The following is a 103,635-nucleotide window of genomic DNA, read 5'->3' as shown; positions in this document are numbered from 1 at the left end:
TTGTTCCTAATGTTTTTATTTTAGCGAGGTCAAAAAGAGATCCCATTAGTGGCCTACTGATTTTGCTCGATTATTTTTTTTTTAACACGATTTTTCACTATCTGCAAAGACTAAACAGAGTATTGCGGCTTTGTGCTTGTTAGTAAATAGAGAATGAACCAAAGAGAATAAATTCTAAAATAGTAAATGCTTGGATAACAATCAATCAAATGGAGAGACAAGCAGGCACGACGGATTACAACGGGCGCAAAGGCCTGCGTTAACTACCCTTCATATCTGCAAAGAGAGAGTACTTCTAAGAGAAAAGAGGGGGGGGGGAACGTTTAAAGCACATCAGCGTGCATAAACACGAAAATGTTTTTACCTATCACGTACTTGACATTTGACAGCTTTTGATATTTGTTGTTAAAAAACCATTGAAATGCAATGAAAAAACCATAGGTTTTAGCCCATATATAGTTAGGGATTAGCATTTTCAAAACCTTATTTTACTCGCATAAAACCTTTGAAATTCGCATATATAGTTAGATGCGCTAACTATATATCGATGTCATCAGTGATGTCATTTGAGATGTCTTCAGTGATGTCATCAGTGATGTCATCAGTGATGTCATTTGAGATGTCATCAGTGATGTCATCAGTGATGTCACTGAGCATGTCATGAATGATTTAATATGTGACATCATCAGCAGTGGATTGCGGGTGCGCGATATATAGTTAGCGCATCTAACTATATATGCGAATTTCAAAGGTTTTATGCGAGTAAAATAAGGTTTTGAAAATGCTAATCCCTAACTATATATGGGCTAAAACCTATGGTTTTTTCATTGAAGATATATATATATATATATATATATATATATATATATATATATATATATATATATATATATATATATAAATATATGGCAGCGGCAATAAAGAAACTTCAAAAATCTCACCTGGCGTGGTCGTTTATGGAATGAAGTGAGGGGCTCAATCCAAGGAGTCCTATTAAGGCGACGCAACTCTCGATCTGGTGGAGGCAGTCAATACTTGGATATTTGTTGGATATATATATATATATATATATATATATATATATATATATATATATATATATATATATATATATCCTCCAAAGTATGCTGCCGACGGGGACCCCCAACCCTGCAGGGCGGTCATGGCATAATGCGGGAGACAGCAATTCCCGCAACTAACATCCAACCAAAGAAATGCGCCATAACCCGGTTCCTGGACAAAGATGCTTTATTTCAATTGGCGCAGGTAATCACGTGTCAGAGGCACCTGACGCGTTTCAGCATATTGCCTTTCTCAAAGGTGTGTCCTCTTGTGTGCAGTGTCCCAGTATGGTGCTTGATCACACGCCCCGTTGTTGGCCACACTCCAACTCCCAAGATGCAGTTCGTGAGACAGCGTCTTTGTCGTGCAATCTTCGTGATGTTCGCTGTTAGCTGTCTCAGAGTTTCAAGGTGACCAGGTGAGTTATGGCACTGCGGGGGTAAAGAACTGGTGCACATCCAAAGCACGCTCTTGCCACACAATTTAAATTCAGCGCGGAGTCCAGGACCTGCTTGACAAGGCAATGAGCCTCGCTCTGCTCCCTTTCTCGTCCCAAAACTCAAAAATCGCCGGCATTCCTTAGGCTTGTGTTGGGGAGAGCGGGTCATGTCCCCCAAATTTGCATCCTCCAAAGTATGCTGCCGACGGGGACCCCCAACCCTGCAGGGCGGTCATGGCATAATGCGAGAGACAGCAATTCCCTCAACTAACATCCAACCAAAGAAATGCGCCATAACCCGGTTCCTGGACAAAGATGCTTTATTTCAATTGGCGCAGGTAATCACGTGTCAGAGGCACCTGACGCGTTTCAGCATATTGCCTTTCTCAAAGGTGTGTCCTCTTGTGTGCAGTGTCCCAGTATGGTGCTTGATCACACGCCCCGTTGTTGGCCACACTCCAACTCCCAAGATGCAGTTCGTGAGACAGCGTCTTTGTCGTGCAATCTTCGTGATGTTCGCTGTTAGCTGTCTCAGAGTTTCAAGGTGACCAGGTGAGTTATGGCACTGCGGGGGTAAAGAACTGGTGCACATCCAAAGCACGCTCTTGCCACACAATTTAAATTCAGCGCGGAGTCCAGGACCTGCTTGACAAGGCAATGAGCCTCGCTCTGCTCCCTTTCTCGTCCCAAAACACAAAAATCGCCGGCATTCCTTAGGCTTGTGTTGGGGAGAGCGGGTCATGTCCCCCAAATTTGCATCCTCCAAAGTATGCTGCCGACGGGGACCCCCAACCCTGCAGGGCGGTCATGGCATAATGCGGGAGACAGCAATTCCCGCAACTAACATCCAACCAAAGAAATGCGCCATAACCCGGTTCCTGGACAAAGATGCTTTATTTCAATTGGCGCAGGTAATCACGTGTCAGAGGCGCCATATTGCCTTTCTCAAAGGTGTGTCCTCTTGTGTGCAGTGTCCCAGTATGGTGCTTGATCACACGCCCCGTTGTTGGCCACACTCCAACTCCCAAGATGCAGTTCGTGAGACAGCGTCTTTGTCGTGCAATCTTCGTGATGACAGAGACGCTGTCTCACGAACTGCATCTTGGGAGTTGGAGTGTGGCCAACAACGGGGCGTGTGATCAAGCACCATACTGGGACACTGCACACAAGAGGACACACCTTTGAGAAAGGCAATATGCTGAAACGCGTCAGGTGCCTCTGACACGTGATTACCTGCGCCAATTGAAATAAAGCATCTTTGTCCAGGAACCGGGTTATGGCGCATTTCTTTGGTTGGATGTTAGTTGCGGGAATTGCTGTCTCCCGCATTATGCCATGACCGCCCTGCAGGGTTGGGGGTCCCCGTCGGCAGCATACTTTGGAGGATGCAAATTTGGGGGACATGACCCGCTCTCCCCAACACAAGCCTAAGGAATGCCGGCGATTTTTGTGTTTTGGGACGAGAAAGGGAGCAGAGCGAGGCTCATTGCCTTGTCAAGCAGGTCCTGGACTCCGCGCTGAATTTAAATTGTGTGGCAAAAGCGTGCTTTGGATGTGCACCAGTTCTTTACCCCCGCAGTGCCATAACTCACCTGGTCACCTTGAAACTCTGAGACAGCTAACAGCGAACATCACGAAGATTGCACGACAAAGACGCTGTCTCACGAACTGCATCTTGGGAGTTGGAGTGTGGCCAACAACGGGGCGTGTGATCAAGCACCATACTGGGACACTGCACACAAGAGGACACACCTTTGAGAAAGGCAATATGCTGAAACGCGTCAGGTGCCTCTGACACGTGATTACCTGCGCCAATTGAAATAAAGCATCTTTGTCCAGGAACCGGGTTATGGCGCATTTCTTTGGTTGGATGTTAGTTGCGGGAATTGCTGTCTCCCGCATTATGCCATGACCGCCCTGCAGGGTTGGGGGTCCCCGTCGGCAGCATACTTTGGAGGATGCAAATTTGGGGGACATGACCCGCTCTCCCCAACACAAGCCTAAGGAATGCCGGCGATTTTTGTGTTTTGGGACGAGAAAGGGAGCAGAGCGAGGCTCATTGCCTTGTCAAGCAGGTCCTGGACTCCGCGCTGAATTTAAATTGTGTGGCAAGAGCGTGCTTTGGATGTGCACCAGTTCTTTACCCCCGCAGTGCCATAACTCACCTGGTCACCTTGAAACTCTGAGACAGCTAACAGCGAACATCACGAAGATTGCACGATAAAGACGCTGTCTCACGAACTGCATCTTGGGAGTTGGAGTGTGGCCAACAACGGGGCGTGTGATCAAGCACCATACTGGGACACTGCACACAAGAGGACACACCTTTGAGAAAGGCAATATGCTGAAACGCGTCAGGTGCCTCTGACACGTGATTACCTGCGCCAATTGAAATAAAGCATCTTTGTCCAGGAACCGGGTTATGGCGCATTTCTTTGGTTGGATGTTAGTTGCGGGAATTGCTGTCTCCCGCATTATGCCATGACCGCCCTGCAGGGTTGGGGGTCCCCGTCGGCAGCATACTTTGGAGGATGCAAATTTGGGGGACATGACCCGCTCTCCCCAACACAAGCCTAAGGAATGCCGGCGATTTTTGTGTTTTGGGACGAGAAAGGGAGCAGAGCGAGGCTCATTGCCTTGTCAAGCAGGTCCTGGACTCCGCGCTGAATTTAAATTGTGTGGCAAGAGCGTGCTTTGGATGTGCACCAGTTCTTTACCCCCGCAGTGCCATAACTCACCTGGTCACCTTGAAACTCTGAGACAGCTAACAGCGAACATCACGAAGATTGCACGACAAAGACGCTGTCTCACGAACTGCATCTTGGGAGTTGGAGTGTGGCCAACAACGGGGCGTGTGATCAAGCACCATACTGGGACACTGCACACAAGAGGACACATCTTTGAGAAAGGCAATATGCTGAAACGCGTCAGGTGCCTCTGACACGTGATTACCTGCGCCAATTGAAATAAAGCATCTTTGTCCAGGAACCGGGTTATGGCGCATTTCTTTGGTTGGATATATATATATATATACGACTGAGACAGTGAAGACAAGCAATAAACAGAGACGAAACAGACGCAGGAAAGCAAGGAGACTTAAGAATAAACAAAAAACAAGAAATAAGGAAGAAAACGTGGAAAAACAAATGCCAGTAGGCAACACCATAATCAACTTATCCACAGTCACGCTAAGTGAAGCAGAAGAACAATTGCTTTCTTTAGGACTCAATTTCCGTCCTATTCAGAGTTTCAACTACAGCATGACTAGGATAGACGTTTATAGCTTTATCCGAAAATTAAAATTGAAAAAACATTTTACTGCTAAATCTGTCAATGATCTCAATGTCCCAGAAAGGAACGCCAATTTGGATGAATTGCCAACAGATGATGTTAATGCTTTAAGTGCATCAGATGCGCACACCTTCTTAGATGCACAAGATCTATCTAGCACTTCTACTGATATCGCACTAACAGATCCTGATGTGGCCACCCAAATCAGGCTAGGCAAAATTGACATTCATCAAAAAGGCGCAGGATTGAGTCCATTCATAGGTAAATCTTCGTATACACCATTGATGCCCAGAGACAGTATTGATGTTTTCCACGATTGTGTAACCAACGATATCAAGAAGTTATACCATAGCACTAGAAGTAAAAAAAGTAAGAAATGTTCTAATATCAAACGAGAATATGCTAATTTGAAGAAATTAAGTGGCAATCAAGAAATTGTTATAAAGAACTCCGATAAAGGGGGGAACTTGGTAATCTGGCCTAAGAAAGACTACATAGCAGAAGCTAATAGACAGTTAAATGATACTATGTGCTATGTCAAATCAACTTATAAGAAATATGCCAAAACTAAAACAACTTTAAACAAACTGCTTGGACAATGGCACAGAGACAGGTTAATCTCTTTTGTGGAATATAAATTTATGAATGTGGAATATCCTGTTCTTCGATCTTTATATCTAATCCCCAGAGTGCACAAAAAAGTAAGCCCAATTCCGGGCCACCCTATTATTTCAGCTAATTAAAGCATGGGCGAAAAAGTTGGAGAATATGTTGATTTGTTCTTGCAGGATATAGTCAAACAACTACCTAGCTGTGTCAGAGACACTAGTGATTTTTAAACCAAAATTGCAAACTTAATATGTAGTCCTAATATGCTACTTATCACTCTTGATGTAGAGTCGCTTTACACTAGCATTGATCACACCCAAGGATTGTCAGCTGTAGGTCATTTTTTAGCCAAGCGCCCCATTATGTATTATGAACATAACAAAGTCATTTTAAAATTGATTGAATGGTGTTTATATAACAATTTCTTCCTTTTTGGTAAGGATGTTTTCAAGCAATTGCGAGGAGTTGCAATGGGGGCCTGTTTCTCCCCCACCTACGCGTGTTTACACGTCGGCTGGTGGGAGGAACAGGTCCTCGCAACAAAACACAACAAATGGATGCATGAGCATATCAGATGCTACTTAAGATATATTGATGACATCTTTATTCTAAGGGATGGAAGTAGTGAGCAAGCACATGATTTTATTAAAGAGATAAATATCAACTCTTTAAATTTAAACTTTACAGCCAATATTCATGCCACAAAAATGCAATTTTTGGATGTAGAGATGTATGTATCTAATTCAACTATCCATACTACATTGCACAGAAAATCGACCGTGGGAAATACTACTTTACACGCGAGTAGCATGCATCCTAGACACACTATCTCTAGCATACCTTATGTGGAAATCTTAAGACTAAAAAGGATATGCAGCACCAACACTGATTTTGAATCTTGCCTTAGTGATATGATTGTCCGTTTCAAAGCACGAGGGTATACTGATGACATACTTAAACTGGCCATTGAAAAATCCAAACTTAGAACCAGAGAAAGTCTACTTAAACAAAATGATCATGAAATTGATACTCAAGCTATCTCTGTTAAACCAAATTCCAATTCCAACTGTCCACGCTTGATAACTACCTTTAGCAAAGAAGATAGACAACTTAAAGCCATTATGAAAAAGAATTGGCCCAAAATACTAAGTGACAACATTCTTGGGCCTACGCTTCCCCAGTCCCCTGTGATCACTTTCAGAAGGGCTCAAAATATGGGATCTGCCTTGGACAAGGCAGCACCCAAACTTAAGCAGAATAAAATATGGCTTCAGCCTGCTAAAGGTTTTTGCAAATGTTCAAGCTGTCGAGCCTGCAAATTTGGGATAAATGCCTCTCGTTACTCGACCCCTTTCTGCCCTGAAGGTAAGCCTATTACTGGCAGTTATAATTGCAAAACTGATCATGCTGTATATGCCCTGACCTGCACCTGCGGCTTAAACTACGTTGGTAGCACTAGGCTGCAGGTGCACGTCAGGATATTGCAGCATTTGAGAGCTATCATCCATAGTGATCCGTCTTATCCTGTTGCTCGCCACTTCCAGACTGTCCATAACAAGGATGTGTCATGTCTCAAGTACTTTGTGGTGGGTGCCATTCCCCTACTGAGAAGAGGGGGTGATCGAGAACTTATGCTCAGACAGTTGGAAACAAAAATGATTCTAGAATTTGACAGTAGATGGCCCAATATATTAAATACCACAGAAGAGATGCATCATTTTTTATAATTTATTGTATACTTTATACACCTTGCTCTCTCTTTTATGTCATCTATATTGTATAACAACTTTACACTCAATGGTTAGGATCCCTATTATCGAGTGTGACATTACTATTAGTTGCCATATAAATGTATACTCTTTATTTTCTAAGCTGGCGTTTCTCTATTTTTGATTTATGTGATAAAAATGATATAAAAAACTTTAACACTATGGTATAGAGATATTTACATATACAATGATACCTTTTTTTAACTTCATCTAAATACATTGTACTTTTCTTCTTCATTTTCAGATAAAATGATATCTTCATTCCAATTGAAAATTTCTTCTTTTTTTCTCCTTTCACTATTTATGCATTTTAGATATTTGTATATTTATTTATAAATGTATGATGATTCTTTATCTCTCTTTTTAATGTAAATACATGGTTCAAAACATATTTTGTTGAGAACCGTGGTTGACATACACATGCACATGTTTTTACTGATTTTTAAGGATGTTTTAGTAGATTTTAATGCAACTATCTCAGGGACCTGGGTATATATAGTTGCAGATATTGAATGACTTCTTGACTATGCAGTATGCACTTTTTGCTTTCTTTGCACAATCTTTTACACGATCTTATATGCACTTTATCTCAATTGCTGCTTTTCTAACGTTGCACTAGTCACTTTATAGACATATTAATGTTGAATTTCGTAGATAATAGTATGTGCAATATATTATATATGTATTTATACAGAAACAATTTTGCTTCCTAGATGTTAGTCACTTTTTTGAAGCTAATTGGGATTTATCCCGTTATTGCAAAAACTATGTTTTACAATTAGAAAGAAAGAGCAAAAGTGAAAATGTTCTTTTCTTTTTGTCTATGTCTATGATCATGTGACTTATGATGTAATCACTACAGGTGTGCTCACTTTCTAAGCATATAAAAAACGCAATTGTTTTCAGTACAATTACAGTGTGAACAAAGGCAAGTCGGCCCGAAACGCGTAGCTGTTCTCTGTGAAAATAAACTTACCATCTTGCTGTACCTGGTTGTTCCGGCTTCTTTGTTGCTGGCGTGGCTGCGCTAAGCGGAACTGCAAGGAGCTGATTCTTATATATATATATATATATATATATATATATATATATATATATATATATATATATATATATATATATATATATATATATATAACCTACTGGCGGTCGCCAGTAGGTAGTTATAGTTAGGATTTTTTTAATGCAAAATCTCAAAATTCTATTTGGAATAAATTTGGCGTCGGTTGACGAATCTGCCTGAAAATGTTCTCAAATTTGCCTCGCGGAGCTCCGGTCCTTCCTTGAAAGTTTCGGGGGGATTCGTCAAGCGGGGGCCGAGATAAAAGGGGGTCCCAAAACGTGTTTTCCCCATGTTAATTTCCATAGGGCGGTCAAACTCACTTTTAGCCCAAACGGCTGAATGGATTTGCACCAAACTTGGCAAAATTTTAGGGACTGGTAGCCCAATGTGCCTTTGCTATGTCTCAAGATATGTGCTCCAGTGGTTTTTGATTAATTTAGGTTCAAAAAAATATATATCTATAGCAGCGGCCCGGTACGCGCAACGTTGAGCGCTCCGGGCGCGCCACCCGACTTGCGCACAGAAAGCTGATTGGCTCTCGGGTGTCTGTAAACATTCGAAATAGTCCGGAGTGGCCGCCATCTTGTGTCTCGGTAAAATCGAGACATAAGAGGTGGAAAAATCAAAGGGGGAAATGACCATAAGGGGGCAGGGATAGACCCCCCCTGACCCCCTAGGTTTGATGGGGGGCCATAAAAGGGCCCAGCGGGGCAAAACTTTTTTTTATTTTTTTTTGATTTGCGCGGGGGGAGCGCCCGGTACGCGCACCGGCGAGCGCACCGGGGAGCGTACCATGGGGAAAAATTAATAATAGAGTTTTTAAAAAATGTAGCCTTTTTTTAGAAATTGGAGGTAGTTCTAAAAAGAACTGTTTTTTTTCTTCTTTTTTAGTTTTGAATTTTTTTTTTACTTTTTCCGAACGTTTTAAAATTTTGGGGGTATTTTTTTCAGAACAAAAACAAAACTAGGGAAGGCAAAACTGCTCAACAGGAGCAAAAAAAAAAAGGGGAACAATTAGGGCTTAGGGGCGCAGCCGTGTTCCTCCCTCTTTCTAACAATCAGCTCAATGCTCTGCTCCCCATAACAGAGCAGTTGGTCACACTGCATACAACAAATTGTAATATCTGAAGAAACAGGCTGAATATTTTGGATCATCACTGCTGGTCTTCCTCTCAAAGATGATGTTGAAGCTCCGGTGGAAGTGGAGGAGCCATCAGGTGGTGGATTGTGAGCCAGGGCCCTGGTGCTCTCCCATGCATAATTAATCGGGTGCCTCCTCTCAACATGCCTGATTAAAGTAGCATTCCCGAAACTATACTTCCGGGTGGGATCCCCACGTGATAGGACAGTGTCGCAAATTTTACAGGTGACTTTGGCTGCATTACATTATTTCTCCCCCTCTGGAAAAGAGAAAAACTTCCATATGAAGTGGTCCTTCACTTTTCTCTGTGGGGGGGCCTCAGGCAGGAATCCATCCGAAGAGTCAGAGCACTGGTCCTGGGAAGGATTCTGGGAACCAGACATGGTTGAATTAGATTTTTTTGCAGGAACAGACAAGAGGTGTTGTCTCAGCAAAAGCAAACAGGTTGTGAGGGAAATGGGTGGGATGTTTCCCTTCTTGTGAAAAAAAACTGTTATTAACAAATGAAAAGTGTTATTTTCAGGTCACATGACCCGACGCGCTTATGCGACGCGCCCCGGGGCGCGCCCAGGGGCGCGTCGCGTATGAGCGGCAGACGCTTACGTTGTGCGATCGTATTCGCTCGAGTGCTTCCGGGTGCGCTTACGCCGTGCGTATCACGCGGACGCGGCTACGCGATACATCACGATTATGTTTTCGTTCGCGATATAGGCGCTTACGGGACGCTCCCCGGTGCGTGCCCCGGGGTGCTTCATAAAACTACGCTTTCTGGGGCGCTCACCGGGGCGCGCACCGGGAGCACTCCAAGGCAAAAAAATAAATAAATAAATAAATAAAATATATTTAAAAAAATTGGCAAAATTGTAGGGACTGGTAGCTTGATGTGCCTTTGCTATTTCTCAAGATATATGCTAAAGTGGTTTTTACGAAAATTAACTTTGAAAAAAATATATATTGGCCTACATTGGGCTATATATATGTTAGAGCCCAAATGTAGCCCAATGTAGCCCAATGTAGCCCAATGTAGCTCAATGTAGCCCAAAGATGGCCACCAGAGACAAAAAAAAACAAATGTAGCCCAAATATCAGCCAGATGTAGCCCTGATATAGCCCAATGACAGAATGTCCCAGAGTGTTCTAAAGAACAACTAGAGCGCTAACAGTCTTACATATAAACTGAGACTTACAATTAGGAATTAGCATTTAAAAAACCTTTGAAATTCACTGAAAAAACCATAGGTTTCACACCAGTTATAGTTAGGAATTAGCATTTAAAAAACCTATTAAATTCACTGAAAAAAACATAGGTTTCACACCAGGTATAGTTAGGAATTAGCATTTAAAAAACCTATTAAATTCACTGAAAAATCATAGGTTTCACACCAGTTATAGTTACCTGGAAATTTTACTGACATAAAACCATTGAAATTCCCACGTTATAGTTAGTTGGACTCACTATAACTTGCGCGTGCAATGCACTGCTGATGACATCACATATTACATCACTCATGACATGGTCAGTGACATCACTTTAACCCCATTGTAATCCGTCGTGCCTGCTTGTCTCTCCATTTGATTGATTGTTATCCAAGCATTTACTGTTTTACAATTGATTCTCTTTGGCTCATTCTCTATTTACAAACAAGCACAAAGTCGCAATACTCTGTTTAGTCTTTGCAGATAGTGAAAAATCGTGTAAAAAAATAAAAGTAATCGAGCAAAATCAGTAGGCCACTAATGGGATCTCTTTTTGACCTCGCTAAAATAGAAACATTAGGAACAACCCTTCTTGAGAAATACGAAAATAGTGAGATGAACTGAGCTCCACACCATGAGGGCTGCAAGACAGCTCGGCTCCGCCACCCACTCCGCCATTTTAAGAGTCCTGTAGCAGCCGCCTATCGCTGCACCGCAAGAGTGGGCGCAACTCAACTACATGGTGAGCGAGACTCTGTAGCCGCAAGAGCGGGCGATAACCAGCTGAATGGAGGATGAGGCACAGTGTAGCAAAAGCAGGCGGAATGGCAACTGAAACGGTAAAGGGGCGCCCCAGTACAGCAGACGAGCCTCCACCTGGGGAGGCCCGTTCACGTGCCTCCCCCCCCCCCCCCGGGGCGCCCCACGCCGTTTTTCCGAGCAGCATTGTAGGATGCCAAAACCAGTGCGGCAACTTACTGGACATCACCTGGTTGCCATCCACATCTCAGCGCGTTCTGCTGCCTTGGGACTATTCGCACAACAGACCGCTACTGACGAGGCCTCCCCGCGCACCACCCGGGATGCCCCACGCCGTTTTTCGGAGCTGCATTGTAGGATACCAAAAACCAGTGCGGCACCCAGGTAACATCACCTGGGTGCCGTCCAGAACTCAGCACGTTGTGCTGCCTTGGGACTATTCGCACAAAACACAGCTACTGACCATTGTTGCTTCTTTTTAAAAAAAATGTTTAAATGTATTTACTGTTTTTGTTGCGTTGTATATATTTATATGTTATTAAAGTGTTATAATCCTACAACTTTGTTGGAGTGCTATATATTTTTAATGTGACACATAATTGTGAAGACTTTGATGTACAAAAAGGTATCCCTGGAATCTTCCGCTTCAGGCTCGGATCCACACACCCTCACAGTGAGAATCCCCTCCCCAAGCACAATACAGGATGGTTATCAGATAGTAGGAACGCATGTGGTGTGACGGATCTCATGAGGTGGGGGCCTTGATCTACTGTAACTCCTTTGAAGAGGGGTGATTCTCTACAGCTGGGGCCATAAACTACACCTACAGGACTAGGTGATAGCCTGGGACCGGCCTGGACAATCGGACACAGAGGAAGAGGAGTGTCAGAGGGTGCGGTAGTGAATAGGGTGAAAGGGAGGTGTCGGGCGGGTACACGGTGTGATTCTCAGAGAAGAACAGCGCAGATGGGAGGAGGTTTCTGGGCCATGCATGAGAGAGAGAGCGGGGGTGACCAGTGCGTGGGGGAGATGCTTGCGAGGGAGGGAAGCCATGCTGAGGATCAGTGGCGTGCAGAGAGTGGGTCTGGTCAAGGCATCTAAAATGGCTGCCGTGCTCAACAAAAGTGTGGCATTGCAAAAAAGGCAAGATGGCGCAGACAATGTTTATCAATAAGGATTAATTTATAACAATTATTTTTAACAAAATATTTATTCGCAGTGACAAAATAGCGGTCAACAGTTCCTGATTTCCATCGAATCGAACGTTAACAGACGTAACGCAGCAAAAAAAAACAAGCGCTCACGAATAGCGCTGATGGGAGGAGGTTTCTGGCCCATGCATGAGAGAGAGAGAGGGGGTGCACACAGCGACAAAAAAAAAACGCTCACGAACAGCGCAGATGGGAGGAGGTTTCTGGCCCATGCATGAGAGAGAGAGCGGGGGTGACCAGTGCATGGGGGAGATGCTTGCGAGGGTGGGGAGCCATGCTGAGGATCGGCGGCGTGCAGAGAGTAGGTCTGGTCAAGGCATCTAAAATGGCTGCCGTGCTCAACAAAAGTGTGGCATTGCAAAAAAGGCAAGATGGCGCAAACAATGTTTATCAATAAGGAATAATTTATAACAATTATTTTTAACAAAATATTAACTCGCAGTGACAAAATGGCGGTCAACAGTTCCTGATTTCCATCGAATCGAACGTTAACAGACGTCACGCAGCAAAAAAAAAAAAAAGCTCACGCACAGCCGCTGGAAGACATGTATCAACATATATGAGCCTCCTCAGCCACCCTCAGAAAACATAAGGGGTCAGGATACGTCTCCCGTACCCCCTTATACCTAGTAATATAATTAAATCGAAACACAAAATGGCGAATTCACGTTTCGCTAACAGTTTGCGACCCGGTTCGCGAACCTAGAAGTGCTTCTACCGCGAAAAATCAAATTTTTATTATTTGCCCCACGGGACCCTTTAATAACCCCAACATCATTCCTAGGGGGTCAAGAAAGATCTACCTTGCCCCCTTTCATTAAATTCCCCCTTCGTTTTTCTCCTCCTCTTGTCTCTCGATCCTACCGAGAGACAAGATGGCGGCCGCACCGGACTGTTTAGAATGTTGACAGACACCGGAGAGCCAATCAGCTTCGCTTCGCAAAGCTCCGTTACGCGAAAAGTGCGCGAACTAGTACGCTATCTAGGACGCTGTTACAAATATATCTGTTTTTTAAACGTTAATTTCTCAAAATCCACTGGAGCACATATATTGAGACCCAGCAAAGGCACATCGGGCTAACAGTCCCTACAATTTTGCCAAGTTTCGTGTAAATCCATTCAGCCGTTCGAGCTAAAAGTGAGGCCAAACGCCCTATGGAAATTAACATGGGAAAAACGCGTTTTGGGACCCCCCTTTTTTCTCGGCCCCCCCTTGACAAAACCCCCCCAAATTTTCAGGGGCTGATCAGAAACAAAATGTGCCATTTTCCTGAAAATTTCAGCCGATTCCGTCCACAAACGCCAAAGTTATTAGACATAGAATTTTCAAAAGTTCCATAGAGAAAAAATCCTAACTATATATACCTACTGGCGACCGCTACAGCCCTCTGGGCGGTCAATTTATGGTAACTGAGAGGGCGTGTCAGATGCGGCACGTGAATATGTTGAGCCTCTGATGAGAGCAGTAAGCTCAGAAACGCGTCAGGCCAACATCGACATGGCTGAAAGTATATCGGAATGCAGCAGCAGTCTTACCTTATCAAAGCTTGAAGCTAACTGCTGGCGGAGTGCGTCCATACCTGCGGGCAACCTGGAGCTTTGATATTACACGCGGCCGCCCGGCCGTAAGGGATTGCACCACCCCGGGAACAGAGGGGGTCACAGGGCTTCGAATCACGAGGAGCTCATTTTGTGAGCCAACAGGTTACAGGATTTAAGACTGTTACTCATTCTGAGGCCCATCACAGGGTTTTGAAATGAACATCTGACATGAACTACATGGCCCAGCAAGCATCAAACTCATTGGAGTAAGCAATTGGAGGGCGGTCAATTAATGGTAACTGAGAGGGCGTGTCAGATGCGGCACGTGAATATGTCGAGCCTCTGATGAGAGCAGTAAGCTCAGAAACGCGTCAGGCCAACATCGACATGGCTGAAAGTATATCGGAATGCAGCAGCAGTCTTACCTTATCAAAGCTTGAAGCTAACTGCTGGCGGAGTGCGTCCATACCTGCGGGCAACCTGGAGCTTTGATATTACACGCGGCCGCCCGGCCGTAAGGGATTGCACCACCCCGGGAACAGAGGGGGTCACAGGGCTTCGAATCACGAGGAGCTCATTTTGTGAGCCAACAGGTTACAGGATTTAAGACTGTTACTCATTCTGAGGCCCATCACAGGGTTTTGAAATGAACATCTGACATGAACTAAATGGCCCAGCAAGCATCAAACTCATTGGAGTAAGTAATTGGAGGGCAGTCAATTAATGGTAACTGAGAGGGCATGTCAGATGCGGCACGTGAATATGTCGAGCCTCTGATGAGAGCAGTAAGCTTAGAAACGCGTCAGGCCAACATCGACATGGCTGAAAGTATATCGGAATGCAGCAGCAGTCTTACCTTATCAAAGCTTGAAGCTAACTGCTGGCGGAGTGCCTCCATACCTGCGGGCAACATGGAGCTTTGATATTACACGCGGCCGCCCGGCCGTAAGGGATTGCACCACCCCGGGAACAGAGGGGGTCACAGGGCTTCGAATCACGAGGAGCTCATTTTGTGAGCCAACAGGTTACAGGATTTAAGACTGTTACTCATTCTGAGGCCCATCACAGGGTTTTGAAATGAACATCTGACATGAACTACATGGCCCAGCAAGCATCAAACTCATTGGAGTAAGCAATTGGAGGGCGGTCAATTAATGGTAACTGAGAGGGCGTGTCAGATGCGGCACATGAATATGTCGAGCCTCTGATGAGAGCAGTAAGCTCAGAAACGCGTCAGGCCAACATCGACATGGCTGAAAGTATATCGGAATGCAGCAGCAGTCTTACCTTATCAAAGCTTGAAGCTAACTGCTGGCGGAGTGTGTCCATACCTGCGGGCAACCTGGAGCTTTGATATATATATATATACATATATAAAACTACTGATGAGGCTAAATGCCGAACAATGGGTTGAGGTTCTTGTAGAAAGTGACCCTGGCTGGCTGGTCTGCGAGTACTCAGGCATACCAGTCGGTGTGATAAGGACCACCTAGATCCAAAACTGTGCCTTTTTGACAAAGACAGAACAATGTCATCTTTTAAAGACCTCCAGGTGCTCATAGTTCTGCCAGTCTATCCATGCAAAGCATGCCTGACAGTGTGCTTGGATGGAATCTGGCATGCAAATTCCCCTCCTCTGATGAGTCTTGTCAGAAACACCACCTTTCCAAATGAGACACGTAGACAAGGCCTTTTAATGTAACTCTCTCCAAATTACAGTGAGTCATTTTGACGTCCACCCCAAATGCTGTGAAGTCGCTCTCACCTAAGGGACATCATCTTGTTAGTTCCAGACTGACTTCATTTACGGTATATGTTGTCCTAAGTTATGACAAATAGTATTTTGCCAGATAGATCACTCCAGTGCCTTAACAAAAAGGCTGTATGTGGACTTTAATTTTATTTAAAGGTGAATCACCCCTTGTTGGCACCCTACCGCTGATGCCTATCCATGTTTTATGGATGCACCATCCCTAGTCTAGGTTGGGGCCCCATTGAACAGCATTGAACTCTAACAGAAATAGAATGACAGAGGCCAAACTTACAACAATAGATCATTGATCAGAAGAGTTCACTTAAGCACATTGAATAAACACTAATAAACCCTACAATTGGTGCCTTGTCTGTTTATGTTAGAGTGTCAGGAACAGCATCTCCTTACTGATGACTACAATCAGCCCAAAAGTATAAAAATAAATTTTAGTGACCAATAACACATACTGAATCAGTGCATGTATTTGCAGCTGACCCCTTTATCAACTAACAACGTAATTGCAATTATTAGTGAAGGTCAATAAAAGATGCTTCCCACTGAAATGTTCATATGAAATGTAAATTCTCCAGTAAGCATCTGATTGGATCAGATCTTGTATAAAAAGTCCCAAACAGGACAATTTTGGATTTGCAAATCAATTGTTGTGTCTGCGAATTACAACTATTTTGTGTAATTCATTAAGGACCAGATGTACGACCATAGAATTTTGCCACTGGCAAGTCGCAATTTGCGAGTCAAAAAAGTGCTATGTACAACAGTGTCTGAGACACTGTTTGCGATTTCTAATGGGGTTGCAAATTGCATTCCTCATATTAATGAGGCTGTGGCAATTCGCAAACCCCATTGGGAATGGCTGGCACTCTCAGGGATGGTGGCCTGCTGGGGTCAGCAGACCACCATGTCTGGGACTGCTTTTTCAATAAAGCAGTTTTTTTTAAATGCAGCCTTTTTTCCTCAAAGGAAAACTGCAAACATTTAAAAAATAAAAATGAAACCTCTGCGACCCCTTCCCGTTTGTGAGTGCCTTACCACTTCTAAGAAGGGTGTTAAATTGCGAGAACATTCATACATAGGTTTTTGAGTCGCAATTAGCAAGGGACGCCCTTGCATGCCCCTTCCTAATAGCGATTCGCTGTCCCTATTTTGCGAGTCACTAATTGATTAGGGAATCAAAAAATAGGGTTAGTACATTCCCTTGACCTAATTTCCGGTCACAAAAGGGCTGAATTCCCCTTTTTGACCTGAACATCCATTCGTACATCTGGCCCTAAGTTTTCTCAGGGAGCTTCTGCTCATGCTATATGTAGAGAGAACCAGATCCAAAGTCAACTTACCTTTTTCTTTAAATTATTGAAAAGGTATCTACGTGTATGGGTGTCAGTGGCTGCCCTGTGCAGCAGCTTTTTATTGAGGTTCAAAGGTAACCACGAAAACTCAAAAATGTGCTGAGGTATTCTGAGAAACTGGCAATGGTTAACTGGTGCAAAATAGAAAGTTACATGTGTTCTTTTGGAGTGCTTTGAAAACAGGATCATTGCCAGGGCACTTCTGGAGCTTGGATTTAGACACCACCACCATTTGCTACTTGGCCATAGCAGATAGTCAATTTCAGTGCCAAACGACCTGTTATTTGGGCTAGATGGGGGAATTTCATTAGGAAAAAGATAGAGGGGGATATGTACTAGGAAGTGGCGGAGAGTGTGGTTAGCCACCTTCGCTTAACAACAAGCTCTGCAACTTCTGAAACACAAGGCAGCACCATATTTACAAGAATGTGGTGCAGCCTTAGGTTTCCCCCTGCGATAGTGCTAAGTTTAACAACTTAGCGCCAACAAAGGGAAACTAGCACCAGAGTGCAAGAGTGTCTGTGTGCAGGGGAGGATTAGTTATGTGTAGGAAGGTGTCGGTCGCTTCCTGCACATAAGCAATCCTCAAATGCCATTTGTAACTTTTATGTGTGTTGCTTCATGCAGCACACATGAAAGTTACAAAATGGCATTTTTTAAAAGGCCTGTTTACATACAGGAAGGGACACCTTCTTGTACATAAACAAACCATGGCATTTAGCTTTTTGTGTGCTGCACAAGACAGCACATGTGGAAAAAGCAAAAAGGAGGCAAAATAATGCATTTCTCGTTATTTCGCCAACTTAGGACCAGGAATTTCCTGGTCTAAAGTTTAGCACTGCCTCCTATGTAAGCCACCCTTGTACATAAGGGGCAGTGTCAAAAACTATGGGTGTTGCTGTGGAACACACACTGCAACACCCACTGCACACCCCTTTCACGCTAACCACATTGTGAAAGGGGGCGTTATGTACAAGGCAGAGTTGAGCCATGGTAAGTGGTTAAACGTTGCCTTGTACATAAGACCCAGCCCCTATCGCCACTGCAACTTTCGTAAAAGTTACGTTGTGGTGGCGATAGGGGCTTGTACATATGCCCCAGAGTGTTCCCATGTCTGCATGTTATTCCCCAATATAGACTGAATATCATGGAATGGCCTTTATTTGGTACTGAAATTTTGGGAGGGATAGAACACCACTAAATATTGGGTAGCACAATGAGGTTCTAGGTGTGAAATTATGATTGCCCTTGTGGATGGAAAACACGCACCGTTAAGTCCCTGAGACCATGAATAATTATTAAGCTAATTTATTTTGCTCCATGATCACGTTATATTCCTCTAATAGGCATTAAAGAATTGGATTCATGATGATTTTATTTATTAATCAATTTCATTTTCTCTGTAGGGTAATACACACATTGATCTGATCAAAACAAGGAAGCATTCAACGATTAAATGTTTTCTAAATTTGAAAATCCCTTAATGTAATAAACAAATAGATATGAAGAAGCCTGCTCAAACGTTTATGTGACTTACACAAATGTTCCCTTTCACCATCTTTGCCTCCCGAGTGATAAAGAATGTCCAATTGTAGGGTCTCATATAGTGTTTGCTAGAAATGTTACAGAATCCCAGTGGCCTGTGGGCTTTTGGGACAGTGCATTAGACTGCTTTTAATTTTTGGGCAACTATAAAAAAATTAGCGTCATAGTTACAAATGCTCTTATTGCACTTTCCAGCCACAGGATCTAGCTCCAGCTCCCTGATAACATACCCATTCGTTGCCAGAGAGTTCCTGAGAAGGTCCTCATCCAGACACAGGCCAGGGAATTCTATTTCACCAGACATCCAGGTTACACAGCCGAGAACCCCTCCTAGCACTAAATGCCCTCCTATCTTTAAGAGCGATGAAATATTCTTCAGGGCACGATCGAAAGAGGCCATATCTTGACATGCAGATTCCAGGCATAGCAGGCTGAGCAGGCAGTCCGCCTGGGGCAAGGTGATTGGTCCCAAGGGCTAGCTTTCGAGTACATCACATTTAAGAACTTGTTTCACTGTTGCTCGCATCTTCTTTTCCTTCTCAGGCCACGTGCTCCTGAAAACAATGACAAAAATGTAATTCACTGATACATGCAGCAATCCATTCCAAAGATGAGCTAACCATTACACCCTGCATTTATTTAAGAACATGTTGAAAAAGTAGCACACTTTACATTTGGAATATTCCTAGATCTATCCATTTATCGAGATAGTTGAACTAAATGCAACTCGCAAATTGGGATGTACAAAAGTGTCTCAGTGTCCCAATGGGTCGCAAATTGCATGCCTTATGAATAATAATCAGGCTGTCACAATTTCCAGCCCCATTGGGAATGACCAGCAATCTCAAGGCTGGTGGCCTGCTGGGGACAGCAGACCACCATGCCTGGGACTGCTTTTTAAATAAAGTCGTTTTTTTTTTAAAAATGCAGCCCGTTTTCCTTAAAGGAAAATGGGATGCATTTAAAAAAGAAAACTGAAACTTTTCAGTTTCCTGCATTTAAGCACAGGCTGGTCCCTGGACCACGCCTGCTCTTAAAAAATATTTCCTTTCCATATTCACAAAGGTAAAGGGGTCCCCTGGGCACCCCTTTCTGTTTGCCAGTGGTTTACCACCTACTTGAAGTAGGTGGTAAAGTGCAAGTGTTTTGACTGAAAATGCGGTTGCAAAACACTTGTACATGGCATGGTGACTCACTTTTAGGAAGTGACAACCCTTCCTAATGGCAGGAGTCACCAATTCTATTTGGCGAGTCTGTGACTTGCAAAATTGCAGTTGTACATGCCATTACCCTTTTTTGTGGTCACACAGGAGGATCTCCCGTTTGCGGCCACAAAAAGGGGTGGTACACAGTCAAAATATCGAGTTGGAAATATCGACCTACCATAATATCGAGTCTGAAATATCGAAGGAGCATAATATCGAAGTCAAGAATATCGTAGGACAGAATATCGACCCAAGGTAAGTAATATCGAAATTCTTAATATCGATGTAAGTAATATCGAAGTTAGTAATATCGATAGCATATATATCGATGTTACTAATTTCGATGACACTAATATCGATATTTGTATTATTTTATAGTTTTTTATAATGTATGTGTTATATGTTTAATTTAAGTATTTAAAATAATTACTATTATATGTGTATTAATTTTATATAATAATAAAGTAATTTATAAGAAAATTGTATGTTTTAGTACCGGAGCGGGTTGTGGGTTTATAGGGGAATAGGGTGGGAAGTAATTTAATTATGGTAAATTGATTATTAATTAGTAGGATTAATTAATAAATTATCATTAATTGGTAATTAATTGAAATGAATAGGAATTTTTTTATTTATTTATTAATTGATATATATGTTCTGTAGCGGGTTGTGGGTTTATAGGGGAATAGGGTGGGAAGTAATTTAATTATGGTAAGTTGATTAATAATTAGTAGGATTAATTAATTAATTATAATTACTTGCTAATTATTAATAATTAATTGGAAAAAATTAAATTAATTGATTAATTGATATATATTTTCTGTAGCGGGATGTGGGTTTATAGGGGAATAGGGTGGGGAGTAATTTAATTAAGGTTAATTAATTAATAATTCGTAGGAATTATGAAATAAATTATATTAATTTTAATTAATAGTTAATTAATTTTAATTATTTACTAATCATTTTTCATTAAATCATTATAGGATAAATGTGTTATATTATGGGTAGTTGTTTTATAGGGAAATATGGTGGGAAGTAAAGTAAATTTAATTAATTAACAATGTATTAAAACTAATTGTATTGTTTATAATTAAATTGATAATTATTTATTAATTGATAATTAAATATTAATAAATGGTATTATTTTACATTAATTTTAGGAAAAATATATTTTGCTAAGCATGTGTTTTATAAATAAGTATAGGTATTGTATATGGTTTATATTTATTTAATAGTTAATTTATTTATAATTACAAAAGTCGTTTATTTATAAGTATGTTATTTTAACCCTTATACTATCCAACACTTTCCCTACTGTTGCACTCTCTGGAGTTGGAATAGTATTTTTTACCCCTACGGTATCCAAAGCTTTCCCTACTGTTGCACTCTCTGGAGTGGGAATAGTAATTTTTATCCCTACGCTATCCAAAGCTTTCCCTACTGTTGTACTCTTTGGAGTGGGAATAGTAATTTTTACCTCTACGCTATCCAATGCTTTCCCTACTGTTGCACTCTCTGGAGTGGGAATAGTAATTTTTACCCCTACGCTATCCAACGCTTTCCCTACTGTTGCACTCTCTGGAGTGGGAATAGTAATTTTTACCCCTACGCTATCCAATGCTTTCCCTACTGTTGCACTCTTCTGCTTCTCCGTCTATATCACTATTTTATATATGTTTTCCTGTATACCCCTTAAACTGTTCTATCCATCCATGCATCTTAAATTCCTATCGCCTTTGGTCTACATATTTTTTTTTATCCTAAAGTTTGGAAGTCAGACCAGAGAGTCACAAATATGACCATCATGGAACTGTGAAAAAGAATTGGCACATTTTTGGATGGAAGTTTTGACATTTAGGGCCCCATTAGGATGTCGGGCGGTTCGCCACCGCCCGCCCGATATCCTTCCCCGCCCTCCACCCATTTCGCCCCACCATATTACTATGGCAGGGGGACCGTGGCGGATGGAAAGTCAGTCCCTTTTCCGCCCGGTCAAGGAGTTGACCGGGCGGAAAAGGATTTCATATGGTGGCAGTGTTTGTTAGACACCGCCATCCATATTAGGGTGAAGACAGGGACAAGCTTTTCCCTGGCGGCAATGCCGCCATGGAAAGGCATGCAGGAATGTCTTGTGGGGCCCTTTGCGGGCCCTCAGGGACTCCAGGGGTGGGGGGTGCACATGATGGGTACCTATGGTACCCCCCTGCACTTCACTGTACAACGTGACAGGCACCGCACGGTGCCTGTCACATTGTGCATTGAAGTGCCCAATGTGCATTTTTAGCATTGCGGCGGGCGATGCTTTCAGCACCCCCGCCGCAATGTTAAAAATGCAGGATGCGCCCGCCTGTGTGGCGGGTGCATCCTAATGGCCCCCACGGGACCGCCACCCTTATGGCGGGTGGTCCCGTTTTACGTCGGGTTGGCGGGCGGACAAAGTCTGCCCGCTATCCTAATGGGCCCCTTAGAACCTGCTGTGACATGTAAGATAAAAGCTATTTTGCTATACATGTTTCTGTCAAACCATGAACTCTGCGTGTCATAATTAACGAGAATGTAGCACTTTTTTATGCACCGATCAGTTCATTTTAACAAGCTCTGCTAACTCTTGTTACCTCTCTGTCGGTATTGGGCTCATGGTTACCAGCCTGCTGTTAATTCTGTCGTACTTTCTTCTATTGTGTGATATGTAAGTAAGTAAGTTTTCTATTATTATATTAATTAAATTCATACAATAGATGGTCATAAAAGACAACATATTATGCAATACAAATATTTTTTTAAATCACGTTACACACCTAAAAATTCTTTCAAATTACAGTTATAAAAATCACAAATTGCCCACCTAAAAATTCTGCAATTGTTCAAAATAGAACACTGTTCCTCTTCCTTGTCTCCACCGAGTAGTTCTTCAAGTACAAATCTTAAAGTGCAAATGTGCTTCTCATTTTAAACAATTTTGGCATTTCAATTAAATTATTCGACAAATAAATGCAATGAAGTTAAACTAAAATAGGATCGTAAGATTCCAGTTTCCTATTTGCAAGTATAAGAAATTTTGTAAAAGTGGAATTTAGGGCTATGTCTCGTGTTTTAAAACATGCTATTACAGCTTGTCTACATGTACATATTTCTTGTTTATTAAAAGCCATCTTTAAAAGCCCCCTTCTTTCTTCCAATAATACTGGGAATTAACAAACTAAATGAATGATGTTTTCTTCTCCATTTTTGAATAGCCTGCAGCTCGTGGTTTTTGTTGTACAGAGCCAAGGCATCCCATGAGACAGGCCTGCGAGAAGCCCAAATCCTACTCTAATAAAACAAAATGTTAACTTCATAGACCAACAAGTTTCTAAATAGGACTGTGTTTTAAAAACGTTATATTTGTTCAATGTCACCCAGGCATGTGATCTTTGTGAAAGGGATTCTTTATATATCATCATCAAGGATCATTTTGTTATTTTGTTGATGACTATATTTTATCGTATGGTGGGACCTTGGTTATATCAACACTTCTCACCCGGACAGTCTGAATAATCCATACTTTAATGCGGACTGGACACCGGAGGCTCAAATCACAAAGCGTTTTCAGTGTGCATGAAAGAATAAGAGCTAGAAATATTAAGCATTTTTAGGGCTGTAAACACTCCATTTCATAGAACTTGCAACTGCAAAAAATATTTTTCTTATGTATGCATCCTGTTTTAGGAGTCAATTAATTTTTACTGACTCCTAAAATAAGATTTCAATCCCAAACCAATTTGCTATTAGAAAGTCAAATGTAACAGGTGTCCCTTCCAAATAATGAATCAGTATGATGTGTATCAATCCTTTGGACTGGAATCCAGTTGCAAAACATTGAAATATTTACTCCTGAGGTAAGGTGCTAATGAATTTACAAAATTGAATGACACATTTTGGGTCGGCTAGCCCTTTGTGATTTAAAAACAAGTTTGTTGGAAAGTAGGACCACTGCCAACTCTCAGACATACTTTGAAAACAAGTAACTTATTTTTAAACACAGTACCATTTTAGAAAAATGTTTTTCATTAAAAAACAAAAGCTTTCAAAAGCAATCACAGACATGTGATGACCTCCAATTGTAACTAATCACAATTTGAAAAACTACATTATTGATGTGCATGAGCTAGGTTGGAATATGATCCACTACAATTTGAAATGTGAAGAATAGACCTATTTGTACATAGGTCTGTTCTTAAAATGCTTTACAGGTCACAATTTGTCACAAGTGTTTTATAACCACAATTTTCTGCCTTCTGCATTGTTGTGTGATGCGAATTGTCTGCTGCAGGGCTTTAGAGAGTTTGCATCTCTGTTATGAGTTTCTCAAGTAGAGATTCTCTGGTCATATTCTCATTTTGAAAGGTAAAAAGAGAGAGGGGCCCACAGCAGAAGGAACAGGGCTCCGTGTCGGACTCAAACGTCTAGACAATCCCCCTTTGTGGTTAACATCAAAAACGATTGTTTTTCCACAGGCATACTCTCACGAGCATTGCATAGGGTTTCATACATCATTTTACAGCAACCCCAATACTCACGTACCACTGAGTTACCAAATAGTTCGACTCTTTTAATATGAAATGTTCACACATAGCATTTAATGCAACATTGCTAAAGCGGTAAAGTGTCCTGTAGTAAACGGTCTGCCACTCCCCATCAACTGTATATTTGACTACATCAGTGTTGCATGTGTGGTTAAATTTTGTTTGCAAAGCAGGGTGAGAATAGAGTGAATGTGTGAGAGCTGCCTGTTGGCTCCAGAAATCCACTTTGGATATCCTTCATGCAGGTAGTGTGCTTTAAATCCTGCTAAGGTTGAAATTGCGCTTGAGGGATTTTGGTGCTTGCCATTGAAAGGATTTCTGAAGTGCAATATCAGACTGTGGTGGTGCCATTGCCAGGATGTTGCCTGGCCTGATAAAAGAAGATGAAGGAAACAGTCAGAAACGTAGTTGCTTTTATTAATGTTAGGACATATTTACAAAGAGGGAAATACACAAACTCCTAATTTAGAGTATTAACTTGATCTATGTTGGAACACTGTTCAAGAGCTGCTGATCAATCAATCAGGAGTTTGTTAAAGCGCGACTACTCACCCGTCAGGGTCTCAAGGTGCTAGGGGTTGGGGGGTGGGGTGGGTGGGTTGTTTGGGGTGCAGGTTCCATTCCATCAAGGAGGGGGTCTGTCGAAGAGCCAGGTTTTGAGGTTTCTTGCGAAGATGGGGAGCGATGTTGTCTGTCTGAGGTGGAGCGGAAGGGCGTTCCATGCTTTGGCCGCGAGGAAGGAGAAGGAGCGGCCTCCCGATCTGGTCTTTCTGGTCCGGGGGACCACGGCGTAGGAAAGCTGGGCTGATCGTAGGGTCCTTTGGGGTGCGTGGAATTTGAGTCGGCTGTTCAGGTATGCTGGTCCGGTGCCGTGGAGGGCCTTGTGTGCGTGGGTGAGCATCTTAAAGGTGATTCTCGCCTCGACGGGGAGCCAGTGGAGTGTGCGCAGGTGCTGGGAGATGTGGCAGTGTTTTGGCAGGTTGAAGACCAGTCTTGCGGCGGCGTTCTGGATGTTCTGTAGCTTGCGGATGAGGTTTTTGTTTATTCCGGCGTAGAGTGCGTTGCCGTAGTCGAGTCTGCTGGTGACCAGGGCGTGAGTGACTGTCTTTCGGTGTTCGAGGGGGATCCATTTGAAGGTATTACGAAGGAGGCGGAGGGTGTGGAAGCAGGAAGATGAGACAGAGTTGATCTGGCGGTCCATTTTGAGCTCGGAGTCCAGGATGATTCCCAGGTTGCGTGCGTGGTCTGTGGGGGTTGGCGGGTTTCCGAGGGCGGTGGGCCACCAGGTGTCGCTCCAGGCGTCGGGGTTTGGGCCCATGATGAGTACTTCTGTTTTGTTGGTGTTTAGTTGAAGGCAGCTGTTTTTCATCCATTTGGCGATGGCTTCCATGCCTTCTCGAAAGTTGCGTCTGGCGATGTTGGGCTCGTTGGATAGGGAGAGGATGAGCTGGGTGTCGTCTGCATATGACACGATGTTGAGTCCGTAGGTTCTGACGATGAGGGCAAGTGGAGCCATGTAGACGTTGAAGAGCGTCGGGCTGAGGGAGGAGCCCTGGGGGACTCCGCAGGTGATCCTTGTGGGGTCCGAGAGGAAAGGGGGGAGTCTGACCCGCTGCGTCCTGCCGGAGAGGAAGGAACAGATCCAGTCGAGGGCCTTGTCCTGGATTCCTGCATCGTAGAGTCTGCGTATTAGGGTGCGGTGGGAGACTGTGTCGAACGCCGCTGATAGGTCGAGGAGGATGAGGGCTACTGTTTCTCCTTTTTCCAGTAAGGTGCGGATGTCGTCTGTTGCGGCGAGGAGGGCGGTTTCCGTACTGTGGTTTTTTCTGAAGCCGGGTTTGGAGGAGTTGAGGATGTTGTGTTCTTCAATGAATGTGGCGAGTTGGCTGTTGATGGCTTTCTCGATGACTTTTGCTGGGAACAGGAGCAGGGAGATGGGTCTGTAGTTCTTGAGGTCGGTGGGGTCCGCTGAGGGTTTCTTTAGGAGGGGGTTGACCTCGGCGTGTTTCCAGTCATCGGGGAACGAGGCGGTTGCCAGGGAGCAGTTGATGGTTTGGCGGAGCATGGGTGCGATGGTGTTGGCGGCTCTGTTGAAGATGTGGTGGGGCGGGGGTCCGTGGGGGCCCCTGAGTGGATTGACTTCATTGTCTTCAGTGTGTCTTCGGTGGTGAGGGCTGTCCAGTCATCAATCGCTGGTTTCCGGGTGTCGGGGGTGGTTGGTGGTTGGTGAGGGTTCAGTGTGTTGGTTGTTTTCGTCGAAGTTGTCGTAGATGCTCTTGATTTTGTGGTGGAAAAAGATGCTGAGTTTGTCGCAGAGGTCTTGTGAGGGAGGGATGTCGGTAGACTCGCTGGTGGGATGGGCGAACTCCTTGATGATGCTGAAGAGTTCCTTGCTGTTGTGTGCGTGGGTGGAGATTCTGTCTTCAATCGCTTTTTTCCTCGTTTCTCTCATGAGTTGATGGTGGGCGTTGGTGGCGGCTCTGAAGTTGTTGTGGGCTTCTGTGGATTTGGTGTTTCTCCAGGCCTTTTTAAGGCGGCGGCATGTGCGCCTGGGCTCTCGAAGTTCGGTGGTAAACCATCTGGCTTTCTTGGCACGGGTATTGTTTTTCTTGAGGGGGGCTATGGTGTTGGTGCTGTCCGAGATCCATCTATGCAAGGTTCGGGCTGTGGTGTTGGGGTCGTCGTTTTCCGCGATGGTTGGGGTGGAGTTGTTGAGTGAGGAGGTGAGCTGGTCATCGGTGATTTTGGTCCAGTTTCTTTGTGGAAGCAGGTGCTGGTGTCTGTGGATGGTGGGTGTTCTGAAGGTGAAGTGGACGCAACGATGGTCGGTCCATGGGAGTTTGGTGGTGTGGCTGAAGGTGATGGAGTTTCCTGTAGTGAAGAGGGGGTCGAGGGTGTGTCCTGCTGAGTGCATGGGCTCGGTCACGATCTGGCGGAGTCCGATGTTGTGGAGGTTGTCCAGGAGGGATGTGGTGTTGGGGTCCAGTTGATTGTCGAGGTGGAAGTTGAGGTCTCCCAGCAGGGTGTAGTTGGTGGATGCGATGGCCTGCGGGGAGATAATGTCCGTGATGGAGTTGGCGAAGGGTCCGCGGGTTCCAGGGGGTCGGTAGATGAGGGTTCCTCGGAGGGCGGCGGTGGGGCTGGCCAGTATCTTGAAGTGAAGGTGTTCCATCAGTTCTGTGGACTCGTCAGGGAGTGTGCTCAGGCGGAGGCTGGATTTGTGGACGATGGCGATTCCTCCTCCTGGGTGGATGGGGCGGTCCTTCCTGGAGATCTTGTATCCTTGGGGGATGGCGATGGCGATGTCCGGTCCCGAGGTGGTGTTGGTCCAGGTTTCGGTAAAGAATGCTACGTCTGGGGTGGTTCTGTCGAGGAGGTCCCAGATTTCTGTTGCGTGTTTGTGGAGGGATCGGATGTTGAGGAGGATGCATTGCAGGGTCTTCGGTTCGGTTGTGTTCTTGTGGGCGGGTTGTGCTGGATCCGTGTTCTTGGCGGTGCTGCAGGTGTGCCGGCAGCGATGACAGCTGAAGGGTCCATGGGTGTCGGCTGGTGATGCTAGCTTGCAGTTGTTGTTGCAGCCTGGGTTGAGTGTGTGGAGTGCATCTTCAGTATCTAATAAACCTTCTATAGAGGATTTTATGATCCTTCTTGAAGACCTTAGTACTGTCATTGTATTTGAGTGACAATGTAAGTCAAAGAGTAAGATGATTGTACATATTATATAGATTAAAGTGTCTACTTTTCTAGAAGTTATGAGCTCATGATTCCACTTACCTGTTAAAACAAGAGAGTGTGTGGATAAATATCTTATTGTAATAGTGATAGATTCACTGAGATATAATATGTATGATTTATATTTATGGCAGTAGGCTTTTTCTTACTTGTTCATACTTGTGTTTTAAAGTCATTGAGTACACTGGGGTTGCTTTCATACTGACACCTGGTAATCCCCTTAACCCCCTTATCTGTCACTTTATCTGGCAGTTACTAAGGAGTTGTGCCTTTTGATGGCTCACAATTTTCCATTTGTTTAGTCTTCGAAGAAAGACGGATTATTGGGCAGTGATTCTAAAGAGAAAATTATGATAGTGTGCCATGTGTAGTGAAATATGTGTAAAGTAAAAGGCTGAGATAGACAATGTGTCAATTATTTAGTTTGTATGTTTGGGATTCCCATGTACTTATCTAAGTTCTAATTTCCTTATTCGCCATTGGGAACTTATAAGTAATACCCAGGCTGCATTGGTAAGTAGCCGGGATCATACAAGTAGGATCAGGTGATACAGAAGAGTGCATATGTGTGTTCATGTGATCTATCTGAAATTGACAATCTTTGTCTGTGCTAGCACCTGAATGAAATGTAAGAGATACAGAAAAAATCAAGTTGCATTGCGGTGCATGAATAGTATATGCATGCATAGGAAGCCATTGCTGTGGTAAATAAAGCTGTTTCATGAGCTTTATCTATTAGCAGATCATTATTAGATACAACAGCCACTTCGATGTAACCCTGGAGTGATATTGGAGACATTTTGAAACATCTGTATTGTTGAACGTCTGATAAATGCAACTGCTGCTTGGTAAAAAGAAAATGTGAGCCCTTTTTTTTCTTTCAATGTTTGTGAACCCTCAAATTTGCTTAATTATTATTTTCTTTTTTATTATCGAAAGATAAAAATGCATTAAGCAAGACAATAATTTCATTTAATTTAAGTAACAGTAATAAACATATGGATTTTTTTCAAAGATAGTGCAATGATATACCACCATAATCTAAATACCACAGAAAAAAAGTTAAGTGACCCAACTTACACAATTTCCTAATGATTTAAAATCACCGATAGGTAGCCGGGCATACAAAGAGCAAAACCTTCCCTAACTGGAGCCCACGTTTTCAATTTTCACCTTTTTGGATTACGTTGAATGATTGTAAATTCAGAGTCAAAAACAAACTTGTGCCTTAAGCCCTGCGAACAGGAGGATTTCTCTACAGACAGGCCCTGGTGATGCACAGTCTAGCCACTGAGACTGCACAAAGGTAGATCAAAACCCAGTTGTGCTGGATAGAGCTTGAATGGCCCAACATAATGGGCTTTATATCTTAATCATCTTCCCATTGTAGTTAACAAGTGGCAAACATATGAGTACCATTTGCCCCTGGTGCTGAGCTGCGAAAGCAATCAGAGGTTTCTGGAAGGCCCATTTTAGGCAATCTGTGGGAGTAAAATATTTATCATATAAGGTCTTTAAAATGAACCTAAAATCATGAGACATAAAGTATGTCTTGGGCCACCTGAATACTGACCCAAATATCCCCCTCTGTCACTGTCAAGCCTAAATTCTTAGTTCATTTGCTCATTACATCCACAAGAGACACAAATATTATACAAAATGCTAATATAACTTTGGATAGATGAATAAACCCTTCCAAAAATAGATGGGGACACATGGAGGTGTTGTTAGCTTGTAAATGGCTAGAACATCTCTAAGGTGCAGATACCTACAGAAACCATGCCGGTATGTGAGAGGAAGACCCTGAAATGACTCAAAGAAGGGAATATCCCATTAGAGTACAGTTGGCAAAGTTGTTTAAAACCAATCTAGTGCCCAAATTGGGAGTACCCTGATGCAGAAGCAATGGCATATTAGGTTTTAGGCCGTGGGAACTATACTGATTAAAGGATGAGATACGACAATGTGTTTTGATTGAAGTCCAAATGCTATGCTAGACAGCCAACAGTGTGCAGAATTTTCTGCATTCCATGCTCCGTGGAGCTCCCAGAGTACACTAAACTCTGCCCTGAGTAGTGCAAGGGAGTTTTTTCCTTACTCGCGTTCACCAACAGTAAGTTGGCAAGTGCAAACTACCGCTCATGCAAAATTTCTACTTAAGCAGCAGGCAGATCAGCACAAACCATAGTTTGCACTGCACTCCGCCACTTGCAGAACTTTGCAGAGTTTTTTTGGCAGTTCCCAGTGGGCTTTCGATGGGGATCTTTGTTGTGCTGTCTGGATGTACTTAATAAAGGTGGGTTCTTCTTCACACACGTTCCTGTGTCTAATTATGCCACTGAGAAGAACCCAACACACTGCCTTGAACCCAGGTCAAAAATTCCTTCTGAATTTAGCTCGATCGCTAACATATCCGGCATTGATGAAAGGGAATGCATAACGAACGTAAGAGTGAAAGCTAGCACTGATGAGATAGCTGATGATGAGATATAAGCAGATGGAGGTTTTCAGAAAAATGTGACTGAGAAAAAGGCCCCACAGCACTGGCCTCACCTTGCCCAGATGGGCATAGAAAACTCTTTGTAACCCAGATTCTGCTGCAAGGGTGCAGTTTACAAGTGACCGTCATTTTGCATGCTCTGCAGAGAGGACAAGGATTGGATGTGTATGTACTCTAAATACTTCAGTGTTCATGACCCTCTAGCAAGCACTATAAGAAACTCACTAGTTTCATCATCAGAACCCTCAATACTGCCCCTTCATTACCAACCACCGACACCCAGAACTCACCAGAACACCTGGAGATCACTCAGTTCACAATACAACACATTTGGAAAAAGAAAATTCCCTTAGGTTATGAAGGATGAAATAAACATGACATTGAAATGTAAAAAGGGACTGATTTGCTGACGTGGATTACATTAGGGTAGATATTGGGAAGTTTATCAAAGCTTTTCCCTTTAAATTTGAAGGCATGTCCATAGGGCTGCTTAGGGACCTATTTCAAAATTCATTTTAGGATCTGCTCCACTTGAAGCAGTGGGTGGATGACACGTTTAAAGCAACTGCATAGCCTAATGAGATTGCATAGGGCATGGGTGATGAGAGAGGAACAGCGCTAATGATGAACAGGAATGGCATTTTATAGGACAGTTGGAGGGGGCTTTGGTGCTGAGTTGTTGGGGAAGGGCATCACCTAAGGTTTCTGCAACAAGGTATTTGTCCTTTTCGACCAACAGCTTTGGTTTCATCTAGTCTTCAGACCAACCCATCTGGTACTTGCCCAAATGGAGGGCTTTATTCTTGTCTTTGCTGAAACACAAGGACAAAGACATAGGTCCTGTATAACTGTTCTTTTCACAGTAGGTGGTGACACTGAAGGACTTTGGATTGAAGGGCAAGGAATTTGTCAGAGTAAGTAACTATCTCCTTTCTGCCTTTGTACATTTTACTAGAGGGAGAACTCCTCTCAATGAAGCTTGCAAAACAGGTTATGCTGGAATTGCTTTAACCCCAGGGTTGTTTCTATATACGTGTATCATTGGGTTGTGTTACTCCTGCAAGATCTAATAAATGTACTGCTTTAGGAGCTACATTACTCAGAAAGTTTCAATGGTTTCATTGACTTCATTAAGATGGGTTATGGTCTGCTCTTGTATAGTTTGTTCAGTAGTGTCAGGTTCAGGTTTGGATTTGTGTTGATCAAAGTGCTAGTTAGAAGGTCAAAGTTGGAACCAATCATAAAAATCAGTAGTTATTCATATACATTTGGACTAGAGTACAGAGTGCATAGATCATGCCTCTGTAAGCATGGTAAATAGTAATTAACATCATCCTTAAAATGTTTCTGAAGGATGTTTTTGCATACATTGAGGGTTACAACTTTGGGCTGGCTTTTGGGCTGGTACTGGACTGTACTGGGCTGAATTTAGGCTTGAACTTGGAAAGCTTTGGGCTTGTAACGGATCTCAAAATCAGGCAGCACTGCTTTGTTCTCCAGCCCAATTTTGAGCTCCATGACTTTCAGAAAACTCAGTCCTGTGAAAGCTGTTCCCCGTAGAGTTGGCAGAGGATTATGCCTGGTCAACTGGCACTGATGTTTCCCAGCAGGTCAATCGTTCCCAGCTACTGACCTTTGAGGGCCCCCCACTCCACGGACTGTCAAGGAGCATGGCTAGATCAAGCCGCACCTTCACCACCACCTTCTTGATGTCAGCCCGAAATAGTACAGAGGCAGGTATTTCACCTTACAACCCCCTCTCTCAACGATAAGAGCGTGTGGCAGCAGTGAAACATGTGTTGAGTCATTTCGAAGTGAGCTAACCACCAAAAAGAGAGTCAGCATGCCTCCATTGCCGATTTGAAGGCTGCTAACAGCGCTGCTAACATCCCGACAATGTGGTCCACACCTTCACCACCATGACTGCAGGGGAGCAGAAAGGAGCCCCCTTTTGTAAATCGATTTTGGCCACTATAGGTGTGGCAGGGTATACTCAGACATGAGTCCCTTTCTCACTGCTCCATCAGGATTCAAGCAAGCCGGGCCGAAGAGGCTGAAATGCCAGAAACCGGTCCCCGGTAGCTTGTCTCCTTTCTGGTAAAGAATTGGCTTGGTAGTTTAGTCTGCCCTGTTCCCATGATGCACTGGGCCAGGGACAGACTGATTTGCATATAGCCAGGTTCTGAGCTGGGATGGGGCAGTGAGATAAATAACGGTGATGGATCAAGCCCTGATCCTTGGACTGGGTAAGAGTGGTCTGCTCAATTCAGACACTCTGTTCATCACCACCCCCTTTTGTAAATCGATTTTGGCCACTATAGGTGTGGCAGGGTATACTCAGACATGAGTCCCTTTCTCACTGCTCCATCAGGATTCAAGCAAGCCGGGCCGAAGAGCCTGAAATGCCAGAAACCGGTCCCCGGTAGCTTGTCTCCTTTCTGGTAAAGAATTGGCTTGGTAGTTTAGTCTGCCCTGTTCCCATGATGCACTGGGCCAGGGACAGACTGATTTGCATATAGCCAGGTTCTGAGCTGGGATGGGGCAGTGAGATAAATAACGGTGATGGATCAAGCCCTGATCCTTGGACTGGGTAAGAGTGGTCTGCTCAATTCAGACACTCTGTTCATCACCACCCCCTTTTGTAAATCAACAGCGCTGCTAACATCCCGACAATGTGGTCCACACCTTCACCACCATGACTGCAGGGGAGCAGAAAGGAGCCCGCGAGTGGGGTCTGGGCAGGTGAATTCAATCAGCAATCAGCTGCATCACCTAAGATTCCTGGGAAACAATGGAGGCAAGCGCCCTCCACCGATAATTTGGCCATGCTTCGTTCAGCAAGATCCAAGTACCACAAGCACATCTTCCTTGGGAAAGCGTCGCACTTCAGAACCCTCCTTGACTCAGCCAAAAATAGACCCAACATTTTTTTTTAATTTCATCAAGAATACTAACTGCTCTCCCCCAACCTCTAAGTTGGAGGATTCTACAAAGAAAGCAGCGGTTTTTTGCTGTATTCTTTGACGAAAAAGTGAAATCACTTGTGGATCAGGTCGTTCATCCTACCCTTCCAGAGGAGCGCAAATCACTAGCCATTTGGCAGAACTTTGACCACATCTCTGAAGATGCCCTCCTCAATTGCATCCTCAAAACAAAGCCCCCCAACCATTCTCTTGACCCCATCCCCTGTGCCATTGCCATTGACTTCTATACCCATTCTCTTACCCATTGGACCACTCTGGTCAACCTCTCCCTCTGTCAAGGTTCCCTTCATGTCCCCTTCAAAACTGGGCAGGTCACCCCCTCTGCTTAAAAAAGCCACTGCTGATGCGAATGACATCAACAACTTCCGCCCCATCACTAACCTACCCTTTCTTGCGAAGATCACAGAAAGATGTATCGTGAAAGAACTCTCTCGTCATATCAACGACAATGATTTTCTTGACAATTTTCTGTCCGGCTTCATCCAAAACTGCAGCAGTGAAACAGCCCTGCTGTAAGTGATTGATGACGTGCTGCGGCTACTCGATTCGGGGGGGGGGTCCTGTCTTTTTATTCTCCTTGACCTTTCTGCAGCCTTTGACACTGTCAATCACAACACTCTCCTTAAACTCTTCAACAGAGAATGGGCATGGAGGGCACTGTGCTTAAATTGTTTTCTTCCTTCCTCTGTGATAGATCCCAAATGATCAAAATAGCGAACAGTCTTATATCTCCTTTGGCGGTAGGTCAAGGTGTTCCTCAAGGCTCTATACTTGCACCCACTGGGAAATCTCCTATGTAAATCCGGGGTCCACTATTATCTCTACGCAGGCAACACTCAAATCCACTTCAAGGTTGCCTCCAGTCACAATCTCTCCGTCCTAAGCTCTACTCTGGACTCCATTCAAAACTGGATGTCAACACATCAACTGATTCCTCCAAAACTGAATTCCTCCTCACTTTCTCCTCCCCCGGTTAAAAAATGGATGGATCAGATGAATTTACTTAACATTAAACCCATCATTGTTGACAGCACAAAATCCCTGGGTGTCATACTCAACAAAAAACTCAATCTAATCTCCTACAACAACTCCATTGCAAAGTTTGCTTGATACTAGTTGTGCCTTTGTTGGGGAATTCATTGCTTCTTCCCGGAGCAAGACCTTAAAACCCTGGTCCAATTGCTGGTCCTCTCCAGACTGGACTACTGCAATTCTCTTCTCACTGGCCTCCCCAAATCCCACCTATCCCCCCTTAAAACTGTTCTCCATTCAGCAGCTCCCTTCATTTATTGGACCATAAGAAGCGACCACATCACACCAATGTTATCCACCCTCCACTGGCATCCCATCGAGGCAAGATCCATCTACAAGACTGCCTGCATCACCCACAAAGCCTTGCACTCCTCCTCTCCACGCTACCTGGTGAATAAAATGAAACTCTCTGGAGGCTCTAGACCATCATGTAATGCTGAAACTTTACTGCTTGAACCCCCCACTTTTAAGAAGGAAAAATCGATGGCCCAATCCTTTTCAGGCAACGCAGTGAGAATCTAGAACTCACTTCCACCTCAGCTCCGAACCACCACCTCCTCCCAGGCCTTCAAACCTGACCTCAAAGTTCTCCTCCTTCAATGACACTTCCAAATTTAATTCACACCCTCTCTATTATCTGAAGGAAGACCTTCCATTATAGAGAATCCTTTTCTGCATGACTATGGAAGTGCCTTCCCAGTGTGTTCTACCATTTATTTTAGTATTATCCTTCTACCTGTGTTTGGTACTCTTTTGTAACATGCACAGGTCACTTTTCTCTTGTAACACACTGTTTGCTACCTCTTACATTTTGTTTGCTTTAGATACTTGCACAAGTGCCACCATTGCCTACTTAACGCTTGTTCTTATGTTTGAGTGTCTGCCATTTATTGCAGTACTATACCTCTACTTGTACTTTGTATGCTTTTGTAACCGGCACACATGTCACTTTTTCCTCCTGTAATGCACTGTTTGCTACCTCTTGTATTTTGTTTGCTCACAATTGTCAATTTTGCCTCATGTAACTTAACGTTTGCTTTTGCAATTTGTTCACTTGTAATTTTCTCCTCATGTATCAGTTCTGTTCCTATTGTGAAGTGCTCTGACACCTTCAGGTAAAGTCAGCGCTATATAAAAACGCATAAATAAAATAAATAAATTATTGCACCGTTGGGTAATAGCTTCATTTCATGCAATTCTTGGCCTTGGTTAAACCGTCTTAAACACCATTTTCCAAAAACTCATATTTTAATGTCTTTGTTCAACCTATGACTTTTGGCATGGGCATCACAGAAGTAAATTAGTGTATGACAAGGTTCATCCGTTCTGAATATTATGGAAATTGTTCATGTGAAAGTATACTTTTTTAGAGTACAAGTCCATATGTCTACCAATTTTTCTTTTGCTAATTTAGCTCTACATGTCTCAAGGCAAGCAATCATTAGAACTGCTTCTTGGACCCATAACAATCTGATCACCAACAAAACAATCATTTGCAATGCAATCGGTCTCGCCTGTGGGACGTTGTAGGTATTTAGCCAAGTAGTGCATTATCCTGGGCGCTGCCAATAGGACTTTGGGAGGGGGGGGGGAGGTGGGGTTGGCAAAAGTACAGAGAAGGGCTGAGCGAGGGGCGGCAGCCTTTGTAATTACCCCCTTCCTTCCCAATCCCCTGGCCTGGAGGGAATCCCAAGAGTAGGGATTCCCCCAAAATTGCCAGGACTTTGTGGGCGCCCACCCCACTTTTTTCACTTTAGTTAAGCAGGTGCCCACCCTGTGTCCTATTGTGTTATTTTAATGGATGCGTGGGTGCCCACCCCGCAACTTTATACCCTTATGGATGGAGCGGGTGCCCACCCCACTTCTACATTTGTTTAGGAGGGAACCTACCCCTCTTGCCACCGAGACAATCACCACCGCGGCCCTCGCGGGAAAACCGGAAGTCAGGCAGGCCCGCCCGTGACGTGGGCGGGGCCTGCAACCAAGCAGAAGTACGGTCGGACGGAAAGAGTAAGCTGGGCTGCGTGAGAGGAGGTCAGGAGCCTACCCCACCTTCTTGAGTGCCCCAACAAGCCCCAGGGCTTCCAGGAGGGGGCCCGGGTGAAGAAAAAATGCAGCTGAGGCCGCCAACAGCAGCGCGGGGCTCACAGGAGCAAAGGGAAGCCCCACGCTGCAAGTGTTTCTGCCAGTGTGCAGGGATCTCCTAGTGAGGAGATAGCCCTACGGATTCCCTGCACCAGTGAGGGTGCCCCACCACAGAGAGGAGACCCTCGCCGGTGAAGAGCCCAGGTGAGTGGGGCTCGAGTGATTGGTGCCTGGCAGAGGTACCCGGTCAGAGCTGCCCGTTTGTGCAGCGGGCCGCTCCAACGTGGCTAGATGGTTTAAAGGGCCCCCTTGGGGGCCACGAGGTCTGTGGACCTGTGCCTCCAGTTCCTGTGTGGGGGGGGGGGGGGCTTTGTTCCCCCAGAACCAGCTCGTTCCAATGTTTTGGGGCCTGTTTACTGCTAGAACCTGTGCGTGGCTCCAACGTCAAGGCCAGATGTTCATAGAGCCTACAAGGCTCCAGCGTGGGGCATGTTTGGTTTCAGAGCCTGCGAGCTCCAACGATGGGCGCAATTATTTCCTAGAGGGCCCAGAGGGGGCCATGTTTTCCCCACATTTGTACAGTTATCAAGAGAATCCCTGCGAGGGACAGAAGCGGTGCAGTGGTGCCATGCCTCATTTGATTATTTACAGTTGCGCAGCAATTAGTGCCAGCTGCACCGTTTAGGCGCACAGTTCTTTTGGGGTCTTGCAAAGTCAGAAGTGAGATGCACTCATTCACCCCACACTTCCCCAGCTGCCCAGCAAGTAGTGAGCAGCTGCAATGTTTAGGTTTGCGCAGTGGCGCACCCTTGACTTTCGCTGCCTAGGCAGCAGCCCTGAGTTTGTGGACATAGGGCATTTGAGCCCCCTTTTTCAAATGGCCAGTTGGCCAGGGGGATTGTTACATTTATAGGGCACCAGGCCCTAATGTGATTTATGTGCTAATGTGATGTGGTGCTAGGAAATGTAATGCATGTAGTATGTTTTATGCCCCCTGTTTTATACCTCTAAACTGTGGTTTATGATTATGAGGTTGTTCTGCATATCATGGTTTATGCTAGTGAGATTATGTTTCACTGTGTGATTTACGCCCCTAATGTGAGTTATGCTTAGGAGGTTAGGGTCTAATGTATTGAGACTTGTGTGATACTGTGCATAATGTAGTTTATGTTACAGGCTGATGCTAAGTACAGTGATTACCAGTGTTTACTGATTGTACGTTTATGATCTGGTTCTGATAGTGGTCCATGTGGCCCTGTCATGTGTATATAATCCCTTGTGAATATTGCCCGTGCCAGTTGGCACAGTGCATGTTATGTGTGTACTATTCAAATGTGTTATGAGAATACAAAGGCTATTTTTTAGATAACCTTGTGTGGAGTTCCTTTTGTAGTGTGCCTGTGATGTTGTTGCTGTGTGTGTGCACAAATGCTTTACACATGGCCTCCAGGATAAGCCTGACTGCTCGTGCCAAGCTACCAAAGGGGTGAGCAGGGGTTATCTTTGGCATGTAACTCCCCAGCCCTGACTAGAGTGGAGGTATCTGCCTGGCTTTGGCGCAGGCCTCCGCCAACCAGAGATCCCAGGGGCGAGGTTTGAGAAGATTCTATATACGGCCAATAGGATGCCGCAAGCCTGTCGCCTCCTTTTGCAACTGCCCTCCCCCCGGGTGGGGGGGGGGTGGAGGTACACGGCTAAGGGCACAGGGAACGTGTTGGGAGTATGCTGGGACTCCACTGGAGGCACGTGGGCATGACAGTATGGCTAGTTTATGCATGGAGAATCGTAGTGCTCTGGCAGTCACCCTTGGTGTGCCGCGATGGGACAGGCTTTATTGGGAGGGGGGCAGCAGACCAAACAGGGCCCCCAGCATACCGCCAGGGACGGGGGTGGCAGCAGAGCTCTGGGGTATCTGGTAAAGTCTAGTCTGCACATGGACAGGGCCTTGGGAACATTTGCGGGCGTGTTCATCACGGACCGTGGATGCAGGGCTCTTGCGGGGGCTTTTTGGCTATATTACGATGGTCCTGGGCCGCTGGGGGGCTGCTGACTTGAAACTGGGTACTTTCTATGACACATGGGGAACGTGGTGCGAGCAGATTGGACCCAAGGACCCCAGGAAGGGCGCATGCTGGGCCCGTATGCGGGTGCCCCCTAGCTACCGTACATTTACAAACTTGGGGTGGAGCCAAGGACAGAGGCAGGCAATACAGGTTGAGCCACTCCAACTGTATGTAAGAAGGGCATACAGTTGAAGGTTCCGTCTTTACAGACAAAAGCTACCGCTAGAAGGTTCCATTTCCTGTGCACTATTTGAGTGTTCTCGCTTCTTTCCAGTGGGTTTGTCATGGTGCACTGATACAGAGACGGGGACACTCTGCCTGGGTGACTTTTTCTGGGGGGCCAGCCCAGTACTACGGACTGTTAGCAGCAACTGACAAGTTTTTAGAGCTCACGGGTTACCTGGGGTGGCCTTGGCATCAGAGTTGACATGAGATCCCAGTACAGTGTTTTCAATTATTGGTATTTAACTGGTGGTGGGGGCAGTACAAGCCAGTTTGCATATGGACAACCAGCTGCAAATGCTGATGTGGATCGATGGGTCGCTGGCCATACAGGAGGGGGTGGTGAGGGTGGTGTATGATAGTACGGTTTCTGCTGGGACGTCACGATTTTGGCTGTAGGGTGGGAGCGAACTTTCCGTGGGAGGTTGGGGGTGACGTGGGCATGTGTGACAATGCTCCATCCTTACGTGCTCTTGGTGGCCGGAATTAAGAGGGGACCTGCGCAGGTTGCGCATATGTATTGGACTTGTCAACGGCATTCCCATGGCAACACTGAAGCAATGGGAAGGCTTTGGATTGTAATGGCGCCCACAACCCTGGAAGAATGGGAAGAAGGGTTTGCCTTTCGGGAACGTGTTATATTGGCGGAGGCAGTGACAGCATGGGCTCGGGAGTTGGCCCGCAGGAAGGCGGTCTTTAGAGTGGACAACAGGTTCATATTACAGGTGGTGAACAGACAATCAACCTCGGCGGCCCGGGTGCAGAAGTTGCGGGTTTTTTTGTGCGGAGAGGTGTGGAACATGGTATCTCGTTCAGGCCAGGCGGGGGCCGAGAGTGGGTACTTACACTTTGGTCGGTTGGTCTCGCTCACCGTGGCAAAGGTGGCACATGCGAGTCTCGAAGGCAGACAAGGGCAGGACGCCAGTCTCGCAGGGAAGTGGTATGTCAGAGACAAAGGGTTATACCGTTAGGTTTGGGGTCACTGGCCGCGTCCACACGAAGACCATCTGAGCAGGCTGGGAAGGGACTTCATGAAGGGGCCCAAGATGACGAGCAGGGAAAGGGAGGAGCAGGTGGGGCAGCTTATGTTGTCCATGATTGACAACGGTCGGTCTATGGTATTTATGGCAGGGATGCTGTAGGGCATACCCTTCATGGGCAACTTATGTTGGAGTTAGGGGCTTTCGGCAGGAGACTTGGACAGTTGCATAACGACGGTTAAGGCATGTGAAAGGAGAGGGGGCCCCAGGCCTTTGCCTGCCGAGCTGCTGGCCGGCTTTTTCCAGTCCTGCGGCAGATTATGTCGAGATGCAGAAGATGGGGTGCCGATTGTCACGTTAAGGGCTGGAAGGTACGTCCAGGCATTTCAGATTTAGGAATTGCTTGGTGCGAAAGGTGGCGAGGTTCCCCTGAGGGACGGAGGTGGGGGCGTAGCTCAAACGAGCCCAAACAGGCTACAAGCCATGTTGGGACTCATTCCTTTTCATATGGGGGTGAATACAGATGCCGCAAATCGGGGCAATACGGATGGTACGGGTAGTAACGGGGGCTAAGCATTTTTAAAACAGGAGTTTTTGGAGGGTAGATTTTATGCGTTCAGGACATTGAAGGTCGGGCTGCGTCATAACATGCAGTCGGCTGCAAGGCTCCATGGAAAGGGTAGCATAGTGCTCAGTTCTTGGTCTCATATATTTGTCTTTTCAGGTGCGGTGACGGGCCCTGCCGTGGTGGAATTTTCCATATGGATCGTGGGACATTCCTTTGTCATATGGGCAGAGTGTTATGAATTTCGAAGGGAAAGGTTTGGATTTGGGTCTAGTCTAACTGTAGTTTTATTGCTCCTGGCACGGTATGGGGGTAATAAAGTGGCTCGAGTTGTTTCATACGTACACAGAATGAGTCAGGGTGATATTCGTCCCGATGTTTGCTTATTCAGGTGGGGGACATGACCTGGGTCAGTGTAAGGCTTAGCACTATTGAAATGAATGCAGAAGGATCTCCTGGGGATCAGGCAGCAGGGGTCAGATTGTTCAGGATATGGACAGAATTCACATCACAAAGGCACGGGAGGGGGGTAGAGGGGCCAGCAGCACTAGTTAAGGCCAGGAGGTGGTTTAACAGGCCTTGGTGATGAGGGGGCACAGGGAGAGTAGAACATCCGGTGCTTAAGTATCCTGCTGTTCATTTCATCAGAAAGATGGGGGCACACTTGTCACGTTCTGGACTGAAGTTAGACTGCAAACAAATCCAGGAGGTTGTATGGGGCATTCCCTAGTTGGGGGTCAGAAAAGTCTGGGGGTCAGAATTTTCTGAGTGGCATTCTCCTTTGTAATAGTTGGTAGATTGTTTACAGTTTAAGTTTATTGGTTGAAAAATGTCACTCCGGGTACACGCAGAAAGGGGAAGTAACATAGGACGGTTTCATAGATAGTTATTTTAGGAAATGATGACATTACACATTTAATGAGTCAGCAGGGAAGACAGAGTTGGGGTTTATAAATCATTGCAAATGGGGAAACTTTAGGAGTGGGGTGGGGGTAGGGGTAAGGCAGGAAGATAATATTTAGTGAGGATTCGTTTTTTACGGCATAGGCCAAGGATATTTGTTGTAAGGTGCACCTGTCTTCAGTAAAGTGGCCTTTTTCACACTTAACAAGCTGGTTGTGGTCTGTACTGCACCCCCTTTGGCCCAATAGGGCTTTGGGGGCGGCCGACCAACGGGAGGCCTGCCTCCCCTGGGGTTTTTTGGGCCGGTGGTGCAGCTCAGAGCCCAATTGGGCTTGTTGGGCTACATTTTGGCTTAGAGGGGTATTTATACGGACAATTTTTGTTCTCGAGCCACCATTTCGGTGGGGTGACACTGCCGCCGGCCTGGGGGTTAGTTAGGGTAAGAAAATGTTGTCCCGCCTGCCCTCCCTGTTTGTTAAAAGGGACAGGGGAGGGGTTAAAGTTCAAGGGGTGATGGATTATAGGGTTTTTTTCTTTTTGGTTCAGTAGTTTTGTTGGGAACAGGTGCACCGGGTGTGGAAACATGTAATGTTTGGTTGTCACTTGAAGCAGGTGTGGGGTTTTTGTACCAGGGTTATGGTTTATGAGGGGGGGTTCACTTTAGTAATAGTTGGTAGATCTGTTTACAGTTTAAGTTTATTAGTAGAAAAATGTCACTCCGGGTACACGCAGGAAGGGAAGTAACATAAGAAGGTTAAATGGATAATTATTTTAGGAAATGAAAAGACGTTACATGTTTAATGAGGAGGGAAGACAGAGTTGGGGGTTTATAAATGGTTACAAATGGGGAAACTTTAGGGGTGGGGGTAAGGCAGGAAGAAATATTTAGTGGGGTTTAGATTTGTACGGCACAGGCCAAGGATATTTTGTTGTAAGGTGCACCTGTCTTCAATAAAGCGGCCTTTTCACACTTAACAATCTGGTTGTGCTCTGCGCTGCACCCCCTTTGGCCCAAATCTGTTGTTTAACATGGCACTGCATTGCAAAGTACTTGCAATTTTATATCTGGCACGTTTGAGAGATGTAATATAGTCCCTAATGTTGTGCAGTCCAAGCACTCCATAAACGAGCCGAATGACACATCAAGTAATTTCTACATTGAGGTGAGAATAAAATACTCCTCTGTATAGCGCTAACCCCAACTTTGTGTATAATGTAATAATTAGTAACAATAGGTCTAACAGACAGCTGCACTGTCAAGCTAGACATGAAAAAGACACAGCAAGAAAAAAAATGTAAAAGAAGATAGACAGCGCAATGAGCTAGTGGAAAACACAAAAAATACATTATACAATGTGGGGCCTGATATGCAAGCAAGCATGTTAAGTGGTCAGTGGCTACTTGACTTCAAGGTGTGAAAGAGTAGTAGTGTTCTCTAACGGTATGATATGTGAAAGAGTTGTGTTTGTTGTGTTGACTTTGCTGCACTGAGGAAGGACAGCTAAACCTATTGATATGTCATGAAAAAACCCACAGGCAAATCAGCACTTTAACTAAAACACATGTGCAGGTGGCATGTAAGTATGAGTGAGTAACAGCACCAATTACACATTGGAAAGGCAATCAGGGCTGAATTACCAGAGGCCTCCTTGTAATAGACTATGATTCTCTCGAGCTGCAGGTCGCTATCTCGGTGATAGCTACTGGTCAGAGCGATGCTGTGTTCATCACTGTTCACTTCCCAGAAAGCTATTCGATGTAGAAAGGACAACACAAAATTGACAAGGCACTTTCTGAACTTAGGCCATCCTAAGAATGACATCTACTGGACAATCATTGACAGACCGAGATATGTAAAGGAGATGGGTACGCATGAATCGGTTTTGTGGATATATAGGCTTAGATGTGATACCAAGGGTCTTAATGATGAGATCCCCTGGCACAGACGAGGTAAATAATCCCAATGAGGCCATCCTCGCACTAGACCTGTTTTCCCTTGTTCTAACATACTCTGAATACTTTATGTCTATTCGTAGACATACCATTGGACCTAAAGCGTGCTTTCCTCCATTGATGGGTTGAAACAGCTGACACTACATTCGGGCTATAATCTTATGGCCTAACTCATAATGTGTCACCCAGAGTTCAACTATATAAATCCACCCCTACTGAATTAGAGAGGCACCACCTGAATGAGGGGGGTGCCAGCACGAAAAAAAGACACACTCCTGTTCTGTTTTTGGGGGGGCTTGCCTTTGATTTTGTGTCATTATAAGTCCTCTTAACCCAACCACCGTGAGTATCTCATGGTGTACTATAGCACTCATGTCTCTGCACTACTTGGCAATATGAACGGATCCTTTTAGAAAGGTTGCCACTGATTGACTATTTTTCTTAACAACCATTGCCTTGTTTTAGTGGGTCCATCGACTACATCATTATAATGACACAATTAACTTTACCTCTACTATGTAGCCTTGTGTAGGAATTCTGCGTCAGGTTCAGACGCACGCTTCCTGGTTGTCATAGAGATAAGCACATTTTGACCGGCTTCGAGGAGGACTACTCCTCCCATGATGCTGAGCATAGAACCCACGCTTGAGACAACAGGGTATGTCATCTTTTGCATTCCTCTTTAGTTTGTCATTTCCTGACCACCACCATTTAATGGTGGCAGTGGGATCTTTTTGATTGTGAGCCCCAGCCAGAGGACTGTACCAGACACAATTCCGTGTTCGTCAGTGCTTTAAATGGAAAAAATTAAGTGCAGGTACCCACCAAAAATAAGCAGTGGTTTGGGGTGGAGATTGGGGAGGGGCAAGGGGCGGGGCTATTTTTTACCTTTCTAAGCTTTGTATGCAAAAAATAGGCATGCATTGTAAAAATGTCTAACCATTTACATAGTACTTACCAATAAGCCCTTAATATTTACCAAAGTAACCTTTTTTTAGCAACCTTATAATAAAATATTGAGAAAAAAAACAGCATTTCCTAACGTTTGCCTGGTAGTTTGCATTCATATCCTTGATGCAGAATCATGAACCACTGAACTATATGACAACGTTGTTAACTTGTGTCCTGCAGGTAACACAATGATCTCTGCAGCACAAAGAGTAACCTGCAGAGCTCTGTATATAAAAAAAAGAAATCGGTGATCTGCATGTTTCATGTTGTGCATTACAGCAGCAACATTGATCCTCTGTGCAATTTTAGGTTCAGTCAAACCTTTGATTAGAAGAGTGGACACACACACACATTTCCAGCAAGTACATTAACCAGCAAAGTTATTAAAGTGCCATTTTACCCAGGAATGTATGGGTTACACAAAGATCTCTGTACCAGGCAATATTTCGAAATGCTGCGTGCTGTGATGATTTAGGCAAGGCAGAATAAAGGTATTATCACATTTGTCTTGTTGCCAAACTGTTTGGGGCAGAGTTGAAAAAAAAATTATTACGTTCAGACTTTGCTCTAGGAGACTGCGCCATTTTCTGCTTTCAACCCTTGGCCTTTGCCCGATTAACAAAGCTAGATTTGGCCCCATGAGTAGGTATTTATAAAGGACATTTGTTAGAGGTGTCTGAGCCACTGGCAGGTCGAACCAGGCTTCAGCCAAATGTTGGGCTATGGATCAACTCAAGGTTCTCTTGAAACTTCGAGCCCAAAATGAGGCAAAATTTCAAATGGCTTATGCCTCCTGCACTCGCTGTACCCTTATGCACAAAGTTAATCACAAAAATTAGCATCTAACTTAAAAAGGAGAGATAAATAGCAGCCTATTTAGTGGCTGATATGTACAAAGTGAAACAAGAAAACCTTGGATTTATCCCGGCTTCTCCACTCAATCAAAGTCGGTGATCTTAGGCAAATATTGTGTTTTACAAATGTCCCTTTTTCTTAATTATTCCTCAATATTGTATAATGAGACCTATTAATGTCAAAGCTGCACCATGTTAAAGAAATATGCTTTTTTATTTTGAAGATACTTTATCCTGTTTGCTGGATGATTTGCATTGGAAACATTTCAGGGCTTGGCGGATTCAAGGTCTGTTAGAGCCCAGCCAAACCCTTGGCTCGGCTGTCCCTGTACAATTCTTGGCTCCCCCACCACTACATTTGTCTTCTGAATGGTAAACCAGCTGCATCATTTGTTCATATAGCTGGCATTTTCTTAAAGAGATACACAAAATTCCACAAAATAATCAGAGCATCACAAGAAAATATGTAGTGTTAACAAACATTCCCTACAAGCTGAACAAAAGTCTAAATACATTTGCCCCCTTTCAAACACACTTGCGGGAGGCCCGAGGTCCCTGCAGGGGACCCCATAGGAGGGCAAACCCCGTAGTAGGGCGTAGGGAACCGTAGGCCAGCCCGGGGGAGGGAGGGGGGGGGGCAGGGTCACGCAACGATAGGCCCACCCATTTTCTGGGACTGTTATAGGGGAGCTCCTCCCTCCTGGCGCCCTCTTTGCTGCTGCCCCCTCCATCACTGACGGTCGTGCAGGCTGCCCCTCGCCAGCCTCAGGCCATTTATTTCCCTTAGGCCCCCCTCTCACTTCCCCACGACACCGGACGTGAGGCCCACAATTTCTGCTCCATGGAAGGTAAGGGATTAACAGGCCCCCCCCCCGGGCCCCGTCCTCGGGATTATCCGAGTCGACAGGGCTCCGTGGTTCTACCACGGGGGAGCCCAATGATCCTTTCTTGTGGCGTGCGGGGTCTGTTATGTATTGTGCGGGCGGAGGGAGCGTTAGTGACGTATCTAAGCTGTTGTGGCGGGGTACGCCATGTGGGCCGCCGCCACAAGGGAGAGGCAGTAATTAATGGCGCCGATGGCCTCGGGGCGTGTCAGTGAGGGTATCGAAGCCGTATGGGCAGCAGAATTGGGGTGGCGGGGAGCGGCATGTGGCTCCACCGGCACCGCGAGCATCACCGGGAGAAGCGGCGGGTTGCTTACAGAGTCCCCTTTGTGGGGTACGGGGTCTGTTGTGCAGGCGGGGGATGGGCATTTAAAATGGCGCCGAGGGGGCTGGGTTGCGCTACGCTTTAGCGACGAGAGGGGTAGTGTGTTTGGCGGGCGGGGATCGACATGTGTGTCCGCCGCCTGTCCGCCGTAACAAGTAAGGGCTATTATGCATCAGTGTAGGTCGGCATGAAACCACCGAAACACCCCAAGCACACCCCCCCTCCTCAAATGCTGGTAGCCGTAAATGGAAAATGTTCAGACATCCCGTCAAATGGGCCGTCCGGCTTTTGCGTTTGCTCGGTGCATAAGTTTAAGCGTGGGGCTTTCAGCGGGCTACCCATAAAAGCTGACACCTCCACGACCCCCCTCCCCATTCGGCGGGCTACCCGTAAATGCTGAGACCTCCCCGACCCCTCTCCCCAGGCTACACACGTGCAACCCGGATTAGTGGCTGGAGGCTTCTGATTTGCTCACAGTCAACATTACTTGGTGCCAGAGTAGCAAACGGGTCTCGAACAGCCATAACGCAAGGCTAGGTGAGAGCGGTACCGCTGGGCTATCTAGGCTGCACCCAGGGCGGACGCTGCAATAAGCCGTCGGGACAGGGGGGGTCTTAAAACAATGCCGGTCTGCGCGCGCCCCCCGTGGGCCTCGACTCCGTTAATGGCTCCTTGAAAGCCCACCTCAAGGCCCGAGAGCCCCATAGCCCGGGGGGTGGGGGGGGGTTCATCGGCCTCTTGTGCCTATGCATCGGCAGGGGGCCCGACCGGCCCGTGCTTTGAGGCGACCGAGCATGACGGCATCCACACGCCGGATCCGACAAGACTCTAGTGACCGGGCCCACTATGGTAGCAGTACCCGGTCCCCCTAGTGGCCGGCTTACTCCCCCCCACCTTTACCCTGAACGCGTCATACCGACAGCTTTAAGGCAGTGCGAAGGCCTACTCAGGAGCCACCATTACGACGGCAGTGCCGGCGGGTTGTGAAGGGCAGCTTCCTCCTTAGATAGATGTGCGGCGCTGGTGCGTCCGGTTCGGTCATCCTGCTAGCTTCAGCAATGGGCAGGGGATGTTGGATCCCGGTGTGGGTTCACGTCGCCCGAGCAGTACTTATTGAGACCGTGCACCTTCAAGCAGCACTTATAATTATAATCGACCCGCATGTTTTCGGCGTGGATAAACGTAATATCAAAGGGAGCACTATAAATAAGCTACAATTGCACAGGCCAGGATGTATAGCTATTAATTTACATTTATAAACTCGGCTATTAGTTACGCGGCGGAACAGGCCAGGTAATTCAAATAGAATTTTCTACAATAGGGAAGGAATGTGTATGATTCAAGGTTGCATTTTCCTGCTGCATTTCATATTTGCGTGTTCCCCTGAAGTAATCAGGGTTCCCAAGGCCTACATGTTCCGAAGATAACCCACTTACATTCAAGAACTGTTGGCACGGAAACTGTAAAAGTCAAAGAACAAGTTTATTAAGACCCCATGGGGTGGTGGTACACTCAAACAGCACCCTTCGGTAATGCAAGAGGTATCACACCGAACATCGGTGTGACCCTTTCTTTTATATGATTCTACAGGTAATAAAACGTACACGCGGCACGAAGTTACAGAACATTATGTACATATAAGGGCATATTTTGGAATACTGCCAGCTCATTGGAGGGTTTCTAACCCACTGGTCAGTTTGCGGCACATTCCTGAGGAACGACTGGTCAGTGTGAACTGCGCATGTGTGGCTTGACCAGTACTAAAAATAGCCTGTTGCTGGGCAGACTGAAGTGGTCAGTGGAACGGACAACGGACTAAAGGGCACGCCGGCCACGAGGCTGCTTATGGTCTAAGATGGCCGCCGCAACATTCAAAATGGCGTTTTCATATATAGCCAATTTAAGGAGGACAACGTGTAGGTTCAGTTAATCGCTAACGCGGCCATGCCAATTACGACAGACGACCCTTTTAGCGTTTAGCTGAATCTACCTCATAGTGAACATAATCAGGATGCTCGTCCTCGATGTCTATTAACATTATTTGTGTCACCTCTTTATGAAGCATCATTTTGTCATGAGCAAGAGCCCGTCTTGATGGTATGCAAGCTGATAGGCACATAGAACATAAGGCTGGGCCACATTGAATACATAGGCATATAAAAAACATTGCTCCCACAATTGTACATAGAATCGTCAACAGTTTCCAGCCCCAGGTAGCAAGCATGGACCAGAACCATCCCGAAAGTGTCCAAGTTCCATTGTCCGGGTGTATCTCAGCTGCAATTTTGTGAAGCTTGGATATTGCATCATAAACAGATGGAGAATTGTCCGGAATGTATACACAACAGCTGCTTCCGATAATTCTACATGCCCCCCCACGATCAGCCAAAACGACATCCAACACCATCCTGTTTTGAAGCGTAACAATTCTAGAAATCTGTAGTTCCTCAGTGATGTTTCCCAAGGCAATGGCAGTGTCATTTGCTACAGCCTCGACAACACGTGTCAGTCGTCTTATTTTCCGGCTGTTCAGTGCAGCCCCCACAAAGGAGAATAGTCCCAAATTAAAGTCCACATACTGTTGCAAAGCGGTGTCGGTCTGGTCAATGTCATCCAAAACAACAGTTCGCTTAACCCTATTCAAGACGAAATCGTGGTATAAAGTGTAATCATTGTGATACATTGGTGGGGCAATGAATACAGGAGGTAACACAAATGATACGTAGCACGTGCCCAACCACCCCAATGGAAGCTGATGGTAACCCTTCGTTCCACAAATAAAATACGTATTCCGTGATGCAACAAATGAGATGCCATTCGGGCTATCAAAAGTGAGAGTAGTATTACATTCGCTTTTCCCCACTGCAATCGAACCCTTATTTCTGATACATAAATCGGCTTTTGTAGCAATGACATTAATGACATGTGCGCTGGATACATTAATATTCCTCTGGTTGCTGTACACACGTGGGGCAGACACATTATCGGGCCTGTACTCCTCCCATTCAAATCGAGTACCCTCAGCCCGTGGAAACCCATCCTTGTCATGAAAGCATACTTTATTCAAACGGAAAAGCACCCCCCCTTTGGTTGGCCATCTCAAAGTAAAAAGGAGGGTGTACCAGGCGTTACATGATCCATTATGTGAGAACAGGAGCGGAATAAGTGGGGTGCCCCCTCTCTTTTGGTGCCCTGGCAGCATCCCACACACCCAGCAATTTGAGGTATTGGTCATGTTATGTGTGTGGTGAAGAATCTGAATGAAACTATTATTTAGATACGTTTGCCTATGTCGTTCTTCATGAAAAGGTAATGTAAAGTGGAAATGTTCAGACGGAGCCGGGGTAGTCGGCAGCAAATGTTCACGTACAGGCACCACGAGTTCGACTACCCATGCTATAACAGCTATCACCACAATAGTCAAGACAAAAAGAAAGGCACCCAATACTCTTTTATCTCGTGATGCCGTTGATGCCATAGTTCAAAAATGTTCGTGCAAAGTCTCAAATAACACAAATTGCTCGCAAAGTCTCAGATACACGTGCGTGTATACCTAAAAAAGGAAAAATGCGGTGCTGAACTCCGAGGTAGCCGTTGTTTTCTTCTCCGGGCCAAGATGGGTGTCGCTACACTGGCAGAACTGATCCCCCCCCCTTGGAATTCCCGGTTTCCGTTTCACAAACCTGGAGCGGTAACCAACCAGTCATAAAAAGGCAACAACAAAAAAAATCTTCTTATCGAGGGCGCAAGTTGTAGCGCTCTCGTCCGGCAACAGCGTGGTCCGGGAAGGCTCCCTCAACTTCGGCCGACGTCACAGCTGGGCTCTTTTCTTTCTCCAAGATCTCTTTGTAGTCAGTCAGCGCAGCAGGAGTCACCAGATCCGGAGAGACACGGTGACAGTGTGTCGAATGCACCCACCGCTTCCTGTTGGTCACTCGTACAGCGGTTCGGGTTGCAAGGAGGACCTGTTCAGGGCCTTTCCACCTGGGCTCCAAACTGCTTGCTCTCTCAAACGAACGAATCATAACGTAGTCCCCAGGACGGAGATCATGGCCTTCTCCAGTAGAGTTGTCAGGGAGCGCTTCTCGAACCTGTTGATGAATAGAGAGTAAATCATTTGTTAATCGTGCCAGATAGTCGTTCATCATAACACAAGGCACATCATGTATTAATCGCGGCTTGGGCACCCCCAGATATTCATGGGGCGCCCAAACACCACTTCATAAGGCGTAAGGCTAGTTCGTGAATGGGGTACTGATCTAAGAGAGAGTAGCGCTAGCGGCAAAGCATCTGGCCACTTTAATGATGTAGACGCCACAATTTTGGCCAGTTTCAGTTTCAACGTAGCATTGTACCGCTCGACCAAACCTGCCGACTGAGGGTGGAATACAGCGTGGAACTTCTGCTGAATCCCTAACCCCTTCAGTACATATTCCACAATCTTTCCAACAAAATGAGGCCCATTATCGCTCCACAGAAATTTGCAAACTCCAAAGCGAGGAAAGAATTCCTTAAGCAACACCTTAGCTGTTGTCAAGGCCGTATTGTCTTTCGTGGGGTAGGCCTCAACCCATTTGCTAAAAGCACATACCACCACTAGGACGTACTTCAGGTTGTTGCAGCGCTCAAGTTGGATGTAATCCATTTGGAGTACCTCAAATGGTGCAGAAGGTGGAACGAACCCTCCTTTCGGAGTATGGGTCCCCTTTCCAGGATTGTGTTGTAAACAAACCAGGCAGGTCTGCACTACTCTCTTCGCAGTATTAGCAATCTCGGGATGTTCCCAAACTCGTGTTAAGAGCCGAGTGATTGCAAGAGCTCCGACATGCGCCAGTCCATGTGTCATCTGGACCATCGCCTGCATGTAAGCCGCAGGCAATTTCCACTTCTCCATGTCTTTGCTTCTCCAACAACCCTCGTCATCTAGTACCCCATCTGCTGCCCATGCCGCAAGTTCAGATTCAGTGGCTGATTTTTGAATGTCCAATATTTCTGCTCTAGCATCACTCCATCGCTCAGCCTGCGATTGTACCACATACATGGGGGAGCTAGTTCGGGACATAGCCGTTTGTCTTGCTATGCTGTCTGCAAAGGCATTTCCTTGGCCCACTTTATCCGTAATCTTTTTGTGGGCACTGCACTTCACTATCGCTACTTTCTTTGGGCCAAGCAGCGCATTTAGGAGATCACGCACTAGCTCTCCGTGCATAATGTGCTCTCCGTGAGATGTCAAAAACCCACGTTCTCTCCAGAGTAGCCCAAAGTCATGTGCCACTCCAAAGGCGTACCGGCTGTCCGTGTATATGTTCACACATAGACCAGCACTCAATTCGCAGGCTCTTGTTAAGGCTATCAGTTCTGCTGCCTGAGCCGATTTTTGTGGTATCCTAGCTGTTTCTACCACTGTCTTAAGTGTCGTGATCGCATAGGCTGCGGAAGTCGTACCATCTGGCAGCCTTAAACACGATCCATCGACCCACAGTTCCCCATCCACATCTGGAAGTGGGACATCCTGTAAGTCGACACGACCCTTTGTCTGTTCCTCGGTCAGGAAAACACAATCATGATGTTTTTCTTCCTGACCCTCCTCGGCCGGATAGGGCAATAAAGTGGCAGGGTTCAAAGTAGCGCATCTTTTCAGTGTAATATGTGGCGCCAAAAGTGTCAACTCATATCCTGTTAGCCGTGCACTCGTAAGGTATTGGGTCTTTGTTTGGTTTAGCAGGGCATCTACTGCATGAGGAACTAACACCAACAGTTTGTGTGATAACACTATTCCCTCACTCTGTCGTATGGCCACTGCTGTTGCTGCTACCGCTCGAAAACACCCAGGCAACCCTCGTGCTACAGGATCCAGAACGGCAGAGAAGTATGCACATGGTCTCTGTTTATCCCCGTGTAATTGCACTAATACTGACAACGCGCACCCATCATTCTCGTGCACATACAATGTGAAAAGTTTTGTGTAGTCTGGTGTGCCTAACACGGGTGCGGAACAAAGGGCCTGCCTCAACTGTTCAAAAGCCTTCTGACATTCATCTGTCCACTCAAGGGGCATTGGTGTAGCTTTGGACAGTAACGCTAGCAAAGGTTTTATGATATGTGAAATCCCCATGATCCATTGTCTACAGAAAGACGTCAACCCTATGAAGGCACGCACATCTCTCTGCGTGCGGGGGACTGGTGTGTCCAAAATTGCTTGAATTCGATCAGATGTTAATGCACGCCCCTCCTTAGACAACAGATGACCGAGGTAGGTCACCTGAGGTCTACAGTATTGAAGCTTTTTCTTCGAAACCTTATGATTGTTCTGTGCCAGAAAGGAAAGCAACGCAAGTGTACTTTGTTCACATTGAGCATAAGAGTCAGCGGCAAGTAAAAGGTCATCCACGTACTGGATGAGAGCAACGCCAGACTGCAATTGAAAGGAGTCCAGCTGCCTTTTCAAAGCCTGGCTATAGATACTAGGACTTTCAGTATATCCCTGGGGAACACGACAAAATCTATACGATTTATTATTGAGCGTAAAGCCAAACAGGCATCTGCTATCAGGATGAACAGGGATGGAAAAGAACGCATTCTTTAAATCAATGACACTAAACGTGGTGGCCGTTGGTGGAACCAAGGTAAGCAAGGTCGTAATATCGGACACCACCGGGTATTGGGGAACGACAATTTTGTTGATTTCTCGCAAATCAATAATAAATCGATAGATCTTGCCGTCAGTATCTCTCTTAAGGATCAGGAGAATAGGGCTGTTGCAAACATTAAAAGGGACCTCCTCCACAACCCCTGCGGAAATCAAATCCTGAACAATATGTGCCAATGCAATTTCACCTTCTCTCGAGATCTTATATTGTGGCACTCGTGGTAGAGGGGCCCCCTCCTTAACAGTAATGTGTATCGGTGGAATGCGCATCTCTCCCACATCCGTATCTGAGGTCGCCCATAACGTGTGCGGTAGAGAGGCCAAAGCCGAAATATCAGAAATAGCATAAACCCTGTCGGGGTCAGGATAATTGTCATTTAGGATAACCCGCACTCCCTCCGGAGCGCAACGTATTGTTGCTCGAAAATATTTAAGCAAGTCAATACCCAGGATATTGTCTGGGGTATGGGGCGATAGCAAAAACTGACCAAAACTGAAGTATTTGTCAAGACAGAGTGCAAGGGGCTTGGACAATGGGCTGGGGGAGGGTGTGCCATCAAACCCTACACATGTAATCATTTCGCCAGACAGGGGAGCCCTCGGAACCAAGTTTTTTGACAAAGCGCTACGCGTAGCTCCTGTGTCGACTAGAAATTGATCAGTAGAACCCAGAATGCCTGCTGTTACATATGGACCCTGCTGATCTACCGGCACTTCAACTGATTCCTTACCCCATCCTACGCAGTCCTATGCATGCACATAATCCTGGTGTTCCACATTTTCTCCCTCCGAAATCTGATATTGATTCCGCCTATCAAACGTATTTCGTTCATCCTGGCCACGGCCCCTCTCTTCAACCTTTCCACGATCACCTCCGCCACCTCTCACTCCCGTATAACCTCCTCTTGACCTTCCACCTCCTCGACCACACTGACTACGCTGCTCACGAAGTCCCGGACAATCTTCGGCCCAATGCCCAAACTTCTTACAATAAGCACACTGATCCTCCGCTATGTCCGTACGACCATACGACGTATTTCCTCCACCCCGTCTACCTCTATCATTCCCTCTACCCTGTGTTCCCCGAACCTGCGCCAACATCACCTTCGTTTTCAATTCCTTCGCCTTTTTCTCTACACTTTCTTTAGCCTCCAATTCCTGCCGCTCATAATACTGAGCCATAGTTAACAAGGACGCAGGGGTCGCCGTGGCCCAGGAACTTTCACTCGACTTCAATCGTTTCGCAATCTCCGGTAGGAGATTAGCCACATACTTATCTACAAACAAATGCCGACCCGTATCGTCTGTCAAAGATTGACCACTGTAATCATGAAATGCCTCCTCAAAGCGTGTAAAGAAATCTGAGACCGTTTCATCGGGTTTCTGTTTGCACGACGTCAACATAGTCCAATCAATCTTTTTAGAGGGAACAAGCGTCTTTAATTTAGTCAGAATAGCTGCCGGGAGATCTAGAATTAACTGACAAGGCTTACATGCTGGTTCCCTGTCTAAATCTGCAGTATTAATTTCTTTCCATGTGCCCCCCAATATCGTTTCATCATTATTTTTACGAATTTGCCGCCACATATCAGGTGGCAGAATTAGCCCAAAGAACAAATCTATATCCACAAGAGTCATCACACAAGACGAAATAGCCCCTTCCACCCCTTCATAAAATGCCGCCGGGTTTTTTCGAAGATCAGGTAAAGAATTTTTCAACGCCATAACATCTGCTCTATTCCAAGGCGTATATACCCAATTATACACAAAATACCCTTTCGCATCCTTTGATGATTTATCATCGTCTGTACCTTCCCCTTTAGGTGGGACATACAAAGGTGCGGCTTCACGCATAGGCATAACATGCAGTGCAGAACTCTTATCTGAACCACGGAGAGAACACTCCTTAATCTGCCCATTATTCTCCGATTCGGACTCCTTTTGCCTCCTTTTCCGCTCCTCCCACAATCCGGTTGTCTCGTCTCGCAGCTGGATCAGTTGCTTGAATAAGTCGTCAACATCTGCAAGATCAAATACACCTTTAACCAAATTCTCACGATACACGGACAATGATTTAGATTCTAACGTGTCTGAAAGTTCCCGATACGCGGCAACAACTTCATCCGCCAAACTAGACAGAAAATACATTAATTCAAGATCCGACCACGCCCTCTTTTCCGTAATCAATTGATCCTGAGTAACACAATTCTTATTCACTTTACGAGCCCAACTACGTAAATGAGCGGACCTCGCCGCAGTAAACCTGAGAGCGGATACACCCTTCTGATCTGACTTATCCTGTCCATCGTCCTCTGAATCCCCAGCTGGAGCCGTCGGCGAAACATACGGAGGCGGTGACCGATCTAACAAAGAAAAATCATCAATTTCATTATTAAGGACAGGATAAAGTGGTCGGCGGATAGGAAATTGACCAGTCGTCTGCAATTTACGTTCCCGTTCCTCCCTATCTTTCTTCTCCTGAGCCTCTTTTTCCTCAAGCTGTAAAGCCTTATCCCGAGCAGCCTTGCGCTGCTCTTTGTCCGCCAAGGCAACCTCACGCTTCATTCGCTCACGCACCGCTTTCTCCCACATTCGCACACAATCAAACATGTTTTGTCTAGACCTGCGCTGAAACAAACATTGCTCTACAAACTGTACTTTACGTAAATCGAACGACCCATGTAGAGGCCATTGCAATTCGGAATCGGCCTTTGTGTACTTATGCCATAATTTACTGTACATAATAGGGGGAAGGCCATGTTTGATGTACATCTCACGATTTGGTGTTCCCTCTGGGGGAGCCGGCTGTGCTTCCGCTAACCTAATTGAGGTACCCTCTCCAAGACAGCACATCCCTCGGAGTGTGCTGAAAACAGGCATGTTCAAAAAGTATCACGAAAGCGTGACACCGTATAAAATGGCACTTACAGTACTTCACACAACTGTGCCGCTCAGAGGAAAAAAGAAAGTTAGAGAAACATCTCTACATGCCTGCCTATGTGAAGTGCACTACACATATAAGTTCAAAGATCACAAAATCACAATGTTAGCTAACTCAAATCAAAACATAGGACTTCGGCAAGCGTCCGAGGACTACCTTACCGATCACAAATCACAGAATTTCAGTAAGCGTCCGAAGACTACCTTACCGAACACAAATCATAGAACTTCAGTAAGCGTCCGAAGACTACCTTACCGAACACAAAGCTTACCCAAATTCTCAAATGTCCAGATTCCAACTGCCAAGGTCTTGTAAACCAAATCAGCCAAACGGCACTTTCTCAGCGATGCGGACACTCGAAAACTCAGTCGGAGACCGGCGCCACCTGGAAGGTCAGATCGGAAGGAAAGGAAAAAACACTGTGGCAGCCAAGACTCGGGTCACTCGTGGCAGCGCGCGTCCATGGCGAGTTTCCAAGCCTTCGTCACGACCTCTCCTTCGGGCATCCGAGTCGCCGATGAGTCCCTTCGTGGTCGCCAATTTGAAGTAATCAGGGTTCCCAAGGCCTACATGTTCCGAAGATAACCCACTTACATTCAAGAACTGTTGGCACGGAAACTGTAAAAGTCAAAGAACAAGTTTATTAAGACCCCATGGGGTGGTGGTACACTCAAACAGCACCCTTCGGTAATGCAAGAGGTATCACCCCGAACATCGGTGTGACCCTTTCTTTTATATGATTCTACAGGTAATAAAACGTACACGCGGCACAAAGTTACAGAACATTATGTACATATAAGGACATATTTTGGAATACTGCCAGCTCATTGGAGGGTTTCTAACCCACTGGTCAGTTTGCGGCACATTCCTGAGGAACGACTGGTCAGTGTGAACTGCGCATGTGTGGCTTGACCAGTACTAAAAATAGCCTGTTGCTGGGCAGACTGAAGTGGTCAGTGGAACGGACAACGGACTAAAGGGCACGCCGGCCACGAGGCTGCTTATGGTCTAAGATGGCCGCCGCAACATTCAAAATGGCGTTTTCATATATAGCCAATTTAAGGAGGACAACGTGTAGGTTCAGTTAATCGCTAACGCGGCCATGCCAATTACGACACCCCCAATTCTAGGTAATTAAAGATTGCGACATAACGCGACGGGAGTACAGTGCCTCCCCTCAAGTGGAAGGTAAGAACTAAGGTGGGGGGTTGGCCATTGAAGGGGTACGGGCAACGCAGCCGGGGGGCCAGTGTTCATGGTCTGGTCCCCCTGGGTCCACGGTAGGGGGGACAGTGGGTGACAGTGGGTTGGGCCAGGGACCGGGGCTGGGGTCTGGCCCTCCAGGTCTCCGGTTGGTCAAAGAAAAGGGTTGGGGCTAATCCAGAATGGTGTTTATATCAATCTATACAGGACCGCAGCACTTGACAGGCGTCGCTGCAACGTATTCGTGGAATAGGGTGGTCTCAGCCCCCTCCCCCCCCCCTTCGTTCTAACAGTTCGGGGTTTCAAAGTAAGTATTAGAAGGATCAAGAGAATGCAATTTTAGAGTAAGGATATGGATACATGAGGGGAATTAGATCAGTAGTCACGACGTTTTTTCTTGCAGGAAGTGAGACCTAACAAGATGTCAGAATTGAGACCGGATGGTACAGGAGCAAGGACGGCGGTTTCGGGAGCTCAAGCGGCACATGCAGCGATCTTCCTACAGTTAGTCGAGACGAACGGTGTAGCTTGGGCTACTAATCTACTTAAGGGCAACACGGCGAACCCTTGTGTGAACAATGACATTATTGCTGTCGATGAGGAGGACACAAGTAGTGCGGGACACGTTAGAGCGTCCAAAAGGGTTAAGGTGCCTACGAACAAAGACTTTCCGCCGCCCTCTAAAAAGAAGGGCAGTGTTAACACCACGGTCGCAGTAGTTCACGATGTCCCGAGCAGCTCAAACTTGTCGGCAAGGGTCCAGGAGTTGCCTGGCCCATCAAACTTGCCTGCTAACGGGCAACCAGCAATGGAGTACGCTACTAGAAGCGATCTGGGTAAGATCATGTCCACATTGGAATTATTCATGAGGGAGATGAGGGAGAGTGTGTTGCCTGGGCCCAATGGTGGGGTACGACCATCCAATGTGTAGGGAAGCGGAGATGTTGTTCCTGGCGCATCGGGAGCTGCTGGGGGAGGGCAAGAGGGTACCGACTTATCCAACCTCCCAACTGCACCTCCGGGGCCCGGTCCAGCACTACCTGCTGCCCTCCCAGTACCACACATTATACCATCTGCTACTCCGGCATTGCCCACACCTCCGGCGCCGCAGCCTACGAGCCCGGTGTTCCCGCCCCCTGCTGTGCCAGCGCCCCTCCCCTCCAACTCAGCAGTGCCTGCTCCAACGCTGCCAGCCCCTTCTCCAGCGCTGCCAGGCGAGGAGGAAGTGCAATTCGACACCCCTTTACTATCAGGTCGTTCCTGCTTATCCTGGGAGGTCCCGCAGGCAGCTAAGAAATTAATATGGAAGAGAGAATTTATAGATATTTTCTCTTTACTCATGCTGGGTCAGCAAGGGGCAGATGTACGCAAGGCAGGGTTCAAAGAAGATGAAAAGAAAGTGACATTTCAGCCCTGGCCGGAAAAAAGCATTGACAACTGGTTGGAAGCCTTTGCTATACTGTCCTCTGTAATTATGGAGAAGTTTAGCGACCAAGGACCAGCATTAGTGCAATATGGGAGGCTCATCCATAAGGAAGCAAAGAAGTGGGGAGGCGTAGGTTGGTTAGAATACGATAGGGAGTTCAGGAAGAAAATGTCTAGATCTCCCAAGATGCGTTGGGATCATAAAGAGGTGCAGCTGTGGATGGACCATATGGGGTCCAGGGCGCTCCAAGGGGTAACTACAAACAGTAAAGTGCAAGAAACACAGGTGGGGTCTAATGACAAAAGCAACACTGTGGCCCAGACAGAACAGAGGATGCCGCCCTTTCGAGGGGGCCAGAGGGGGAGAGGTCAAAAGAGGGGAAGCGGGAAGTCATCTCCAGGGTCCTGCAGATTATTCAACGGTGGCCATTGCCATATGGGGAGATCCTGCAAATTCGCTCATACGTGTAGCAATTGTGGAGGGCAGCACCAAGTGGGAACGTGTAGGTCAAACAAAGGGCAAAAGCAAGGTAGTTATCTGGGAGGGAGAGGTGGGTCCTGGCAGAACAAGTAACTCACCCACACCCCTAGCACAATTAAGTCCCCCCCTTGCTCCTGCCCCCCCCCCCCCACCGGCACCCTGAGCCTTAACAAGACAAGCCCTGCCTGTAATACCCAAGAGTTGATTTCAGATCCGCTAGAGCGAGGCGCAGTGAAAGGGCCCTTGCCGATAGAGCTAGAGCGAATGGTGCCACTGCTGAACAAATACCCGAACAGAATTGACGGGAGATTGCTCCTGGGGGGTTTTGCTGAGGGTTTTGTCATACCGTATGTAGGGGTTCCTGTCGCTAGGGATACAGACAATTTGAAATCCGCAAGGGACAATCCTGAGGTAATGAGAGCCAAAGTTGGCAAGGAACTCGAGCTGGGGAGGGTTGCTGGTCCATTCCCGCAACCACCACTAGACAACTTTGTGGTATCCCCACTGGGGATAGTACCGGAGAAAGAGCCAGGGACATTTAGGCTGATCCACCATCTGTCCTACCCAGACGGAGAGTCAGTAAATCACAATCTGGAGGAAGGGGTATGCTCTGTCTCGTATTGTTCATTTGATGTGGCCATGGACCTCGTGCGGAGAGCTGGGAAAGGGGCCTGGTTGGCATAAGCGGATATTGAGTCTGCTTTTCGCCTCCTGCCAGTGCACCCTAGCAGCCAGAACTTACTGGGCTTCAGGCTGGGCAATGAATATTACTACGATAGATGCATGCCCATGGGTTGCTCCATCTCCTGCGCATTCTTCGAAGCCTTCAGCACCTTCTTGCAATGGGTACTTCAAGACATTGAGGGATTACAGGGCGTAACCCATTATCTGGATGACTTCCTGTTTGTGGGCAAGGCAGAGACAGCTGAATGTGCAGAGGCGCTGGCGAAATTTCAAAGAATGACAGGCAGCCTGATTCATCAAAGGTAATTGCGCTTGCAAAGGGCCAGATTCTGAGAATCTGGCACTTTGCGAGTGCGATTTTTGCATTTGGGATTCATCATCCCAAATGCAAAAATCGCTATTACCGAAATCGCATATTTGCGAGGAATTGGATTTAAGGAATCTCTAATAGAGATTCCTTAAATGCAATTCATCAACCATTTAGAAATTGCAAAATCGCAATATTTGGTCGCAATTTACCACCAAGTCTGACTTGGTGGTAAATTGCGAAAAAAGAGTAAAAAGCACTTTAGTGCATTTTTTTCTTTCGCATGTTACACACACACATGTCCTTTGGACATGTGTGTGCGCAACACCTGTTCAAATGTGCATATGAGGGGTGCTACAGGGTGTCCTTTGGACACCCCTGGCACCCTTCAAATCGCTATCTTATTTGCGATTAGCAAATTGCTAATCGCAAATAAGGAATACTCCCCATTCATTCCTATGGGCCTTTTGGCCCATAGGAATGAATGGGGAGTTTTTCCTTATTTGCGATTAGCAATTTGCTAATCGCAAATAAGGAATGTGTAGGAATCGCATATTTTTTTGCGATTCCTACATGAATACCGTTTTGCGAGTCTGGAATAACGATTCCTTATGAATCGCTATTTCAGACTCGCAAAACGGCCCAATGATGAATCAGGCTGTAAGTATCTTGGAGTGCCACTGGCTCCTGGGAAGACCGTGGGTCCTGCGCAGGCGTTAGTTTTCTTAGGTATTGAAATTGACACGTTAACAGGTGAGGCCAGGCTCCCAGCAGACAAGGTTTCAGAGCTAGCAGCACAAATAAAACAGGTGCTAGGGCAGGACAAGGTGTCATTAGACGACATTCAAAGCCTGCATGGGAGACTAAGCTTCGCCACAAAAGTGATTCCAGCGGGTAGGGCATTTGTGTGCAGGTTTGCCAGGAGAGCAGCAAAGATTAAGCGTAAGCACCATCAAGTGAGGTTGAGTTTTGGGGTCAAGGAGGACCTTAAGGTGTGGGGGGACTTCCTTGAGCACTTTAATGGATCAGTGATATGGAGGGAACCCTGGACCAGCAGCCAGGAGCTGACGTTGTTTACTGACGCGTCAGGTAGGGATGGCTTTGGGGCAATTCTCGACAAAGACTGGTGCGCGGCGGGGTGGCCCAATGCTTGGAGGAAGAAAAAGATCACCTCTAACATAACAGTTTTAGAACTGTTCCCAATCGTTGTGGCTTTCCACCTTTGGCCTGCCTTGCTGTCTGCGAAAAGAGTGGTTCTATGGTCAGATAATATGGCGGTAGTCCTAGCCATCAATACCCAGTCGGCCTCTTGTGCACTTGTGTTATGTTAACTCAGGGAGCTGGTCAAAGTCTGTTTATACAATAATGTGGAATGCAAGGCTAAGCACATGCCGGGAGCTCAAAACACGGCTGCTGACGCACTTTCACGTTTCCATTGGCAGCGGTTCCGAGAGGCGTGGCCATGGGCGAGGGAAGAGATGACGCCTTTCCCGGCTCGGCTTTGGCATCTGCTGCGGTGGCGCAGCGCATCAGAGAATTAGGCGAGATGTCATTGGCACCTAGAACGATGAGGAGATACCAGACTTGTGTAAAGACATTCTGTGAAATCATGGGCCCATGGGAGCGGGAGGCCTCGAGACAAGTGGAAAAAGTGCAGGCATTCATGGTTTGGGCGAAGGATGAGGGGAAGAGCCACTCATGGATGGCGGGGCATTTGTCTGCTATCGGGCACCATGCTCGTCTGTTAGGTCAGAAGGACCCCACGACGTTATTTCCAACAAGGGCGGCACTCAAAGGGTGGGCGAGAGTGATGCCCAAAGTGGTAGATCAGAGGACCCCCATAGATTATGACACTTTAAAGAACATGATAGACGCCTTGCCTACTGTTACACATTCCGCTTATGAGGCAGCCCTCTTTGCAGTGACGTTTAGCCTTGCTTTCTTCGGAGCATTTAGGATAGGTGAGCTAGTGGCTCGGTCCAAAAAAGAGATCAACTCCAGGGCCATCTCGGTCAGGGACGTGCGTTCAACAGCGGAGTCAGTCGAGATCCTTCTACAAGCCTCCAAGACAGACCAGTCAGGCAAGGGTAGGAACATTACATTACAGCGCTTGGGTAACGACAATTACTGCCCGGTGGCTCTGCTGGCCACGTTCCTGTCCCGCCGCCCTCATGCAGACGGGATACTACTTATCCACTGTGACGGTTCCCCGGTCACAAAGTATCAGGTGGACCATGTGATGCAAGGGTGCTTATTCTTGGCAGGGTACACTACAAACGGTGCCAAGTTTAGTTCACATTCCTTCAGGATAGGTGCGGCTACCACGGCCTTTAGGGTAGGTCTCCCAGCCGAAGCAATTAAAAAAGTGGGTCGTTGGGAATCCAACTGCTACAGGAGGTATGTGAGACCATTGAGCGTAATACGCCCTGTGAGCAGACATGTGGTTAATGACGTGTAAATAATGTATATAACCTGTAAGCCAGGACAAGAGTAAGACATTATGGTTCATAATTAGTAGCCAAGCGGTGTGTGTTTGACGTTGCAGTGCTTTTAAGTGTGTCAATAAACAATTTTCAACATACTGTGTTTTATTGCAGGGACAGAGGTATGGGTGATGGGGCACTCTTATGTCACGAGACTGGCGAGATGGGTGAAGGCCAACACCTGGAAGCATGGTTTTAACAACACAAATATATCGTGGTTCGGCTTCCCTGGGATGCACTGGGCAGCACTGATAGGGACGCTGCGTAGATTATTGAAGGAACACAGGCAAAAGCCAAACATCATGGCGGTGCACCTTGGGGGGAACGACCTGGTGGCGTTAGGCAAGAGGTGTTTGTTAGACGCAATGAGGAAAGATTTGAGCATCTTGAGCGGCGAATTAGGACAGTCAACATATATTGGTCAGAAATCTCCCCTAGACCAATCTGGCATGGAGCAATATCACAGGAGGCATTAGAAGTCACTCGCAGGCGCGTCAACGCAGCAATGCGCAAATTCAGCGAACAGAGAGGGGTAGGTTTCATCAGGCAAGGCTTGCTACACGCCAAATCCATTGGTTGCTGGGAATCTGATGGGGTACATTTGTCCAAAGTGGGCATGGCGATTTTCCTATTAGACTTGGGGGAGGTGCTAGAAACACCCGGATGTAGATAAGAGAGAACTAGGGGCTAGGTAGTGGGGGCTCTGGGCGCAGCGGGTGCCATGCCCAGGGCTGTGGAAAAGGTACAAGGCGACCCCCCCTATGCAGGACAGGCACAGGAACAGGACCTGAAGCCCCAGTGCGAAATGCACAGTGCTGAGTCATACATAAGCCGAGGGGCCCTTCTTGGGGACTTGGTTCAACGGCACCCCGTTAGTCCTTAGGGCGGTTGTAAGCCTGAGCAACCGGGGGTTTGCTAATAACGCCCCGCCTGGCTGGGTAAGGTGTGAGTTGACTCTCCCTTGTCTGGAGGGTGGGGCAGGTGGACGATAGGTCCACCGGTGGGAGGTTGGTGCCTCCCAGGTTCGACATCCGGCTAGGGCCACTGGTGTCCGCTTCCTTGGCTCAACTTCAGACGCCCTGCAACAAGGGGTTGCGGGGTATAGGGGGGTCGCCTGTCAGTTAACCCGCTCTGTTATTTGTATCACAAATAAACCTGCAACTTTTTATTCCCAACATGCTTGTCTGTGTATCATTTGGGTGGTGAGGGTTGTGGGACGAGGTGTACCGATGCAACTACTACGCCCCTCGCACACTTAAAAGCCTATCTCATGCTGTCTGAGTCACATCTAGTTTCTCACAAAACACAGGATACTTTTCATTCTCAGTCACACCTGCGCTTCCCAACTCACACACGTATTGCTTTTACTTCCTGGCCCTCACACATTCTCTTTCACACGCAGTGCCTGACATTGGAGGCCACCAAAACCTTAATAGGTGCAGCACATAGTCGGGGTCGCCTTTTGTGTTTTGTACATATTCGGTATTGAAACCTTTTCAGAGACTGTCACAGGTGTGTCTGTCTCATTGGAGCACAGATACTTTGGAGGTTATTTGGCTGCTGCAAATTAAAGCACTGGGTTAGTACTACTTCGGCCTGGACTACAAATCCCATGGTGACGGGCACTGTTAGTTACTGGACATGACATCACTCGTCATGTCCACCCTATTAAAATATGATAGCACTATGACGATCCTTCCTCTCGCCAGGACCCTTCGTTACAAAGTACACTCGGCTCAGGACTCAGGTAAGTGTTTGTTAGATTGGAGCCTTTCTGACTCTTTAGACCTGCATTATTTGTCTAGTTGGAGGCAGTTTAGACAGAGCACTTGACTCTGCTCAAGTGCGAGACCCGAGCGAATTACAATCCTCCCTCCTTGATCTTGCCGCGCATGCGGGCCCCAGTCCAGAGAGAGATGGGGGAGGGGGGGGGGGGTTGCGGCAGGTCAGTCCATTTGTGCATTTCTTGCCAACTCTCTCCTGGGCCGTTTCTGGGCTCAGATTCAGAGCCGTATTGCCGTCCTATCGATGCTGGCTAGGTGCCCTAGCTCTTCCTACACCTTTCCAAAGGGTTAAGTTCACAAGGTAAAATTAGTGTGCCCCATCCGTGTATTGATTGCATTAGAGCTGTACGGATACTTAATTACAGATGGCTCCTTTAACCTTGCAGAGAGATATAGATTTTTAATCACACTGATGAGAGGGGACTCTGGTCAGGTGCATAAACTTTTCCTCCATGTCCAGCGGCCCATCTCTTTGCTCTTCTGTCATTACACATGTTGTTCAGTGGGAGATTGTCTATTTTGACCTTTTGTCCATCTTCCTTAATATATTTAGAAGCAGATGCCTTTTAACACACAATAGAGTACGATTTTGGATGCTTTTCTCCACACTGCCATTGCTTTTAATTCAATTTTCTTGCAGTTCTATGAACCAAACTGGCTGTGGGGTACGTTGTGACCATAGAGAGCCTAAGTCTATCCCCTCCAGCAGCTAATAACGTTCTCTCCTTTTTGCTCACTAATGCACCCTGTGTTTTATGAAGTGTCTAGAGGGGGATTGTGAAGGTGCTTTGGGACACACTGTGTGCAACATAATTACTGTAGGCGAAGTATATCATGCTCTTTCTTTTACAGATGGAGATGGTGTATTAACTACCAACGTTTCTGATGGGTGCATGTGATTAAGGCCAGTATAACCATCTTGTTTAACATGAGTGTGGCATACATTAACAGAGAGACTTGTACTAAATATTAGGTCCTGAAGAATGCCTATGAACTCTGATTGTAGTCTAACAAAGGCATACACGTGTTGAGCTCTAAGGGGGTATATTTGTTTTGAACCTCCAGTCCTCTCACTTTTTAATCCTACCCAAGTACACTACTGAATAAAGAAATTGAGCCCTTGAGATAGTTTTAACTTATTATGCACAATTTTCTTAGCACTGTGCCCCTCACCCACCTACAGTGCTTTGTGGCATCCCCTTGTCTGAAAATACCTTAGTTCCTCTCCACCAACCACATTAGGTGGAGAGTCGTTGCCCACATCTGGAACTTGGCGGCCCCGATGTGAGGAGGGAGCCCAATGATGACGCACATCTGCCTTGGGTGAATGAGGGTTCTCATCCTTAGAAAGGACACCTTCTGTTTGCTCCTAATACACAACCCCCATTTTAGCAGAACACTTCTTTAGTGAGTTTTCATATTTAGATAGGGAGCAATACGTTCTCTTGTGGGAATCACTCCCTTGGATCCCAAGTGTGGTATTATTGTAAAACAGACATAGAGAGCAATTAGACAGCCTGTGAGGCCAGAATGCGTCACTCCCCTGAGACAAGTTCCAGCCTGCAGCCCCCCTGATGACAGCCAGGGCTGCGTGGTCACAGGTCCCTCAGACCCAGGTGTGGCTATACCATGCCGAGCTTAGAACGATTGCAATGTAATCATCCATTTATTCACCTCCTCCCGCCACACTGCCATCAAGACTTGGGGGTGGCTATGCACCAATAATCTTGGAATTATTGTTATGATGTAGTCACTCATTCACTTCCACCCCAATCTGTGTGCACAGAACAGTTCAGAAAAAAATATGAAAACAAATGTTTAAGAAAATTAGTATGCTTCTCTCCCATACTGAACTACCACAGATCTTTGCAGACCAGCGATTGCGCGCTGGCTCAGTCTCGACCTAAAAAATAAATGTCATCTGACCATTGTATGCCTCTAAAAGGATCATTATGAGCACATGAAATGCTCTGGGGGATAGGTCCAAAGATAAATCATTCTCTTATGACTTTCCATCGCCCTTCAAGATGCCTCCAGTCAGCCAGCCTGTTTTGGGCAGCGGTACCTGAAATTAAGAGAGCCCGTACAGGGGGCCGTACCTTCTCTTACAATGCTGCCAGACTATGGAACACTCTCCCCATCAGCTGCACTCAACTGCCCACCACCTCTCCTTCCGGAAGCAGCTGAAGACTTGGCTCTTCCAGAAACTGCCTTAACCACCCAACCTCTATTTGCTTGTTGTTGCTAGCGCGGGGAGGCCTAAGGGTACCCATGCGCTTAACCTCCTCAGAGCGTCGAACGTTCAGCGCCCAGTACTGAACGTTCGGATAACGAATGCTGGCCCGTCGGCCAACGGTCGTGCGCAGCACTGGGGAGGTAGTGCTCGTGACGACCGTTTGCGACCGGCAGCAGTTAAGGGGTTAACGAATGCTAATTAATAATAATAACAATAATAATAACAAAACAGTTTGTGTTTTACCTGTCACCTTCCATTTCACAAACCATTTTCCCTGCTAGGGTCCAATCAAACGCCCCCGGCTTGTTCTCCAGCCATCTTTTAATCTCTTGATGGTTTTGTTCCAATAAATCAGTTGCAACGATTTCCGTGAAACGCTCACAGGCTGACATGATCTGATAGACGGTGGGTCCAGCACCAATGTCAATAAGGAGATCGCCTTTCACATCACCTGAAATACACAAGAGCCACGTGTGAACCCCACCTAAGAATACCACATTGTTATATGCCTTTTAATTCAATCTTGCATTCTTGTATGCTAAATCTGCCCACAAATCTATATTATCTTTCGATTTACCTTTAATGCTGCTTAACTAGCATCAATGCCGAATCTATTGCTTACACATCAAAATGAGAGACTCCGACTGACATGGAAAAGTGTGGTGCTCGAAGTGTGGATTGGGGGATGCACAATGACTGAGAGGAGTCCTTCTTTCATCTCTGTGTTTTTGAAGACGCCTGTCCGTTCATTACCCAAAAGCTGCCGAAGCATTAGCTGTAACTGTTTCTGGGGGAATCACTGCATAACCCGAAAGTCTGAAAGAAGCCGTCAATGTTATAGCGATGTAGAGCTATTTGATACTTTTCTGTCATATTAGAGTATTACACTGTTAGGTTAAGCAAGTAAAATTAGATTGTGTACTTTGGCCAGTTACAGCCCCCAAGTTGGAATATGTAAACACAGAAACATTGACTTTTCTGAAATGTGGAAAAACACGCCAAAGTGGACACATACTAAACACTAATTATATGTTTTTGGGAAATATGTAACCCTGCTAAGATGGATGTTTTGAAAAAATATAAGTAGTCGATACTAAACAAAATATCAGCTGAATAGTTTCAAAAGAACTTAATAAGGAAAGAAAAACCATGAGAGAAACAGAACAAACTTGGCTACATAATCTATTACAAAGGAACCTCGAAATGTAAACGGCAAAGGGAAAATATACAAAAACCTATCTTTTAGGCAAAAGCAATTGCAGAAAGAAGGGAAATAAATGAAGTCAAAAATTGCCCTAAAAAGCAGTGACAGGTGTTTTAGCAACACACCACGCCTTCCAACATTATGCAAAGATTCAAAAGAGAGGTGAGAAAAAATGTGCCTTCTCATTGAAAAGGTTTAAAGATTGAGCTTTCACTGGTAACTAAACAAGAAGGTGAGTCAAAGTATATAAAAGTGCTAACAGCAAATTCCCCCTGGTCTAACCCCAGGTAACTCTCGCTAATTAAAATCTTGTAATTCATAGCCAAACGATGCTGTCACCACACTTCTCCGAGTGCCATACTCAACTATCATTCCTGAAATAGGACATCATTGTAACCCGGTTCTAGGCTAGTTTGACAACTCCTCACAACTCAACATACATTTTCAGACTGCCTTAAGAAACTAGGAACAGACAAAGATTATGCGGGCAATTTATGTCCTAACAAACTTCCCATTACTGGGAAAAAAGCATATTATAGTTGCATATGCAGCTTAAACAATTCACCCCTAGCAGTGACCCTCTATACAGATGAATGCTAATGGGATGCTGCATGGAGCTCGCCGTTCAAAACATTGTTATTGTTGCTCTACAATACTAAAATCATCATGAAAATTATGCTACTTGCCTGAAGAAAACGTCTTATGCAGATTTGCCAGCATGAATTTTAAGTATTTGTCACCACTGAAAGCACCAGCAGTTCCACTGTAATAGGTATTCATGTAGTCCTTTGGCTCAAAATCCATATGCTTAAATCCAGAATCCATTTTGTTAATCTGAATTAAATTTGAATTCAGTATGCGCTGTTTTGAATTGTGGTGCCCTGGTCTTCCTTGTCTGCTACTGAATGTTTGTCTCCATGCAGGCTGAAAGAAATAGTGTTGAGGTTTTTTGTTTAAAGAACACTTGGGCGTTTTAAGCTTTCATTGCGTAATTTGTGTAATATTTTCGTTAACCTTAGACCAGAGCTGCAAAACTCTTGCCAGAAAGGGCATGGCAAAAAATCCTTACTCTATTCAGTGAGACATCGTTAAACTTTTTTATTGGCACAATCTCAGTTCGCATCAGGCCAGCAGTACATTTTTCTCATTTCTAGAAGATTTTAAATCCATTTTATGTGTAAAGCATTCATAAGTACAATGAACCCTATTCATACATTTCTTTGTGCATGTAAGCTTATTTTACATGTACAAATAAACTCTTTCACGTGCATATTTCCGTGCAAATGAGATCTATTACCGAGGGCGGAGTTCCATTGCTGGAATAAGACAGTATGTACTTGTTTCCGGGTAATAAGCATGTCAGTTCTGGACCCTATCACTTAACTTCGATTATTGAGGACGGATCAAAAAAATGCACAGGTTTCATCCACTACATCCACACACACACCATTTAAATTTGATTGGCATTATAATTTTTATTTTGAAAACACTTTAAACATTATGCATATCTGCAATTGGAAATAATTCATGGATGTGGTAGTATATTAAATGTGTAGATCAGCTTGCCGTGAAAAATCTTATAGTCAAATAAACTTTTATTTGATTCATTAAAAAAAAATCATAAAAGGATGGACAACCATCATAAAACATAGTGCTTTAGAATGTACATTTTTTTTAAAAACCTAAAAAGGCTTGAGGTTGATGTCAGAATAAGGAGATACTTATTATTTGAAAAATAATGACGAATATAACAATGCATTTGGGAGAAATCTGCTAATTAGTTGGCTGCTTGGCAGGGTCGCATTTTGCCAGTTCTTTTGCTGCGATTTTCCATAGTATTATGGCTCTATATGACGGAGGAATTGACGACCCTCCGAGACATTGAAAAATTTTATAGGTGAAAAACTTGCTACCCGTTCATTTCTCTTTTTTTTCCCACTTGCAGTAACCATTGCCTTTTTTAGTTCAACATTTATTTTCTTTGGGAAACCTTCAGAAGTCCACACCAATGGTCTCTTACTGAATTAAAAATGACTACTTTTCAACCTTCTTGGCTCTCACCAGAGTTTTACACCTGTTTACCCTACAAATTTGAAGAAGATATATTCAAGTTGTCTAGGGGGGTGTCCACAGCACCGATATAGTTTGGATAAGGTCTGATTGGCTGACCCCACATTAACAAAAATGTGGCGGCAGCTATTTTAAGACTTGGGTACTCAATCCCCTGCCCTATCTAAAACATGAAAAAAACAGATAAGGGGTGCAGGATAGGGCTAGCCTGCCCACTTAGGTCTGGGGGGAGGGGGGGTCAAAAACATAATTGACATTATTGCCACCACAGATCCATGGATGATCCACAGCGCCAATAAAAATAAACACATACTTCTGTATTTTTAAAATATGAGCCCCCTGGGGTGGGCTAGGGCCTTTCACATGGCAGGGTGCTGGCTGGAGAGCTGGCCGGGGTCACAGCGGCCACAGAGGCTCCTCCCATCGCCTCAATGATTTGCTTGTTGTGGGTGTTTCAAGTGGCTAACAGGGCTCCCACTTAAAAAAAAGAAATTACGGCACCTGTTATTGGTGCTGGCGGGGGAGCTGGCAGGGATAACAGGGGCTTGAGGCTCCCCTGTGGCTCCTAACAGCTTGTAGGAAATTGGTGCCTTGGTTGGCACCAGGCCCCCTTTAAAAAAAATGCTGGTATGAGTGCTGACTGTGTAGCTATCAAGGGTAGCAGGGGTCTTGGGCTCCCCATCAACCCCAGCTTATTAAAAGAAAAGTAAAATGCAGAACAAAATAATAATGAGTAAGTGGAAGGAGCTGCTCATTTAGTACTCACAGCTCTGACAAGGAGTGTTCCTAATGCACTGCGTGGGCTTTTTAGTCATATTGTTTTGATAGTAGTGGTTCCCCTGAAAGGGGCACTGGCACCACCAAGCGTCTTTTAATGTTCTGGAGGAGTGGCTGGAGCACAGCAGCTCCTTAGCAATAGTAGGACTCCTGGGTAATTGAATCCCACTCCAAGATCATTGTAGGTGACTTTAATGCAAGATTGCCTTGCACCTTTTAAAAAGGGAGAAGGCCCCGGGACCAGATGTCAACCAAGGATATTTATATCTATCACACCTTAGGATTGTGGGTCCATATTTAAATGCCCTCAGTAATGTCATTTTAAGAGGCAAGTATATACCATCATGTTGGCACTGCGCTATTATCGTGCCTATTTATTAAAAGGGGAGGAAGAACTTAGTGTTCAATTACAGACTCATTAGTTTAATTGATATAAATCAAAAAGACTTTCCAAGAAAGATAATATTTAAACTTCAAGCCTGGCTAATAGAACACAACATCTTAGAGGACTGCCAGGCAGGCTTTAGGCCAGTCAATACCTTGCACCCGGTCTTCTGCTTCAGTGCGTTGTGCTGGAAGTACATAACACTGAAGCAAGATCATCTTTACGTTGCCTTCATTGATTTGAGGGCAGCTTTTGACCTGGGTCCCAGGAAGAATCTTTGAGCTGTCCTGGAGGCATATGGCATAACCGAAAATCTTATAGGAATATTAATAATTTTACACCTAGAATCATATGCTCAGGTTAGGTGCAACGTGGGGGGGTAGACCATGCATATATGATAAGTATTAAGCGCAGGGTAAGGCAAAGGATGTGTGCTTCCTCCCACACTTTTTAGTGTATATATAAATGGAGCAGTTCACTGACTAGCAAATGGCCTGCACGATGCACCAAAATCATCAAGTCAGAGCTTTCTCATTTTAATGTTTGCCGGTGATGCGTTGTTAATATTTCGAACATCACCTGGGTTACAGTCACTGATTTATAACTTTTCATCATTCTGCCACTCAAGGGTCCTTGAGGTGAATCAGGCAAAAAAGAAATTCATGGTCCTAAACCCCCATCGATCTTTTGGGGGCAAAATAGTGATATACGGAGCTCCTCTTGAGCAGGTAACGTGTTTTGATTATTTTGGTGTAAGACTATCAGACAACATGTCTTGGGTACAGCAAGTAAGGAAGAGCAAAACGATTTTACTACAAAGAGATATGGCCATAAGGAAAAAAATTCAGGCCACCTCTACTGGAGCTGTAACTCCAGCAATGAAAGTACAAGTATGCAGGGCCAAAGCAGTGTCGGGGCAGTCTATAGGGCAGAGTTTTGGAGTTGGTCAGACACAACTGCCCCCAATCTTGCGGAAAACAAATGTATTAGGGCCCTAATTGATCTCCCTACAAGCACTCCACTCACCCCTTCATTTTGATCTAGGTTTAAAATGGGTTGACCATATGATCGCTTTAAAACCCTTAAAGTATTGGCTCTGCATCTGTAATACTACCGAATTAGGAATATACAGGGAAAGTTTAGTAGAAATTATTAAGCTAGATAAGGAATTTCGTACTCCCTGGATAAAAAAAGGTAACATCCATGTGTGACTCACTTAAGATGGAAAATGTATGATTATACCCTGACAATATGCCAAAGAATATTAAAGCAACATTAAAACAAACTTACTTGGAAGGTATCCTCCTGCCACACCAATGGGGCAAAAGAAAAATTGGGAGCTTAACTAAGAACTTTTTTTGCCACAAATGTAGACCTTCTTTTGAGCCTTTTTTTGATACAGTGCAATCAGATCAAGCTACAACCCCGTATATAAAATTCAGGCTGGGCATTTTACCCTTAAATTCTTTTACTTCCACTTGGGACATAGCCAACCCTGTATCTCCTATCTGCCATTTTGATCACTTTACCTCATTCTGTCTGGCATATATTATGCCCGGTAAGAAATGGATTATTCCCCGGTGCAAGCTGTTGGCCATTTTTGGGAAGCCTCTAGAATTTTCCAATGTGATACAATAGAGGTAGTTGTGTTTAGCATGTCTAGATTCCTTTCATGGGCATGGCGACTCAGAACACATAAGATAAAAGTGATATCTTAATTAGGCCTGGGCGTAGTTCGCTGAGTTTTGCAACTCAAAACTCCACAAATTTACCAAAAATCTTTGATGTTCCGCGAGTGGCAGAGTGCAGTGCGGACTGCAGTTTGTGCTGGTATTCATGCAGCGCGGGTAGAAATTCTACCCGAGCGGCAGCTCCCGCTTCCAAACGTAGCTTTTTCAATTGCAAAATTACCGTCCGCGACCGCGAGGGGGGGTTAAAACTCCGTTGCACATCATGAAGCATAGTTTTCTGCTCTCCGCAAGCTCTGCGGAGTGCGGAGTGCAGAAAACTCATCAAACTCCGTGAACGAAGCGAAGTTCAGCCCCCAGGCCTAATCTTAATGGAAGCTTCATCCTTGTACGAGCCTTTACCAAATAACTATGCATATGCACCTTAAATGGTGGTTAAATCCGTGGGAATGACTTTTGAACTAATGTATATGATATGTTGCATTGTTTTAAATTTAAACTACAATGGAATTGGCCCTTTATCTTAATGTAAACATGATGTTTATATAATCTATCTGGTATTTATAAACTTTTATGGTTATGAAAGCAAAAATGAAGTGACGAAAGAAATCCATGATCACAAAATGCTTACCATATTTCTTTAGAACACTCCAAACTGGAGCTGTAGAGTGCAGAGAATTCTTCTGGTTGGATCTCTGACTAATTTATGGCCTGAAAAATGTTATAAATAGAATGGAGATTATCAAGGAGGACTAGCTAAGTTGTGAAAAGAGACTCAATGGGTACGTATGTTGGCAAACCATTTGGTTTGGTCATGAAGCCCTCACCCACCAACCTAGTTGGTGGCATGCTTCATCATTGGGCCCACCACAGTGACACCGAATGTGTCCCGGGTGTGCTTCGACTCCAGATTACTGAGGAGCTGGTATACTTGCTGAGTGTGCAGTGTTGGTGACACACTCAGCAAGTATACCAGCTCCGGTTCACTGTGGGTCTCTTTTCACAACTTAGCTAGTCCTCCTTGATAATCTACATATAACCTAGGGGATCCAGACTAGCTTATCTAGTCCTCTCTCTCTGTTTTGATTTGATGATAAATAGAATGGAAACATGTTTAATGTTGGTATTTAAAAAACACTCTTTTGAAAACATGTTCTGATAATCACTAATAATAAACATTGCAATGTATGATTTTATGAAATGCACCTTTATTTGATTGTAATTAGTGCTGACCTTTTCACAATACCAATAGGTCTACTTTAAATATGTTGATGTGCTGATCCCTTGATAAAGCCAAGTAGCCTCCTGTTTTTTATCCTTTGTTGTTTTGACCTTTGACAAAACCACTAAAAGTCTATTGTTTCATGACATAGCTGTGTGCACCCAACCCCACACCACTCATTGCCAAAGGTCTTGTATGGCTGGGGGTTGGGCAGCCACAGGTGGTTGGGTGCACAGCGATGGACATTCTACTAGCGATAAAAAAAATAGAAACTCACTGTAAAATTGAAAGGTTAAAGAGTTGTTATAGTTAGGAATTGTAAAAAATATCTTACTTTATGTGGTGGCACCAGCGGGAGGGTCTGGAAGAGGTAGAGTATTCGTAGTACAATCGTCATTTTGACTGCAGCAATGCGTCCAAACCAAGATAAATTATGTTTAATCCACCCATCTAGCTCCCTCCTTATCTGAATCACCAAGGACGAGTTGTTTAGTTCTAGTGTACGAGGGATCGAGGGGGTCTGGAGGATGCCCAGATAGGGCACAGGATCGCTAGACCAATGCAGAGGGAGGGGCAGCCAGAGGGCTTCCGCCTGAGCATGCGGCAGGGACATATTGTGGACCTGGGACTTGCCAAGGTTGACCTTGAAGCCAGAGAGCCATCCAAATGACTCGAGTTCCTTGACCAGTCTAGGGAGAGAGGTGAGAGGCTGTGCGAGGAAGAGGATGACATCATCCATGTAGAGGTTTATCTTGTGGATATCGCCTCCAAACCTGAGACCATGGATGCCTGGATGGTCGCGAATTTTCTGTGCAAGGGGTTCCATATAAAGTGCAAATAAAAATGGCGAGAGTGAAAACCCTTGTCTTGTGCCCAGGGCGATCTCAAAAGAGGATGACGACACCCCATTGACTCTAACAAATGCCCGGGGGCACAGTAGATGCACTGCACCGATTGGTTGAAAAGGGGGCCAAACCCAAAGCCCCGCAAGATGTTAAAGAGCTATTTCCAGCATACTCTATCAAACGCCTTTTCGGCATCAACTGCGAAGAGTACAGCACCCGTTTGGGAGCGGTGGACGCTATCTATGAGGTGAAGAAGGCGCTTGGTGTTGTCACCTCCTTGACCCGTGGGAATGAATCTTGCCAGGTCCCGGTCGTTTAGACCCGCTATTAGGTGGTTCAACCGAGATTCTAGTATGCCGTGAAAAGCTTTGGGTTGACATTAAGCAGCGAGATTGAGGCCGTAGGAACTAGAGTGCTTCCGGTCTTTATTGGGTTTAAGAATTACAGAAATTGCCACTTCAGACATAGATTCCGTCACTGCCCCACTGTCTACAAAGGCTTTGAAAAGGTGGGTGAGGAGGGGATCTAATTTGTAGCAGAATTATTTACAAAACTGGGCAGGAAAGCCGTCAGGGCCCGGCAATTTGTCAAGCTTCAGTTGGGAGATGACTGAGATCACCTCTTCCACCTGGATGGGGTCTTCCAACTGTTCCTCCTGTATTGCAGGGAGGCGAGGAAAGTTGCTAGACTCAGGTATTCCTTTGCGTTTGGGGGATCATGTGAATCCATGCTATAGAAAGATTGGTAGAAGCAGCAGAATTCCTCTACAATCTGGGAGTCCAGGTGAATTTCCTCGCTATTGAGCCGTTTCAGAGAGGGGATAGTCCCTGCCATTACAACAACAACAAGCAGGACCTAATACAGAGGGCAGGATCACTTAGCTCTCGTACCATCACAGAGACCGAATAGCCAGGTTTTGAACAAAGGCTCTGGCTTTGTTCCAACAAATCAGGGGCACCCTTTTCGACTGCAATGCGAAACTTTGTTTGTAAAGTGCGTCTTCTACCTTTTGGATTTGGGCATAACCACCTCTGTCCTCATGCGCAATAACATATATCCTAGTGGAGTCCAGTGATCATTATTGGACAAGATTTAGTGTTGTTTATGCTCATAGCAGCTAAGCAAACCTCACAGAGCTGGTAAAGAGAAATAAAGCACCACCGGCCTCTCCAGTACGCACGCGCACAATAGTTCTGCTTACGTTTCAATCTGGCGTATGCGCCTAAGACGACTTTACGTAGATTTTCATTTGGGGTATGCACAGATGAGCGTGCCCTTTTCTGCGCATGCCCGAAGCTAGCAGCGGACGCTACTTGGAGAGTTTCCTCTGCGGTCGGCTATTCGCTTGTTAGTAACATCAACCAATTGTCTTTAAGCCGGTCAGCAGGCCGCCAATAACGAATCATATATAAGCAGACACCCTGCCCGAGTCGGTACCTCCCCCTCGGCTCAGAAGCGAGTCTGAGGTACCGACGGATAGGTAAGGGTTAAGGTATGCCTGCGAGCTAGTGTCTTTGATCATTCCTTTTATGTTTATGTTTGGATTCTTGTCATGACCAACGCGGGACTTTGGAGTCCTCTGACACCCCCCCTCTGTTTTGAAAGTGCTTCTGTCGGCCCTCTGGCTATGGGTCGTGTTTGAGACTGCACCACTTACAGTACAGCGGTATTTGCTGGTGCATTTCCGACATTGTTTGGACTGCATCCAATGAGCTCTGTTATGGTCTTTTCCACAGTTTGGTGGAAAGAAAGCACGGGGAGCCAGTGGCTGATATTGTGCTTGTACTTCATCTAAAGGTTTGGAGTCTGTTTTCCGGCAATATTAGATCTAGACGGGAATCATAGTGAGACACGTATGTTCCCCCCTTTTTTTCAATTACAAAGGTTTTTTATGGATGCATCATTCAAAGTGAGAGACCTTTTCTGTTTTGTCACCTGGGTGTGGGATTTTAAGTAACAAGGTTTACTGAAGGTTCTAGTCTTTCTAGAACCGGTAGAAAGTGAACAGAGAGGCACTTTTATAGGCCGCTGTCATTTTTATCTACCTACAGAGCGGGCCTCTTCACCTGAGCAGTCGCCAGGAGAGGTGAGGTCCACTCCCAAGAATATTTGGGTAAGTGAACAACAAAAAAACGTTTTTGCAGCATTATTGTATTAGAATCCCTTTTGGGACAAATTCAAAAGCATTTTTTTCATACAGTCAACACGTAGTGGTCTTAAGTTGAGTTGCATTGTGTACTGTGTTATCTCTCTTTCAGGAAAGAATCCACTATTGGAGTACTCAACCTACACATTGAAAATTTATGGTAGGCTGTATCGTATTACCAATCTTTATTTTGATATTTATCTTTATTTAGATTCACCAATGCAGTAGTGTAAAAAAATATTTCTGGTCCTGAAGAAAGCCTGTCGTTGCGTTTTGACTACGACCGGCTGAAAGATGTCGACCTTCCTCTGTCACCTATAGGTAGTTATATTGTCAAATTACCCACACGCTGTTTTTAGTTTTGACGCTATGATATCCCTGTATTAAACTCACATTTTGGTATCATACAAGTCAATTTAAACTTCACTTTTCTACACTTATATCACACTGCATATAGTTTTTTCAGCACCACCAAGAAATCATCTCATGGCCAATTCCATCAAGGGAGGTGTTCATTAGGACGTTTCATGTAAGCATGGGCGTAAAATCCGTTCCGCTCGCGGATTTTGCGGATTTTCGGTAAATTCGCAATCCGCAAGATTCGCGAATTTCCCGCAAAATCCGCAAATTCGCACGCAGCGGATTTTTTTTTCTTGGTGATACAATTTTGCGGCGTGCGGTGTAAGTTCGCAATTGCGAACATGTAGGTGCGGCGGGCAGCAACAATCTCGCACTCGAAATCTACTAGCAAGCAGCATAGACCTTCTGAAAATGATGATTTTTATCAGAATAACTCCTCAGGTTGACATTTGCCTGCACTTTTTTGGATTTGAGGCCTTTTGATTTTCTTTGGATAACTTTTGGATTAGAAATCAACTTTCTCATATAAGCTTGTTTGGGGCATTACAGTTGCTGTAATGCTGTTCTGCAGAAAAACGAGTTTTGCAAAGTGAAAGCATTCAGCAGGTTCAAAAGTTCAAACTCATCATTAGTAACCATTCCCTGTAGTGCTTCCTGACAAGGGCCCCTCCAGAGTTCAGTTGCTAGTTGCAACAATTGTATGACCCTGCTCTGACCCTCACAGCCGGATCATAGAATCGCTACAAGTAGGCCACAAAGGTCCTGGAAAAAAAAATTGCACTGCAACAGAAAGCAAATTACAGATAAGGAAGCAGGTGCCAGACTGGAATTTTAAAACAGTGACACAATAATAAATCAACCCCAAATTAATTCATGTCAGTTGAAGCAGGCAGGTGTGCTTGCTTTTTCCCCCATAATCTACAGTGATGATGAATCAGAGGGTGGCATTGATGTACCAGAGGGTGGCATGGGTGAAACAGAGGGTGGCAGGGGTGAAACAGAGGGTGCTGGGAACCTGTGATGATGAACCAGACGTAGAAACAACATAATCGCGACCGTTGCGAGCCGACATGTAAGTTCGCAATTGCGAACTGGTACAAAACCCTCGCGAAGTGGCAGAAATCCTTGCGAACTGGCAGAAATCCTTGCGAACACATAAAAAAATCCGCAAATTCGTGAGAATTCGCGGATTTTGCGGATTGCGAGTTCGCAAATTCGCAAAATTCGCGAACGTCAGATTCGCAAAATTCGCCCATGCATAGTTTCATGACACACTGGGTGAGACGCCTATCATACACCAGTACTACACAATCCCAGATGATGAGGTTCTGCCTTACGGTGGGCTGATGAGATTCATTTCCATATCAATTCAATTCAATTCAAAAAATCTTTATTTCGGTAACATTTTTACCATAAAAGACGTTTAAAACATACATTTTAAAAACTGTTGTTATATAAAAAATATACAGTATAAAATCAGACACTAGCACAGTCCCATGTTACACTGCCATGTCTTTGATACAATAGGGTCAGTTGCCGGCCCTAAGGCATTTCCTTCTGAGACTCCAGATAGCACCCAAGTATTTGGCCACCGCAAACACAATGTAATCAGTCAGATTGGTTTTCAGGACTCTCAGAGCAGCCAAACACTTCGCAAATCCCATATTTCTGCATAGAGGGACTATCCATTGTTTGCGAATCTCTCGGTAAGCGGGACAAAAAAAGAAAATGTGGAGTTCAGATTCGTCGGAGGTTCTACATGCTGGACAGATACTGGTTGTGTCTTTGCTCCATTTACTTGTGAGTGATCGGATAGGGAGGGACCCATGTCTCCACTGCAGGTAGATTTTCCTGAGCAAGGGAGGATGCACTTTGTCTAAGGTTGATTCAAAGTTATATGTGTCCTTGAAAGATGTAAAGGAATCTGTCAGTGAACCAGGTTTTAATTGGGGAAGAAGTGCCAGTAATTTCCAGTCGTGGTATGCCTTGGCTAATTCCTTTTTGGGAATGAGTTGGCAGGTAGCCAGAGGATCAGACCACATCTTAGAAAGTCCCAAACCCTCCAGTTCTAGTTTAATGAATTTGAGCCATTTCATTTTTCCAGCATCCGGCATAGCAAGCACCTCCTGTAGTCCCTGTCTATAGCTAGCCAGTTCTGGGGTTGCCCACAGTCTACGCCAGTAAGCCAGCGGGCGGAAAGCCAATTCTTCATCTAGCGGATGCAGCCCCAGGTCCAACCTGAGGGGGACTAGGGGGGTACTAGAAGGGAGTCCTACAAGCCTTCGGATGAATTTATTCTCCTCTTTCAGGAGGTCTGATGTACCTACGTGACGCCAAAGTTCAGACCCATACATGGCAGCCCCCCTTGCCTGTGTTTTGTAAATCTGCATCGGAGGACCAATGGGCCTAATTGAAGATTTATTGTTCGCCAGAAGGTTCATGATGCCCCCCGAATATTGGATCAGTTTGAGGAGAGCTTTCTCCTGGTGCGTGTTCCAGGATAGTTTGTTGTTTAACATAACACCCATATATTCAAAGGTTTTCACCCTCTCAAGCCTGTTTTGTCCAATTCTGGGGCTGGAGTGGAATTTCGGTGGGGGATTGAAGACCATGAATTTAGTCTTTAGAGTGTTAATTTCTAAACCATGGCCCTCACAGAAGTCCGCAAAGCCATCGAGGACACGCTGGATTCCCGTTGCGGACTTTGATAGCAGCAGGGTGTCATCGGCAAACACAATGGCCGGCACCCTTTCAGCAGTTAATTTTGGAGCGTCAGAGTTGTTGACCCCATCCAGATGAGAGATAACCCCGTTGACATAGAGGCAAAACAGGGTTGGTGCGAGCACACAACCCTGTCTTACCCCCCGGCCAACGGGGAACCTCTTAGACAGTGCCCCCATCCTGCCACATCTCACCTGAGCAAAATTGGCGCTGTGAAGGCGAACTATCATTTTCAACAAACCCCCAGGGACGCCCAATTTGGCCAGCACCTCCCACAGCTTGTTCCGGGGGACCAGGTCAAACGCCGCCCTCAGGTCCACGAATACAGTGTAGAGGCTGCCACCCTCTAGCTGCACCGTTTTCCAATAAATGAGGACAAGCCGAAAGACCTGGTCTATGGTTGAGACCTTCTCCCTGAACCCTGCTTGGAAGGGACTCAGGATATTACAATCCCTTATCCACTCCAGCAGGCGGTTCAGCAGCAACTTGGCAAAGAGTTTTTGTGACACGTCAATCAGGCTTATTGGCCTGTAGTTAGCCGGTAGCAGAGGTGATCCCTTCTTAAAGATTGGGACTATCCCTGCCCCCGGCCATGTCGGGGGTTTTGGCATGCCATTCAGGATTGAGTTGAACAACACCCTGAGATACGGAGCCCAGATCTTGGGTTCATGTTTGTAGAGGTCGCCTGGCAGCCTATCAAGGCCCGGCGCCTTTCCAGCAGCCAGGGCCATGATTGCCATGGTGACCTCCTCCACACTGAAACCGTCCATGGGGGCTACGCTTTCAGTGGGTGAGTGCAGTGCATCTTCGGGTGGGGTCATCGAAGGGTCACTATTATGTGTTTTGTATAAATTTTTAAAATGTTCCTCCCAGACGAAGGGTGCTATGTTGGCCTCTACTGCTACAAGTGGTTCAGCTGAGCCATGCTTAACGATTTGCCAAAAAGTCCGGGCATCTCGAGATGCAAGAGCAGCTGACATTTTGGTCCAGTTTCCCTCATCCCAATCTACTTTGGCAGCACGGAGGACTGATTTATAAGCTAATCGTTTTTCCTTGATTTCACTTGGAGTATCTCGTGCTTTGAGTGATTCCAATAATGCGGCTTTCGCTCTCCTACAGGAAGCGTTGAACCAGGTGACTCTTTTCTGCTTGGGCTTTTTTAGCCTGGCCACCGGGTTCAACACTTCTGCGAGGTTGGTGCATAACTCCGAGTGAATAGTACCGAGCTCATTCAGTTGTGCAAACTTACAAGGGGAGGGATTAAATACCTCGAAGTTTCCTGGGGGAGGGGATTCTAAATCATTGGCTGGTTGATGCGTGCAGCTCTCAACCTTTTCTAGGGCGGGGACAACTAGCGCGTACAGTCTTTCGATGTTAATCGGATTTTCCAGCAATTTTGCCCATTTAATTCTGCGTCTATTGCTGGATAGTGCTAGATCCACTTGATGTGCAGGATTTTCATCTACCGCGGCTGTGTGTGACCCCTGTACCTCGAATCTTAGTGAGAGTGGATTATGGTCACTGTCGGATCTGGAAATTACTCCAAAATCCTTCATTTTGTCCCAATCCCTTACTGAGACCATGATATAGTCAATGCGTGACTCATGGCCAGGTCTGTTAAAAGTATATTTTGGCGGGATATCCCCTTTTGTTCGGCCATTGCAGGCCCTCAGCGAGTGACTGAGCGTGAGGGACGTTATTTGAGTGGCGAGTGGAGTCCAGGCCTTTACCAATGGGCCGGTCAAAGTGGGGATGTTCCAGAGTTCATCCTCTTCACTGGATATACCTGCCAGGTCGTCCGGGAGAGGTTCATACTGGTGGTTAAAATCACCACCTACGATTATTGGGGAACAGAGAGTGATCGAGTCAAGGAACAGAGCTAGATCCTCGACTGTTCCCGAGGTGGCTGCTACCCCCACCGGTCTTGAGTATATGTTGATCAGTGTTACTTTTCCTCCATATGGCCATTCCAGGGATACACACTGGAAATCCAATGAATTGGTTTCCAAGTGTGTAGCCCTGCACCCCAGGTGGGAACCAACCCAGATCAGAAGGCCCCCTGATGGTCGGCCCTTTCCATCCCATTTTGCCTGAATCTCAAAGGTGGCGTAACCCGGACGGGGGTGTTTTTCCCTGGCCCACGTCTCTTGAAGTAGGCATATATCGTACCCTTCAATAAGTTCCCCCCATTCGACTGAATCTACTTTATTAGCTAACCCGGCGACATTCCAGGAGAGTATGGAAATTACTCCTGGAGCCTCCGATGTGTCAATGGTAGCTAATGGCAGAGAACACTCATGTGGGGTAGCTTCGTCTTGATGGGTAGGGGGGATATGTCTGATGGGACTAGCTTTAATTTTGGACAGGCCTAAATAGAAGGGCTGTCCTTGTCACTCGACTCTGATTTATAGGTTTTAGTTTTAATGGGCTTGAATGCTGTGACGTTGTGCCTACCTACCCCTTCAGTATGGTTATAATCCTCCAACTGATTTTGTGGTGGGGGAGAGACCAGTCGGCCCGAATGTAGTTTTAATGTGATGGGAGCGGGTCGTCCCATAGGATGGATCAGGCGACTTATTAAGGCGGGTGCTGAGGCTGCGATAGTGGGCTTATGTGGGCGTCAGTCCACTTCCTCAAGACACCCGTATCTGTTGAAAGTCGGTGCCCCGTTCCAACCACCATGTGTGTCCGACCAGTGGTTGGGTAACCCTCCCCAGCCACCCTTCCTCTCCGGGATCCGTCTCCAGTTCCCTCCCAAGTTCGAATAAGAAGGAGGTGGGTAAAAATAAGTGAGGGGTCTGGATGCTATTGGTGAATGTGTACTGTTGTAGTTCCAGGAGTGTATGGCGTGTGCAGTGTTAGGATCCTCAAAAGAGACGATCACACAGTCGCCACTGATGGACTTGTGTGTGGTGCCTTCCCATGGAACCCTGCGCACCATAAGGATTTTACTCCTTAGGTGGTTGGGTATTGGCCTATTGACATTGAGCCAGTGGATTACTTTGTTCTTTAATGAGGCAAAGTCTTCCTGCTGGTTGTAAGTCAATTCAGTGACCCCTGTCAGCACTACTACATAGGGTCTTACCTCAGGTGGAAGGTCAACATAGCCCCTGTGGCGAGTATAGTTGGTATTAACTCTCTGGGTTATAGGATAGTTATGGTTATAACCAGTGTGCCTCGGGTTAGACTGATCTATCATGGGTGGTGCAAGTTGGCCTGCCGTAACTGATGGAGTTGGTGGTGAGTTATCAACCACCGATTGGTTGGTGACCATCATTGCCCTATTAGTAGAGATGTGTGTGTTGGCCTTGTGCCGAGGTTTTGGGATCGGTTTGGCCTTTGGGATAACAGTGGTGGTGACAGCTGCGGGTGTTATAACAGCAGGAAGTGAGATGGCATTACTAGTTCCCGAGGGCTTGACCTTCGGAACAGCCAACGGGATAGCAGCAACTGGAATTATAGCATCAGGTAATGCTGTAGTGGTAGCAGTTTCCTGCGGACAAGTTGGTTTTTTGTTCTGCATACTGATGGTTGCTAAATTCAGGATGCTTTTTTCTGTTTCCAGGAGCTGGGTTTCAATATGTGAAAGTCTCACTTCAAGGGGGGTAAGCAGTTTTTTGAGTGTTTCCCACACAATTGTTAAAAACTCAACATCCTTCCCTTTTATGGTGCAAAGTGGAACCCCAGTAGTTTCACTTTCTATTATAAGATTATCATTTTCGTGTGTAACTACCGGTTGTAAGTAGATGGCTTCTGGTCTCAATTCAGGGGAGTGTGTAGTAGTCGTTGGGAGGGGATCTAGGGGTGCCTGGAATGATGCCTTGGTGAATAGCTGGGCCTTCGCTATCTTGGCTTTTTTCCTTGTGTATGCCGAAGTATTTTTACGCTTCCTTTTGTTATGTGGTCCTTTTTGTGGGGTAACAGGATTCCCTCCCCTTGATGGCATAGATTTACGGATTTGCGTCTTTACCAACGGACCCTCCTCAGCCTCCTTCTCCTGCCCAGAGGTTTCACCCAGTGAGGATTTTGAAGAATTGAAGGGTATTAATAAAGACCCCCCCTGGGATGTAGGTGTAATAGCTGTTTGTGGCTGATGAATATCTGCATGTGTGATAATCAGGGTAGGGGCAGGTCCTAATGGGCGATCAGGTGTTTTAACCCAAGCAATGGGCCCTAGGGAGGATTTTTTGGCTGCAGCTAGCTCTTGTGACAGTCTCCTTGCTGCGTCTAGTTCATTAGACACTCTATGCTGCATTTTGGCGATCTCCTAATCAATAGCTGTGTGGGTCCTGGTAATAAAGTCATCTAAAGTGCCGTTTTTCAATTTGGTCTTAGCCGCTCTGTCTCTGTACTCACGAGTTGACATGGTGCTTGGTCAGAATAATCAGCAAAAAGGTACCAATGTTAGAGAGCGGTAGGACAAAATGATGTGGCCCAGTCCAGTCTCTACCAGCCTCTAACGGCCTCAAACGGCCCGCTCTTTGCCCAGTCTTCGCCCCGGGCTGCGACCCGCGCGCGTCCCGCGATGCACGTAAGTGGACTTACTTAAGTTCCTGTTAGGTGAGAGGGGGCGTGGCACTGGGAGGGGGCGCGGCTCACGCGGGAAGAGGACACAGCTGTTGGTGTTGAATGCTGGTCCTCGCAGTCCCGGGGCCGCGCCTCTCACCTCCTCTGCGGCCTCGCTGGTGGTCACCTCCTCACGCCGGAGACAGAAAGGGCAGGAACACTGGAAGGCTACTCCTGTAGCGACGGGCAAAGTTCACAAAGTGGAAATCCTCAGAGCGAGCGGCACCCCCTCCATATCTACACAGGTTAACCTTCGACCCTCACTATGTTGTTTGAACTGTAGGATTTTTTGCTAAACAGACCAGTAATAGTCACTATGTTTTGCGTTCGCTTTGCATGTAGTCCCTGCCACACCCTGACATGCAGTTTCCACGCTAACATCTTCCCACACTTGTCACTGCCCAGGTAGAATTTGTATAGGAGGCGAAGCAACGCAAATTCCGCCTTATCCAAGTCCAAGCATTTAAGAAGCAGCCGCTTCTTCTCCAATGACCATCATACCCTCGGAGCCCCCATGCGTTTATGTATTGCCACTTCCCTGCATCTCCAATTGTCAGCAGAAGAGGTGGCAAGAAATTCCCAGCGGATCACCCCTTTGAGAGTTTCCCAAACAGTAGCCAAGGATATCTCATCAGTGTTGTTATGTTGGAGATAGTCTAAGAGCTTGGCACGCACAACTTCTACAATGTTAGGAGAGTGCAAGTGGCCTACATGCAGCCACCATCCAGCAGGTATACGTCCAACCCCTTCAGGTCTAAGAGAAATGGAGATATGCACGTGATTCGATAGAGAGCGTGTAGCTATTGCGGCATCGGTGACCGTGGGGAGAAGCGTGTGAGAGTTCAAAAAAATACTTACGCGAGCATAGGATTTGTGGGCTGCAGAATAGTATGTGTAATCACACAAGTCTGCATGCTGAAGGCGCCAGCCATCATGAAGGCCGTTATCGGTCAGCCAGTGCTTGCCCTCTGGAGAGAGGCCTCCTACCTGAGTGTATTGCTGCCCAAGTTGTCCCAGTCGTTATCCATGACCAAGTTTAGGACCCCATCCACCACTAAAGCATCGTCCGGGGAGGCCAGACCCTCTGAGACTTGGGGGCATAAATGTAAATTTCTGTGTGAATAGTAGACCCCCATTGAATCCACAGAGCCAGGACCATACCCTTGGAAAAAGTAGACAGTACCTTACCCTCAAAATTAGCCCCTGGTAGGATGGCTACCCCAATCTTCTTAGTTGAATCAGAGGACCAATACTGACGGGGAAGCGCCATGCGTGCGTACAGGTAGTATCCTTGGCAAGCAGATGAGTCTCTTGAAGAAGACAGATATCTCCTTCAGACTGTTCTAGTAGGGAGAGAATCGCTGTGCCTTTTGTAGGGTGGTTTAGGCCCCTCACACTGAGGCTCATGATTTTTAGGTTTCTAGCCATAACGGGTGGGAGTTAGCATATAAAGGGCTAGGGCGTGAAGAGCAATGGGTGAGTCAGAGGGAACGTGGGTCTGTGAGTGGAGGATTGATGTGCAGAGCCTGGAACAGGAAACCCCTAAAATAAACCCAACAAATACATAAAAGAAAACAACCCACAAGAACTCAACCCCAGGAAAGGACAATAGACATAAGTCCGTCTGAAAGGCAAGGCCTAAAGGGAACATGGCCCTAGGGGAAGCCCGCAGAGCAGAGTACCTGGAGAACCAAAAGTTGCTCCGTGACATCCATCCCCTGTGCTCTATACTGGAGTGCTCAAGGAGAACACAAATGGTCCTGGAGCTGAGAGAGAGAGGAGAGCACAACCTTGCGTTCTTTCACCATCTCCTCCGAGTCTGGCTTCAAAGAGGCCAACACCTTCCCCACAGTCTGCCATCTAGGGGGTCGTTGTGCAGCCCGGACTTTGGGGCGGACTCTCCATTCCTGAATCTGCAGCATTGTATAACCCTAGCAAGTCAAGCGCCTCCTGTAGTGAGTGAATGTGACGCAATTTCCCCTGGTGTTTAAAGATGATGTAAAAGGGGTGGCTCCATGAGTATGGGATTCCATTGTCACGAAGATAGGAGGTGACCACACAAAATTCTCTCCTTTTGGCAAGGGTGGAGATGTAGGGTCCTGGAAGAGGACCAGAGAATGCGCTTGGAACTGTATTGGTTGGGCTGCTCAGGCTTTGCATAGAATCTGCTCTTTGAGCTGGTAGTCATGCACACACACGAGTATATTGGGCGGGGGAGCTTTCTCTCCTCTAGGTAGACCCACACGATGAACCCGGTCCATCTGACCTTCTTGCTGGCTGTCGTCTCCCAGCAGTTGTCGGAAGAGGGCCAGGACATAGGATTGCAGATTATCACACTCCGCCTTCCAGGGCACAGCACGGATGCGGATATTATTCCTCCGTGAGCGGGTTTCCAGATCTTCTGCTTGTGCCTGTAGATCCAGGTTTTGACACCACAGCCGCAGGGCTTCCTGCTGTAGTTGGTGAAGATCTTCCTCCCGAGTCAGCTCATGCTCTTCAAGGACGGCCACCCTTTCGCCTACTTCATCTACATCTCGCCGTACTTCTTTAAGATCTGCTGTAAGTTGGCCCTCCAAGTCGAAGATGTCCTCTTTAATCGAGGCGAACAGTTCCATCATAAAGGCTTTCGTGGACGTTCCATCTACTCCCTCCAGCAATTTCAAATGCCCCTGAGCTCGTGGTGACGCTTGTGCTGCGTCGGAGCTGCCGGACTGTTTCAGCAGCTACGGAAGGTCCACAGGACTATAGCTCCATGAGCGCACTGTACTCGGATGCACACCAGCTCCGATGTTGTGGTAGGAGCCCTCCTACAGTTGCTAATAGTCTGACACTCTGCCTTGTTGCGGCTGTGTAATGCTGTGAAGTTGCGCCCAAGCTCACCTCTCCACCTCGACTGGGCCCAGCACTGTCCGAGCTACCCCCTGGGCCACCAACATCCTCGCTCTCACCTTGCAAAGCGGCGTGTGAAGAGGCCTATGGCAGCCCCTGTCTGCAGCCTGGTGGGGGATTGAGTGAAGGTATCGATGGGTGCTCACTCGTGTAGGGGTGTACTGGCTGAACATTGCCCAGCCCCAGGTAGAAACACTCGCCACTCAGGAGGCAGTCATGTACCCTCTGTCTTCGGCCCTTGTCATATTGCCCACATGGGGTACACCTGACGGCCGCAGCTTCGTAAGGCGCCAATGCTTGGGCTAGGCTGGACTTGTCTGTATGCCAGCCGGAACGACTGGGGCAGCTTTCTTCGGTAGCCAAATGGGATGCTAGAAGATAGTCCTGCAATAGAAGCGGAAGCCGCTCCTCAGCCTATGACCCAGATCGGCAGCGGAGCCCGGGCGGAAGGGAGGGATGTGCTGCTGGGCTCCTGCCAGGCCTCGGGAGCAACTGCTGCAATGCCGAGCAGGTGTCAGGCAAGGTCAGGCAGGGTCGCTATCAGCGAGCAGGCAGCACTCACTGGGTATCCAGCTGGCTGGCACAGTTCACAGTGGCGACGGGCACAAGTCCTAGCGCCCGGCTGAGTGGTCTGATAGTGCAGTTAGTTACTCGCTTGGGTACCTTAGGTGCGGATCCCGGGCCCCAGGCTTGACAGTCTCTCACATATAGACCCAACTATGTCCCCTGGCAGTGACAGGGCTCCTTTATCATGGTGGGCTACAATCCTCACTCCAGGCAGGGCAGGCCGCTAGGCCAGGTGTGTTCACAGGTCCTGTGCAGTGATTCTCGAGGCACCAGGCACAGTAGTCGCCAACACGTGGGTCTGGCCAGGGCGGTTTCATAGGCAAAATATCGGGTGTCCAAGAGACCTCCCTTCGGGCTTCTACTGCGCCCTCACGTTGTGCAGACAGCTTAGCCTTCGTGACCTGCAGCAGGCACTCCAGGAGGAGATTGTTCCTGTCGTTAGCTCCAAGGCGCATCGAAGCAGCGCCGCCGCAGAGCTATCCATGGGGCTTACTAGGAGCGCAGCCTAGTCTGCCACCACCCGCTTATCGACTACAGCTATGCCCGATCAGAAATCCCATCAGGACCACCGGGGTGGCCGGCAGGATCCTCCCCACCTGCATCAGAGGGAGGGCAAGCTAACTGCAGTCAGTTGTCGGCTATAAGGAGATCGGTGGATGGGGCAAATACAACGCTGAGAAACAGCTGAGCCGGAGGGACGAAGTTTCACGTCCTACTGAGCAGCCATCTTGGTCAAGCCCCCCCCCAAAAAAACTGCATGTTTTAAAATACATTTTCACCTAACTATAAAGTCCCTTAACCTCTACTTTTTCAGTAAAGATATGTATAGAATATTCCAAATTATCCTTTGCTCAACCCTTTTGTTGATCTGTTACAGAACAGTCAGGCTTAACTTAGAGGCAAAGGGTAAAGTATTTATGCAGTACTTCAAACATTAATAAAGTGAAAACACTAGACATGAAATATCCTATGGCAATTCAGTAAAATAGAGTATATTGCAAAATAAATCAAGACCAAAACAATAAAACTCTAACCAGTAGAAAAGGAGCTATGCAATTTCAAAATTGTATGTAAACATAGCGCCAAAAAACACTAAGCACCAACTGTGGTTATCTGGTCACAAGTTCAGGCCATCTGCAATGGAGTGTGGGACGGCTATAGGGACCTACCTAGGACCACTGAACAAATCCTGGTTGCGAAGACATGCAGAGTCCAGTGTTGAGGAGGTGTCACACAGCTGAGGTGATGCTAGGTCCAGATGAGGAGATGCATCACACAGCGGTGGTTCTAGGGAGTTACAAAATGTGATTAAGGGTGAGCGCAAAATCCGTTCCGCTCGCGGATTTCGTGGATTTTCGGTAAATCCGCGATTCGCGAACTCCCGCAAATTTACTGAAAATCCGCGAAATCCGCGAGCGGCGGATTTGGGGGGCAAAAGTTCAAGCCTGTTAAACTTGGAACTATTTTAGGATGGCGCAGGCAAGCTGCCAGCGCCATCCTAAAATAGTTACTAAGTTAGCTTCAACAGGAAGCACTAATAGATAAAATAAAGCAGGTGCTCGAGCACCTGCTTTATTTGATCTATTAGTGCTTCCTGATGAAGCTATAATAGTTACAGCCCAAAAATGTGAGTTTTCAATTTGTCGAGGTTGGGCAGGTGTGCGTTCTCCCCATATCTATCGTCGAAAATTAGCTATGATGCTTGATGGGGGCCTTTGCATTATTGACTTTCACGAGCTCAATCCCTGAGCAGTTCCTGTGACCACGAGCTTCTCTTATCCGTGCCTGTCCTTTTATGCACACAAGAGGCATGTGAACTCGCATAAACGGCTCGCCGGTTTGGCCCTGCCCCTCACACTAGCGGTGTGCACCGTTTTCCATCCCCTTACCCACTATGAAGGACAGCTCACTCGAGGGATCCCGGTGCTCTTCGATGTGATGGCAAAGTTAATCAGCCCCCCCAAAAATGTGAGTTTTGTCGAGGCTGGGCAGGTGTGCGTTCTCCCCATATCTATCGTCGAAAAATAGCTATGATGCTTGATGGAGGCCTTTGCATTATTGACTTTCACAAGCTCAATCCCTGTGGAGTTCCTGTGACCAGAGGGCTTCTCTGATCCGTGCCTGTCCTTTTATACACACAAGAGGCATGTGAACTCGCATAAAAGCCTCGTCCGTTTGGCCCCTCCCCACACACTAGTGGTGTGTGCACCGTCTTCGCGCCCTTTCCCCACTTGATGGACAGCTCACTCGAGGGACCCCGGCGCTCTTTGGTGTGATGGCAAAGTTAATCAGCCCCCCCAAAAATGTGAGTTTTGTCGAGGCAGGGCAGTTGTGCGTTCTCCCAATATCTATTGTCGAAAAATAGCTATGATGCTTGATGGAGGCCTTTGCATTGTTGACTTTCACGAGCTCAATCCCTGTGCAGTTCCTGTGACCACGAGCTTCTCTGATCCGTGCCTGTCCTTATATGCACACAAGAGGCATGTGAACTCGCATATAAGCCTCGCCCGTTTGGCCCTGCCCCTCACACTAGCGATGTGCACCGTTTTCCCGCCTGGTTTTACCCACACGATCTGCAAAATCCACGAATCCGCAAATTCGTGGATTTTGCGGATCGCAAATTCGCAAATTGCGAATTCGCAAAATTCGCCCATGCTTAAATGTGATGCAATGTCATTGCCGTTAGGAAAATCAACACAATGAAAAGCAATACATTAGATTTGAGTGCGATGCATCGAACAGCAGAGGTCATGTACTGATTCTGTGGAAGATACGCAGGTTCTGTCTAATCCACAGATGGGCTGGCAGAGCAACTTTCATCCTTCTTACAAGGGTCCAAAACTAGGATGGCACCAATTGTGAGGGCAGGGCTCACTGACAGCAAAGTCCAGGTGCTGTGTTCAAGGATTTTGGAAGCCTTTTATGTCCAGGAGGCTTCTGATCTGGAGGTCAAATCAACTAGCCTTTGGAGTCCCTCAGGACCAGTTCGGAGGTGCAGCTACAGTCCCTCTCACCCAGGTAACAGGGCAGCAACTCAGCACTCCTTCAGAGTAGCAGTCCAACAGAGTGGCCATTCTTTCAGCAGCACCGCAGTAATTCTTCCTGGCAGAGCCAACAGATCCAGAAGTGTTCTAAAGAGTTGGGGTCTGAGGTCAAACATTTATACCTGGTGCCCACTTTAAAGTGGAGGATGCTCCCAGAGGTTTCCACCCCCTAAGATATTAGGCACGCCCTTCTTCTCTGTCCTGGTCCCAGATTGTCTGGGGTCACAAGAGACCAGTGTCAAACTCTTTGTGAGAGTAGTCAGGCAGAGGTGAAAGTAGGCAGCCTGATGCTCTGTGTGCATCCTGTGAGGAAGGAGGCAATCCACTAGAGAGCATTTTGCTGTAACCTGATGTTGCAGAGTCTACTGATGAAGGTGCGGTGGGTTACAGTGTTAAAGGCAGTAGAGAGGTTGATGAGGATCAGAGCGGCAGTCTCTAAATGGTTGAGGAGGTTTAAGATGTTGTCTGTAGCAGCAATCAGAGCAGTCTCACTGATGTGGTTGGCACGGAATCCTGATTGGGAGTCTTCAAATAGTTAGTTGTGTTCCAGGTATTTGGTGAGCTGTTGGTTGATGGCTTTCTCAAGTACTGTGGCAGGATAGGGGACCAAGGAGATTGGTTGATAACATTTGAGTTTGCTGCGGTTTATGGACGGTTTCTTTAGGAGGAGTCTGACTTGCGCGTGTTTCTATCTGTCCAGGACGGCTGCTGGGTGATGAGGTGTTGGTGATGCAGGTGAGTTCTGTGCTGATTGGGGTGGTTCAGAGGTTAAAGAGATGGTAGGGGCAGGGGTCAGTGGTTGCCCCGGGATAGATGGAAGACAAGATGGCTGTGGTGGTCAGGGTAGGGAGCGGAGACGAGGTGGTGATCATTCGTATTGTGTGCGCTGGTTGGTCGAGGATGTTGAGGTTGATAGCAGTGTGTTTGGGGCGAAGTTGTTGTAGATGGTCGCAATCTTTCTTTAAAAGCAGTCCAAGATGGTTTTGAAGAGTTCCTAGGAGGGGGAGGGGTAGATTGTGTTCTCTGTGGCTGCAGGGTTTGAGAATTTCATGACTATTTTGAAGAGTTCTTTTGTGTGGTTGGCTGCTGTGTCGAAGCAGGTGGTGATAGCTGCTTTCTTGGCTTTCTTGATGCACAGGGGGTATTTGCTGAGGACTGCTTGGGAGTGACTCAGTCAGAGAGGTTACTTGTGGTGCGCCAATGTTTTTCGAGTCAGTAGCAGTTGGGCTTGGTGGTTTGAGCACTGCGGCGTACCAGCCGGCTTGTTTTGAGGTTTTGTGGGTTTTTTGCTGATTTTATCAGGCTACTCTTTCAGCGCATTTGGTGAACCATGCAGAGAAGTTCTGAATGGCCTGGTCCAAGTCTGATGAAGCTTTGGGTTGGGGGATGCTGCCGGGCTGTTTCCACTGTCTCAGTTACCATGCCCCAGCTGTAGTGGGAGGAGGTGTGATGCATAGTGACGGTATGTTGAGCGTTGAAGATATTAAAGTGAACACTCGTTCCGATGGTGTGGTCCATCCAGGTGAGTTATGTGACATGGCTGAATTGGTTTCTGTTGCTGGAGGTAAAAATAGGATTAATATGTATCCAGCTTTGTGCATAGGTTTGGTCACCAGTTGGGTGAGCCCAATGTTTTCTCTCTTTTAAAACCTTTCTGCAGGGTGTCCTAAGGTGCCTTCATAATGGTAGTGGTAGTAGTAGTAGTAGCAGGCTAGAGCACTAACAGGGAAGGCAAAACATGTGAGGTCCCACATTGGTGAACTCTAACTGTAGGATTAACCAAAGGATTATCTGTCACAGACAACTAGATTGAAAGAGAACACACTGAGTTTTTAGGGCATATATATATATATATATATATATATATATCATAATTTTAGAAAGACTGTGACTAGGTTACCACCATGAAACATCAAAGAAGACCTGATATTATAACAAAAACTTGCAATAGTAACTTCTTCTGAGCATTGAGAAACTAACATTTAATTAATCCTTGAGTCAAGAGAAGTCGATTCAGATTCAGAAGTAGACAAGGTTAAGTGTTTAGGCAATACACTGCCTGAATGATCATGTTGATGAATTATGTTCTATTTCTAGAATATGGATCCTTTTATGTGTGGGTAAGTGGGGTGGTGTGGGCTATTGTTAGGGTAATAGAAGATTCTGCAGTGAGTTGGTGTTGCTTTCACCACATTCGTCCCACCAAGGGTGTGATCCAATAATGGTGTACATTAAGTCTCACCTCCATAAATCACAGAGCCTGGGGGAAGACGGTTAGGAGTTTGATGAATAGATTGGAAAGGGGATTTGGGGAAAGGTGTGACAAAGACAAACACTGTAACACAACAATACTCATCAGTGTGACAAGCAACACATCATCAATCTGTTGTGGTAGAAAATGAAGGAACGCCACAGTTCAGGTAAATGCAGCGCAAGCAGTCATTCAGCTCTGGAGACCCAAGATATTACATAGCTAAATATTCTGTCATCTAGGCTTGAAAAATCAAGTTGAAGGAGGACTGAAGTGAACCCACACAGTTCCAAAAATTATAATTCCTAATTTAAAAATTATACTGTAATGCCAAATTGGGATTTGTACATGCCAGCTCAGTCATCTCTAATCTCTCTTATGGTGAGATGGTCAGAACACGACGCATCTGCAGTGAGGAGAAAGGGTTCAGAGATAACATCACAGACATTATACAATGTTTTGCCAATAGGGGCTACAACTGCCACACCCTCAATAGAGCTGAACAAAGGATACTCAACCTCCAGAGAGCTTACACCCTCCAACTCACCCCCCCCCCAAGAACAGGAGTTGTGGGCTAACTCCAGGCAGGAACAGAGATAAGCAATCTTTCTTCACCAACTGCACTGTGCATAGTGATAAAATCTTTAAGGCCATTAGAAAATACTGGCATCTACTGTGGGATATTCCCAAACTACACCCCTTTATCTATGAGAAGCCCACACTTGTTTACAGAAGAGGGCGCACATTCAGGAGAACGCTATGCCCCAGTTTTGTCACCATGAAGCCCCCCACAACATGGTTACCCCAGCACTCATTGGGTTTTACACGAGTACTACCTGCAACGTTTGCCCTTTTGGACAGAACAAACGTAAGGAGTTTTGCTACAACACTACCAGAACACACAAGATTAAGCATTTCATTAATTGCAACACCTAATACATGGTGTATACCTTGGAATTAAGCATGGGCGAATTTTGCGAATCTCGCGTTCGCGAATTTTGCGGATTTGCGAACTCGCAATCCGCAAAATCCACGAATTCTAGCGAATTTGCAGATTTTTTTTTTGTGTTCGCAAGGATTTCTGCCAGTTCGCGAGGGTTTCGTACCAGTTCGCAATTGCGAACTTACATTTCGGCACGCAACGGTCGCGATTATGTTGTTTCTACGTCTGGTTCATCATCACAGGTTCCCAGCACCCTCTGTTTCACCACTGCAACACTCTGTTACATCAATGCCACCCTCTGGTTCATCATCACTGTAGATTATGGGGGGGGAAAGCAAGCACACTAGCCCTGCTTCAACTGACATGAATTAATTTGGGGTTCGTTTATTAATGTGTCACTGTTTTAAAATTCCAGTCTGGCACCTGCTTCCTTATCTGTAATTTGCTTTCTGTTGCAGTGCATTTTTTTTCCCAGGACCTTTGTGGCCTACTTGTAGCTATTCTATGAGCCTGCTGTGAGGGTCAGAGCAGGGTCATACAATTGTTGCAACTAGCAACTTGTGGTTCCTGGCGTTCTGAACCTGTGTTTTTAATGTCATGATTCCGTTATGAATTTGGTATCAGTGAACCGCAAATAATGAATGCGTTATTCATGAGTATTTTCGTCATGTTACACCAATGGATTCACTGTGCATTTGAAGGTTTTGTATTGAACACTTGGGTTTCATCTTGTAAATAGCAGCCATGTTATTTCGTTGCCCTTACAGTAGGCTTTTCCCCATGGCAGAGCAAGCATTTAAAGGACATAACCTTAGCATGGGTTTGTGCTGACTTCTGCATGACCTGACGACAGCTGACCCTGTTGCTTGAGGCTAACCTCCCAAGCCAGTTCCTTGTTCAGCAGCTGGCGCAATAAAGTTCAAAGAGCAGGACATGTCCGATCTTTTATGGCACCATTCCCACGGCTTCTATCTCCGTCCCATCTGTTGCTGCCTTTCCTTTAAGACATGTTCATCGATCTAGTTGAAGGGTTTTATGGTGGGTTTGTCCAGCCTGATGGAACAGGAAACCAAGCATGTGTGCAATTCTTTTCTTAGCCTGGACTCATCCTGAAAGTGGTGCTTTGTATGCACGTCCTGGGAATTTCCAACATAATGCACTTCAAAGCAGGAATGTGTGCTTAAAGCGAAATATTCTGTATAAAAGGCCTGTGCGAAGGCCATGCAGGCAGACTCTCTCATCCAGTTGCTTTAAGCGTGGCTGGGCGACGGAGCCTCACAATTAATGATAATAAAGATGTCTTTTCATATTTCAGATTCTGTGTTGATTTCTTTGCCACTCTTGAATGGACTACTTATTGGTAAGACCCCTGAGAAGGAGTATTGTAAATATTTGGTTCTTCAGTTGGCGCAACCAACTCGGGCATCATCATGGAAGTGAATACCTGGAAGAGAGATTTTTCAGAGAAAAGAATTATGCTGGGGAAGGCAAGACAGGAATCTACTAAAAGAGGTACTCTGTGCACGGAGGTTCTGGGGGATTCTCTGTCTTTGCGGCCTGGCATATTTTTGATTTTTCTGACTTAAAACTCTCCAAAAGATGTCACTCCTGACTGAGCAACCCTTTTTGGCGCAAGTTTTTTTTTAAAGAGACTGTTAGTGCAGTTAGAAATTGGCAGTTAGAATTTGGACATCTATTTCTTTGGTACAGCTGTGATAAGTATTTAAATGGGTCGCTCCCAGAGTCCTTAGTAGTTGACACTTTGCTGGTGCTTTTGTCGTATGCACCTTTGCGAGTGTTTTTGTTGTTGACGCTTTGCTAGTGTTTTTGTCGGTGACACTTTGCTAGCGTTTTTTGTTGTTGTTGTATTATTTGACGCCTGCAGACGCCAAAAACCGAGGGTATTTGTTCTTTGCAGGGACTTGGTAAATCCCGTAACCCTTGAAGTTTGATGCTGGATTAGTGAGCTATAAGATGCCTGATCTTAGCAAATTTGAAGCTTTGTATTGGCCAACTTTGTATACGTTTGAATTAACCGGTTTATCTAAATAGGTTAGATTTACAAACATATTTCTTCCTTGGTGATTTTGTATCTGCAGGGAATTAAAATATGTAATAATACATAATAAGGATGCTTTACTCTGTATAATTTTATGAATGGATATGCAGAACGATTTTTGGTGTTCTGCCAGCTGCAGCTAGTGAATTGAGTGTATTTTTGGTTTTTACACTGTTGAGCAGTGTTTCTTGTAAATATGACTTACAGCTACGTATAGTCCGGACTGTCCTGTTTTCGTCCTGAGTGTTGATTTGTGGGTTTTAATGTATGTTTGAATGCGTGGTTAAAATGTGTGTTTACATGTCTATTTTGTTTGTGAGTTTTGTTGTACATTGCGACGACGCGATTTACAAGAAATGGTTGGAGAGCGCTGTATTGTGTGTCCTAAATGTTTTCAACACTTTCTGTTTATGTCTGAATGTGCTCAAAATGTGTGTGGTTCACATTTAATGGATTTAAATTAGGCCCCAGCCAAAAACGAAGTGACATGTTTTTGCAGAAATAAATACATTTACAGCGTTTTTACTTACATGTACTGTATTAAATGTTCACAGGCAAAACGTTTTAGCTGCAGTATATTTGCATAGGACTGTTTCTTCAGCCAGCAATTTTTGTAGTTCAACACGGGTGGAATTTTGCATGACGGCCCTTTTACATGACAGAGGCCCCAAAAAGTGACGCAGAATTTGACGCTTTTTAAATTAGGCATATGCGCTCAGGTTTGTGAGTAGATGCTTCTAAATAATAGACAAGGAATGTAGCGGGCTCTTATATGTAAAAACAATCACAAAGAGAAATAATTGGGTTTTATTAGAAGACGAAAATTATTAATTATGGAAAAATAATTCATAAAAATTAGTGCTACCAAAATCGTTTTCTAATATTCATAAAGCTTGACACTCATGCTATGACCTTTTAGCATTAAAATGTGATTTGCGTTATGTTGCATCACTAAAATGACGAGAATCCATGTGTATAAATTCACTTGCCATAGGCGCAAGCAAGCTCATTTTTATAACATATAAATTATTATTTTCAGATACCTGACTCTTGGATCATGTAATAGACTTTCTAGTAATCCATATTCTGCAAGTACATTGTAAAATATTCATTTTGTAATGCCCAAAATCACAAAGTCGATTTTGAGTAAATTCACTGTTTAAACTGCATTTTTGCTTTCCTTAAAGTGTCTCAGCCTTAAGCAAATGCATGCATTTAGGTTTTGACATAAGGTTGTGCTTTCTTGTGATTCAGTGGGTTAATGTGCCAGTACACAGGCTTGTTTTAATATCAGGATTGGAGGTTCTACTTTCAAGCTAGGCCTACGGACAGTTTGCTTATTTAACACTGATGAAGTGTGTGCCATAGGATTGCAACAAGTAATTACTCTAAAAAACTGGTCTGTGTGTCTTTAGCTTTTGAGACAAATTGACAGTAAATGTAGTCTAATAATATGGGAATAGTGATCATTTTAGCGCTTAAAAAGAGAAATTATTTTTTTAAATAGCTTGGATTATTGTTGATTAGATCCAGCCTACTGGCTTTGTCAGCTCCACTGTGGCAGAAGCTGGGGGCTGGGAGAATCTGCAACAGCTGGCTCAGCGCGCTCGCTGAGATGTTCTCTTTTAAGTGTTTCCCCATAAATTATGGAGAAGGCCCCTCAAGTGTTGCCATTTACAGCCTTTTTAATTAGGCCTTTGTTTCCGAGGAATGCAGAATGACCTCTCTGCAAGGGCTGCTAGAAGTGAGGTTTCTGGTTTCACGTGGTAACATGAAGGACCTTGATTTAAACGGGGAAATGAAAAGAGGTTTCTTTAAACATCATGTTAAATGCTACATTATGTTTCCAGGTTAAGGGAAATAATGTTTGCTAGCTGCGTTTATTTTACAGAAAAAAGAAATGATGCATCCAGTGTTAGATAAAAATAACATGCAGCCTTTTTCACACAATTTTGAAGGTTATAGGTTACAGGCCTACGTTCAATACAGATTTGCTCATTAACAGTTAAGTAATAAAGAGTTATTTTTTGTGTATGGTACAATGTTTTTGTGTTGTGTATTTTTCTGTTTTTGCCAACAGATTTTTCATGGATTGTTCTTAAGAAGAGAAGACACGTGAGTTTGACTAATTGACAAAAGATGTGTTTTTGCATCATTTCTTTAACAGAAAAAAAAATGTACATGTTTCTGTTTGAGGTATTTACAGCTGTCATGACATATTATATTTTGACAATTGATCTACAACTGCGTTGTGCTCAAATGTCAAACGCTGGGTGTAGAGTTTGTATGGAGTTTGGACCTGACAATTTAGACAGGCCCAAATATTGGGTTTTTTTTGGCTGCAGGTTTAAAGTGCATAAAATACACATGCCATGGTGCTGCATTTTTGTATGTTTGTTCATGTTGTCACCATCACAAGTTCTCCTGTGTGGGATGAATTTGGTATAATGATAAATTTCACAGATATGGTTTGCATACTGTGAGGAAGGATGGCAGCACTTTTACCAGTGCATGCCTACCTTTGGCTATACATTTGGCTGTATTGAAAATAAAAAACTAAACAAATATAACAGGTTCAAAGTGTATCACCTGATGTTACGTACTGCACATTCCCTTAAAGGAATAGGCAGCCCTAAATTGTTATGTATCCTTGATTGGACCTAAGGATAGAATTATAGATCTGTGACTCACGGTGACCTAATTTTTATATTGCATTATTTAATCATGTTTTGTTTCCCAAATAGCATATGGCTTTGTCCCTTGAAAGGAAGCCAGGTTTCATTTTTTTCCTCTCCCTGAAGAGAGAACAGGAATATAGAATTAGAATTTGTGTAACTTTGGTCTTTTGTGTATTCCCCGTTCTCTTGGTGCTGTGTTACATGCCTGAGGCACCCAAGCACACTCTTGTTCTTCCTATAGATTTTTCTTTTGTTGTTCCGCCCCTGACCAATGCCCCTGACCAATGTCGCATTATGCTTAGTTATTAGGCATTTTAGTTGTGTCCTAATTCCATTTTCCCTTTTCCCATATTCCTTTCACCAGTCAGCCCATTTATTATTATGGGTGTATTGTTTATGTGTACACTTCTAGACCGTAGTTATTTATTAGGGACCCCCATGTTATGTAAAATGTTTTTTTCCCCCCATGTTATGTAAAATGTTTTTTTCAGACTGACTGTCAAGGTAGTGATAGGCTGGTTCCAATGTCTATTTTTAATTTTTCAGCTTTCTTGTGTTCCTGCTGCTTTAATTTTTGGTGGGATTAGATGTGTTCTAAACATGCAAATACCAGAACTTTCTAGTGTTTGTTCTTTGTCTTCACATTTGATCATTAGCCTTTTGTATTGCATAGTGCACTTAATGCACATTTTTAAAGGGACTTTTTCTTCATGTCTTTGATAATGTGAATGATGTTATCTTTCTATTCGAGATGTTCTAGATAAGGAATTTAGGAACACCTAGGCTTAGTCATTGAGGGAACACATGTATTTACCCCATTAGATAATGCCACTGTGTGAGGAAATTCATTTTGATAGAAATCCTGTGCAGCTATAGATGACAGAGAATAATGAAAAGAACATAACTGAAGATTCTAAAGATACTGTTTTGCCCTTTTGCCTTTGCTCTTGTATTTTATGCTCATAGCACATTGTCACTCCCATGCAGATTGTAGGTCACCTGCTTGCCAGTCCTTTTGTTAAAACACATGAACTGCTTTTTGTGCTTGATTTGAAGGAAACTAACAATTGTGTTACATATCCTGCATCATTAACAGGTCCTGCTGAATCTTCCAGAGTCAAAGGAAGAGTGATTCCCTGCAGACCCGTGATCAACACTAAGCTCACACCCCATCAGTGACCGCTCTAAGATGAACAGATTCCCTGGCTCTACAACAAGAAAGTCGCGAACGATCATCAGCGCGACATCGGTGATTCCTCCAAGGCAAGGCATTTGATTTGCGAAAGGCGTTGCAGAAGAAAGGAGGAGCTGATTCGTTTATTTGTTGTTTGGGCTCTGTACCTGTTATGTGCTGGAAACCTCTGTCAGTGTACATTCCCTTGAGCCATTGGCCCGAGTTTTGGCCACATTCACACTTTTGCTTTGCACCAGTGGAACGGCAGTGCACCCGAGCATCCACGTTTAGAAAAAGGCACTACATTCTGGTGCCCAGGAGAGAGCAGCTTGAGCGTCCTCTGACACTAAGTGATGAGTGTTGGAGCCTGAAAGCGCTGCTGATTTTGCTGGTCGTTTTTAAATAGTGCTTGGATCTGCACGAGATGCTTTGTGCCCTTGATCAATAAACAGCACATCATTTGTAGTGTCTGCCACAAGAAGAGACACTGGTGCATTGTTTTGAAACACTGAGACTTTCGAGTGAGCTGTGAGTGTTTTCCCCGAGCGGCACTCCAACTAAACAGTATTGTCTCCTCATGAAAGGCCTGACTTGAAGAGGCCCAACGCGAAGAAAAAACTGGAAGCGGATCTGATGGACTTTGGGTATTTTTTGTGAGCTTATATAGACTTGAAGTTTGGAAAATAATTTTTGCTGCTTTGCTGGCATTGTTTTAAAGTATTTCTGTTTAGTAAAAGCAGAATAAAGTCCACTCTCTGTGGAAAAGTATCCCTTTTTCATCTGAGAGCATTGATCAGGAACACCATTGTTTCACTTAAACATCTAATGAATTACTGAAATGCATAGGAAGCTATATAAAACGTTATTAGAAAATTCTATGATTTGCTATCTGTTTAGGACTGTGCAAGTATTACGCATTTGACCTTTTGTTGTTCTTTTTCTCTTGCTGAATTGTATTATGTTTTTTTTGTTAAATTTTTGATTGGTTACCATTTGCCAGTTGCAGGGTCACGTAGGAGTACAAATGGTTCAGTTTGTGACCTGAGTAGTGGCAGTAGGCCTGCAGGACTTGCAGTGTCCCTATGACCTGCTAATAATCACAGCTGATGTACTCTACCAAGATTGCGTGAGCGACATTAGAAAATGGAGATTGTATTGAGGAATGACGATAAAAAGCAGGAGATGAAAAACAGACATTACAGAATATTGTTCTTTAAGTGCAGTATAGCTCTATCTATTTTAATACTTTAATGTATTTTATTGGCTACTATATTTTGGTATGTTTCCCCCTACACTATTGACGTCTGCACCAACTTCCCAACATACTCTTTCTTTTTCTTCACATGAGTTTCATATTTTACCTGAACATGAACTGGTTAGGTCAGAGTTTACTGATAATTCCTTTGGTACAGTATTTACATCAACACCAGCTAGTGATGAGTATAGCCATGTATAGGTTATTGCCTATGTAAGGGCAAAAGGATGCTCTGTGGTTCCTGGCGTTCTGAACCTGTGTTTTTAATGTCATGATTCCGTTATGAATTTGGTATCAGTGAACCGCAAATAATGAATGCGTTATTCATGAGTATTTTCGTCATGTTACACCAATGGATTCACTGTGCATTTGAAGGTTTTGTATTGAACACTTGGGTTTCATCTTGTAAATAGCAGCCATGTTATTTCGTTGCCCTTACAGTAGGCTTTTCCCCATGGCAGAGCAAGCATTTAAAGGACATAACCTTAGCATGGGTTTGTGCTGACTTCTGCATGACCTGACGACAGCTGACCCTGTTGCTTGAGGCTAACCTCCCAAGCCAGTTCCTTGTTCAGCAGCTGGCGCAATAAAGTTCAAAGAGCAGGACATGTCCGATCTTTTATGGCACCATTCCCACGGCTTCTATCTCCGTCCCATCTGTTGCTGCCTTTCCTTTAAGACATGTTCATCGATCTAGTTGAAGGGTTTTATGGTGGGTTTGTCCAGCCTGATGGAACAGGAAACCAAGCATGTGTGCAATTCTTTTCTTAGCCTGGACTCATCCTGAAAGTGGTGCTTTGTATGCACGTCCTGGGAATTTCCAACATAATGCACTTCAAAGCAGGAATGTGTGCTTAAAGCGAAATATTCTGTATAAAAGGCCTGTGCGAAGGCCATGCAGGCAGACTCTCTCATCCAGTTGCTTTAAGCGTGGCTGGGCGACGGAGCCTCACAATTAATGATAATAAAGATGTCTTTTCATATTTCAGATTCTGTGTTGATTTCTTTGCCACTCTTGAATGGACTACTTATTGGTAAGACCCCTGAGAAGGAGTATTGTAAATATTTGGTTCTTCAAACTGAATTCTGGAGGGGCCCCAGTCAGGAAGCACTACAGGGAATTGTTACTAATGATGAGTTTGAACTCTTGCACCTGCCGAGTGCTTTCAGTTTTGCAAAACACGTTTTACATTCATTTTGCGGGATTTGCGGGGAGCGAACACTCGCGAGATCGGATTCGGAAGCCGCAAATTCGTGCGAATATGCAATTTGTTTTTTTGCGGCGTGTTAGTTGGCAAGGTTTTGTGCGTTTTTGCGAGCCGCTCGTAGCGCAAGGCGCGAAGTTACCCTCGCGGTCGTTCAAGGGCGCGGCCATCTTGTTTGCCTGACGTATTTCCGTTTCCGGGCGCGAAGTGTAATCTCGCAAAGTCTGCGGCTTGCCAGTACAGTTTCGCGCGTGTTCGCAAGGAAAATCTCGCGCGAACTTACCCGCGCGGTCGTAAACGGGCGCGGCCATCTTGTTTCTCATTCATTGCTATGGTTCTGGGCATGGTCTTTGTATCCTCTCTAAATCTCTGCCATCCTTTGCTTGTTTGTAGTTTTTTTTGATCTATTTTACTTATTATCTATCCCTCTATTTTTCTAGCCCTATATTTTTGTGTTTACTGCTACTTTTGGTTAATTTTAAACTACTTTTTTAAACTCTTTTCTTTTCTTCTCTTCCCTATTCTATTTTCTTTATTCCTTTCCGCCCAGACGATGGTGAAGGGAGCCGGGAAGCATCCCGAGAAGGGAAAGGGTCCCGCACCCCGTGTCCGGCTCCCGTGCGGGCGTTTGAGGGGGGAGGAGGTCGTACCCAGGGAGATCTTTACCCCGGAGGAGGTGGGCCAACTCATTTTTTATGTTCAGCGCCGCCTCCCCAGGACCATCATGGGAGGCGGCAAGATCAGTGCCGGGTACGGGGTCCGGGAGCGCCGGAAGCGGTGGGAGAAGGTGTGCCAGGCCATTTACCACCACTCTCGGGTCTGAGGCACCTACAACCAGGCCA

The 103,635-nt window shown here is 45.6% G+C and overlaps 1 protein-coding gene across 1 annotated transcript; it reads right to left on the bottom strand.

Moving 5' to 3' along the window:
- Positions 1–18,560: 18,560 nt before the first annotated feature.
- On the bottom strand, positions 18,561–68,867 carry LOC147732852 (indolethylamine N-methyltransferase-like). The gene is made up of 3 exons (XM_086957397.1): positions 68,635–68,867; positions 66,988–67,195; positions 18,561–19,302 (listed from the first exon to the last, which is right to left on the bottom strand). The coding sequence occupies exons 1-3, from the start codon at positions 68,771–68,773 to the stop codon at positions 19,224–19,226; spliced, it is 426 nt and encodes a 141-aa protein (XP_086813523.1). The 5' UTR covers positions 68,774–68,867; the 3' UTR covers positions 18,561–19,223.
- Between the last annotated feature and the right edge of the window lie 34,768 nt (positions 68,868–103,635).

The sequence above is a fragment of the Lissotriton vulgaris genome, chromosome 2_1 (genome assembly GCF_964263255.1).
Source record: "Lissotriton vulgaris chromosome 2_1, aLisVul1.2, whole genome shotgun sequence".
NCBI lineage: Eukaryota > Metazoa > Chordata > Amphibia > Caudata > Salamandridae > Lissotriton > Lissotriton vulgaris.
Note: the sequence above shows the minus strand (reverse complement) of the source record. Positions and strands in the feature narration are given on the sequence as shown.

Excerpts from the sequence above, each read along its gene's own strand:
- LOC147732852 (XM_086957397.1), bottom strand. The coding sequence starts at position 68,773 with ATGGATTCTGGATTTAAGCATATGGATTTTGAGCCAAAGGACTACATG. Across the intron at positions 67,196-68,634 it reads GCATAAGACGTTTTCTTCAG|GTGATGTGAAAGGCGATCTC; the intron begins GCAAGTAGCATA and ends TGTGTATTTCAG. Across the intron at positions 19,303-66,987 it reads TGTGAAATGGAAGGTGACAG|GAGCACGTGGCCTGAGAAGG; the intron begins GTAAAACACAAA and ends CATTGTTTTCAG.